General features: G+C 43.2%; 1 protein-coding gene across 1 annotated transcript; it reads right to left on the bottom strand.

The window, feature by feature from the left end:
• Nucleotides 1-4,465: 4,465 nt before the first annotated feature.
• Nucleotides 4,466-72,056, bottom strand: aebp1b (AE binding protein 1b). Its single transcript, XM_041209461.1, has 20 exons — nucleotides 71,276-72,056; nucleotides 69,581-70,003; nucleotides 59,274-59,333; nucleotides 54,291-54,398; nucleotides 52,118-52,192; nucleotides 47,283-47,396; nucleotides 44,031-44,111; nucleotides 38,005-38,079; nucleotides 33,944-34,053; nucleotides 21,582-21,730; nucleotides 19,460-19,544; nucleotides 18,358-18,502; nucleotides 17,465-17,547; nucleotides 16,506-16,629; nucleotides 15,221-15,417; nucleotides 14,447-14,626; nucleotides 11,504-11,861; nucleotides 8,555-8,694; nucleotides 7,856-7,955; nucleotides 4,466-6,778 (listed from the first exon to the last, which is right to left on the bottom strand). Exons 1-20 carry the CDS (start codon nucleotides 71,517-71,519, stop codon nucleotides 6,477-6,479), a joined length of 3,153 nt encoding a protein of 1,050 aa, XP_041065395.1. The 5' UTR covers nucleotides 71,520-72,056; the 3' UTR covers nucleotides 4,466-6,476.
• Nucleotides 72,057-105,212: the final 33,156 nt, after the last annotated feature.

Raw genomic sequence — 105,212 nt, 5'->3', positions numbered from 1 at the left:
AGCCAGCGCTGCCCACATCCCATGATCAAATTTTTTTAAATTCCAGAAGAAGGCATCTGACTGCACAGTCATCAGTGATGGAGCGATTAAAATCAAGAACACACAAAATGCCAGAATTAGAGGAATACAGAGATCTTGAAGAGTTATGAAGATGGAGGAAGTTGTACGTATCGGGAGGGGTGCATCCACGGAAGGATTCCACAAGGATGAAAATTCTAAAATTGAGCGAAAAGTTGGTCAGCATGCAAAGGGATAATGGCCAGCAGATGTTGGACGAGTAGTGAAATGATGGTAAAACAAAAACAATCATCCTCCGCCATTTCCGCCAACTCCAGCATGATGCCACCACCAAACACATCTTCCCTTCACCCCCCCCCTATCGGCATTCCGTAGGGGTCGTTCCCTCCGGGACACCCTGGTCCACTCCTCCATCACCCCCTACTCCTCAACCCCCTCCTATGGCACCACCCCATGCCCACGCAAAAGATGTTAACACCTTCCCCTTCACTTCCTCTCTCCTCACTGTCCAAGGGCCCAAACACTCCTTTCAAGTGAAGCAGCATTTCACTTGCATTTCCCCCAACTTAGTCTACTGTATTCATTGCTCCCAATGTGGTCTCCTCTACATTGGAGAGACCAAACGTAAACTGGGTGACCGCTTTGCAGAACATCTGCAGTCTGTCCGCAAGAAAGACCCAAACCTCCCTGTCGCTTGCCATTTTAACACTCCACCCTGTTCTCTTGCCCACATGTCTGTCCTTGGCTTGCTGCATTGTTCCAGTGAAGACCTACGCAAACTGGAGGAATAAAACCTCATCTTCCGACTAGGCTCTTTACAGCCTTCCGGACTGAATATTGAATTCAACAACTTTAGGTCCTGAACTCCCTCCTCCATTCCCACCCCCTTTCTGTTTCTTCCTCCTTCCTTTTGTTTTTTCCAATAATTTATATAGATTTTTCTTTTCCCCCCCTATTTCCATTATTTTTAAATATTTTTAAATCTTTTCTGCTCCCCCCACCCCCACTAGAGCTATACCTTGAGTGCCCTACCATCCATTCTTAATTAGCACATTCATTTTAGAAGCATATCACCAACTTCAACACCTATGTGTTCTTTTGTCTGTGACATCTTTTGATGATCTGCTTCTATCACTGCTTGATTGTCCCTACAACCACACCACCCCCCTCCACTTCTCCCCCCCACAACATGCGCGCGCACACACACACACACACTTAAAACCAGCTTATATTTCACCCCTTCCTTGGATTCACCTAGTTCTGTTGAAGGGTCATGAGGACTTGAAACGTCAACACCTCTTCTCCGCCGATGCTGCCAGACCTGCTGAGTTTTTCCAAGTAATTCTGTTTTTGTTTTGGATTTCCAGCATCCGCAGTTTCTTGTTTTCATCTCAGTGAAATGATGGTGCCTAACTCATTAAAATTAAAGCAAAGTACTGTGGATGCTGGAAATCTGAAGCAAAAACAAAAACTGGAAAAAGTCAGCAGGTCTGACAGTATCTGTGGAGAGGAAGACAGAGTTAACATTTTGAGTCCGTATGACTCTTCATCAGAACTAAAGAGAAATAGAAATGAGGTGAAATATAAGCTGTTTAAGGGGGGTGGGACAGGTGGAACTGGAACAACTTATCAACACCAACGCCCATCCAAGACCTCCACCCCTGCCTATCCCTCTGACCCCATCCCATCTTCTAATCCCAGCCCCGGCCGTGTATTCACCATACCCCCTGAGCTTCTGGTCTCTGATACTGAACATTCATTGCACAGCAAAGAATTCAGTTTCATACCCTTACGCCCTCACCTCAATGAATTCTGGGCTCGGCATGATGCTGATCTCTTCTTCCGCTGCCTTCGTCTATGTGCTCACTTCTTTGGGCAGGAGTCCTTCCCCACCCCGTTCAATGGATCCTTTTACCTGCCTCAAGTATTCTCCCTCCACCTGGACCCCTCCCTCTGAATTCTTAGCTGCTCTTGATCTTTTCATTGAGAACAGTCGGCATGACATCAGTCGTCTCAATTTCTCTGCCCCTCTCACCCATTCTAACCTGTGTCTTTCTGAACTTGTTGTACTCCGTTCTCTCAGATCTGACCCTCACTTTATCAAACCTGCTGACGGGTGGTGCTGTTGTCTGGCGCACTGACCTCTACGTTGCAGAGGCTGAGCGCCAGCTTGCAGACACTTCCTCCTACCTCCCCCTGGACCATGACCCCACCACTGAACATCAAGCCATTGTTTCCAGGACTGTTACTGACCTCATCTCCTCTGGAGATCCCTCCACAGCTTCCAACCACATAGTCTCCCAAACTCAGATGGCCCGCTTCTACCTCCTACCCAAAATCCACAAACAGGACTGTCCTGGCAGACTGATCGTGTCAGTCTGGTCCTGCCCTACGAAACTCATTTCTTGCTATCTTGACTCCATTCTCTCTCTTGTCCAGTCTCTTCCCACTTACATCTGCGATTCCTCTGATGGCCTACATCATATCAACAATTTCCAGTTCCCTGGCCCCAACTGCTTCCTCTTCACCATGGACGTCCGATCCCTCTATACCTCCATCCCCCACCTGGATGGTCTGATGGCTCTCCGCTTCTTCCTCGAACAGAGGCCCAAACAATCCCCATCCACCACCACTCTCCCCCATCTGGCTGAACTTGTTCTCACACTGAACAATTTCTCCTTAAACTCATCTCACTTCCTCCAAATAAAAGGTGTGGCTATGGGTACCCGAATGGGCCCCAGTTATGCCTTTATGGAACATTCCTTGTTCTAGTCCTACTCTGGCCCTCTCCCACAACTTGTTTTCCGGTACATTAATGACTGCTTCGGTGCCGCTTCGTGCTCTCATCTGGACCTGGAAAAATTATTAATTTTGCTTACAATTTCCGCCCCTCCACCACTTTCACGTGGTCCATCGCTGACACTTCCCTTCCTTGACCTCTCAGTCTCAATTTCTGGTGATAGACTGTTCACCACTGTTCATTACAAACCTACCGACTCCCACAGCTACCTCGACTACAGCTCCTCACACCCCGCTTCCTTTAAGGACTCTATCCCATTCTCTCAGTTCCTTCACCTCTGTCACATATGTTCCAATGATGCCACTTTCCAAAACAGTTCTTCTGACATGTCTTCCTTCTTCCTTAACGGAGGTTTTCCACCCACGGAGGTTGATAGGGCCCTCAACCGTGTCCAGCCCATCTCCCGCTCATTCGCCCTCACACCTTCCTCTCCCTCACAGAACCATGATAGGTTCCTCCTTGTCCTCACTTATCACCCCACCAGCCTCCGCATTGAAAGCATCATTTCCACCAACTCCAGCATGGTGCCACCACCAAACACATCTTCCCTTCCCCTGCCCCCCCGCCCCCATCAGCATTACGTGGAGACTGTTCCCTCCAGGACACCCTGGTCCACGCCTCCATCACCCCCTACACCTCAACCACCTCCCACTGCACTTTCCCATGCCTCCGCAGAAGGTACAACACCCTGCCCCCTTACTTCCCCCTCCTCACCGTCCAAGGGCCCAAACACTCCTTTCAAGTGAAGTAGCATTTCACTTGCACTTCCCTCAATTTAGTCTACTGCATTTGCTGCACCCAATGCGGTCTCCTCTACATTGGAGAGACCAAACGCAGACTGGGTGACCGCTTTGCGGAACACCTTAAGTCTGCCCACAAACATGACCCAGACCTCCCTGTCACTTGCCATTTCAACACACTACCCTGCTCTCATGCCCACATGTCTGTCTTTGTAATGTTTCAGTGAAGCTCAATGCAAACTGGAGGAAAATCACCTCATCTTCCAATTAGGCACTTTACAGCCTTCTGGACATAACATTGAGTTCAACAACTTCAGATCATGAACTCTCTCCTCTATCCCCATCCCCTTTTTTCTATAATTATTATATTTTTTAAATATATTTTTCTTTTCCCAGCTATTTCTATTATTTTTAAATTGATTTCCACCCATTGTTTTATCTCCACCTTTTAGCATATTTCGGTCCCTTCCCCTCACCCTACCCCCACTAGAGCCATCTGTCACTTGCTCATCCTGCTTTTTACCCTTAATGTCACCATCAGCACATCCTTTAGCTAACATCACCACCGCCAACACCCCTTTGTCATTTTGTCTTTGACATCTTTGGCAAACTCTCCTTTGCCTCCACCTGTCACTGGCCCCCTATCCAGCTCCACCTGTCCCCCCCAAACAGCTTTTATTTCACCTCGTTTCTATTTTTCGTTCTGATGGAGTCATACGGATTCAAAGTGTTAACTCTGTCTTCCTCTCCACAGATGCTGTCAGATCTGCTGAGTTTTTCTAGCTATTTTTGTTTTTGTGCCTAACTCATTGTTCTGTCCAGCCCCTTGTTTGAACAGCATTCTGATTTAGAGATGTGTAAAAGCTGCAGCCATCAAAATTAAACTCCAATTAAAAATGGCACTTCATTATTTGCTATTTTTTATTCTGTAAAAATAAGTTGTGCGAATATATCTTAAGATATAAAGGAACTCTAGTCACAGAAAGGGCATAACAACCCTTTAGAAAATTGTACTGCCAATTCTTTCAAAATAAATGTTTTATACTATATAACATTTGCATGAGAAAACAAGTATGGATGCAATATTACATAGCTCTCCCACAAAGTAAATTTGCTTTTTACCAAAAATTCCACAAAGTAAGTTTAACCCCTCTCTTATCTGTCCCTGGCTTTATAGCTCCCACCACTAATCGTTGAGGGGAGCTGCACTTCACTCTCAAATCAATACACACTCTTCCAAACATCTGCTTTTCAATAACCAGTATTGAAAATCTATTGCGAGTGATGCAAAGCTGAAATTGCTAAAGAAGTGAACAGAGCAGAGTCCACGCAGTATACATTCAGACTTGAACTGATATTTGTATTTTCACCCACAGAAGATTAGTCTGGAGTTTTCTCCACTCTGTCCATATTCGTAGCTGGCTCACAAACTTGAATGGTACTTTGTAATGTATGTATGTTTCACCATAACCTTAAAACTCTTGTCAATGTTGGAAAACTGAAAATATTGTTGGATATACAATTCTTCTGTTCATCTGGTGCAAAGATAGATTAGTAATCCATGCCAGGGTTCATGTATAATCTCTATTTGTGAGAGTTTGATATCCAAGACAGGATACTAATACAGGATGATGAGAATGAGCATCTTCTAAATTCTTCACCAGAACAAACTGAAATGCTTCCATGTGCTTTTGCTGCTGTAAGGCTTCTTGTGGCTAGTTTTGTTTTGTAATCTGATTAGTGTTTTAGAAGGAACTCTATTCTTGATTAGATGTCCACGTATCAAGCATCTCATTTACTGCATATCCCCAGTGTGCTGAGTACATCTAGGGGCTAGACTGCTCAACGGTGGCCCACAGGTATCTCTTGAGCTCTGGTATACATTCTGTAGATATGTCAGTGTAGGGATAATACCTGTATATTTAGAGAGACAATAGTTTGTAAACCTGGTTAAGAAATTCCTAGTTTGATTGACAGCAATCAGCTTTGTAGGCCGTAGCAATGCAGCGACTATTGCAATCTTTAAATGTACCATTTGGCTTGAGCTGGAATCTAAAGCAATTAGCCTTGTTGTGATTTGGGTCCATGGGTTTTAAGCTCTGGCTTCCCATGTGAAGCAGGTGCTTTGAAACATTGTGGAGCCCATGATTGATTTCAGATAAATAGTGCAGGATTTAGATAAATAGTGTAAGGATTGGGCATGATTTTTAAAATTTCTGCTCTGAACAGCCTTATTCCTTTCATCAAGCAAATTTATTTTAAAATCTATACCAGGTTAGAGCTTGCTCTCCAGAAAATAGCCTTGCTTGTTCTGGTGGAATAATCTTTCTGGAGCCCCAACTTGAAGTATCTGTTAATATATAAGGGAAGCCAGTGCAGATTGTGGTTCCACTGTACCTGTGCCCAAGTAGTTGGTTGCATATGTATGCTTTGGTTCCAATGTCCGCAATAACTGGATTGCACAGAAAACGGGGTCTAGAGACCCAGGCGACACTCTTTCATCTTGATGGACCACTGTTGATCTGTATCTTAAGATGTATTCTTTTTCTATTCCCCTCTCCAATGAAACCAGAAAACATTGCATCAGCATCATTATGTTTAGGTTCTGTGCGATGACTAAGACTGCTAATGTTTGCAGGTTGGATTAAATGAGTGCTAATTAGTTAGTATCTTCCCAAAATGAAATCTGTTTGTCCTAAGACGCAAAAACCCATTCGCAGACACCATGCAAACCTTAATGAAGCTGAAAGATTGGACAGAAATTCACAATATTGATATGACTGTTACATACACTGATTTTGACAAGCATGGTTTTTACAATTAACAGTCCTTCTGTGACACATCTTAGCTTTTAAATGAAAAGACATTTATCCAAATTCGTCTAATTAAATCCATGAATCTACAAGTAAGTGAGTCCTCTATTCTGAAGTCCGAGTCTGGTTTTGGCGGTGCATCCGCTGTCCTGCACGCACCCGAATCTTGCGGATCTTCTTTACTCTCCTTCCTCGTGTCAGGAGCACATTGATGGGCTTGCGACCATATTCTTCCATGATTTGCTGAATTCTGTGCCAATTGGATTTGCGCAAATTAAAATTGCACTGTGTAGCCTCATTCTCATATCCCACATGACATACTCGTGTACTGGGCGCATAACCCTGTGCTTTCACGGTCACTCGATAGTCACCAGGGTTCAGTATTCGCCAATAGTCCCCATCATTTGCTAGAAGAAGAAATAAGTAAAATATTAATCACAGGAATTGCTGGATTCAGTCAGGCGGTATCTGTGGAGGATGAAGCAGTTCAGTTCAGGTCAATGACCTTTCTTCGGAACTGTTTATTATTTTGCTTTTATTAAAGTATTTATCAACTTCCTCACTATAATCAAACATGAAAAGAGTGAGACACTCATCAAGATCAGCCGCTAAATACTTGAGAACTTTAGTATTTTGACTAGCTCCCTAATCCTGTGAGTCTTCCTTCCCCTATCCCCAAAATTTGACATAATATTTACTAAGTAAATAAAGTGGCAACAAGGACAGAAAAGAGGCTGGGAATTCTGCAGCGAGTAACTCAACTCCTGACTCCCCAAAGCTTGTCTACCATCTACAAAGCCCTAGTCAAGAATGTGATGGAATTCTCCCCACTTGCTTGGATGAATGCAGCTCCAGCTTGATTGGCAACCCCTCCACCACCAGCAGATAGTGGCAGCAGTGTGTACCATTTACACAATGAACCGCAGCAACTCAGCAATGTTCCTTCAACAGACTTACAAAACCTGTGACTTCTACCATCTAAAAGACAAGAACAGCAGGTACATGGGAACACCACCAAGTTCCCCTTCACATTACGCGCCATCCTGACTTGGAACTATATTGCTATTGTTTCACTGCCGCTGGAGCAAAATCCTGGAGCTCCCTACCATACACCACAGTAGGTGCTTCATCACATGGACTGCAGAAGTTCAAGAAGGTGAGTCACCACCACTTTCTCAAGGACAATTAGTGATGGGCAATAAATGCCAAGAATGAGTTTAAAAATCTGCAAATTACAGTTTCAATGGGTGAAATGAGGTTAAGGGATTCAACTGTAAAATTTCAGTCTGTTCAAGGCTTGAATACTGTCTCTTTACAAGATGAGACTCTTCCTGCATCTATGACTCATAGGCAAAAATATTGTAATCTAATGCAGGATCCAACTTTCTCTGCCCTGTACAGTGGGCCTTGCTCTTTCCCTTGACAAAATTAACTTCTGGAGATAAATTGCATCTGTTGGAATTCTGAAAATGGGATTGTATTACCTGTTAGCATGTCATGGTTTATTCCTTCAACTGACACTGTGGCATTTGCAATTGCATTTCCATCCAAATCTCGCACAAATCCTTTGATTCCACGATGTATCTGAAACAAAATATTCTGAGCTAAAGGAACTTATATTCAACATTCTTTGCAATAACATTCCTGGTTTTTAGATTCTGCATCCAAGAACTTGTTAATGAGATAACCAACCCATACAGTGTCCTCAGGCCCAAAACTGACCATTTAAAATTTTGCCTGTAAATTCATTCCCTTCTGAACCAGAACTTGAGCTCCTTTGAATGTTCCAATTGTGTTCTATTGCACATGACAGAATACCGCTCAAGTAGTTAATGATTCTAAACAAGAAATTACTTTGTACATTTTTAGCTTATGGGTTATTTTCCTCATAATTGCACCCTCCAGTTGGTCCCATTGTCTTAATTTGGCCTGAATGATTGATTCTTTCATTATTTAAAAAACTATTAATTAATTTTCCCCTTGACCTTCTTTCCCAATGGAAACAATACCTTACTCCGTTTTTCTCTTTGAATGGGTGACCCAAACCTTTTATCACCCTTTCCTCTCCATAGTTCCACGGGTGCTGCCTCTTGCCCGCTATCTCATCCAAGTGAGTTCACTCTAGACTTGAAGGTTAACTTTTGTCAGAAATTGCACTTGTGCAATGTGTGGTAGTCCAATACCTGTTCCATAAAATAGAGTAGTGCCTCCTGGTTGTTCTGCCATTCCTTGGCCAACTCACTCTCATGAGGGAATTTGTCACACCCGACATAAATGGAGAGCTGGAAGCAGTTGGTGTGCAGGTAGCTGAAATCATTTATAGCTGTGGAGAAGATGACACGTATCAGGAGCCTACAGAGTACTCTCACTGAAGCAACACACCTCCCTCAAAGAGCTTTCAAGATTTTCTCTATCATCAGTAGAGCAAAATCTTTACAGGCATTGTGGCACCTATTATTACAACACTTTAAAATGGAATAGAGTAAAGATGAGAGAAATAATGAATAAGAAATAGGAGCAAGAGTAGGCATTTCAGCTCCTTGAACGCACTCCGCCATTCGATTAGATCATGGCGGATCTCATTGTGGCCTTAACTCCACTTTCCTGCTTGCCCCACTAATCCTTCACTCCCTTGATCAATAATCTAACTCAGCCCTGAACATATTCTATGGCCCAGCCTCCACTCCTCTCTGAGGGAGAGAATGCCAAAGATTAACCAGCCTCTGAGGGAAAAAGAACATTCTCTCAGCATCTACCCTGTCAAGCTCTCTGACAATCTTATATCTTTCAATAAGATGAAATGATTGATACTTTCATCGCTGAATCCTGAAACAGCACCTTACTTCTAGGTTGTTCTCGTCAAGCTTTTTTATAATTCAGTTTAATCCTCCTTAGTAAATTTTCTGAAGAGCAGCGGATACTCTAAATGGCCTTTCATAACTTTTACCCTAAATATTCTCTGAGAAATGTTGTGCTTTATTCAGGGTGTGATAGCTCCTCTGAGTGAGATTGCCAGTTTGTGCTGTGGTTCTGCTGAGAAGTGGTTTCTGTATTTATTTTATTTAGCATTCTAGCCAGCAGAGGGTGAGCACACCATTATTCCAGCAATGTGAACAAACCTACAGCATGGGACCAAATCTCTCATGCTCTGTGGAAGATGATCGCAGCCCCTCGGCTTCTGTAACCTAGCTGAGCACAACTCTGATCACTTATTGTCACCTGCCACTAACTAAGCAGAAAATACGTGATTCTATCGAAAAATAGAAAGACTTTTCATGACCACTGGATGTAATATAGTCACCGATGTAATGGAGGAAATGCAGCAGCCAATTTGCACACAGCAAATGCCCATGAACTGCAACATGATAATTTTTTTTTAGGATGTTGTTTGAGGGATAAATATTGGTTAGAATACAAGGAATAACTTCCCTGCTGTTCTTCAAAATCATGCAACGGGATCCTTTACATTTGTCCAAGCAGGCAGATGAGGCCTTGGTTTAACATATCATCCAAAAAAACAGTTCCTCTGACAGTGTACTTTTCCTACAGTACTACAGGCTTGAGTTTTGGTAGTTAAACCTAGGAGTGGGATTTGAACTCAGAACTTTGTAATTTAGTAGTGAGTGTTTGACCCATTGAACCACATGTGACAAACTGTGAATATGGAATAAAGGCTGATCCCAAATTTGCTGGACACTGATGTTGAAGATAATTACTGTTTATAACATCTATTTCAGTGAATGTGTTAAAGCAGGATTGTGACATGATAAGGTACCAAGAAATATACATTGTGAAATCTTCCTTAGCTTTTCCTAAATATAAAGTTTGGAAACTAGATTAAATATGTTTAGTTTGGGATTATTTGTTTAAACAGATTTGGGAAATTCTATTCCAAAAGCTGAAATTGTTCGCCCTTTTAAGAAATGTCATTTTAAAATTATTTTTTTTGAAAAATTTCACCTATATTTTTTGTCATAGTTTTATGTTTTTTACCCTCTCAGCCATGTGCTGCAATAGAGAGAAGAGCAGCTGGATCAAGGCATCTTCATAGCCTCTGCTAATGCCACTTGCTCTCCAATTGCTGGATGGTGGCCCAGTGTAACCAGAAGCAGAGGTCCTGGTGGATCTTTTTTATTCATTCATGGGATGTGGGCTTTGCTAGCTGGGTCAGCATTTAATGCACATCCCTAGTTGCCCATGAGAAGGTGGTGTTGAGTTGCCTTCTTGAACCGCTGCAGTCCATGTGGTGTAAGTACACCCACCGTCCTGTTAGGGATGGAGTTCGAGGATTTTGACCCAGTGACAGTGAAGAAACTGTGATTTATTTCCAAGTCAGGATGGTGAGTGACTTGGAGGGGAACTCCCAGGTGTTGGTGTTCCTATTTATCTGCTGCCCTTGTCCTTCTAGATAGCAGTGGTCGTGGATTTGGAAGGTGTTGTCTAAGGAGATTTGGTGAATTCCTGGAGTGCACCTTGTAGATAGTACACACTGCTGTTACTCTGTGTCGGCGGTGGAGGGAGTGACTCTTTGTGGATATGGTGCCAATCAAACAGGCTGCTTTGTCCTGGATGGTGTCAAACTTCTGAGTGTTGGGGGAGCTGCATTCATCCAGCCAAGTGGGGAGTATTCCATCATACTCCTGACTTGTGCCTTGTAGATGTTACCTTTTCTCCTATCTTTTATTTAACGCTTTGTATCTGTTTGGTTGTCTGGAACACTGTAATTCTGGCCAAGGTTTTCAACTTATCATGGGGGATAATATGTGAATATGATTAGAAGTTATTTTATGTCATGCTTTGAGAGCATTGGCTGTTGTTATTAAAGCCCAAGCATTTTGGCAAGAAACTAATAGGAATTTTTGAAAAGACTAAGTGCTTGTTTCACTGTCAATCCAACCTAATTTACATGAAATAAATAATATTTGCAATGTCTCCCTCTTTATTCTGGCTGATAGCATCAATTACATGGATTAAATGTATTATAGAATTTCTCTCTTCATTCTCTAGAAAGGAGTATTTGCTGTCAACAGAGGAGTGCTTACACTGCATTAGTGCTTATATTCCTTAACTCTATCCCTGTGACATTGTGGATTATGTTCTTGTGTGTGCATGGTGCTGTAATTCATACTTACTACCAACAGATGGATGCCATGCGCCACCATTGATGATTCCAAAACCATTAGTGAAATCGTCAGTGTGACATTTGCCTCGATATGTTTCTGTCATAGTAAGATGCGCAGAAGCGTAAGAGATAGCCAGCCACTGGAATATTGTGTCATCTGGTGTTTCCATGTAACGTGACTGTTCACCTTCGTCTTCCTCATAATCCTCCCCCCTCTGTGGCCTTCGCATCATCACTTCCTCTTCCTCCTGAGGTCTGGCCATGTTGTATGGAAATGTCACCACTTGTTCACCTCCAAGGAAATTAGCTCCGAGCACAAAGGGGATTTTTTCTAACCATGTTATAATAGCACGCGTTTCTACAGCAACCTGAAAAAATAGAAGTCTGTGAGTGAAAAGGTTGTACACAAACTCCTCCATCCCCACCCCCTTTCCGATCCACCATTTTCCAATAATTTGTAATTTTTTTTACACTATATTTTTTTCTTTTCCCTCCTATTTTTAAATTTATTTCGATCTATTGTTTCATCTCCACCTTTTAGCCCATTTCATTCCCTTCCCCCAACCCCACCTGCACTCTGCCATCTGCCACTAGCTTGCTTCCCTTAATATCCCCATTAGCACATCTTTTAGATAATATCATCACCATCAACACCCCTTTGTCCTTTTGTCTATGACATCTTTGGCAGTCTCTTCTTGGCCTCCACCTATCACTGGCCCTCTATCAAGCTCTCCTGTCCCACCCCCTTCTACCAGCTTATATTTCATCTCATTTCTATATGTCTTAGTTCTGATGAAGGGTCATACGGACTCGAAATGTCAAACTATATCCATCTCCGCAGATGTTGTCAGACCTGCTGAGTTTTTCCAGGTATTTTTGTTTTTGTACACAAACTATGTGTTTTAGCAGTGTGAAATTAAACATCTCTTTCGTCAGTTTACTTATCTTTTGGTGGGTTACCCACAGTAAATCCATGAATCATCCTGTGCGCACATTCTGCATTCTTTGAGGCCAGTCACCCTCTGAATCTACTCAGAGATTTCCTCAAATATAAACAGAAAATGCTGGAAATACTCAACAGGTCATCTGTGTGGAGAGAGAGAGAGATCTGCACAGTTGATGTTTCAGGTTGATGATCTTTCACTAGGGCCAGAATTTTAACATGAGAATGACACACGGTGATGTCGGGCGTGCATCCCAACATCAGCGTGCGTCATTCAGATATTACGTTCAGCGGGCCACACTGGAAGCGGCTGTGCACTTGCCGAACTGTCAACAGCCTATTAAGACCATTAGAAGCCCAAATAAAGTACTTGTCAATGCTGCCCGTCCAACCTTAAGGTTGGCGGCAGGTGAAGGCCCCAAGTGGCCTTCACATTTTTCAGACTCATCCACGGATGGGATGAGGTTTCCTGAAGGTTTTATTAAATAAATAAATAACTTTTGCACAATTTATAAACATGTCCCAGCTCATGTGAAACTGTCACATGAGGAGACATATCTAAATAATTTTTAACTTTATTATTTCTGAACTTTTCTTATGTAATTCATCTCCCTGAGGCACGGAGCTGCCTCAGGGAGATTTCTGTGCTCTCTCGCACGACTGAGCATGGGCCCTGACTCTCCCTTCTCCCCCAGCCCGCACCGGTAGTGCTAAGCGCTACTGGTCGTGCGTCACACTGGACAGGCCTTAATTGGCCTGCCCACATAAAATGGCGGCATGCAGCTGATCCCGGGTGGCGATCGGCTCCGCGCCTGCCTGCGCCCGCTCCTGATTGGAAATATTTTAAGCAAGTAGGGAGGCAAGTAAAGATGGGAGAGGAGAAGGTGAAACAAAGGGAAGGTTTGTGATAGGGTGGAAGGCAAGTGTGATTAATTGACAAAAGGATCATCCTGTTCATCCTTCGAGGCAAAGATGATCATGTGCATCATCTGGAGTATATGATGGGTCCCAGTGGGTGACTGCTAAGGCTAATCTGTGCCTGGAAGATTCTGCTGCAAAGAGGACAGGATATCGCAGATGCTTGCATTTTGGACAAATTGCTGACTTGGAATGCCCTCCTTGTATTTTCAAAAGGGATATTTGTGCAAGACAAAAGGGTGTGGTAATGGGACAATTAAAAAAACAAAATCTGAATCTTGTGAGCTGTGAGTGGCAACACCACCACTACCTTCTCAAGGGCATTTAGTATGGGCAATAAATGCTGGCCTAGCCAGTGATGCCCATGTCCCAAGAATGAATGAAAAAAACAGATCTGCTGTTCAAAGAAGTGGAAGCAGTGGTTATCTGAAATTGCTAAACTTGATGTTCAGTCCGAATGCTGAAAGGGGTGGGAGAAAGTGTTAGTGGTACCGTCATACTCCGGTAGTGGAAAGAGCAGAGGATGTTGGACGTTGAGGCTGGTGGCTAGAAGGTGAGGACAATTCTTGTGGAAGGGGAGTACTATTAAGGTTCTGGGTTGGAGGACAGAGGTGAAGCCAGAAGGATAGGAAATGGGACACAGTCGAGAGCATTTTTGGTTGAGGAGAAAGGAAGACATATCAGAAACACTGGTCAGGACAATTCTGTGTCATCATCAGAACAGATGAGATGGAGACGGAGAAACTTGGAGAATGAAATAGGATGCTAACAGAAAGCCAGGTGGCAGAAAGTGAAACATTAACTCTGTTTCTCTCCCCATGGATGCTGCCTGACTTGCTGAATACTTTGACATTTTCTATTTATTTAAACAGATTTACAGCACCTGCAGTAATTTGTTTTGGTATTGGAGTCTCCCTTCACTCTCGAGCTCAAACAGACCAGATCATAGCTTTCTGAGCCCACCCAGACCATTTTAGATGTCTTGCAATTTTTTTCATCCAAGTTGTCGACTAAATAAATAGGATTCAGACAAAACAGACCCTTTTGCAACAAACATTCTGCACAGTTGGCATGTTACTGCTGCTTGCTCACCGCGCCTTCTTCTGATTGGTATTCCTCTGGTATCGGAAGGTGGTGATTGTTGACTCTTTGAATGCCTCCTCTTTGGCCTTTTGCACCCCAGATCATTGAGGTCAGGTCTGGAAAGTTGTCACTGAGGTCATATCCTTCTTCTGTCCAGTATCCTAGTGCCCAGCTGCTTACTTCTGAACCCTGTGGCAGAGTTAAAATACTTGATTATTTTCTTCCTTGCGATTTCTTCCAATCTTTGAGACCAACAACTTGGTTTTGCACCAAAATGATGTCTTTTTATTCGCAATTTGGATACTGCCAATCTGGTCTCATTAAAACTGCAACAAATTTATGTTAAGTTTAGAACTTACTCAAAAAGGAATGGAAATATCACACCAACCCTTTCTTAAGCTACACTTAAGACTGGGAAGTTCTACAACGTTTTTATTTTAGACCATGCCAGACCAAGAGCTGTGACATCATTATTCAGTTTAAAGAGGCAAAATGTCCATTTCACCAAGCTAATTTTCACTTTAGCAAGTGTACATGACTACATATGTGAAAGGATACTGATAACAATGCTGATGACACTATGCATGAAAGATGAAACTAGCATGTTATCAATTTACATTGAGACTCATTTCCAACAAGGCTAGCGTTCACTGTCATGGAAACATTTCAGAAGATGTTGACCAATACACATTTAATAAACCAATAGTACATTTTCTGACTCCGCATTTTGAGCCTGCTGACTCGTTAAAGACTCTTGGACTGTATTTCCAATCAGGTGCTCACTATTTCATAAGCCAGTTCGTAACCATCTGGATTGAGAGAGGGTACAAGATGTATTCTTGTGCTATCGATTATACGTGTGATCCGGGGGTTTCCATAGGTGTATTCCTTACACAGGAATTGCATTAGTAGCAGTAGTAACTCCCGGCCTAAAACTTCATTCCCATGCATCCCAGCCGTGTAATGAAATTCAGGTTCCCCTGCAAAACATCAGTTTATCACAATTAGGTGTAAGCATGAAGACAGTGTTAAAATTGTAACTAATCTCAGAGGTAATGATTGCAGCCAAAATAATTTTAGTCACAAATTAATTGGATGACTTTATTTTCATTCCTCCTCTGATTGTGGTGATAATTTATGCTTGACTGTAGTTTCAACAGAATCGACAGATCCTCCTAATGGCTACTTTTTATATGTGAATCGAACAGTCAATTGTTGGAGGCACTTTTAATATCATGCTCATCACAGTCAAGTCTAACTTGGTCCTTGCCCACTACTCGCACATTTCAACTTTTTCACAAGGTGCATCACTTGTAACCCGAGGGAGTAAGGAAATGGTCAGTATCGTGAAAAGGACATGACACTTTTTTCCAAGAAATTAAACAATAGTAAAGATATTTAGCTCCCATATAAGAAAATGGCGAGCAGCTGGAAGGCTCTAAAATGCTAATATAATTTTGGAATAAAAAAATGACACAACAAAAATGTGTTATGAGTGAATGTACACAATGTACTTCGAAAAACAGCTAGCCATATTTTAGGAACCTAAGAAATGGGCACAAATTCGCCTAGGATAAACAGGATTAAGATATGGTTTTCCTCTCGTCATCCTTGTAAACTAACCTACTGATGATGACCAAAACCAGAAATAAAGAGGGCTAAGATCTGGAGCTAACAAACCCACCACAAAGACCCAGTCAATGAGTTATCAAATCTGGTGTGGTGGAGAAGAGACATGGAATGACAGATTAACAGAATACTAGCAATTAATGTTGGGAAACTTACAATGAAGATATAAATAGATTTTCAAAGTTTCTTTTAAAATTTGGTTCAATGTTTGTGAAAAAGGGCTTAAAAACCCTCACTGGTCAGCCTGGGAGCTGAGTTCAACCAAGACAGTGAAAATCACTAACTGCGACATTAATCACTGTTATCTGAGGGTAGAAGTAGACACCAACAATGATTAAATTGCCCTTAAACAGTTCCTGCAACATGCAGAAATTAATGGGATTTATTACCTTAATTTGGATTTGGAAGAGTATAACAGAGACACACAGAGGAATATTACCAGGTTCATGCTCTCCTGGGTTATCTGACAACTCCATGGCATAGATCTTCAGTCCTTGAGAACTTTTTCCAATGTTATAAATCCTGGTAATATTTGGGCACTGCTCATTCACAACCTTCATCAGCTGAGAGATAATTAAAGTGTTAAATTTTTTCACTTGTCAAAATGAAATACTTATATACTCATAAGGCATAGGTCAGTGTGAAAGTTAGAGATTGAATGAATGGAACGAAAGTTCGTAATTTTGCCCACTTTTCCATCAAACTGATTTGTACTGTCTCTGATATCTGATTATTTGACTGCATTATCGAGTAAAGAATCGACAGGGTAAACCCTTGAGAAGATAACATGCTGTTAAATGTCCTGTGACTGTGGAAAACTATCAAGGAAAAAGCAGAAGATAACGATGTAATATTACACTGGGATGCTGCATTACATGGATAATATTTCCTTGGCTGTGGTTGCTCATCTTGTACCACAAGGCTACTTGACCAACTCAATCTACTCTATAATTCTAACCCTAGTTCATTATATAGATATTTATCCTGCTCTTTTAGAAAAAATAATTAACATAGCATTCTTCTAATCACTGGCATTGCTTGACCTGTGCATGCAGTGAGCAATCATGTTATTCTATAATGGAGCCTACACACTGTCCAATATCATTACTCCCAAAAATTTAGGCATAGACATTGAGGGGTTATTGTCAACATTTGCTGGCAATACCAAATTAGTGGAGTGCAGGAAACTGAGGAGAAAAGTAAGAAGTAAATAGAGAATATAGACAATTTAAAAAGTGAACAAATATGTATAATGCATATTAATGCGAAATTGCATGTTGTGTTGAAGATATTTCCCGTGAAAACCAAGGTTCACTGTTGCAAATGAGCTTTTGCTCCCAGTGAACTGGAATATGACTTTACGTGCCCAAAACCTGATACACATTGGTCTGGCCATACCTGCCGCATATCCTTGTAGTTGTGATGTCTGAAGTCGAGACCATCCTCTAAAGTCAGTTCATTGGGTTCATATTGATTGGAGGCTGTGAGAGAGGCATAGCAAGTTTTACGGTTTTAAGTTTTGTATGAGAGTCGTGATCAGTTGATCAGTATACCCCGTTTACAAAATTCAGGAAGATACCGAGAGGCAAAATAATGAAACATTGTTTTGTTGGTTGACGAATTGCTAATGTGGATAGGTGAAAATTACCATTGGAATAAACAAGTGGGAGATTACAAGAAGTGTCTTCACATGGAATGCTTTCCCCAAGAGGCTACTGAAACAGAGACATCAACATCCGGTCTAAAGCATAGAAACAAACCAGTTGGCCCATCTTCTTTATGTGGTGTTTATGCTCCACTTGAGCCTCCTCCCCTAATTCATCTAAACCTATCAGTATACTATTCCGATCCTTTCTCCCTCATGTGCTTATCTAGCTTCCTGTGGAAATGAAGATGAGATAATTTTGAGGATCCAAACTGGCATTGCAGCCTCTGGGTTAGAACTGTTTGAAGGATAAGATCTTACTTTAAAAGCAAATGTACAATGGCCAATGTGTTATAATAGAACAACAGTGGACTTACATATTAACAGATGCTGACACTGGACTATGTAGGTGACATGTACAGGGTAGAGAATAAACATTGACACGTTTATCATTATGCGTTTTACAACACAACATATATATTGTGTATAGTACATAGGACACACAGTTAATGCTCACACACAGTATGTATTTCCTATAGTACACAGGCAAAACACATACATGCATCACTTGTATCCAAATGCTGAAGTGCAAACATGACATTGTAGATGGACAGGTTTTGCTCTTTGCGTAATAGCAAGTTATTACCTGACACTGGACAGCCAAGCACCTCCATTCTCATGCACAGACTTCCATTCCAGCTTTGTGGATTAATTCGGATGTAGCGAGCAACAACCGTTTCTGGGAATTCATTCAGAATGGGTGTTTCAGTATCCACATTCCCATAAAATAGCTGCAGAAATGGGAAAGCATCAGTAAGCTCCCTGTTAACTGCCATAACTATTGTATTCTAAATATTCTTTCTTTTTATTGATAATGCTGTGAGGAAATATCACTTATACAGATATCTGCATCCTTCAGGATCTGTCAGCATTCCGGTCTTAGGTCTGCTAGGCACCCATGAACACACATGTGCCCAGGGGCTTCGACTGATATATCCAGGCACAGATTATTCCAGTCAGAAACTCTATTAGACCTGGGGTCAGGTACTTGTGCTATTTTTCTATTTTCATTTGTGAGGCAATATGGTTTGTGACTGTGCAGGACTGATAAATCTGATCCTGTCTGTTCTCAATTTCTTGCCCTGCCTGCCCCGATTGGAGATTGAACCTGGAATTCTCTAGATCTCAATATGGCTTTGTTCCACATTCAGCAAGATCTTTGGTGAGTCCTGTAAACTTGTTTTATATATTATTTAAAGCCACATGAACTGTTGTAGCAGTTTCTTGTCATGTATGTTCCAGCAATAGGAAAAATATCTAGATGTAAAATTCATCCATGAACCAACCACACATGTCAAGGAGTCAGTCTTAAAGTTATCTTGTGTGATAATTAACTTATTATATCTGTCATCTTCTATGGCACACACCCAATCATAGTCCTTATTGATGTGGAACATAATTATTATCTTTCAACTTCTGGATACACAGTCAGTCATGGCTGTCAACTTACTTGATGCATAGCTCGTAAGATCTGTTAACAGGTGATACCCATGCATTGAATATATCCAGTAACTGCTGTTCATTGTTGTGTGATGCCCATTCAGCATGCTCGAAACGTACTTAATCACATTGGTCATTGTATGTGATATGTATCTGTTCATCTCAATGAGTGTGTGATTATGTACCCAGTCACATCTGTCACTGTGTGATGCATTTTCAGTTATGTCTATCAGTTTTGAGACACATACCCAATCATAATATCCATCTGTGTACGTCATCCATGTACGGCTGTCATTGCTGAACTGCACATAGAATGAGTTCACCCAGTCATTGCTGTCAATAAAGAGATTTGGTTGTTAGTTCCAAAGAGATTTGTGTGATCACTGATTTTCAAATTCTTAATAAGGAATGATGGCACGAATTTGGTTTAGCATGATTTCACTGTCAGGTATTTTTGAAGAACACACAATTGACAATGAAAGATGAAGCATATGTTTCACTACTTAGGAAACGAGGATAAATAAAAAAGGTCAAAAACACAAGAAATAATCTAGGTTGAAAGGAAGATGAATTAATCAGGATGTAGTGATTAGTTAATGCTAAACTTGGGTTTTAGAAGTCTGAAGATTGTCAAGAAAGAGAAATGTAAGAGTCATAACTTTGATGACCTGATGAAAGAAGGAGTTTAGGAGACATTCTGATGAGTTTAGCTTTGGGAATACAGAAAGGAGGAAACTGTAGGAAAACTGAACATACATGTTTCGAGCTTAGGAACAGCAGAGAAAATTTTGGAGTCATGGCTATAATTTTATTGATGAAATAGAAACTGACAAGTTGCATTGAGGAAAGAGGGATTGGAAGCTGGAACGAAAAAAAATGTCTATTCGACGACAACGCTTTGCTGTAGCAGCATTGAAAGAGAGATGTTAAGAACCTCTTCAACTACTGGAGCTTTGGACTGACTTGCACCTAAGTTAAGAATTATTGAGTGGAAAAGAAGTATTTGGCACAAAAGAGTAAACCAAACGTTGGCAATTAGCAATCCCATTTGAGATCAGGAGAGGTAGTGAGGCCACAAATGTCAACAATTGGAAAATTACATTCATTTTGTTTTCAGGGTGTGAGCAATATTGTCAAAGCTTCATTTATGCCAAATGTCACTCCCCTGAGAATGTGGTAATGCTCTTTTTTTTAGCAACCACTGCAATCCATGTACTGATAGGTGCACCTACAATAGTGTTTGGGAGAAATTTATAGATATTGACCCAGTGGCAATAATTAGATGGTGTATGACTTGAGAGGAATTCAGAGGTGATGGTTCTACCGTGATATTGCTGCTGTCGTCCTTCTCGGTGGGAGATGTCACAGGGAAGCACAATCAAAATTATAATGTGCTAATTGATGGTTAGACTTGCGAAGGGTATGAAAAAACTGTGTTTAAAGTATTAAAAACATAAAAATGCAATTGTTCTTTAGAAGACAATTTACATCAATTACATATGATTCAGCCATTGCATTGGTTTTGAGCTTTGAGGCCTTAAAATTGAAAGGAAACTAATGAAAAATGAAATCATAAACACAAGGTCATACAGGACTGGATGATGAGTGAGTGATCTGATGTGAATAAGAGGAGGAGTGAAGACAGAGTCCTGAAGGAACTCATAGATGGTGAACTATCAGCCATCATATAGAGTATGTGATTTGACAGAAACTGGATAGCCTTGAATAGAGCTTAGATGAAAGCTCAAATACTAGTAATTTGTTTGAAATTGTAGGATGTTAATGTGACTACTGCCAAACTATTAGAGCAAAGGTACATAGTACAAACAAGGTCACCAATAGAATGGCTGTGCCTAAAACCATACTGACAAGCAAGGATAGATCAAAACTTTAAAAGGTGATGGATTATCAAAGTCCTGTCCTCTTCATGGTATCTATCCTTCCTATTTTCCTCAAGATACATGCCTCCAAACTCAGCTCTGGACTAGATGTTCTCATCACTCTCTATTACACCTTTACTTTTTCTTGGAGATTTGCCAATTCTATTCCTAAGAAAGGTGATCCCAAATATCTTTACAACTACTGCTTAGTTCCTTCATACTAGTACTTTCTGAAGATTTGGAAACTACCTTGAACTGTCAGATTAACAATCTCTTAAAATTAAGTTTTTCAGCGTGACTCTCCACCAGCAATTTTCTTGTCAATACTTACATAATTTAGAAAACATGTTCCTGTAAAATTGTTTGTCTCATACCCAGAATCATTTTGTTTCAGCGATACAAAAATGCAACAATCATTAGAGCTGAAGGATAGACAATGAGACGATAAACTTAGTCATCAGAAAACAGGAGGAGTGGTTCATCAACATACTGCATCAGTGAATCCCGGCCCTGGGTGATCACTCCACTGAATTCAATCAGTTTTCTGGCATCCACTTCAATCCACTGTGACTGGTCCTCTGTATGAGCACACCAGGCCCCATCAAAATAATCCTCTTCGTCCTCATCCTCAGCACCTGCCTGGGAAATGTCAGAAGCAATTTCATTGTGGATTGGAAGGATTTTAGATTTCACTAAAGGATGACCAAGAAATTGATAAGGAAAGGGAAAAGATAATGTGAGAGTAGACTAACAACATTCATAAAAACACATTGTAAGCATTTCTAAAGGTATGTAAATCATGTTACGACCAGGTAAGAAGAGGTGACCTGGCTCTCCTCTATTCAACCTCCTTGGTTGGTAACAATAAAGGTTTAAGTTGCTTTTTCACAAGTATATGCCTTTTCCAAATCAGCATATATTTAACTATTTATGCTGTGAGCAATGAGGAGCCAATTAAACAAGGTTTTCTTGAGTCAAAGAAAGAGCAAATTTATTAACCACCATACCTGAGAAAAATAATTAAAACACATCAAGCATTTGGCCCTCATGCTGTCATTTGGGCCCACACACAAACACACACACACAAACACATATCAGAAATAAGGGGAGTTAGAATCCCATAAAAAGGTGAAAGAATATACGGTTAAGTGTCCTTTGGTTGATCCTTGAGGTATAGATTTTAAACACTGCTGCCGATTTGAGTTAGCTGGTTTCTTGGATGCAGTCAGATGTAGGTGTTACAATTATTACGAGATCTCAGTTTGCTGGTAGGTTTCTAGTAGAGTTGGCTTCTCGAACCGGGCGACATTCTTATTCCAAAAGAGAGAGTGTGAGAGAGAACAGCCTTCAGCCTGTTTCCACTGCTGAAGACTTTCTTAACACCACTTGTGTCATTTGTAGTCACTCTTGAGGTGGCTGCGTGGGCAGCCTTGTCTGAAAATACTTCACCAATTGTCTATTTCCAAGAGGTTTTGGGTGTACCTGTCTGTGGCAGTCATTGTTTCAATATCCAGTACCTTGCACTTTTAATGTCTCTTCCTTAGACAGTTGCGTGTTTCGATGGATACCTGGGTTATAGGAAATGTCTCTTTCTTACCCCTCCCCTGACAGTGATTCGTTTGTTTCTCACCTTCACCTTGGAATTTTTATTTTTAAGTAGCTTGCTCTGTCTCAGTTCAAATTACAAAATTTCAAGTCAGTTGCAAGTTAAAAAAATCATATTTTCAAAAATAAAAAGGCATAGCCTCATGATAATAGGAAGAAATTATAAAAGTAAATATGGGCTCATTAGAGCTAGAGACAGGTAAAATTAAAACGAGGAATAAAGAAATGGCAGCCATTAAACAAATACTTAGGCTGGGATTTTCCGGCCCTCAGAATCACAGTGCAGAAGAGGCCCTTCGGCCTGTTGAGTCTGCACCGACACATGAGAAACACCTGACCTACCTACCTAATCCCATTTACCAACACTTGGCCCATAACCTTGAATGTTATGACGTGCCAAGTGCTCATCCAGGTACTTTTTAAAGGATGTGAGGCAACCCGCCTCCACCACCCTCCTAGGCAGTGCATTCCAGACCACCACGACCCTCTGGGTAAAAAAGTTTTTCCTCACATCCCCCCCTAAACCTCCTAGCCCTCACCTTGAACTTATGCCCCCCTTGTGACTGACCCTTCAACTAAGGGGAACAGCTGCTCTCTATCCACCCTGTCCATGCCCCTCATAATCTTGAACACCCTGTTGTGGCGGGACCCACCACGGGGTTGCAGCGGCCTAGCCAGAAGTCTATTGACTTTCAGTGGGACCGGACAATCCTGATGATTGGTGGGGCCAGAAAATCCCACCCTTTGTATATATCTTCACGGAGGCTAGTTCATATTCTAGGCAGTTTTTCTACCTCTTTATAATTCCATGGTTCTATTCATGTGCAGCATGTGAAAATTTTGAAGCAAAATGTCCAGAACTGGCCCGACACAAACTTCTCACTCATCCTCAACGGATGTGGATTTCAGCATTCAGTGAGTTTGCTGGAATTAATTAATTTTATGCTAGATATCAGCGACAAGCGTTTGCTGAAATTAAAGGCTGTTGGATAAGTTCATGAGATTTGTCCTTATAAGGATAAATTATTTTCTCATAGAGTACTTTCTCATAGTTGTGTAACATAGTTTATTATTACAAAAGGTCAGGTTGCTTTTGACAACTCTGAACACAACCAGCTGATCCACAATGAGTCACACAAAAATCATTGAGATTGTTCTCTGATATTCAAAGAGCACAGCTATGATGAAAGTAATGAAACCAGCATAAGCATAGAAACACAGAAACTAGGAGCAGGAGTAGGCCAATCAGCCCTTAGAGCCTGCTCCGCCATTCATTATGATCATGGCTGATCATCCAACTCAATAGCCTGCTCCCGCTTTCTCCCCATATCTTTTGATCCCTTTTGCCCCAAGAGCTATATCTAACTCCTTCTTGAAAACATACAATGTTTTGGTCTCAGCTACTTTCTGTGGTAACGAATTCCACAGGCTCACCACTGTCTGGGTGAAGAAATTTCTCCTCATCTCAGTCCCAAATGGTCCACCTCATATCCTCAGACAGTGACCCCTGGCTCTGGACTTCCCCACTAACGGGAACATCCTTCCTGTATCTATCCTGTCTAGTCCTGTTAGAACTTTATACGTTTTTATAAGATCTCCCCTCAATCTTCTGAACTCCAGTGAATATAATCCTAATCGACTCAATGTCTCCTCATATGTCAGTCCCAGCATCCCAAGAATCAGTTGGGTAAACCTTCGCTGCACTCCCTCTATAGCAAGTACATTCTTCCTCAGATCAGGAGAACAAAACTGCACACAATATTCCAGGTGGGATCTCACCAAGGCCCTGTACAATTGCAGCAAGACATCCCTGTTCCTGTACTCAATTCCTCTGGCTATGAAGGCCAACATACTATTTGCCTTCTTTACCGCCTGCTGCATCTGCATGCTTACCTTCAGCAACTGGCGTACAAGAACACCCAGGTCTCATTGCATATTCCACTCTCTCAATTTATAGCCATTCAGATAATAATCTGCCTTCCTGTTTTTGCTACCTAAATGGATAACCTCACATTTATCCACATTATACTGCATCTGCCATACATTTGCCCACTCACTCAGCTTGTCCAAATCACACTGAAGCATCTCTGCATCCTCCTCACAGCTCACCCTCCCACCCAGCTTTGTGTCATCTGCAAATTTGGAGGTATTACATTTAATTCCTTCATCTAAATCATTAATATATATTGTGAATAGCTGGGGTCCCAGCACCGATCCCTGCGGTACCCCACTAGTCACTGCCTACCATTTGGAAAAAGACCCGTTTATTCCTCTCTTTGTTTCCTGTCTGCCAACCAGTTTTCTATCCATCTCAATACAGTACCCCCAATCCCATGCACTTTAATTTTACATGCCAATCTCTTATGCAGGACTTTGTCAAAAGCCTTCTGAAAGTCCAAATAAACCACATCCACTGGCTCCCCCTCATCAACTCTACTAGTTACATCCTCGAAAAATTCCAGTAGATTTGTCAAGCTTGATTTCCCTTTCATTAATCCATGCTGACTCTGTCCGATTCTGCCACTGTTTTCCATGTGCTCAGCTATTAAATGTTTTATAATGGACTCTAGAATTTTCCCCACTACCGACGTCAGGCTGACTGGTCTATAATTCCCTGTTTTCTCTCTGCCTCCCTTTTTAAATAGTGGGGTTACATTAGCTACCCTCCAATCTGTAGGAACTGTTCCAGAGACTATAGAACTCTATAGGAAGATGACCACCAATGCATCCACTATTTCTAGGGCCACTTCCTTAAGAATTCTGGGATGTAGATTATCAGGCCCCAGGGGCATGCCGCTCTTTCATTTGATTGAGATTGTTACAGTCAGGGGTGTGTAATAATTCAGACTGTGCTGGATCAAATTACCCTGGTATATTAGGGAATGCTATATGTCTCTTCCTTAGACAGTTATGTGTTTCAATGGATGCCTGGATTATAGGAAATGCCTCTTTCTTAGCATTCCCCTGACGGTGATTAGTTTGTTTCTCACATTCGCCTTGGAATTTTTATTTTTAAGTAGCTAAGATCCACTAAGATGGATGTATCAAGTCAATGGTGTTACAGTTGGGAGAGGAAATTTTTATCCTTCAATTCTGTTTTGTCACTCCTGAGCTGATCAGGAATTGGTAGGAAAAGTTAGAGTTCAGTTTTCTTATGCTGTGGCCACATAATGGGCTAGGACAAAGGAGGTTTCTGGTGATCTTATGCTCAAGATATCTACTTGGAATAAAATACATGTGTTTTTTTGACAGCTCAATACGACAAGTGGTTTGTTGTTGACATGTGCCAAACTGGCTTGAAAATAAAGCCATCAGATTTCCCAGCCCTGTCACTGTATTATAATGCCTTATGTCATGCGTTTGTGGAGGTTCAATGAATTGTGATTGTGACCATGCCCCGAATAATATTTACTCATATATAAGAATGTAAGAGATAGGAGCAGGAGTAGGCCATTCAACCCCTCAAGCCTGCTCCACCATTCAATAAGATCATGGCTGATCTGATTGTGGCCTTAACTCCACTTTCCTGCCCACCCCTCCATAACCCTTGACTCCCTTGTCAGTAAAAACCTGCCTAAGTCAGCCTTGAATATATTCAAGCATATTCAATTAATGCAGGTGTGACTTCCGCCCATAAAGGAAAATCTGTCCTCTACTGTTTTCTGTCATTTTCTCTCATTCGTGTCTATTAAATTGATTTTGTTGTCTGGCAAAGTACCTTGGCAGAAATTTTAATAAGGTTCAGATGTTGTAGATAGTGCTATGATACCTTGGTGACATTGGGTTCAAATTTAAGTACCTGACGTGCGGGGAGTGAGATGTCCAATACTAGGTGGGAAACCTAGAGCTAAGTGCAGAAGTCAGTGTTTTTTTAACCCAGCCACTGTATTACAGTGGTATTTGCAGGATTCTCAATTAATGAGCTCAAGCAGGCATGCTTATGACCCACGAGTTGATTTCAACTCCAGTATTTTAAGGGATGCTGCAAACATTAAATTTGATGGATTTTGAAGTTGGGAGCAGAACACAACAAATTGACAGCATGGAGTACACATATTAAAAGGCTGCAACTTGTTTTGTGATGCTTCATTGAATGTGATGCTGGGGGCTGTAATGGTCTGCAGGGAGATACTGTGCCCTACTGATGGGAGGAAGAAGTCTACCAGTGCCAAGAAGATTCAGCTGGAGCTATCAGAGCAGCAGGACTGTGGTGCCATCCTCATGGATTCAATGATGAAAGCAATTTAAAGACCTAAGCAGAGCAGGAAAGTTGAGTGCAGTGGCACATTCAATTATATCCTCCTAACTACTTTCTCAAACCTACACAAGCACATCACTGCTCACACCAACTTACCCTGCAAGTGCACCCATTTCTCTCTGACTATGCAGTTGCTCACATCCCCACCTGTCCATCCACCAGTGACACTCACATCTTTATGTAATATCATGCCTCTCTCTCATAGGCACCTCAACAAATGCTCTATATTCATCCATTCAACAAATTCACTTAACAGCCGTTATACTTATTTGTAGGTCTTATCTTTCCTGCCTTGCAGAAGAGAGCAAAGAACATGAGAGAGATGCGGAGATCCAGAGGTGAACTCCCAGCCATCTCACAATTGATATCTGCAGATGAAGAGTGCTAGACATCAATGGAGTCTTTTGGCATGCTTGGCCATAGGAAATGAGGCCTCCCAGTTACCTGATGACAGAAGTAAATATCAGACAGGCACATGGCACACAACACTCACTCAAACTGACTTCGTGCATCAGCAAGTGGACATATGTGTACAATGATCATTTAAGACTGACCTTGAATTCTAATTCATATCTTTAATCACCCATAGAGCCTTCAAGCAAGTAGAAGTTGGTGCACAAGGAAAATGATGACTTCTCATAGGAGGTGACTCAACCTGAGGGTGTATCACCACAGGACTCCTGCAGGCAATGCATCAGCTAAGATGCTTACACTTCAGTCAGACGATTAAGTAAGATAGTTGAGTTTTCACCTGGTGACTCACATATCACAAATGAGCAAGGGCAGATGCTGGAGACAGGAACAACAGTCATGTTGAAGAATGCAAGATGTTACAAATTCTACTGAGCTGGATGTGGGTGTTGAACCCTAGAAAGCTGTTGATGAAGGTGATATTTCTGGAGCAGAAGCATAAAATGAGCCATTTCTTGACAGGCATCCCAGTTGCAGTCTTGTAGAATGTTTGGAGGAGTCCATCTCAACCATGAGTGGGGTGATATTACAGGCCTTTGAGATTATTTATTTGTCAATGGAGTATAACTGACCCATTGACAGCAGGGAAGAATGGGTAGGCCATGAGAGGGATGGTGGTGGAAGTGGCTTTTACTCATGATGAACGGTAAACAAGAATTGGCGCTGAACAATGGGGAGCTTGGTTGTGTTGAAGCGAAGGGGACGGACAATGAGTTTTGCTTGTTGCTGTCACATGGATGGACTGGTGGAACCTAAGTGAACCTTATAATAGTGAGTCAAGCAGCAATGTGTGTATCTGATGGTGGTTTGACCATAACACACCTCCTCAGGACTGTGAAGAGTCTTAGTTCTCTGTGCCACCTTCTTCCTGCAGGTCCAAGCTTCATTATTGTGTACTGTTCAGCACACTACGGAGACCCTGGCTGGTCCATGCTAAAGAACACCTTCAGCTTTGTCTCAGGCACCTAAAGCACATGTTCAGCCAATGGCCCGCTCTGTGACACTTCTGGTTATCATGTGGCTTTCATTGTTACTCCTAAACCTCACTGGTCAGATTCCTTATGTGTGTCATCAGCCATGTTTTAAGTGGGTATCCCTTGTCTGCAAGGAGCCAACCAGTAAGTCTGCTTCAAGGTGCAAAGCAATTCAGGAGGATGATCTGTTACAGGAAGAAAGCATCAGAGCTGCTGCCCAAGACTTTTGCACACCTGCATAAACATCTTTATGTATATTGATGGAATGGAAGCCCTTGTCATTGACAAATACTCCTGGGTGATCTGGAGGTACCTCAGATGCCACATGCATGCAATTGATGATGCTCTGCACCTGTGAGAGGCCAGATAGAGCCACAACTTAAGCATCCACCCACTCACCCTGACTGGCTTCAATGGTGGGAAACAAACCGAATGCATTTGTAGAATGCCGACTGCAAGATCCTGCACATGTTTTTGGCATAAACTGAAAAGGAATCAGAGGCAAAGAAATTGAGGGAGGTGGTAACTTTGACAGCCACTGGTAAAGTTTGGCTACAAGATTCAGTGACAACAGGCCTTGCTTCAGCATGCTGCAAATGTCAGCCACTCCCTGACCTGAGACCTGAGCCTCCTGAGACATTGGTGTTCCAGCACTTCAAGGAAGTTTATCCTCTGTCTGTACACCTTGTATTGTGTGTATGGCTTCCTGAAAGCTGCACTTCTGCTCATCTCCTCTCTTGCTGTGGGGGGAGCAAGTCCGCGAGGAGCAGGCTATTGCTGCTCCTACTCCTGTTGGCACTGGTCCCTTTGTAGGTGCTCCATCTGGTGATGTTGCGCTGCTGGTCACCTTGTTCCTGATCTGAGGTTCAGAGTAAACAGCATAAGCAGTACCCATATAGATCTGACACATCAGAGCTCCAAAGTACAGATCAGATGTCCACGCTTTTAAAGTTGTAAAAGTAACCTCTGGAGTTTTGAAAGTTACCACTCAGCACAAATACTGTGAACAAAGCCTTTCGCACAGTCAGGCAATAAGCAGCTGAAATTTCAGTACTATTAGCATATTTCCCTGTCATGTCTTCAGCCCCCTAAATTGCTTCTGTGTTTTTGCTTTGCTTTCACTAGCAAGTTCCAGGAAACCCATGGCCAACAGTTGTTTCAACTATGTTACTACTACTGTAGTTGAGCAATTACATCATGAAATTGATAACCCGTCCCTCCCAAGGTTGCTTGCAGGTAGCCTAATGCATTGCAGTTAAATAGGGAAGGTAATGGGTGTTGGAGCAGCCTTCCTGATGTGCTGTAAATTTCCAGGGTTTATGATGTTATTTCTAATACAGAGACTTGGTTGAAGGATGGACAGGATTGGCAGATTCAGTATTCCATTGTAAATACGTTCCAGTATTTAGATGCTTCAGGCAGGATAGAGAGGGATGTAGAAGAGGTGGGAGAGTTGCACTGCTGGTTAAGGGGAATATCACAGCTGTACGACAGGAGGACACCTCGGTGGGCTCATGCAGCGAGGCAGTATGGATAGAGCTCCGGAATAGGAAGGGTGCAGTCACAATGTTGGGGGTTTACTGTAGGCCTCCCAACTGCCGGCGGGAGATTGAGGAACAGTTTTGTAGGCAGATTTTGGAAAGATGTAAAAGCAATAGGATTGCTGTGGTGGGTGATTTTAACTTTCCCAAAATGACTGGGAATCACTTAGTGCTAGGGGTTTGGATGGTGCAGAATTTGTAAGGTGCATCCAGGAGGGCTTCCTGAGACAATATGTAGATAGTCCAACTAGGGAAGGGGCAATACTGGACCTGGTATTAGGGAATGAACCCGGCCAGGTGGTTGAAGTTTCAGTAGGGGAGCATTTCGGGAAAAGTGACCCTAATTCAGTAAGTTTCAAGGTACTGGTGGATAAGGATAACAGGAGTCCTCGGGTTAAGGTGCTTATTTGGAGGAAGGCAAATTATAACAATATTAGGCAGGAACTGAGGAATCTAGACTGGAGACGGATGTTTGAGGGCAAATCAACAACTGACATGTGGGGGGGCTTTCAAATGTCGGTTGATAAGAATTCAGGACCGGCATGTTCCTGCTAGGATGAAGGATAAGCATGGCAATTTTCAGGAACCTTGCATAACGAAGGATATTGTGAGATTAGTCAAAAAGAAAAGAAGCATTCGTAAGGGCTAGAAGGCTGGGAACAGATGAAGCCCATGGAGAATATAAAGAAAGTAGGAAGAAACTTAAGCAAGGAGTCAGGAGGGCTAAAAGGGGTCATGAAAAGTCACTGGCAACCAGGATTAAGGAAAATCCCAAGGCCTTTTATACATATGTAAAAAGCAAGAGGGTAGCCAGGGAAAGGGTAGGCCCACTCAAGGACAGAGGTGGGAATCTGTGTGTGGAGCCAGAAGAAATGGGAGAGATACTAAATGAATACTTCTCATCAGTATTCACGAAAGAGAAGGATTTAGCGGTCGATTTGTCTAGGGAAGAGTTTGTAGAAAGCCTGGATCATGTTGAGATCAAAAAAGAGGTGTTAGGCGTCTTGAAGAATATTAAGGTGGATAAGTCCCCAGGGCCAGATGGGATCTACCCCAGAGTACTGAAGGAGGCAAGGGAGGAGATTGCTGGGGCCTTGACAGAAATCTTTGTATACTCACTGGCTACGGGTGAGGTCCCAGAGGACTGGAGAATGGCCAATGTTGTTCCATTGTTTAAGAAGGGTAGCAGGGATAATCCAGGAAATTACAGGCCGATGAGCCTTACCTCAGTGGTAGGGAAATTATTGGAGAAGATTCTTCGTGACAGGATTTACTACCATCTGGAAGCAAATGGGCGTATTAGTGAGAGGCAGCATGGTTTTGTGAAGTGGAGGTCGTGTCTCACTAACTTGATCGAGTTTTTCGAGGAAGTGACAAAGATGATCGATGATGGAAGGGCAGTGGATGTTATATACATGGATTTCAGTAAGGCCTTTGACAAGGTCCCTCATGGAAGACTGGTACAGAAGGTAAAGTCGCATGAGATCAGAGGTGAGCTGGCAAGATGGATATAGAATTGGCTTGGTCATAGAGGACAGAGGGTAGCAGTAGAAGGGTGCTTTTCTGAATGGAGAGCTGTGACTAGTGGAGTTCCACAGGGATCAGTGCTGGGACCTTTGCTGTTTGTAGTATACATAAATGATTTGGAGGAAAATGTAACTGGGCTAATTAATAAGTTTGCAGACGACACTAAGGTTGGAGGAGTTGCATATAGTGAAGAGGTTTGTCAAAGGATACAACTGGATATAAGATCAGTTGGAGACTTGGGCGGAGAAATGGCAGATGGAGTTTAATCCGGACAAATGTGAGTTAATGCATTTTGGAAGATCTAATACAGGCAGGAATTATACAGTAAATGGCAGAACCCTTAAGTGCATTGATGGGCAGAGGGATCTGGTTGTACAGATCCACAGGTCACTGAGAGTGGCAACACAGGTGGATAAGGTAGTCAGGAAGGCATATGGCACGCTTGCCTTCATTGGCAGGGGTATTGAGTATAAAAGCTGGGAAGTCATGGTGCAGCTGTATAGAACCTTGGTTAGGCCACACTTGGAATATTGCGTGCAATTCTGGTCGCCACATTACCAGAAGGATACGGAGGCATTGGAGAGGGTGCAGAGGAGGTTTACCAGGATGCTGCCTGGTCTGGAGGTTATTATGAGGAGAGGTTGGAGAAACTCGGATTGTTCTCACTAGACCGACAGAGATTGAGGGGCGACTTGATAGAAGTTTACAAAATTATGAGTGACATGGACAGAATAGATAGTCAGAAGCTTTTTCCCAGGGTGGAAGAGTCAATTACTAGGGGACATAGATTTAAGGTGAGAGGAGAAAACTATAGAGGAGATGTGCAGGGCAAGTTTTTTACGCAGAGGGTAGTAAGTGTCTGGAATTTGCTGCCAGAGGAGATGGTGGAAGCAGGTGCAATAGTGGTGTTTAAGAGGCAGCTTGACAAATACATGAATAGGATGGGAATAGAGGGATACGGACCCCGGAAGAACAAAATGTTTTAGTTGACGGGCAATATGATCGGCGCAGGCTTGGAGGGCCGAAGGGCCTGTTCCTGTGCTGTACTTTTCTTTGTTCTGTGTTCTCTACTGTTGAATCGTTTTGGTACAGTGTTCCTGAAGTTTTAGAGATAATTTACTGTACTCTGTTGACATCAGCTTGATTGCTGGAAAGAATGTTCTGGATTAAAACTATGCCAGAGAGTTAAAAATACTTATATCTAGAATACATATCAGTAGTTGGTTGGAGATGTGATAATGATGACATCATCTGCATTCAGAAGGCAAAAATAACATTCCAGTCCCTTTATGTAAACTATTTTGTACTGGGATTTATCACTTCTAGACTGCACTGCTGTCACTGTCCCCAGCCGAGAATAAATGGAGGCTATATACGAAACACAACAGCAGATTATGGAATATGAAAGAATGATGTTGAAAGACGTAAATTAGGGGCAAATGTGGCTGAGGGGTTAGCATTCTCACCTCTGAGTCAAATCCCAATCCAGAGACTAGGTTGCCACTTCACTGATGCACTGTTGGAAGTGCTGTCTTTTAGATGAGGCTTTAAACCAAGACCCCTTTCCCCACAAATGTAAAAGATGCTGGCACTGTATCAAAGAAGAATGTGGTGGGGAACTTATGCCTGGTGTTCTGGCCAATATTTATTCTTCAATTAATGTCGTTAAAACAGATTATTTCTTCATTATTGCATTGCTGTTTATGGAAGCCTGCTGTGCACACATTGGCTGCTGTACTTCCTACATTGCAACAGTGACTATACTGATGATTACGGATAATGCCACCTGTTTTACATCCCTACGAATATTCAATTTCAGCTCCAATTATTGTGAAACAACAATAATGTCAGCATGTGTGAAACTGGTAGGATACAGGATAATGCTGAATCTCAGGTGCAAGAGCTTTGTTCTTATATTTCTACTTCAAGTCCTCTACGTGGGAGCTGGCACATGGCCCTTGCAGTCCCCATGATTGATAAACTTGCACTGAATGTACAGCTATGATATTTTCCAGCTTGGATGGGAAGTTGTCTAACTTTGTGTTTACGGTCTCTGTGAGCACTCTCTGGCCCAACGCAGTGTGAAAGCCTCAGAGCAACAATGAGGATGTTAATTGAATGTTGTGAGATGAAGGATGGTTGGACAGGTGGCTTTGGTGAATGTTATCCTTGTTCTGTAATTCTGCCCATTGCTCAATTGATGTGCATAATACTGATTTTATTAGGTTTGCTGGGCTTACGGGTGAGTTTGGTTGAAAAGTTGAACTGTTGATGATTAGCAGTGTCTGGATCTGCTCTCAAGCCTCAGGATGCACGATGCTTTGCTGTAACTACTATGTCACCTTGTTTCTTATATGTTATGCTGCAGTGTTAGTTTTTGGAGGAAAATAAAAAACATACAACCTTTAATGGCAATAGAAAGGAATTATGATTGTGTGTTAAAGTGGATGTGTGCCACAAACCAGAGACCCCTCACCTGCATGTTAAGTCGAATACGCTGAGGGCCAAGTCCATGTCGCAGAAAGGAAGATGCTGTTAATTGTTCATCAGCAACTTCATGGGACTCGAGACCCAAAGGAGGGCATTCTGAAAATGAGAGATGGAGTTAGTTGATGGACTAAAGATGGGAGAATTAGATTTTCCTACAAATATATATTATTGGTACAGGACATTTTCTGACAGTAGAATTCTCTGTTTGGTGATGTGTGAACATAGAAATGGCTCTTGTAAGATTGCAAATGCTGAGGTTTCACATAATTAGTCTCCTTTTAATCAGTCTAGCCATTAAAAAGGTTATGAAATATTTCCAAATTCAATCTTTATTTAAGTCATAACAGAAATATCTGGTAGCCCAACCAATCTTCCAAACAAATTTAACCAAATTCAAGAGATGACTTGCAGTGAAAAGCTCTTGCAGCTTGGCAATGGGTATATGATTCAGTGCTTACACATTTATATGTCGCATCGACGGTGTACATCAAAACTATACATGGGCACATTAGCACCTGCATATACATGGTTTGTCAGGAGTCTAGCATCTACATATTCATGCTCACTCAGGATGATCTAGTACCTCCATATACTTGCTAAGTTAGGACAATCTAGTGCCCACTAATGCTGACTACATCATAGCAGACTAGTGCCTGCAAAGATATACCTGTCCAGACATGCATGTGAATAACTTTAGAAGGAAAACTTGAAATCAAAACTTATATGAATAAAGCATATAAGAAACAGTTTAATTGTTAAGTAATTTAACCTAAATCATGAGAGCAACACAAGTCTGTAAGTGGGGCACTTTAACAAATTGTTTATTCATATTAGTTCTAAAATTAGCATCTAACATATTATGTCGCTTAAACAGTACTAAAAAATATCTTTTAAATTCTTTATGTAACTAATGAATGCAGTGTATCCTCCAGAGAGCCAAGTCTATTGATCTTGAAACCATTACCAACACAATCTTTGTTCGTGGCCAAGTAACCAGCAGAAGAATTGTCTAGTACAATCCAGATGTTAAAAACAGGAAACTGGAAACAACTGTGGTGATAGGGTGGGAGTGATATTCAGCAGAAATAACTGTAGCAATCGAGCAATAATACCACATTGCTAATTAGGGGTAATAACTAGCAATAAAGATAAAATGCTATTTGCGATCTCTAGCAATACAGTATTTGATTGATATTCAGGGTATATAACTAGCAACTCAGAACCGGTTTGCTTTTCAGGGGCAGTAACTGTAGCTATAGAATTAAACGGCTATTCAGGGACAACAACTAGTAAGAGGAGACTGGATTGTTATTCTGTTGCAATAACTATCAGTAGAGCTTGGACTGCAACCTAGATATTTTGGTAGCTTTCTGAGTTGATTGCCATCATTGGTTCAGGGGACAGGTCATTCCAGCATTGAATTTACCTTCAAGAGCAGATATTAAGCATCTCAGGGGAAACTGCAACACCTCACTAGTCACTGACAAGTTAAACTGAGGGTCTGATGCTTAGTTCCAGACTTAATTTCAATTACAATCCCTTGGGCACATACTTAGGAGACAGAAACTAGAACACCTGGTTGCAACTGGTGAAATTGAGGGGAGCAGAGCAAGAAGGAGGAAAATGAGGAAATATACCGATAGCTTAAGAAGCAGAACAGGTACAAGATTTGAGAACAACACCAAGATGTTGGCTGTAATCAAAGACCATGAAAGTTGGAGAGCTATGCACCGACATTGCAAAACATGATGCCCGAAGAAGTGCGAATATCCTTGGACTGAGTCTCACCACCTTGAAAAGGGCCTTGTAGTATTTGTATCACAAAACTACAGCTATTTTGATTGCTGGTACTGTTATCATCAGTGTGCATTTATTTTCTCCATATTTGTTAATAATTTGTCATTTTTTGTCACAAATTTTGATTAGATTCTTTAAGTAGCTATGCATAGATCTTGTAAAATAATAGATTTTTGTAGATGTATTTCATGCTAAGCTGCAGCCATGACTACTGTATATCATTTGAGAGTGTGATATGTGGCGATGCCTTAAAGTGGGCAGCATTTTGTTACTTGTATTTGTTATGTGCTTCCTCCTCCTTGAGGTACCATGGACTTTATGATTATGTGGGAAAATATTGCAGTGCTTTGCCATTGCCTTATGCAGTATGGCTGACCAGGAAAGTCTCCTGCTCGCCATCAGGCATATCAGAAAGATTTACAGGCTGATAATCAACCTGTGTTGCCACATTATGAATGCACATTCCGTGGCCATCAAGTTCTGGAGTGGGACTTGAACCCAGTTGAACCCAGAGGTAGGGATGCTACCATTGCGCCATGTTATGTGCCTATTTGTATGAAAGAAAACAAGTATAATTTATATAAATGCAGGAAGGGGATAATGTTCAGCTACACAAAATTTAAAGCCTTCAAATGGTTAACCCTATGCAGACTGCAGTAATCTAAAGTGTGTTGGGTTTTCATTTTCTCAGTTGAAGTTAATTTTTTGACACTAGTTCAAAACGCATATGAACTGTCTGGTTGGAATTTTATTTTTCTATTGCTAGGACCACCAGCAACCACCCCCGCCCCCACCCTGGCCCCTCAACTAAGTCAGCATCCAGGAGCTACCAGGCCCAGTGAAGGGGAGTGTGGGACAATTCTGCCACCGCAGGCCAGTCTTTATCAATGCAAGAGTTAAAATCCCTGTTATTACATCCATGCACTTCTTGTAGGTACATCTGTACTGTATTAGGCCTGGTCTGACTTTGGCTTAGATTTGCTGGTGTGGCAGTTCAATTTAGAGGTAGGCATTTGTGCCAACAATAGCACAACAGTTTCTAAAACCTCAACAAATATTGACTTTGGGTGAGATTAATGCCATAACGGCGTTGATGGACCAAATCTGATCAGAATTAGAAGAGGTCATCATAAACATACAATGCCTGAGGGAATACAAGTCATGTTATGTAAGAACTGTGCAAATTTGGACTGCTGCTTTACACACCACATCAATGGCATTCTTCAAAGAAAGGGTGTGCAGATCCGGGACTTAGACTTGACCTGGAGACAGTATGACTCCATGGTAGGGTTTTCTTCTGGAAATGTTATAAGAGCAATCAATTAAATATAACAGTTTGTGTCTGCACTACTTTATTAACTGAGATTAAATGCTATAGGTGTCGAATCCTGCAGAATTTCTAACAGCTGACTAGAGAGTCAGTCTGCAGACCAGATTTTACAGAGTTAGGACAACTCCGGAGACCTTTGAAGATGGCAGACGGGACCCGGATGCGGAAGTCCCAGGACCATTTCCAGCCAATAGCATTTTTGCTGGTAGAAGGGCACGGGGTGTGAATCATACAGGCAGGGAAACTGAACTCAGCAGGACCATTTGAAAATAGTGCTCAATTTAAACAGGCACCATTTTTGCTGTTCCAAGAGCCTTATCCTACAGTGTAGGAGTCATGAATTTATGAAGGAGACATAAACACTCTTGAAGGGTGGATAAGGTCTGTTTAATCTGAAGTTATTTAAAACCCCAGCCCTTTACAAACAAAAAAACTGGGCTGCATCTATCAATTAGAGTAAAAAAAGCACATGCTGCTGGACTACTTTGATTGATAGGTGATCTGATGTAGTTTAGAAAAAACTATTAACATCCATCCCTGCAGTTTCAATAGCGTTCATTGTTGACATTTCCCAAGGGCTGTTATTACAGCTGAGCCCACTATGAACATTTGGCTGAGTTTCAAAAAGTCTAAGTTTTAAAATTTTTATTGTCCCAGGATCCACAGCCTTTTGGAGAAACGAGTTGCAGGTTATCACAATTATCTTCTATATTAAAAAAAAAAGCTTCCTGATTTCACTCCATTCAACCCTCTTGACACTGTTTAAGAAATTTAAACACATCTTCTGGCTAGACCAACAGTGAGTGTAGCCAGACTGTACCACTGAACTGAATAGAGAACAATTTGAACTGAAAAATGAGCAGGGAGAAACACTAACAATCAAGTCAAAACAATCAATTCCTTAAAAAAATTTCACTCACTTTTTCCCAATGGTGGCAAATATCCATCTGGGTCTATCTCTTCTGGAATCTTCTTAGTAGGTTTCTTTGGTTTCACTGCAAAATATAGAACAATATGTCACTACATTCTTCTTACGCACACCTAATCCTCTGAATACAAGTGTACAGTTCTTTTCATAACCATTTGAATTGTGAGTATCAGTCCACATTGTAACCCTCAGCCGAAACTGTCTAGTCCATATTCTAACCCTAATTCCACGTCCAGACCTTTAATCTCTGAGTACTCAACACACCTTTCTTTTCCAATTTTCTTCCCTGTTGAAGACAATGACAGTTGTTGGCATTTTGCGTGGTTCTGTGGGCACCTATGGCCCAGAAGAATTTCACCGAGGTAGCCATTCTTTGGTTCTGAGCCTTGAAGATGAATGTTGACATCCAATTTGATGGAGGTGAGCACAGGATAGTGTGATTCTGCCCCCATTTGATATTCACACATACATGCTTTCTAGCATGAATAGTGTGAATGAATAGTGATCAGGAATGGAAATCCTAACTAATATCTCTCCTCTCAAGCTGAGCGGTGTTGAGGACAAATGTACTGTGCCAAATTTTGCTGGATCGACGATCATATCTTGGATCCCCTATTCTGTATGGTTTAGTCCCATACCTGTGGGAGCAGCTGTGGACTCCTTTATTATGGGTATTCAAATTATAGCACATTTAACCCTCTAGGTATTCAATGTCCAATACACAGTGTCTGTTCTCTTGATGGAGTCAGTGGGTGAAACTGTAACAAAGATGATGGAATGATTCTGACCTGAGTCACTGAAGGTATTACTCTAGGAAGAAGAGTTCAGAAAAGCCATCATTAGAGCAATAAATTCCCACATCTGAGCTGTGATTTAGAAGGCTGCTTATTGTCATTGGCGTGCACTCTATCTCTGCTAATAAAGTCTGTAAATCCAATCACTGCTAAAGTAAGTCCATTGACAGACATGAGTTCTCCTTTCTATCCTCATTAATTCTTTTGGTTCAGTTGTCAGCCCCCTTGAAAAGGAAGCTGACATTTCTGACTTATTTTTCCTTTCTAACTCTACATTTGATGATCTGGGCAAGAACCGTTCTCTACTGCTCCACATTGCTCTATCAATTTTTTATGTTTGTCATTTTAAAAAATTCATTCAGGGGATGTGGGCTTTGCTGGCTAGGCCAGCATTTATTGACCATCCCTAGTTGCCCTGTATCAGATCCCTAACTTTCTGGTCTGTAATAAGACTTCTAGTCTGGATGACATGTCACCTGTTAGGCTGAAGCTCTGTACCTGCAGCCCTTGCCTTTTTCTACTCATTCAGTCTTACTTATTTATTTCTTGGAAATTTACTTATCATCACCTTGTCCCAAAGTAATCTGATTCCTTTATGCTTACATAAAGTTCTTTCTAAAGTCATAGAAATTGTTGTTAATTTGAAGTTATCCTTGTTCATGTAGGTTCATGATTTCTGGTAAAACTTTCCTCATGGCCATCCATTGGTGGTCTTATAGTCTAGCCCATGAACTATGGAACTCTGCTCTTGAGCTCTTGAGTGATGCTTTGTCATCATCTCTAAAGCCTTTGACAAGATCTGTTACTGTATAATTCTTAAAAAGTTACCATCATGCAGTTACCCAACAATGCTATTTTCAGGCTCGTTGAAGATTCTTTCAGATAGTTCTATGTATGCTGCAAGTAATCATCATCTTATTTTTTTAAACACAACTTAGTGATTCTGCACAGCTTTGTCCTCTCTTCCAGTCTGCTCCTTCTCTATACCTGTGATCTTGACCATTCATTTTTTTCTACTATAATCTGTTGCTTATCTTTGCACTCTGAATTCATCGCCCTCTTTCAGTGCACTGAACCATGACTGTGTCTGCACTGTGATGGACTTGAATCATAATAGCTTTATCTCCTTCATGTCCCTTGATGGGACAGTGGAAATTTGGATTTGTTCAGTTCTTTGAAGACATACTTTCATGCTGGATCTGGCATGTCCAGTTGGTAGCCACCACCTTTGTCTTTTGGTAGTTCCACCACTGTTCTTCTTTATATATAGACATTCTTGGCTCACTCCTCCCTCTGAATTCAAATGAAATTTCTATATCTCCTCTAATACTAATGCTGCATCTCGAGAACTCATTTCATCTTCATGGCCAGAATTTTACGTTGTTTGACAGAGCATGAAATCACACGAGAAAATGTCTGGCACGTATCCCGACGTCTTCGTGCATTCGCGTGATATTTTGCTCGGCAGACGTGCACAGTAGTTGGAAGCATGCCTGCCAACAATTAAATGGGCAATTATGTCCATTAAGAAGTCAATCGAAAGCGACTTTATGTAGCCCATCACTTTTATGGTTGGCGGATGGGCAATTTTGCTACAACCTTGATCCAAGGCGGGCTGAAATGTCCAGGGTGAAATATAATTAAAAACGATGTCTGGTAACTGAGGTTTTTTGAGTCCTGCTGCCAGGTGCTTGAATGTGCTGCATAGACACTGTTTGCTGAATCTTTTTTCTTCTAATTTAATTTGGACAGGTCTGCAGCTCCCTGAGGCAGCTCCGCAGCAACTAACTGCCTTCCGAGAGCACGTTAAAAGCGCCTACCTGCAGCCTCACTTTTCTCAGCACCCACCACCTTCCTGCTGCTCTCCAGAAGCACTGAGCCTTTCTCAGTACGCGTTTCATGCTAGCTGCCCATTAATTGGTAAGCCAGTGTGTTTCAGGCCCATGTCATACTTCTCCTCCCCTTCTGTAAAGTAGAGCTCTCTATAAAAATTTGTGCAAAACTTATATACTGCCCCCATATATGGGATGAATCTTCTTCCACCTGTCTCAGACTCTTGCATAGAAGAAAAAGCTTGTTATCTATCGGGCTATCCTTATGTCACTTCCAGACTTTAATTACCCTCTGTTTCTTAACCTTATTGTCTGTCATTTTATTGATACACTACGATGCTTCCATTCTATTTTTCTGGTTTAACCTCAAATAGATCATAATGAATGTTCCTCCTCCTTCCATTCTCTCTTCATTCGCACCCCATATTCATTGCATCGAAACAAAACTTATTGCATCGTTTCCCAGACTAACTCGTTCTTTCTCAGATCCTTAAACCAGGAGGATTTCTCAGTGCTACAGTAATTTTCTCCTGTTGCAATATTTTGAAACCTAAGGTTGATGTAATCAAGAGTGGGAAAGAGGTCAATCAAGAAGTGTTAGTCCTGAGGCTTTGATGCTTTACTTAGGTTTCTTAATTTAAGAAATTTTTACATTATGAAGGGGTTGTTTCTTTAATGTAATAGGAAGTCATACTATAGTGCTGATTAAAATAAGGCACTAACTTTGGTTTTAACAGTGACAGTGCTTAATGGTGCAAAATTTGCAGTGATATGGGATTGAAATAATGCCATTGCATTCACTGAAGTTGGAAATATTGCAAGGAATTGATGTGAGAAAGCGTTATGAGAAGAGCACCTTACAGAAGATGCATTTGGAATTCAGTGTAAATGTTCCTCTGGACAAAGCATGCAGACCTTCTTCTCTTCACTGCACTATCCCTCTCGCCACCACACTCCCTGTCCATAATTCCATTATTGTTCAAGATTACACTATTGTTCCAAGATATTTGTCTGTTACTATTCATAATGCGAACTCATTTTATGTTGGACTGGGGAGTTATTTTTCTTTTAACTCCCCATTGATTGTTGAAAGCCACACACCTCGTTTGTCCAAATGGGTAGGCGTGTGGCTAGACCTCCATCAGTGCTGCATTGGTGCAGCATCTGGATTGTGCATAAGACTAGCCTGCTCCCTTCTCCTCTGTCCTGTTGGGGACTTTCATAGTTTTGCCTTTGTTCAGTAATTTCTTGATTTCTTTATACTGGCCATAGTAAATAAACAAGACCAGTACCTTGGTTACCGTTAGCTGTTTCTACAATCATCTGGAAACTATATTACAGTCTCAGATGCAAAAGGGACACTTCAGCTATGTTATGCCTTGGCAATATTTCTGGACACCTTTCTGCTCAGATGTCTTTGTCACAATTTTGAATCTTTTGGTCACTTTTTCCATGTAAGGTCTTGACCTTAGCTATGTTAAGATGTGTTTTCTTTAGTAAACCTTGCCTAAAAGAGTGTGGATTCTCAAGGCAGCCAGATACTTTATGGATAAAGGAATTGGGATGTTGCTTCCCTGAGACCCAAACAATGGGGAGGTAATTCATCGGTAGTGTTTGATTATCCAGATAGATACTCTGCAGTAGCTTGGTTCTGAAAAACTTCTGTTGCCATAGAGGATGGTTTTTAAAATTCGAAATAAATGCATTAAATGAGAATCAAGATATAAAATGCTACAAAGGGAGTAAACTGGTGTCTGGAGAAATTATACCTTTAAATTGAGATAGGCACTTCACCAAAACGAGCTAATGTCTTTTGTTTTATTTTTGTAGTAGAACACAAACAGAATTTTTCTACTGACTATTAAATGTCTCTCATTGGGATTGGTGTTGTATCTGTTTTACCTATAGTGGAGGATTAGAGCAATTTATGAACCAAACAATGGTATTGTTCCTTATGCCTCTTGGTCAACCTCCAGGAAAATCAGAGCAACACGTGTAACGAGATACAGGATCCAATCCATATCACAAGAGACCTTCATTGTTGCACTTCCAGATCTTGCTACCATATGGCACAAAATAGGAAGCAATTGACAAGATCACTTATGGGAGCGACTAACCAAGTATATACCTGTGGCGCACCTGAATTCCTGGTTCTTGACTAATTTGACATTTCAGGTACAGACAGACAGACTGAAAGCTGTCTTTGAAATTTATTGCATTGGCATATCTATTTATATGGAGAAATATTCCATGCAGTTGATAGCCTGTGAATACATGTTGATCTAATTTAGTTTTGAGCGATGCAGTTCTCCAATGGCTTTTGTTTCAGCATACCTTCAAGATATTGAATGAAATATCTGAGATTGACTATTTCAGAAGCCAATCAGAGGAGTTTAAAGCCAACAGAGGGACTGAACTAGATATGACTCCATGTCAGCATTTAACCATGTAAGAAATTAATGATTTTGATTTGAGTTTATGGTGAAACGCAGCACAGGCAGAAGCATCTTTGTTGGCTTTAATGGCTGGTGTATGGGAGCAGTAACAGGCAGTAATCATGTTGTCACCACCTTGTATTTGACTTTTACTGAGAATTGAAGAAATCAGAAAGATCATCAATGTTGTCAGAGTGTTTGAAAATGCTGAGGTTAGGAAAATGAAATGAAATGTTGTCATTAACAGCCAGAGGATTCGAGTACAGGAACAGGGATGTCTTGCTGCAATTGTACAGGGCTTTGGTGAGACCACACCTGGAATATTATGTGCAGTTTTAGTCTTCTTATCTGAGGAAGAATGTACTTGCTATAGAGGGAATGCAGCGAAGGTTTACCCGACTGATTCCTGGGATGGCGGGACTGACATATGAGGAGAGATTGAGTCGATTAGGATTATGTTCGCTGGAGTTCAGAAGAATGAGGGGGGATTTCATAGAAACCTATAAAATTCTAACAGAACTAGACAGGGTAGATGCAGGAAGGAAGTTCCTGATGGTGGGGGAGTCCAGAACCAGGGGTCACAGTCTGAGGATATGGGGTAGACCATTTGGGACTGAGATGAGGAGAAATTTCTTCACCCAGAGAGTGGTGAGCTTGTGGAATTCATTACCACAGAAAGTAGTTGAGACCAAAACATTGTATGTTTTCAAGAAGGAGTTAGATATAGCTGTTGGGGGCGAAAGGGATCAAAGAGTATGGGGAGAAAGTGGGAGCAGGCTATTGAGTTGGATGATCAGCCATGATCATAATGAATGGCAGAGCAGGCTCAAAGGGCCAAATGGCCTACTCCTGCTCCTAGATTCTATGTTTCTATGACATTTGGCACAAACAAGGGTTTCATGATTATAACACAGGCAGAAAGCAAAAGTATACGTCATTGTCATAAAAAATACATACAGTTATCTTCATTCCAAGGATATTCCTCCCATATATCTTCATAGTCGTATATTTCATCAGGTTTAGGCTCTTTAGGTTGCACTGAAAAATACAGAATCCATTTTATGCTGAATTAATCTATATTTGTCACAGCCAGGATTACACTGCTGGATCAAAGGTGATATACTCCAGTTCCATTCAATGCTGTTCATAGCTCTACAATTTGTACTGAGAATAGGAGTGTTACATTTTCTTCTTATAGGCAATGGACACCTCTCTATTCAGTTCTGAATGTTTCAGTTTACTAACTGCAAAGTAAAATTGCTGTGCGAATAAACTAGGAGAGGTTCACTTCATAGAAATCAGACAACTGAAGGTTGAAAATCCAAAATAAAAAGAGAAAATGTTGGAAAAGCAAAACAGGTGATTCAGCGTCTGGAAGAAAAATAACACTATTTGGATGGAGACCCTTCAGTGTGATGTACTGATGGAAGATCCCACCAAAATATTAATTTGCTATTTCTCTTTCCGTTGCTGACTGACCAACTGTATGTTCAGAATTTTCAGTTTTTATTTTAGTCATTCTCCTTAGTTAACCAGATTCTTTATTCTCCATGACTTTTAAATCATTTATATTAAATAACCTCTTGTAAGGCTCTGCTCCATTGAAGGTTACTGTTTGCTGGAAGCTTTTGCTGCATTGTCACACTTGCAGTATTTATGTCAAGGTGGGCAACAGCAAATTAGAAGCCTGTTGTCTTCTATGGAAATAAAAATTGGGAAATGTGTAGAATAAGCTGCTGATTGACCATCATCCATTTCATGCTATCAAGCAAAATCAAAACTACTTCCATTGAGTAAGGATGCTGAGTAATTTTGATTTTGTGGTTCTTTTTTGCATTGTTTTGGAATTGTGAATGCCAAAGGCAATTGGAAGACTGCAAACTCATTTTGTATAGGATCTTTACCACAATCCTACTTTCATCTTATCAACATATCCTAGGAATTCAGGTGTCAGATATGAAAGATCAGTGTGTAAACTCATTACTTTTAGTCCTTCTTTGACTGCAGTATCGAAATTGCTATATTCTATTGTGCCAATTTCCCAGCTCAGCAGAGTGAGCTACATCCGTGATTCCTCTGACACCTTACGTCACATCAACAATTTCCAGCTCCCTGGCCCCAACCGCTTCCTCTTCACCATGGACGTCCAATCCCTCTACACCTCCATCCCCACCAGGATGGTCTGAGGGCCCTTAGCTTCTTCCTCGAACAGAGGCCCGAACAATCCCCATCCACCACTACTCTCCTCCATCTGGCTGAACTTGTTCTCACAGTGGACAATTTCTCCTTCAACTCCTCTCACTTCCTCCAAATAAAAGGTGTGGCTATGGGTACCCGGATGGGCCCCAGCTATGCCTGTCTCTTTATGGGGTATGTGGAACATTCCTTGTTCCAGTCCTACTCCGGCCCCCTTCCACAACTCTTTCTCTGGTACATCGATGATTACTTCGGTGCCGCTTCATGCTCTCGTCGGGACTTAGAAAAATTTATTAATTTTGCTTTCAGTCTCCACCCCTCCATCATTTTCACGTGGTCCATCTCTGACACTTCCCTTCCCTTCCTTGACCTCTCTGTCTCAATCTCTGGTGATAGACTGTCCACCAATATCCATTACAAACCCACCGACTCCCACAGCTACCTCAACTACAGCTCCTCACACCCCGCTTCCTGTAAGGACTCCATCCCATTCTCTCAGTTCCTTCGCCTCCGTCGCATCTGTTCCGATGATGCCACCTTCAAAAACAGTTCCTCTGACATGTCCTCCTTCTTCCTTAACCAAGGTTTTCCACCCACGGTCGTTGACAGGGCCCTCAACCGTGTCCGGCCCATCTCCCGCGCATCCGCCCTCACGCCTTCTCCTCCCTCCCAGAAACATGATAGGGTCCCCCTTGTCCTCACTTATCACCCCACCAGCCTCCGCATTCAAAGGATCATCCTCCGCCATTTCCGCCAACTCCAGCATGATGCCACCACCAAACACATCTTCCCTTCACCCCCACTATCGGCATTCCGTAGGGATCGCTCCCTCCGGGACACCCTGGTCCACTCCTCCATCACCCCCTACTCCTCAACCCCCTCCTATGGCACCACCCCTTGCCCACGCAAAAGATGGAACACCTGCCCCTTCACTTCCTCTCTCCTCACCGTCCAAGGGACCAAACACTCCTTTCAAGTGAAGCAGCATTTCACTTGCATTTCCCCCAACTTAGTCTACTGCATTCGTTGCTCCCAATGTGGTCTCCTCTACATTGGAGAGACCAAACGTAAACTGGGCGACCGCTTTGCAGAACACCTGCGGTCTGTCCGCAAGAATGACCCAAACCTCCCTGTCGCTTGCCATTTTAACACTGCACCCTGCTCTCTTGCCCACATGTCTGTCCTTGGCTTGCTGCATTGTTCCAGTGAAGCCCATCGCAAACTGGAGGAACAACACCTCATCTTCCGACTAGGCACTTTACAGCCTTCCGGACTGAATATTGAATTCAACAACTTTAGGTTGTGAGCTCCCTCCCCCATCCCCACCCCCTTTCTGTTTCCCCCTTCCTTTTTTTTCCAATAAATTATATAGATTTTTCTTTTCCCACCTATTTCCATTATTTTTAAATATCTTAAAATCTTTTATGCTCTCCCCATCCCCACTAGAGCTATACCTTGAGTGCCCTACCATCCATTCTTAATTAGCACATTTGTTTAGATAATATCACCAACTTTAACACCTATGTGTTCTTTTGTTCTATTGTTGTTGACATCTTTTGATGATCTGCTTCTATCACTGCTTGTTTGTCCCTACAACCACACCCCCCCTCCACTTCTCTCTCTCTCTCTCTCCGCCCCCCCCCCCCCAACACCTTAAACCAGCTTATATTTCAACTCTTTCTTGGACTCGAACTCAAGTTCTGTCGAAGGGTCATGAGGACTCGAAACGTCAACTCTTTTCTTCTCCGCCGATGCTGCCAGACCTGCTGAGTTTTTCCAGGTAATTCTGTTTTTGTTTTGGAACTTATCTGATTGACATGTAGTAAAGTATATCCAACGAGAAGATCAGGGTGAAGCATTTTCAGTTAGCAGATTAATAAGAGCTGGTCCAGATAGTGGGATTTCTTTGGCAGTCTTCAATCAGCTGTGCAACTGCAATGTTATGAAGTGTATATAGTGCGTATGGTCACTGAAGCAGTGTCAGAACTGATAGACACACAGGAGGTTACTTACACTCTCCGTATTCATCTGGTTCAACTTCTTCAATCTCCAACTCAAACTCTAGCTCCTTCTCAAGTGTTGGATCATGTGGTTTCTTTGGTTTTCTCTCTGGTCTGCTCCACCCATCTGTAACAAAAAGCAGAATTTGGTTCAAAGGGGGCCTTCGCTTTCCATTTGTCACATGCTGATTTTCAAAGTTTGTGGAAAAAAATCATGGCTGTTACTCAGCTAAATAAAAGAAACCACATTACACTTAACCAGGGCAACATTAGTTATATTAAAAGATAGACTGGAAATTAAGTATGGAGTATTTCAAATGTAAGAATCTTTGAATTTCCCCAGTGGGGCTATATTAGACTCCACTATTTCACAGGAGAATGATGACATACTAATATCCTAATATGAGAACTCATTGCTTTGGATAAGCAGTGGACAAACAGGTACTTTATTTGGGATTTCCTCAACCAGCAAATTAGTTGAGAACATCAGCCTTTTCTCAGTTAGCCTCGTAGCTAATTAGGGGATCTTACTCTGTGATTAGGAGCTCTTGTGGTGCACTGGGTCACGTCCCTGTCTCTGAGCCAGAAGCTCCATTTCAAGTCCCACCCCTGGACTTCATGGCCAAGGAAGGTGTGTTCACAGCATGGCCAAATATATTGACTATCAACCTACAAATACTTCCAATACACACCAATGACAGGCAGTAGCAGCAGGAGAGATTCTTGGTCAGCCATGTGGCGGAAAGGACGTTGGAGCCTCTACCATAACTATACATACCTCCAGACTACAAACTGCATGTAAAATGTGCAAGTTTCCACAGCAACCTGGACTACTTGAGTGAACTATAATATACCACCATCTCTGTGGTTAACATCAGGAGCAAAAGGATTGGTTTGTTATGAATCAGAAGGTTATGGGCTCATGTCCCACTCCAGAGGCTGGAGCACAAAATCTATGCTGACACAAAATTGAAAAGCATGGATGTTCTTCTGTTGTCCTGCCCAACATTTATCTCTCAACCAATACCTGAAACAGACAGTTTGGTCATTATTTCATTGTTATTTGTGGGAGCTTGCTGTGTGCAAATTGGTTATTATGTTTCTTAAATGCCATCAGTAACTAAACTTGAAAAGTACTTAAGAGCACTTTGGAAGGACAGGTTGTGAAATGCGCAACACAAATCTTTCTCTTGAAATGTTGCTATATTTGGACATTCCTTCTGAATTTAGTACTCAATCCTTAGTTGTACAGTACTTCAATATATTCCTATTTTCATGGAGTTTTAGAATTTAGAGCATAGAAAGGAGGTCATTTGACTCCTCACAACTGTGCCAGTAGACTGGATCACTCTGAAGCCCATTTCCCTCTTCTATCATTTCTTTTTCAAGTATTTAACCAATTCCTTTCAAATGATGTTAGAATCATAGCTGTTTACAGCACAGAAGGGGGCCATTTGGCCCATCATGTCCATGTTGGTCAACAAAGATCTGACTACACTAATCCCATTTTCCAGTGTTTGGCCCATAGCCCTGGAGGCTATGGTAATGCAAGTGAATATCTAAATACTTGTTAATTATTACAAGAGTTTCTGACTCAACCACCCTTTCATGCAGTGAGTTCCAGACTCCCACCACCCTCTGGGTGAAAAAATTTCTCCTCAACTCCCCTCTTAGTCTTGTACCTCTTAACTTAAATCTATGCCCTCTAGTTATTGACCCTTCTACTAATGGAAAAAGTACCTTCCGATCCACCCTATCTGTTTCCCTCATAATCTTATAGACCACTATCAGGTCTCCTCTCAACCTTCGCTGCTCCAAGGAAAACAACCTCAGCCTATCCAATCTTTCCTCATAGCTCAGACACTCCAGCCCAGGCAGCATCCTGGTAAATCTCTTCTGCAGCCTCTCTAGTGCAATCACATCCTTCCTATAATGTGGTGACCAGAACTGCACATAGTACTCATGTTGTGGCCTAACCAGCATTTTTATACAGTTCCAGCATAACCTTCCTGCCCTTGTATTCTATTCCTCGGCTAATAAAGGCAAGTACCCCTTTTTAACCACCTTATTTACCTGCTCTGCTACCTTCAGGGATCTGTGGATATGCACATCAAGATCCCTCTGATCTTCAGCACCTTCCAGGGTCCTACCATTCAGAGTGTAATCCCTTACCTTGTTAGTCTTCCCCAAGTACATTACCTCACACTTTTTCAGGTTGAATTTCATTTGCCACTGCTCTGCCCACCTGACCAGTCCATTGACATCCTCCTGCAGTTTACGGTTATCCTCCTCACTATTTACCACCCAACCAATTTGCGTCATCCGCGAACTTCTTGATCTTACCCACTACATTTAAGTCCAAATCATTTATGTACACCAGAAACAGCAAGGGCCCCAGCACTGAGCCCTGTGGAACCTTGTTGGAAATGGACTTCCAGTCACGAAGACATCCCTCTACTAACCCTTTGTTTCCTGCTTCTCAGTCAATTTTGAATCCAATGTGCCACTTTGCATTGGACCCCATGGGCTTTGACTTTTTTGACCAGTCTGCCATGAGGGACCTTATCAAAAGCCTTACTAAAGTCCATGTGGACCACATCAAATGCATTACCCTCATCAACAGTCCTGGTTACCTCCTCAAAAATTTGATCAGATTTGTCAAACACGATCTTCCCTTAACAAATCCATGATGACTATCCCTGATTAATTCGTGTCTCTCTAAGTGCAGATAAATTCTGTCCCTCAGAATTCTTTCTAGTAACTTTCCCACCACTGAGATTAGACTGACTGGCCTATAATTTCCTGGTCCATCCCTTCCTCCCTTTTTTAATAATGGGACAACGTTAGCAGTCCTCCAGTCCTCTGGCTCCTCACTTGTGGCCAGAGAGGATTTGAAAATTACTGCCTGGGCCCCTTATATCTCTTGCCTTGCCTCCCTCAGTAGTCTGGGTTATATCTCATCTGGGCCTGCAGATTTATCTACTTTTAAGGCCGCTAAGCCCACTAGTACCTCCTCTGTCTATATGTTAATTTCCTCTATTATTTCACAGTCCTCCACCCTGATGTCTATACCTGCGTCGTCCTTTTCCATTGTGAAGACCGACGTGAAGTGGTCATTGAGCACTGTACCCACTTCTTCCAGCTTTACAAACAGATTATATATATTGTCCCTAATTGGCTTTACACTTTCCCTCGTTATTCTCTTGCTCTTTAAATTCTTTAAAAACCCCATAAGCTTCTCTTTTTTCCTTAATCCTAACCTTTATGTCCCTTGACATCCAGGGGTCTCCAGACTTGGTCCCCCTTTGTCTTTACAGGAACATATTTGCCCTGTACTCTTGCTATTTCCTCCTTGAATGCCTCCCATTGCTGCATCACAGTTTTATCTGCAAGAAGCTGCTCCCAGTCCACTTGGGCCAAATGGTATCTGATCTTAGTAAAATTAGTCTTTCCCCAGTTTAGAACTTTTATTCCTGGCCTAACCTTATCCTTTTCCATAACTATCCTAAATATAACTGAGTTATGGTCACTATCTCCAAAATGCCCCCCTACTGACATGCCTTCCACTTGCCCAGGCTCATTTCCGAATATTAGGTCCAGCAACTGCTCCCTCCCTTGTTGGGCTTTCTATGTACTGGCTAAAAAAATTCTCCTGGGTGCAATTTAAGAATTTTGCTGCCTCTCTATTTTGCACACTAAAACTATCCCAGTTAATATTTGGATATTTAAAATCCCCTACTATTACTGCCCTATTATTCTTACACTTCTCTGAAATTTGATTACGTATTTGATCCTCTATCTCTCCCTGACTGTTTGGGGGCCTATAGTACACACCCAACAGCATGTTTACCCCATTTGCATTTTTACTTCTGCCCATATGGCCTCATTTCAGGATATCATCCCTCCTCACTGCTATAATTGATTCCTTGATCAATATTGTGACACCCCCCCTCTTCTATCCCCCTCTCTATCTCATCTGAATACTCCATAGCCAGAATTGTTGAGCTGCCACTCCTGCCTTTTTAGCCAAGTTTCAGTCATATCTATGATATCATACTCCCACATGTTATGGCCTCAGTCTCAATTCTTGAGAGAGAATGCTCCATTCTTCCAGTGATTATCCTCAGCCTATGCTCTTTTGTTCCTGATTCTCTAACCAATGAAAACAAACTTTCACCGTTTAGCCCCTCTAACGGTTCATAATTTGGAAAGCTTTTTAAAAATCTCTCTTAACCATTTCTATTTCAGTAGAAAATGTCTCAGTTGTTCTGGCTCTTCTTTATAACTACTTCCTATGTTTTAATATTTAAAAATCTAAACATTTAGTTTCAGTTAAAATATTTATACTGTATCCACTAATTTTCTGAGAACCAAGAATAAATATACACATCAAGCAGGACTTTGAAGCTGGAACGAGCTGTAGAGGCTATGTCTCTTAAATTTCTTTGAAATACTGCCTCTGTTGATCAAAAGATGGTTACCCTCAAACTGTTAAAGACCAATAATGTTATTTTTTTAAGTATCTGATTTTGGAACACAAAGGATGATTCATCCTGTAGGAGGTTTTCTGGAACTTGTATAGCAGTGCTGGCTGATGTTCAGACACTATAAATGAGACTGTTTTTGCAAAATCACTTCCTGCTATTTTTTTTCTTAGATTTTGATTAACCCCTCCGATGAAAGCTCTGATCTCAAGGAGACACTATGTCCACTCAACAATGAGTTAATGTTACACTTGACTTGTATCCAGTGTCATTAGACTAACTACTAATGAGTACAGAAGTTTCCATTTCATAGCTCTGCACTTTCTTTGTTTTTCCAGGGGAAAAAAAAATGTTTTAAACACACATTCGTCCAGGTCTTCATCTATTCCATAATCATAATTCTCTCCATACGACTCAGTTGGAACTTCTGTAGGTTCAGCTGTAAAAGGAAGAAAGAAACATCAGATTTGAATACTTGACATCCAAGAATGGAATTAACTGAAGTACATGGAGCACAGCAAGATGAAGAAGGCCTGTAACTCACCAAGAAATTTCAGAAATAGTCTCTCACAGCACAGAAAATGGCTATTCAGCCCATCATGTCTGTGCCAACACTTAGGAAGAACTATTGAATTAGTCCCACTCCTCCCTCTTCTCCCATAGACGTGCAAAATTTTCCATTTCAATAATGTACTTTATAAGCTAGATCCTAGAATGCAGAGGGCTCCAACTGCCAAAATTATGATAAATATATTCCTTTGAGCTCATGCCTGTCGTCAGCTTGACTTTATTGTTGATTGCTTCCTACGAATGCTTTAATTTCAGCTCTGCTTCTGCCTTTGGAGAGTAATATTTGGAGAGTTGCGGAATCACATCACATCTCGTGTGCATTTCATAATGGTTCTCATTCAATCGGGGATGAAATTCATATACGGGTAGTAGTGAGGCGACTGCCCATTTGTACCCCTTCCAATTTTCCTTTCCACTGGAATCAGATTTATAATGGCATCTGATTTACTGCCATCTGTTTTGTTTTCGTGCCAAAGTTGAACTTAATCCTCTTTTCTTTTCATTGCCCTAATTCAGTGGTTCTCATACGTTTTTGCTTCAAGGACCCCTTTTCAAATGAATAAGTAATCACACCCCCATTCTAAATGAATAATACAATAAATTACTCACAATATGGAAGTGCTGCATGTAAACAGAGTTTTGATAATACTTTTAAGTAAACAGACATTTCCTTACAGATATTTTTTACTTGCAGATTGCATACAGATATAGCAATCTTCATGCTGTTCTCAATATTCTTTCATGCAGGCTGCCCTCCTCTGTGAAATAGTCAGGCCACTCTCTGTTGCACATGTGGCAGCCACACTCCACTCCCGTCTGTTGACTCACACCCAAGCCTGTCTCTGGCTGCTCATATAAGCATTTCTACATTATTTTGCAACCTTCAGTTGGAGAATCTTTGCCCTAATTAATTAGATGTACAATGTTTGTAGTATCTCATTTCTCATTAGTTTTCTCCCATTCTCTAGCTATCTTTCTATAACTGCGCCATGTTTCTCAGTGATAACTACTGGACGAAAGGGAAGGACTAAGAAAAAGGTGAAGCTCAAGGCAAACTGGAGGAACAGCACCTCATCTTCCGTTTAGGCACTTTACAGCCTTCCGGACTTAACACTGAGTTCAACAACATCAGATCATGAACTCTCTCCTCTGTCCTCACCTCTTGTTGATCCCCTTTTTCGAAATATTTATTTTAAAATTTTTATATATTTTTTCCCACCTATTTTTATTATTATTATTTTTAAAATTTATTTCCATTTATTGTTTCATCCCCACATTTTAGACCGTTTTGATCTTTTCTCCCACACTGTCCCCTCCACCCACCCCACCCCCACGAGGGCCATCTGTCACTTGCTCATCCTGCTTTCTACTCTTAATGTCACCATCAGCACCTTCTTTAGCCAGTATCACCACCATTCACACCCCTTCAACTTTTTGTTTATGACACCTTTAGCAATCTCTCCTTTGCCTCCATCTATCACTGGCCTACTATCCAGCTTCATCTGTCCCACCCCCCTTCACCGGTATATATTTCACCTAATTTTTTCTCTCTTTAGTTCTGAAGAAGAGTCATACGGACTTGAAACGTTAAATCTGTCTTTCTCTCCACTGATGCTGTCAGGCCTGTTGAGTTTTTCCTGCAATTTTTGTTTTTGTGTAAGATAAAGGTCTTTTGATTCATCAAAGCACACTTGTAATGAGAGGTTGGGATGGCTCAGCTTTCTGATATTGCCACACATAATCATTCGATCAATTCCTTCTCTCCAATGGACAAGTGAGGGAAGAGAAGCTGAGGACCCTGTGCTCTTAGCATTGTGATGGTCACCCTGCTCCTACTCCACCTATGGTACTTAGAACGTTAGAGTACTGTGGTGCCTGACTCCAGCTGAAAGACTCCATCCACAGGTGTCCAGCTGATATTCTCTCAATCATCTTGTTCTGAATAATAGGGACAATGTAATGAATACCTATTTTCTCCTCTTCAGTAATTTCCTTTTCCTCAGTGTCATATTCAACAAAAGGAGATGCACTGAATGGCTTGGTTGGGGCTTCAGTTGGCCACAGGTCATAATCAACTGGGAAAAGAAAAGCAGATTTTAGTTGTTTTCCCCTAAGTTCTGCGTTCACATTACAGAAATCATTCATTTACATGGTAGTACTCAGGAATTCCAATCTCTTAGGTCCCCAGGCAAACAACAAGATTCAGGCAAGACTTGAATTGACCTTTATATTCTCTGATGTCATGTGCCTAATAACTCGTATCTTAAACCGATAAATACTGGCCCATCTGTTTCCTTCCCGCTAGGAGTCTCCAGGGTTTCCTCCTTTCCATTTTAGAATGTCAACTTCAGGTCTTTCTGTGGGTTCTCAGTCTGGTTGCTACATCTGCATTCAATTGACTTTCTTTAATATATGGAACAACCCAAAGGATTACATAAAGAGAGCTGGAACCTGTTCAGATCTGAATTTAAATAGATCTTTCCAATGACGTTTTGTTTCCTTTTCCCCATTGGTAATGGTGAGGGGGTGAGGCATTCATTCCAATTTGAAATGGGACCATGAGATATTGGAACTCTGAGTATGAGCACTGTTAGAGAGGGTGCCTTTCAGAAACCTGAAAAATAGTAACATTGATTCTATTTTACCTGTGCAATCTGATGCAAAGAGCAAAATGCATGAACTGACAAACATCTGAGCTAAATGTTGGAACATTGTCCTTGGGTAATTCTTCAGTGCAGATTCATTACATTTGGTATTTTCTAAAAATTACACTGTTGTATGTCATTCTCTTACACTGAGAGAGTTAACCCTGAGGCTGCCAGCAACTTCAATGAATTCTAGCTGCTCCAGCCTGGCCATTTTTAAAAAAAGGCTTTCACCTTACATGCAGTGATGCTGAAACAAGATACTGTGCGAAGAAACGGAAATGTCAGCAATATCACTATAATGCTAACCCTGCAAAGAACAGTCAAAGAGCTGAGCTCCCCACCGAAAGCTCGGTTGTGCACTCCACTCTGTGGATGGTAATATAAGGACAGGCTCAGACTCAGTGGCAATTTCTCTTACTGTCATATAATCTGTCTGCATTCACTGTTGGAATTTTCCCTAAATTGCACAAAACGCAGAGGGTGGGCATGAAAAAATACATTTTTCCCGCCAGCTGCAAGGCGGGTTTTTGCGTGTGCTTCCTGCCTCATTAATTATGCAGCCAGTGGAAACACGTTGTGTTGCTGGCGGGCGGCCTGTAAATCGCCCACCACACCATTACCTCACAGTTGCTCACTCTGGGTGCCATATCTAAACTGCAGCCGCGGACACAATTCTCAATGCTTGCAGCCCAGGACTGCTCCAGTGAAGACATGAACCTCGAAAGCCAAGAAGAATTCAGTCACCGGAATGCCTTTTAGAGGTACACTGTGATATCCTCTACCTGGCCCTGGCAACAGAAGGCCCAAAAATCTCACCACTCCGGCCTGAGAGGCAATGGCAGTGGTGGTCAGTACCAACACTGCACAGAAGATGTTGGCCATCTAATGCACAAAGAAGATGCATGACCTCATCTGTGCCGTCAGTGTAAGGCAACCATCTCATCATTCACACACACTCCATAAAGTGAAGGGGTCATCAACAGTGCTATCAAGCAGCACTTGCTTAGCATTAACCTGCTCACTGATGCTCAATTTGGATTCCACCAGTGCTACTCAGCTCCTGACCTCATTCCAGCCTTGGTTCAAACATGGACAAAAAAACTGAACTCCAGAGGTGAGTTGAGAGTGACTGCACTTGACATCAAGGCAGCATTTGACGGAGTGTGGCATCAAGGAGCCCTAGCAAAACTGGAGTCAGTAGGATCAGGTGGAAAACTCTCCACTGGTTGGATTCATACCCTAGCACAAGGAAGATGGTTGTGATTGTAGAAGGTCAATCATCTCAGTTCCAGGACATCATTGCAGTTGTTCCTCAGGGTAGCGTCCTCAGCCCAACCATCTTCAGCTGCTTCATCAATAACCTTCCTTCCTTCATAAGGTCAGAAGTGGGGACATTCGCTGACTGCACAATGTTCAGCACTATTTACGAATCCTCAGATACTGGAGCAGTCCATGTCCAAATGCAGCAATACCTGGACAATATCCAGGCTTGGGCTGACAAGTGGCAAGTAACACTAACGCCACACAAGTGCCAGGCAATGACCATCTCCAACAAGACAGAATCTGACCATTACCCCTTGGTATTCAATGGCATTACCATCATTGAATCCCCCACTATCAACATCCTGGGGGTTACCATTGAGCAGAAACTGAACTGGACGAGCCATATAAATACTGTGGCTACCAAGATCAGGTCAGAAGCAAGGAATCCTGTGGCGAGTAATTCACCTTCTAACTCTCCAAATCCCGTCCACCATCTACAAGCCACAAGTGAGGAATGTGATGGAATATTCCCCACTTACCTGGATGAGTGCAACTCCCACAACACTCAAGAAGCTTAACACATCTAGGACAAAGCAGCCCACTTGATTGGCACGCCATCTACAAATAGTCACTCCCTCCACCACCAGTGCACAGTAGCAGCAGTATGTACTATCTACAAAGATGCAATGCAGGAACTCACCAGTTCTTTAGACAGTACAATCCAAATGCACGACCACTACCATCTGGAAGGACAAGGGCAGCAGACATGTGGGAACATCACCAATTGGAAGTTCTCCTCCAAGCCACTCACCATCCTGACTTGGAAATATATTGTCTTTCCTTCACTGTTGCTGGGTCAGAATTCTGTAACACTTTCCCTAACAGCACTGTGAGTGTACCTACACCACATGGATTGCAGCAGTTCAAGAAGGCAGCTCACCACCGCCTCCTCAAGTGCAATTAGGGATGATCAAATATATGCTGGCCTAGCCAGCGACACCCACATTCCGTGAACGAATAAAAAAAAATTTCAAGGCCATCAGACATTACTGGCACCTCACTCTTTGACAACTCGAGGGACATCACCACTCACTCTCTCACACACACCCTCACATCTCCATCTGGTCTCATCTCTTCTGGAGACTGCTTCCTCAGCCCTCACCATCTTGAGGCCACTTGCACAGATCAACATGTGCCCCGACACATGCCCTAGGAAACCCCCACTTCCCCAAGTAAGCCCTAGTCCTGTAGCCGTTGAAAAGCCACCCCTGCCTTACCGCTGGTCTGATAGGTAGAGACCTACCCGTAAGCCTCCCTAAAAGTGATTTGGTGCTGACTGCGAAGCCTGGCACTGATGATTATGAGTGCTGCCCAAAGCAAGGTAGGTAAATGAACCTTGAAGCCCCAAGCAAAGTGCAGGTCGCCAGTTGCACATCACGTATGTATCATTGTGAAACATGTTGGCATACAATCACGCCAACGTGAGCTCACGATCCAACATGGGGGGATGATTCCAGTCAGCAAGGCTAATAATGAGATGCTAATAGTTTTGATCCACCCTTTCCCTTTGTCTCGGTGTGACAAAGTTACCAGGTCAGAGACTGTTCCCTGCTCTCAAAAGTAGCACAAAAGGAGTCAAAAGTATTTTTATCGCATGTTGACGTGTGCAGACATGAGGAGCTGAAGAGCCATCTTCAATGGTGTGCTATTCTATGATCCTATCAATGAGTTGGTTTGCACCAGAGCAAGTTTGACTTCAGCAGCAAGGGAGTGGCAAACACAAAGAGTTTGGAATTTTTGGCTAAAAGCTGGGGGCTCGACTTATGCACAAAATGAAAAATAAATGGTCTTTTAAGGCCAAAAGTCGACTTTTATACAAGATTGATGTTCCTGATGTGCGGTGACAGGACACGGCCTGCCATTGACAGGTGGAGTGGATGATTGCAAACTGGTTTTACAATTACGTGAAACTGATTTTTGTGATCCCCGATATTTTCCGCTCCTTCCCGCTATGATGCCCACCACAAACGGAAGCGGAAAACCCTGGCTACTGTCTTGGCCATGTGGGGCAGGTACTAATAAGTGCCAAAAAGTAGAATTGTACCCCACCAAAAGCCAATATATCATATATACTTGAGTAATGTTGATCTCATGTAAAAATCGACTTTTGGCCATAAAAGACCATTCACTTTTCATATGTTTTGTGTATAAGCCGAATCCCCAGCTTTTAGCCAAAAATTCCAAACTCTTTGTGCTTACCACTCCCTTGCCGCTGAAGTCAAACTCGCTCTGGTGCAAACCAACTCACTGATAGAATCATAGACTAGCACGCCATTGAAGATGGCTCTTCAGCTCCTCATGTCTGCATACGTCAACATGTGATAAAAATACCTTTGACTCCTTTTGTGCTACTTTTGAGGGCAGGGAACAGTGTCTGGCCTGGCAACTTTGTGATATTGAGACGATGGGAGAGGGTGGATTTCAGCCTCTTGAAAATATTGCTTGTGCGGAAGGCAACCCCCTACTTTTTGGCTAAAAATTTAGTCTTAGAAACTTGACTTTTACTCGAGTATATATGGTTACTCTGCAGGGGTGGAAGGGATGTAAAGAGTCAAAAAATTAGGCTGTGGAGACACTAACATCACTTTAAATAAAAAGTGGTCCTATTTCTGCTTTTTCCATTCCCTTCTACTTATGTGTATTTCGTAAGCATTGAAAATATGTTGATTGATAAGGTTGTATCAAAGAAATGATTGATTCAGCCTTTGATCTGATTTATCAGCAGCAAACAGAGGAGCACGATCACTGGCTTGGTAGGTCAAACCAACAATATCAAGGGACTAATATGGCAGATTTCAGAACAGCTGTGTTTTACTGGCCGCAGCCTAGGATTGGCCACTTGCTTTTCTTTTGTCATGTGACAGTAAGCACAGGAATTTTGTTTGGCAACATTAGGGTTAGTGCTGGACCTGTACTGAATCTACAAGTAACTACACCAGTTGTAAACACTGTGCTTCATTTGATCCTGATTATACTTACATATTTCCAGGCCTGTGACAATTTCTTCCAGCATTTCTGTGACAGGCTCAGTTGGAACTTCTGTAAATCAGAAATAACGAAAAATTGAAAAAATAACACATTTATACTCTTTTTCCACCTCAGATTTAAAACTGAAAGGGCAGTCATTCACATAGATTTGTAGAATTATATATCACAGAGGTTATTTGGCTCTTTGTGTCTGTTTCTCACCTGAAGAAACCACTGAGGCACTTTGAGCTCAAGTGTTTGGTGCCAACAGTACCAAGGAAATGTGATAACTACTGAGCCTTACAGATAAAACTCTCACCTTATATCGGGCATAAATTCTTTTCCCCCTTTGTCAGCAGCGGTTTGCTTTGAATAAAAACAAAGCCTGCAAATTCTTTTGCTGGCACAGCAAGAATCAAAGTATCATCACCATTTTTTTTGCTTATTAAAGTTCAGTTCTGTTAAGAATGCAGAAAAACGCATAGGGAGGTAGCTTAATTCACAAGACTTTTTTTTAATCTCCATATTTTTCACTTTGTTTTTTCACAAGAGGAAAAGCTAAAGAGCAGATCTTTCTTGATTGGTTATTGCCAGATCTTCAGAAGTTTACAATACTATAGCACAGAGGGAGGGCATTTGGCCCATCTTGTTTGTGTTTCTGAACAATAACAATAAATTTCATTTATTATGCTCCGTTAACATAATGAAATGTTCCAAGGTACTTCGCATGAGTTATTGAACAAAATTTGGCACTGAACCATAGAAGGAGATAATATAGCAGATAACAGAAGTTTAGTCAAAGAGGTTGATATAAAAGAATGTCTTAAAGGAGGAAAGTGAGCGAAAGAAGCAGAGATTTTAGGGAGGGATTTCCAAAACTCAGGACCTGGCTGCCAATGGTGATGCAATTAAAATCAGGGATGCACTAGAATTAAGAACTAAATTAATTTAAAGGGACTTTCATTGTGCAGTATTTCTCATTTACATCAAATATAGCAAAAGTATTACTCATTACAAAATAGGTCAGGACTTCACTTTTCTGGCCTAATAACAACAGGGAACAATCTTATGGAGGTTGGAGCTGCAAGGATTTTAATCATGGAATTGTAGAGTTCATATTCATAGTTTGTACAGCAAGATGAGATTCTAACCTGAACCATTTTGTCGTGGCGCGGTATTAAGTAAAGGTGAGGTGTTTTAGTATAGGGAGAGAGTCAAGTAAAGGTGAGTCGATACTGCACAAGCAGCTTTATGTAAAGGGAAGCTGTCTCTGTACTCCTTTAAAAATGATGTTCCTTTATAAATCTCTACTTCTTCATCTATTGTGCTCTTTTGTGTTCCTTTATCAATTTCTGTTCCTTTATAAATCTGTGTTCCTTTCTAAATTTATCTATGGGCAGAATTTTCCGTGCCCGCTGGTAGTGGGCATGCTAGATAGCGTGCATGGACAATATGGCCTGATCGGTTTCACGACGGCAGGAAGGCAGGTCAGGATTGTCCGCTCAGCCCACTGATGGCGGGCCGCGTTTCCCACCAACGGTCTTTGGGGAGCTCATCATAATACATCATTAAAAATTATATCATGAAACGGCCATCCCGCCAGGCTCTTGGACCGGGAAAGCCTGTTGACATGTTTTACAACAGCACACAGGCGACGTGCACTTGGAAGCCTTCACTTTGGGGGAACAGGAGGTGAGTGAACAGCATCGTTCTGCAAAGCTCACCATGGTCATCTGTTGCTTTGCAGGCTTCAGGGGTTCGTTGAGGGGGGGAGGCGGTGTGTGTGTGTGTGTGCAGGGTGAAGTGCCGCCCTGCCACTGAGGCAACTGTTGTCAAAGGGGGGGTTGTCCAGGGGCAACTGCTGCCCAACCTTGGAAGTGACTATTGTCACGGGGCAGGGGGGAAGTGATGTCCGGGGGCAACTGTTGCCCAGCCACCAGAGGCCACTGTTGTCGGGAGAGTGGTGGGGGTCGGGGCAAATGCTGCCCTGGCTTTGGACCCCACGCACAAGAAATTGAGGTGGGGGCAGGGTAGGCGAGGGAAGTGGTCACGTAGCAGGGACGCCTGTATAAATTAACCATTCCTCTGCAACTGAGACAGTTCAGGGGCAGCCACAGTCATATGATGGGGATCGGGCTCCTAGGCTGTCTGCCCATGCAAGCAACGGGGTGGCACCAAAGTGCCACCAAATGCTCCAGACCTTACCCTGCCCCCACCCCCTCCCCTGGTACAGACTGTGAATCCACGACCGCTTTATGGACTGTGGAGCTGTTGGGCTGCACGTGTTATGCATTCTCCTTGCCAATTCTGGCCATGTATCAGTCAATGCTGGAGGTATTTACAGCCCCTTGCAATCTCAGCATTCTGGTTACGAGCAGTCTCCCCCTGTCGCAGGCTGACAGGGCAGCCATGCAGCACATCTGTGGCCATCCGGAGGGTGGCCAACACTCTCTGGGAAGCATTAAGGAGCCGTCACACAGGGCCAGGAAAGGTGCTAAGTACACTCTTGCTAACCACTCTCCCTTTGCAGGAAGACTACATCAGGAGCGTGGATCCTGGTGACCTAGCTATATGCCTAATGGCCTAAAGAGAGCAGAGAGGATGGAGGAGAGAGTGACTGAGGCTCCTGGCCGTGCAAAGGCAGGAGCAGCAACCTCAGGAAGAAGGGGCAGTTGGGGCTCCCGTGAACGCTGCCCAGGAGTGACAGCGAGCTGTGGCTGGTCGGTGCTTAGCAACACCCAGGGTCTACAGACACTACCTGTCATTCCTGCAGACGACAGAGAACCAGTGTTGCTGATGACTGCAAATGTTTAGGGACCTGGTTGCTCACATTTGCCACTTACTGCAGGACTTGGCACCAAGGGGACATGGAGGGCATCCACTGCCAGTGGCTGTGAAAGTGACCGTGCTGCTCAATTTTTATGCCAGTGGCTCCTTTCAGGGCTCCACAGGTGACTTCTGTGGGATATCTCAAGCCGCCATCCACAAATGCATCCACGAGGTCACGGATGCCAACTTCTCAAGAGCACACAACTTTGTGCATTTCGCCTGGGACTGTAACAGCCAGGATGCAAGTGCCATTGGATTCTCCTGGATCTCGGGATTCCCACAGATGCAGGGTTCGATTGACTGTACCCATGTGGCACTCCGTTCTCCATCACTCCACATGGTGGACTACATCAACCGCAAGGGATTCCACTCACTGACTGTGCAGCTGGTGTGCAGGGTCCAGGGTCCACAGAAGCTTCAGGGGTGGCTCCTCCGGCACAAGGGTGATGCGCAGAGGTGGTGGCTAATGGCAACTATGCTTTGGCCTCAGACAGCAGCAGAGCGACAGTATAATGAGGTTCAGGCTGCAGCTCGCAACTTGGTGGACCAGACCATCGAGATGCTGAAGATGAGATCTGGTGGAGCCCAGCAATGCCAGTTGAGCAAATAACACATCACACACCTCCTGATTTATTCAAGAGGGTGTTGGATTAGTTGTGTCTAATGGTACAGGCAAACTTTCCACATGCATTACTCCATGCTTGCTCTGGAGCATCACTGAAGCATCAGGATTAGGGCTGGAGTAGATAGTGCATGCTCCTTCCAAGAAACTTGTAAAACACAGAAAAGCTTTTTCAACCTTAAACCCAAAAGAACATTCCCCAATTCCCTAAGTAACATTGATTATGGAGGAGCTGCATGTCTCCTCCAATAAAGAGGACGCCAATGGGGATGAGCTGAGGAGGTACTCGGAGGCGATGATGACGGGGATGAGGCCCTCGCATTGGCTAACCGAGGCAGGTGCACTTGGCATGCCCTCATGGATGCTAGATTCATGGAGGATGATGACAACTTGCAGTGAGGTGACCCCATAGATCCTCACATCGTATTTGTAAACGTTTGACTCCAGTCTGGCTTATGGCAGCGTGAATACCCTCTGTGAGAATGCTCCTGTCATGGAGACGCAGTGGAGGCCCTAATAGTCACTTGATTGCAGGAGGATGATGACATGCAGTGAGGACACTCCATAAGTCTTCACATAGCCTCTGAGAATGTCTGACTCCTGTCTGGTCAAGGGCAGCTCACTTGCACTCTGTGATCAGGGTATAGAGACGCAGCCATGAAACTTTAGAAGCATCTGATGCTTTGTCCACCTTCAGCATCTGAGCCCTTCAGGAGCTGGAGCACAGCATCAGTGGTCACAGATGCTGAGGAGATTGGGGCCAGGCCCTCTTAAAGGTGCTGAGAGCACATAGAGAGAATGAGAGAACTCTGTGGCGCCTGCCCACTACATTTTGGCAGCAATGACAAACACCACCAAGATGCAGGCATCAGTAATGTTCCCAGGAAGTGTGAGGCCGGGCCATCACTTTGGTCCGAAGGCTGCACAGAGCACAGGGAAGAGGCCCTGGACTGAGACAACTGCCTTTATCTTGTGCAGAAAGATTTAACATCTGAGTGACAAGAACACTGCTCATCAGAACAAGGAGCCATAGGCAGGAAGACATTCTTGGGACTTTATTGACAATATTGAACAGAATGTACAAGTGATTAACACCCATGCCCAGGCTTTGAAACTAATTTTCCTTAACTTTCCTAACCCTGCCGCTACGTTTTGTTGCCCCCCTGACATCCACAGTGGAGGTGGAGGCAGCCTGTGGGCTGCAACGCCCTTTCTGTGATGACTTTGGTGGGTGTCCTCTGGAAGGCTGAGAATTGGAGGGTCCCGGCCTGCTTTCGGGGTCATGCTATGTGACAGTGGCACCCTCCTTGGCCTGTGGAGCTGCAGCTGCTGAGGTCACAGGAAGAGAGGAGTTAGATGGGCTAGACACTCTCTGAGTCACCTGGATAGATGGGTCTGGAATGTGCACATGTTGATCCTCCTCCCTATGTGTGCCCGGGGGCCCCAGGTTGACTCCTTGGGAGCAGGGGTAGTTGGAGTGAGATCGAGCTGCCTGGCACCCTTCTCACATACACACTGTTGGAGGCCAACTATGGCATCAGTGATGGAGTTGAGCCCGTGCAGCAGTGCAGGAGCAAAGTACTAGACCAAGGTCTCCATGGCGGCCGACACCCTACCAGTGTTGACCTCGGTGCATTGGCATGCTGGTGCTATCACCTCAGCCTGAAAACAGACGGACTTCTCCATCACGCCTTCCAATCTGAGGAGTGCAGTGGACATTCCTTCCTCATGTTCCCAAGCTTGCCTTTGCAGCTCCAGCAACTGTGACATGACTGAATCCAGAGTCTCATCATCTGACTCATACTCAGCAACGTTCTGGCCTCTAGCAGTCCTCTGAGTGCCAGACACCTGGGAATTCCCTACTGCCACCTGGTGTGGATCAGACAGTGCAATGTGCTTACCAGATTGAGATTCTGGGGCTACTCTAAAGCTAGGTCCCACTGAGGTGTGGCATCTCTGTGCTGGTAGAGGGTGTGGGTAAGTGCTGAAACAGAACTTCAGGGAGGGTGCCTCCAGATTCCTCTCTAGGTTTCTTCGGGGCTTGGTTGGAGGCCCAGAGTCATGGATCTATTGGCTGTTTGGCAGATATGCCTGCGAAAGCAAGGAGAGATGCGTAGTGCATGGCAGTGGCCTGTGAAATGGACACATCACTCATGGCATGGTTGTCTGATGGATGTGGCACTGCTGAATCCTCACTTGGTAGAGCAGCGCTGACCTCACCGTCAGCACAGGATGGGTCCATATCGTGGCCAGCCAGCTGGATGACTCTGTTTTCAAAGTCCATGAGGACCTTGATTTTGGGCATTCTGCCACCAGTCTGCAACCTCTCTCTCTTATTGTGTGCCAGCTTGTCCTGCATGGATAGAGATGGAGAAAGAGTAAACAAAACGCCTGCCAGGCCAAATGAGAAGTATGCCTGGCCTGTGTGGTCTTTCTTCCTTTGCTGGCCATGATTCCATGTAGCAGTGGTGAGCCGGAAGCAATGAGCACTGTGCTTGTGGTGGACTTTACACATGGCACCCGGCATGTTGCGGTGAAGGGGTGATGGCCAGCAGGCAAATGAGACCACGCCCACTGTGGAAATGGTGTGTTTCCCAGGAGTGCATCAATAATGAGGCGGATTTGGGATGATATGGTGTGAAAACCCACCATTGCGGCCAGCGGGTAAAACGTCATTTTACTCGTCCATTACCACAATTAGTGCAAATCTGAAAAATTCCGCCCTATATATGTAGCGCAGTCTATGCTGTAATTAGTCCTGAACTAAAGTTTGTGCTTTTTACTTCAAAGCTTACCAGAAATTGTAACTATCTTGAGGAGTTGTGCTCCCTGCATGAACTATTATGAACAAATTATAAAACATCTGATGCTAATCAAAAAACTCATGATATCCTGAGATATATCCCTCATTTCCAGTGCTGTGTGCAGCACATCTCCCTCATCCATGCACATGTTTCTGTGATTTCTACCACATTTGAAGACTCTTCCACACCTCACATTTCAGTTGTGAGTGCTCTTTCAGAGTCTGAGCAACCCACCATCTGTGACTCCTGAAATGCTGATGATCCCATTTCAACATTTCTAATCTCATACAAACAAACAGTTCAATTTGAATTGTACGTGCATTCAGTGAACCTTGGTATTTAGAACTGTATCCAAATACAGTTGAGAAATATTAAATCTTTGGAAATCTGAAGTAGATTAGTTTTGAGAGTGATTCTCAGCTTGTGTGTGTCTATCGGAATGCTGTACACAAGGGGTGATTTCTAGCTAACATATCAAACCCTGCTACCACAATGTGTACACTGCACTGCCATTATTTTTGTATTCTTACTGTTGCCATGAGCAGCAAAGTTCAATTGTAAGAATGTCACTGTAATGCTGTAATTCATCAGAGTGCAGGATGTAAGTGAAGGCAGAATGATGCAGCTTGACCCTTGGCATGCTGTGAGGCCTTGAGAGGGAAGAATAGAAAAGGGTAAAAAAATGTCAACATACAGAGTTGAAAAGCCTGAAACATTATTCTAGAATGGAACAAGACTCAGAGCATCAGAAGAAACAGTTTGCCAATTAAAGATCTGTAGGAAGGAACAATATATAGACAATCAAAGATGATGCACAGTGAAAAATAGGGATGGCTGATAACCATGTGATCCAACTGAGCTGGTGAACAGAACACTAAGTTATTTCATTTACCTTTCTCTCCTTTTACTACCTGCACATGTCCAGCTGTGGCTAGGACATGCTACCTTTCCCTGACCTCCACCTGTGCCATTACACAGTCTCACTAAAAGAAGTGCAAAAGCAACCTGCTGAAGGCTCTGCCTCTGATTTTTCATCATGAATGCCCCCCTTCAGTGCCTATGCACAACATTATAGCTGAAATGCAGACTTCATAAGTGCAGCTGATCAAATCAGAATCCCATTCTGTCAGGGCACTGTTTGCCACTGTCCACCATTACGTCGCTACACAACTTGAGTGTAAGGGAATTGAATGCTTCCCTGATGGCTCAGTGAGTAGATAAGCTATACAAGCCATATAGCCCATTTGGTGGATCTCATGTCCAGGCAACAGTAGGGGTGCTACAGTTATGCAGAGCCATTGGTTAAAGGAGGGATCCCACTCCTGATCATCATATGATGATTCCTACTAGAAAGTGCATGTGTGTGGAAATCATGTTGCCATACGTAGTTGGATATCCTATGACATATTATCAAGAATGTGATGAATGCCCACAGCGGGGAGGTACCAGAGAGCGCATGATACCTGTGGAACCATTTCTTTTACAAAAGTAAAAGTAATCTCTCCAAAAATTTCAAAAGCTTTATTTGAACAAAACATCTCTAACCTGTTGCATATCTAACTTCTAGCAGTTCTGATGAAAGGTCATTGACCTGAAATGTTGGCCAGAATTTTCCAGCCCGTCCCGCCGGCAGGATTTTCTGGTCCCGCCGAAGGCAATGGATATTTGAATGGCCCGCTACATTTCCTAGCCTCGCTCCCACGGCAAAGGAGCTAGAAAATTCCACCCGTTAACTCTGTTTCTCCCTCCACAGATTCTGCCAGACCTGCTGGGTATTTCCAGCATTTTCTGTTTTTATTCCAGATAACCAACATCTGCAGTATTTTGCTTTTGCCTCTCCAAGTCAGGTATCTCCTTCCTTCTGAGGTACTCTGGGCCACACTGAAGGGCAGGTTTTGGGAGAAGTTCCATTTACTGCAACAGGATTCACACTTTTTGACTAGCCAAAGAACCAACCTAGAGTTACCCAACCGTGGGAGAACCTAACAAGCAGGTGTGGAATGTGCAGAGTACCAGCTTGTAGCATGCTTCCCTGGGACCCTACAACTGCAGGTCCGTTCTCAAATTGAGCCAAAATCAGGAATCCCATTGCAATTAAAGGAGTTGCTCCAGTTTCAGTGATGTAATACAGTGATCAAGCAGCAAGGATAAGTCCCAAAATGGTGGGATTGCTTAAAACATCATATTTTTTAAACAAAGATGGTTTAAAAATATTGTAATTAAATAAAAAGTAATTCCCTTAAACTTTCCATCCTCCTTACAAATTCAAAGTATCCCTGGTGGTGCAAGACATGAAGATGGGGGGATCATTTGCTTCATGAAAGAGAGGAAAACTCCAGAAAGCTGAAGCTGTGCCAGATCAAGTATCAAATTACAGGAACTTTGTAAACCAGCTGCATTAAAGCTTTTATCTTCAAGCAGTCTCAAAAGGCTATCCTGTAAACTTGTTTAATTACACTGAAGCCACTTTGGATTGGCTGCTTCTCATTGGATGCAGGACTGAAATTATTTCATAAATTATGTGTGAAATTACTTCATAATTCAGTATCCTGGCCAATATTTAGTCCTCAATCAACTTCACTCGACAGATTATTTGGTCATTATCACATTATTGTTTATGAGACCGTGCTGTGTGCAAATTGACTGTGATGTTTTTCAGATTACAACAGTGGCTGCACTACAAAAGTGCTTCAGTGGCTATTTAGGATGAGCTGAGATCAAAAAAAAATATTATATAAATGCAAGTTTTTCTTTCTTACATTCTAGCTTCACATGATTAATTTTAATGACTGCACCTGGTTAATGAAATTAAAGAACCAAGAATAGTAGGATGCTTCTGTAATTATCTCCTCAAAGTTTCCAAGTTTTTCTGTTGTCAGGATAGTTTGGGTTATTCTTCATGGGAAATATAAAGAAAAAAGAGTTTCAAAGTACATATTTTGTCTTTTGACATTAATTGGCCACAGAAATGATTTAAAACAAGTGGAACAGGACTCCACAAGTGATCATTTGGCCTGCCTCCAAAGTTCCCAGTTTTCACTGGCAGATTCTTCCTCCATATTATGGCAGCTGGCGATCAAGTGGAAATTTAGAGCTGGACTATAAGACTAATTTTAAAAAAGGAATTGGTTTATTTTCAGTTGAACAAGTTGGAATTTTTTGGAACTGCATATATTTGTGCGAGTGATGATGTCACCAATTTATATTCCACAGATCAGCCCTGTTTGATGAAGCATCGTCCAGTGTCAATAAGTTGGAGCCATAGAAGCTGCATTAAAGCAGTGGAGAAATTGTAGAGTTGGAACACTCTTTGCTGTAATCTTATTGAAGAAAATGCCCAAGGTGGAACCCTTATCTGCTGTGAACAGACTATTTTATACATAACAAAAACAGAGATAACTGGAAAAACTCAGCAGGTCTGGCAGCATCGGCGGAAAAGAACAAAGTTGACCGTTTGAGTCCTCATGACCCTTCAACAGAACTAAGTAAAAATAGGAGAGGGGTGAAATATAAGCTGGTTTAAGGTGGGGGGGGGGGGGTGGGGGGTAGAAGTAGGGGGGATGGTTGTAGGGACAAGCAAGCAGTTATAGGAGCAGATAACCAAAAGATGTCACAGGCAAAAGAACAAAGAGATGTTGAAGGTGGTGATATTATCTAAAAGAATGTGCTAATTAAGAATGGATAGCAGGACACGCAAGGTACAGATAGCTCTAGTGGGGTGGGATGAAATAAGACTAAAAGGGCATAAAAGGTATAGATTTAAAAATAATGGAAATAGGTGGGAAAAGAAAAATCTATATAAATTATTGGAAAAAACAAAAGGGAGGGGGAAGAAATGGAAAGGGGGTGGGGATGGAGGAGGGAGTTCAAGATTCAAGGTTGTTAATATTTCACCTCTCTCCTATTTTTACTTAGTTCTGTTGAAGGGTCAAGAGGACTCGAAACATCAACTTTTCTTCTCCGTTGATGCTGCCAGACCTGCTGAGTTTTCCCAGGTTTTTCTGTTTTTGTTTTGGATTTCCAACATCCACAGTTTTTTGTTTTTATCTCTATTTTATACATACCCTTGTATTCTTCCACTGGCTGGGCCTTCTCTTCCTCTTCCTGGAAAGGTTGCTGAGGCTTCTCTTCCTCTTCCTTGGGTACCTCAAGTTTTTCAACTGGTGTTTTGGGTTTCTTTTCTTTCTTAGATTTTGGCTGCTTTTCTTTCGGTTTTTTCTCTTTTTTTGGTTTTGCCTTTTTATCTTTGGGTTTTTTCTCTTTCTTGGGCTTTGGAGGCTTCTCTTTGGATTTTTTCTCTTTCTTGAGCTTTGGAGCCTTTACTTTGGGCTTTTTCTCTTTCTTGGCCTTTTTGGGTGTTCCTGTTGGTTTTGCCATTTTGTCAGCTGTTACTATAGGCAGCTTATCCAATTCTCCACGTCTCTTTCTTGCTTGTGGAAGGGTTTCCTCTGGGTCTTTTGTCTGTCCTGTGGATTTCCTGAATCTCACTGTTGAAAGAGAAGAATATGAAGTACTGAGGGAAACAAATAAAAAGCTAAGAGCAGATATAAAAAAGATTGGTACATAACCTAAATTGGAATGTCATTTTCCAAACCAAAGAATAGTGAAAGAATAGTTAAATAAAATACAGGGACCAGTTAAGTTGAACAAAGAAATCCTATGGAGGATGAAATTATGATAGAGACACAAAATAAACACTTTGGTTTTCTCAGAGATTGTGGCACAGGTTATGGGACTGAAAAGGGACCGGAGGAGAAAATGGAGATAACTGGATTGGAGAGCAGCACTGAAAAATGGTGGAGCACAAAGTACAAAAGTTTTTGTGTCTGATGCCATGTATCCTGAAATGCTGAGGAACCTCAGAGGAGAAACAAGAGTTTTGCAATCATATAGAGAATTGAGACATAAATTTTAACATAAATTTCCAGAAGTTAAAAACGGATCCATCTCCTTCCCCACTGCTGATCCCCAGCAAACAAGAACAGTTTTATATTTGTTGATACTTTTACCAATATGTAGATACCATATTGTGTCAAATTTTGGGCACATGACATATTTTATGACATGTTGAGTGATGGCATTTCATCTGCCCCCATTTATATCAAATTCTCATACCCTTTGTTCAGAAATCATAGTTCACAAGTTCACAAAGCATTTAGATGAATGTGATGCTTCAGCTCATTTCACCTCATCCTTCCAGGATACCAACTCCACCTCCTTCCAGCACAGATATTTCTTAAATGAACCCAAGGTTCTGTCTTGATCAGATCCTATTTCAGACACAGGTTCTCATCCTAGTTATTTAGGGGCAAGATGACTGAATTCTAATGCTACACACTTTATTCCTAAATCCCAGCCGCATATCTCACTAGGTCAATGGAAAAGACCTGAAGTCCTGGTAAAACGTTTCTTAAAAAAAAGGATTGGGAAAGTCATTTCCAAAAAATATCAGATTACAACCTGAATGTGCATTCTAAGTTCAACAAGTATGACGCTATCTATATTGCAGAAACAGAAAGAAACCACTGCGCTGAGATAAGATGACTGCTCTACTGGCGAAGTATTAAAGGCAATCTGGAAGACAGACAGTTCAAATATCACCCCATGACACATTAGTTTTATTTCTTCGTGCTTGGAATGTGTGTCTTTGTATGGGATACCCCAGGATCCCAAGTATCTGGGCCAGGTCAGGTTTAGTCATTACCTGCAGCAGAATCTATGTTCTTCACATCTTAACTGGACTGAAAATTGACACTTACCAGGAGACGTTTCTTTGGAAGCTGAGGGTCTTGTGGGTTCTGCTCCATCCTCTGATCCTTCAGGAGGGATGGTATCAGGAGCCAGCACAGCGCCTGCTGTCTTCTCTTTCCCCTGGGTGGATATGACTTGGATTTGAGAGTCGTCAGGGCTAAGATGGGTGAGCAGGGACTGAGTGAAACCAGCATTGTTGAGAGCCAGAAGGAGGGTTAGGGCTGTCAGAGAGTAGGCACCGCACCTTATCATCTCGGCTGGGTGCAGAAAAGACTCGGCAAAGCTACAAACAGTTAAAGACAATCCAAAGCGACAAACAGTACAGAGAATCCCACCGGTACAGCAGCGAGACAGCGGGTAACGAGGCAAGCCCAGCCAGAGCAAGCAAAAGTTTAGTGCAGCATGAGCAGAAGCGAAGCCGGCACCAATACCCCCAAACCCGGGAGAGATCAACACGGACACTGAGCCACAATTTAGACACAACCCGATATGTTAGAAAATCAAAAGTTTTATCAAATCCTTGCCACGTTGAATATCCTTTATATACATAAGTTACTGAAGGGTTAATTTTCGGCCCCGGTGAACACGATTAATCGGCGGCAATAAAACTCCCTTGAATGGTGCAGGAAGGTTTTTGCATTGAGATTGGATGGAGTCTGCAGACCAGAGTTCCCGGGTAATCACTGGACTTCCCCTCTTTGATGCTGAGTTGTGGCCGCTTCGAAATGTCCCCTCCACGCTCCTCGCCTGCCTGCCTCTCTCCTCTACTGGCTGAATGGGTTTGGCAGCTGCACTTTTTTGTCATAAACAAGGAAGGAAATTAAAGCCCCCCCCCCCCCCCCCCCCCCCCCCACCGCCACCCGGTCAATACACACACACACACACAGTCTGAATTGCAAAAAGAGAGCGAAAAAAATGCTTGGCACAGATTCTCCCAATTCAACAGCCAACATAAATCAGGAAGCAAATTAAATTAGCAAAACAGCAAGTGAGTCACTTGAAGATATCCCAGGCTCCAGAAAACATTGTTGAGAATTAATCTTTAAAGAGATGATGTAACCTTCCGTGATTTCTGTATCAAGACACAAAGGAGCAATGACCAGTGTTCTAAACACCAAGTGTTGTCAGTTGAAAACTCTCCTTTGGTTGGAAACTGGTGCACTTCATACTTGTTGGAATAACAAAGCTCTCAGCTCTTTTTAAGCCACTTCTCTCTTGACATTTTAAAGACATTTCTCTCCAAACATTGTTCACCTCTTGTTTCTCCAAACTTAATTGCATTTCCGAACGCAGTGTCACTGAAGAACGCAACAGTGGTTTGCCAGTTAAACACACCCTGATTTGAGGAACATTTGACAAAAGTAGGCCATTTAGCCCTTTAAGCCTGTCCTGCCGTTCACTGAGATCGTAGCTGATCTCCAACCTAACCCCATATGCTTGCCTTTCCCCCTGTATCCTTTTGTTAACCAACAAAATATATCAATCTTAGTTTTGAATTTAACAATGGATCTAGCATTAATTGACATTTGTGGACAAAAGGTCCAAACTTCTACCAGCCTTCATTTTTTCCATGATAAAAAAAGAGCCTCGTCTGTCCTCTGGAGCTTCAGCAATGTATGGCTGAGATGTGGAGCTTCACAAAGGGATTGGAGGAATTAATCCATTGCTCCATTTCGAGGGCTTCCCACTGTGAATTATGACTCGTATAAGAAAGCCCTCACTCCTGATAAATCAATGTGACATTATACACACAATATCTGATGATGCTGTGTTTTCCAGGTGGTGAGCAGAAACCCTACTGACTGTAATTAGCTAATTGAATTCTTCTAAGCTTCAGAAAGCGGAAAAATAAATTACTTAGCAGACCATGCAAATTCAGCTATAAACTACAATTTTTAATATTATTGTTCATCCTTGAAATATGGACATCATGGACAGGCCAGCATTTTATTGGTCATCCCCAGTTGTCTTGGAAAGGTGATGGTGAGGCCTAATTCTTAACTGCTGTGGTTCATGTAGTACAGGCACTCCGACAAGACTGTAAGCTTGGGAGTTCCAGGATTTTTATTCAGTAACAATGAAGGAATGGTGATATATGCCCAAGCGAGGATGTTGTGTGACTTAGAGGAAAACTTGGAGGCAGTGTTGTTTCTCATTCACCAATTACTCTTGTCCTTTACTGTAGTGTAGTTTGGGAGGCACTGTTGTAGAAACTTGGGTGACTTTTTGCAGTGCATCTTGGAGACAGTACACACTGCAGCTATGGTATGTTCATGGTAGGGAAAGTGGACATTTAAGCCAATGGATTGAATGCTATACCTGTGAACTGTTTTATTCTGAAAGGTGGCAAGCTGCTGGGTGTTGTGTGTGCTGCCCCCATTTAGGCAACTGTAGAGTATTCCATCATAATCCTGAGTTGTAGGTGGAGGGTAGGCTTTAGGGAATCAGGAGGTGAGCCACTTGTCACAGAATATAAAGCTTCTCAGCTATTCTAATAGCCTTAGCATTTGAACATAAGAAATAGGAACAGGAGTAGGCCATTTGGCCCCTCAAGCCTGCCCCACCATTCAATAAGATCATGGTTGATTTGCCCCAGGCCTCAACTCCTCTATCGTGCCAGCTCCTCATAGCCTTCAACTCCCCAATATTTCAAAAATTTATCTACCTCCTCTATAATTACTTTCAGTGATCTAGCCTCCACAACTCTCTGTGGTAGAGAATTCCAGACAATCACCAACGTGTAAGAGAAGAAATTCCTACGCATCTTAGTTTTACATGAGTGTCTCCTTACTCTGTAACTATGCCTCCTAGTTCAAGATACCCCCACTAGTGGAAACATCTTCTCAACGTCTACTCTGTCATGTCCCTTCAGAGCTTGTATGTTTCAGTAAGATCACCCCTAATTCATCGAAACTCTAATGAATAAAGGTCTAATCTGTTTAGCCATTCTTGATAAGTCAATCCCTTCATCCCAGGAATCAGCCTAATGAATCTCTTTTGAAATGCCTCCAATGTTAGCATATCCTTTCTTAAATACAGGGACCAAAACTATACACAGTATTCCAGATGCGGCCTCACCAACACCCTGTACAGTTGTAACAAGACTTCTCTATTTTTAAACTCCAATCCACTAGCAATACAGGCCAAAATTCCATTTGCCTTCTTAATTACTTGCTGCACCTGCATGCTAACTTTTTGTGTTTCATGCGCACGAACATCCAGATCCTCTGTGTTTCACTTTTCTGAAGTCTCTGTCCTTGTAAATAATAGTCTGCCTTTTGATTCTTCCTACCAAAGTTCATGACCTCACATTTTCTTACATTAAACTCCATCTGCCAAGTTTTTGCCCACTCACTCAACCTATCTATGTCCCTTTACAGATTCCTTATTTCCTCATCACAACATACCCTCCCACCTATTTTTGTTTTGTCAGCAAATCTGGATACATTACACTCTGCCCCCTCCTCCAAGTCATTAATATAGGTAGTAAATAATTGAAGCTCTAGGACTATTCCTTGTGACACTCCACTAGTTACATCTTTCCAACCTGAAAAAGACCCATTAATCCTGAGTCTCTGCCTCCTGTGCATTAACCAATCTTCAATCCATGCTAATACATTTCCCCCAGTACCGTGAGCTCCTATCTTGTGCAATAACCTTTTATGTAGTACCTTATCGAATGCCTTCTGGAAATCCAAAAGTGCTACATCTGCCAGTTCCCCTTTCTCATCTCTGCTTGTCATATCCTCAAAGACTCTAACAAATTTGTCAAACATGATTTCTCTTTCACAAAACCATGTTGACTCTGTTTGATTGCGTTAAGCTTTTCTGAATGTCTATTTCTTCCTTAATAATTGACTCTAGCATTTTCCCAATGACAGATGTTAGGCTGACTGGCCTATAGTTTCCTGCTTTTTATCTCCCACCCTTCTTGAACAGGGGTGTCACATTAACGGTTTTCGAATCCTGGGGCCCTTGCAGAATCCAGTGAGTTCTGGAATATTTCGACCAATCCTCCACTATCTCTGCAGCCACTTCCTCTGGATGGAGGCCATTAGGTCCTGGTGACTTGTCTACCTTTAGTCCCGTTAGTTTGTCAGATACTTTGTCCCCCATGATAGAGATTGTTACAAGAACTTTCCTCCCATTAGTTCCTTGCTTATCTGATATCTTCGGGATGTTTATATTGTCCTCCATTATGAAGACTGATGCAAAATATTGATTTAAATTATGCGCCATTTCCTTGTTCCCTGTTATCAATTCTCCAGTCACATCCTCCAAGGGTCCCATGCTCACTTTAGCCACTTTCTTTATATATACCCATAGGAGCTCTTGCTGTTTATTTTTATATTCCTTGCCAATTTACTTTCGTAATCAATTTTCTCCCTCTTTATCAGCTTTTTAGTCATTGGCTTCTGGTTCCTAAAAAATTCCTAATCCTCTGGCCTACCACTAGTTTTTGCCACTTTCTATGCCTTAGTTTTTGATTGGATACTCCCCTAGACCACCTTTGTTAACCACAGGTGGTTCATCCTTCTCATCAAGTCCTTTTTAACCAGGATACATTTTTGCTGAGAGTTAAGAAATATCTGCTTAAATGTCTGCCACTGCTCATCCCTGTCCTTCCCCTTAGTCTATTTTCCCAGCCCGCTTTAGACAACTCTTTCTTCATACCTCTGTAATTGCCCTTATTTAAGTTGAGGACACTGGCTTGAGACCTGAGTTGCTCGCCCTCAAATTAAATTTGAAATTCTACCACGTTGTGATCGCTACCCCCTAAAGGACCCTTAACTACGATGTCTCTTATTAATCCCACCTTAATACACATTACTAGATCTAAAATAGCCTGTTCCGGGGTAGATTCTGCAATGTATTGCTCTAAGAAACAATCCCTGATGCACTCTATAAATTCATCTTCCATGTTACCCCTGCAAATCTGATTTGTCCAGTTAATATTCAGATTAAAATCACCCATGACAATTGTAGCACTCTTCTTACAGCCTCCATTATTTCCTGATTTATACTTTGCCCTACAGTGAGGCAACTCTTCAGAGGCCTATAGACGATTCCCACCTGTGACTTCTTGCCCTTGCTATTCTTTATTACCACTGAACTTGATTTCTCATCACAATCTATTGCACCTATATCACTACTCACTACCTTTCTTTATTAAGCTACCCCATCTCCTTTTCCTTTTTGCCTATTTTTCTAGAATGTTGAATGCCCTTTAATATTAAGTTCCCAGTCTTGGCCATCCTGCAACCACATCTCTGTAATAGCTATCAAGTCATATTCATTTATTTCTATTTATGCCATCAACCAATTATTATGACACAGCCAATGGTAAATGCTGAGTTGTTCAAATCCCAGGGGGAAATTTGGAACAACTGTCACAATCAATTTTTTGTAGTTTGTATGTTTCAAGATGCAGGCTTTTGAATTCAGTTATAATAAGACCACTGAATCTCAAGAGGTTTTTATAAAATTAAATTAAGCATTTATCAATTACAAGATTGCACTTACATATGTGTACAAATTATTACGATAATAACTTCTAAAACAGTTCCCTAATTAATCTGACTCTCAGTTACACCTCCGTTAAGGCAATAGTAAAGCACAGATTTATACAGAACTCTAGCAAAGCATCTTCTGGACAGTCAAATTCAAAATGAGTTTCTTTCAGCTCTGGGTCCTTGCAGACAGTGGCTTGAGACTGTGTCGCTGGTTCAGTTGAGTTTCTGGTCAATGGTAATCCTAGGAAGTTGTTCTGGGGGTTTAGCAATGAGAATGTTATGGGGAGATATTTGGATTACCTCTTGGTGGAGATGATCATTGCCTTTTGTGGTGTGAATGTTACTTGTTACTTATCAAGCCAAGCATGGTTGTTATCCAGATGTTGCTGCATGCAGGCACAGACCACTTCAAGTATCTGAGGAGCTATAAAAGGTATTGAACATTGTGAAATGATCAGTGAACATCCCCATTAATTATCTTACATTAGAGGGAAGGTCATGATGAAGCACCTGTAGATGGTTGGACCGAGGACACTACCCTCCTGTAGCAATATCATGAGAATGAGATGATTGGCCTCTTCGTGCTAGAAATGTTTCCACCCACTGAAAAATTTACTCTCTGATTCCCACTGGCTTCAGTTTTGTTAGGATTCCTTGGTTCTGTACTTGGTCAAATGCTGCCCTGCTGTGATGGGCAGTCACTTACCCTTCTGGAATTCAACTCTCCTGCTTATTTTTGGATCAAGGCTGTAATGAAACCTGGAGCCATTGTCCTAGTGGAACCCAAACTGAGCATCAATGAGCAGGTTTCTGGGGCCTAAGTGTCGATTTATAGCACTGATGGTGACTCCTTCCATCATAATTCTAGTGATTGAGAGCAGGGGCATAAGCAGATTAGATTTGTCCTGCATTTTTTGATAATTTTCCACATTGTCTGGTAAATGCCAGTGTTGTAGTTGTCCTGGAAAATCTTGGCTGGAAACCCAGCTAGTTCTAAGTCATGGACCTTCAGCATTATGGCTGGGATATTTTGGGGCTGTGGTTCATTAAAAGAAAAAAGCAAACAGTGAAGTGTTATGACAATAGTTGGTGTTAATTGCTGTGCAAACCAAATTCCAGAAGGAAACTCGGCTTACAGGCCACAACCTTTTTTTTTTGGTATTCTAATAACGAGAAGAAAACATAGCAATCTCAGCAGCAAGAGGTCCAGAGACACTTTTGGCTTTTTAAAAAATTAATAGTTAATGCTTTATTTACAAAAAAAGAAAACTTAAGCACACAAGATTACAGTTACTCAATTAAGGTTAGTCTTACAAAAGATTCCCCCAAAACCCTCTACTTGGTCAAACTCACAAGTAAACACTTTCCAGGCAACACTCCTGTATAGGTATATATATATATATTTATTCATTCATGGGATGTGGGCTTCGCTGGCTGGGCCAACATTTATTGCCATCCCTGGTTGCCCTTGTGAAGGTGGTGGTGGGCTGCCTTCTTGAACTGCTGCAGCCAATGTGGTGTAGGTACACCCATAGCACTGTTAGGAAAGGAGTTCCAGGATTTTGACCCAGAGACAGTGAAGGAATGGTGATATATTTCCAAGTCAAGAGGATGTGTCACTTAGTGGGAAACTGGCAGTTGGTGGTGTTCCCATGCATCTGCTACCCTTGTCCTTCTAGATGGTAAGGTCATGGGTTGGGAAAGTGCAATCTAAGGAGCCTTGGTGAATTACTACTGTGCATCTTGTAGATGGTATACACTGCTGCTACTGTGCGTTGGTGGTTGAGGGAGTGAACATTTGTGGATGTGGTGACAATCAAGCAGGCTGCTTTGTCCTGGATGGTGTCAAGCTTCTAGAGTGTTGTTGGAGCTGCACTCATCCAGGTAAGTGGGGAGTATTGCATCACATTCCTGACTTGTGCCTTGTAAATGGTGGACAGGCTTTGGAGAGACAAGAGGTGAGTTACTCCCCACAGGATTCCTAGCATCTGACCTGCTCCTGTAGCCACAGTATTTATATGACTAGTCCAGTTCAGTTTCTGGTCAATGTAGTCCCCAGCATACTGATAATGGGGGATTCAGGGATGATAATGCCATTGAACATCAAGGGGCGATGGTTAGATTCTCTCTTGTTGGAGATGGTCATTGCCTGGCACCTGTGCAGGGTGAATGTTACTTGTCATTTGTCAGCCCAAGTCTGGATATTGTCCAGGTCTTGTGCATTTGGACATGGACTGTTTCAGTGTCTGAGAAGTCGCGAATGGGGTTGAACATCATGCAATCATCGGCAAACATCCCCACTTGTGACCTTATGTTGGAAGGAAGGTCATTGATGAAGCAGCTGAAGATGGTTGGGCTGAGGACACTACCGTAAAGAACTCCTGCAGTGATGTTCTGGAGCTGAGATGACTGACCTCCAACAACCACAGCCATTTAAATATGGAATCCAGTAATATCACACAAGACTGCAGTAGCTTCAATAAAGGTATATCACATGGCTTGTACCTTCTTCCACTTTGCTATGGAATTCACTTCAGAACCAAACTGCTTGCTGCAGCACAAGACCTGTCAACAGTTCAAACACCTCCAGCTATCTCAACCATTTCCAGCTTTATGGCTTGACAGCTATCCAGCTCAGTAGTAATCTCTAGCTCTCTCTACCTCAACAGCTATCCACCGTATATCTAATATACCTTTTTTCCTTTTCATCTCAGTCCCATTGTTCTCACACCCCTTTGAAACTCGAACCCTTCCAAATATAAGGTCTTTCATGTTTCCATCTTGTCTTTGCTTTTGGGTCAATAAAAATTTAATATCCCCACTAGTGTTTACCTATGGACTCCTGCAAGGTATAAACATTTTTCCTTTTACCTCTGACTCTCTTTTGAAATTCAACATCCTCCCAACTTAGCTAAAAATGCAAATGTTAGATCTAACCTATTTACTTATACCTCAAACTTAACACCTTTTACCTTTTCATGTTTCTGAACATCCAGGCAGCTTGACTCATGTCAACCTCTTGCCCAGCTTAATTAAATCACACACACACACAGACATCCAGCCTTCTTTACAGAATAACACAATATTCCCCAAAATATTAAAAATAAACATCCATTCTCACATCTCCCTCCTTAGCAAAAAAATGAACCATCATAATTCCAAAAAGATGGTTTCATTTTTCAACCCATTTCTTATTCCTTATTACATTTAATTATGCAAACAAAACTATTACACTAATGTACATGCATTAACCATGAAAATATATTCACAGGTCCTTTGTAAAAATGGAGCTCATTCCAGTCCATTCTCCAGGTTCTTTTGAATTTTAAACTCTTGGCAACGCATCTGCAATCAAATTTTCTTGTCCAGCCTCACGTATAATTCGTAAATTGAATGGATGCAATAATAAATTCCACTGAAACAGTCTTGTGTTTCTGTTATGAAACTTGTCCAGAAACTTCACACAACTGTCTCTGAAGAATTGTTTGTAACATACACCTCAAAATGCTGCAAAGCTAACAGCAAACTTAAGTCTCTTTCTCCATCATTGAGCATCTTATGGTATACGTTTAATTTCTGTGAGAAATATTCTACCGGCTTCCCAGTTCCTGGTCCATCTTCTTGTAGCTATATGGCACCAATACCAAAATCACTGTTATCAATAACCAACTTAAACTGCTTCATATAACCAGGGGCTGATAGAACAGGTGTAGTTGTGAGTACAGCTTTCAAGCTGTCAAATGCATCCCATCACTTCTGTGTACACTGGAATTTTCTGTTCTTTTTAACAATTCAGTCAGCAGAGCAACTGCACTGCTGAAGTGTGGCACGAATTTCCGATAAAATCCACTCATGTCTAGAAATTTCAAAACTTCCCATTTCGCTGTAGGCACTGGGAATCCCACAACAGCTTTTATTTTTGCATCTCATGGGGCCACTTGACCATGTCCAACAGTGTGGTCTAAATATAAAACTTGCGCTTTTGCAAATTCACTTTTATCCAAATTCACAACCAAACTGGCTTCCTGCAGTCAATCAAACAATTCCTTCAACTGTTGTCAATGTTTCTACCACATTTGACTGAATACTATTACGTCATCAATATAAAAAGCATAATTGCTCAGTCCTTCAATCACTTTGTTTGTTAGTCTCTGAAATGTTGCTGGAGCATTTATCATACCAAAAGGCATTACTTTGCATTGGTATAGACCATCTGGCATCACAGAAGCTTCTATCACTTTCACCCTTTCCGATGAGGGTACTTGCCAATATCCTTGCAGCAAGTCAATTTCTGTGATAAAAGTTGACTCTCCCACTTTCCCGATACAATCCTCCAGTCGTGGAATCGCATATGAATCTGCTTTTGTTACTGCATTCACTTTTTGGTAATCAATACATAGGGCAGAATTTTACGTCTTGCAAAGTGGACGTGTGCCCCACCCGATCAGACGTAAAATCACATGAGAAAACATCGGGCGAGCATCTGGACATCATCCCGCAGGCACGCAATCTTCAGGTTGGTGGGTGCGCGCGGGTGTTGTAGCCACGCCTGCCATCAATTAAAAGGCCAGTTAAGGCCATTAAAAACCCAATTGATCCAGATTTTATGTTGCCCACCCAATTTCACGCTCATTGTTAAATGGACAGGCGGGCAGCCCACACTTTGCAAATCCTCATCTAAGGGCAGGATAAAAAGCGTCAGCAGCATTGCCATTGTCAGCAGTGAGGAGCCCAAGAGATAGTTTGCTGCTGGTTGCTTATTTAAACTTGACAGCTTCATCTCAGTTTTGAGTCAGTCTTAGCATTTCCAGGCTTCATTTCAGGACTCATCGGTCTCTAAGGACCCCGGAGTATTTTGACTGTGTGGACCCTTCCAGGGGCCGCAGAAGACACCACTATCCTGTTGCTAGGGTTTACAGGCAACGATGCAGCTACCTCAATATGTCCAAGGTGCAATGCCAAAGGAGGTTCCGCCTCTTCAGGGAGACTGTGTCCTCCAATTGTGATATGATTGGGCCTGAGATCACCTCCAACTGTGTGGGTGGAAACCCCATGCTAGTGGCCCTGAAGGTCACAACTTCTATGTCTCCAGCTCTTTCCAGGGCTCAGTGGAGGATCTTTGTGGAATGTCCACATTTGCGTCAAGCTGGTGACGGAAGCTCTGTTCAGGTGCGTAATGATATTTATTCATTTCTGTATGGATGAGACCAGCCAGGCTGAGCGAGCCAGAGAGTTGCAGTGATTGCTGGGTTCCCCTGCATCCAGGGTACAATCGATTGCACACATGTGGCCGTCAAGGCACCAATGTGTCAGCCAGATAGGGATTCCACTCTATGAACGTGCAGGTAGTGTGTGACCACAGGATGCAGATTCTGCAAGTCTGTGCAAGGTACCTTGGCAGCTCCCATGACACTTACGTCCTGAGACACTCCCAGGTGCTGAGGCTCTTCTGTGCTCCAGCCCGATTGGATGGATGGGTACTGGGTGACAAGGGATATCTGTTGAAGAGGTGGCTCATGATGCCTCTCCGCCATCCAAGAACAGAAGCAGAGAAACGTCACAATACAAGTCATGTCTTCACAAGGGCAGTGGTAGAGAGGACCATAGGTCTTCTCAAGATGTGCTTCCAATGCCTGGACTGTTCAGGCAGAGCACTACAATACCCTTAAAGTGGGTGTCACCTATCGTGGTTGCATGCTGCAATCTACACAATATGGCACAGGCAAGGGGAGACCCACTGGAGGAAGAGGATGTTGATGCAACTGCACAGGCCACAGATGATGATTCCAGTAGTGAGTCAGAAGAGAAGCACAGTGAGGAGAATGCTGAGGGCATGGAGCCAGCCCTTGGTAACCTCCAGGGAGGCAGGGATGCCTTGATCCAACGCTCCTTCAGCTAGGTTATCAAAGATCAGTTTCAACCACATGCCAGGGCTACCACCTCACCCTGCATGTCTGAAAGGACCCTTTCATTTGAACACAAAGAACACAGCATCTGTGCAATAAGGTTCAGAGCCACCTACTGGCGTTCCCTGCAAACAATAAAATAAAAAGGTGAAGCATACTCAGGCAATAACGACAAAAACACAATCTATGTCATTCTGACAGTTCAAAAATCTTAACAGAAACGGTTCTGGTATTCAACATCAGACCTATATACATAAAATAAACAAAATTGAACATAAAAGCACTCGTGATCTGTCCCTCTTGTGCTCATGGTGCCTTTAACTTAGGTTTGCGAGTGCTACATCTAGGTGCTCCCCCTCATTGGCACCAGCATTGGAGACAGCCCGCTAACCCTGCTGTCTTGTTGGCCTTGATGACCTTGGCAGTCACCCTGTGGCCAGTGGAGCCTGTGCTGGCCCTGCCTGGGATGGAGTGGCCAGTGGCATGGCTGGCATCTCCCCAGTTGCTGCAGCTTCATTGGATGCCACAGTCACTAGCAGAGGGGCAGAGGAGCTGCTACTGTCATCCAGAGCACCCTGAGAGGAGCCGAAAGAGATGACAGGAAGCTCGTGCGCAACGTGAGGTCACTGTAGACCTCCCTGCACTCCATTGATGGGCGGGCACCTAGCTGGGATACTGGGTGCCTCATCCATCTCCCCAACTGACACTGACCACCTGAGGTCAGTGCTTGAGTGAGGGCTTGCACATCCAAGTGCAACCCCAGGAACTCCTGATTCTGTCCCTGGAGCAGCCTCTCCATGAGAGTCACTAATCTCTTGATGGAGGAGGCATTGTGCTTGACCATGGCAGTCGATATAATGCTGATGCTCCGCATGGACTCCTCCGCAACAGAGACCATGGCACCTCATGGTTCTCTGCCAATCCTCCCTCACATCCCAGTGGACATCCAGCACCTGCCGCCTAATGGAAGACTCCAGAGGCTCATCATCAACCTTCGACTGAGCATCACCCTGGTCCCTAGCAGTCCTCTTGCTGCCTGTGCCCTGGGCACTCTCTGCCTCCGCCTGCACATCAAGCGATTGTGAAGTGCCCTCACGAATGTGCACCAAGATACTAACTGCTGCTCTAATGCCCACCGAGGTGCTGGTATCTGTGCTGGCGCCTGCTTCAGAGAGTGTGTGTGACACATGTGCCCAGTGGTCTTCCGCTGTCAAGGGTAGCCCTTCAGGGTCTGGGGAGCGAATGTCCACTGGCGAACCTAAAAGGGAGAACAAGGACATGTCATTAGCTAAAGTCATTGCACTGTCACTATGCATGCCAGGTACCTTGGTGAGACAATGGAGATCTGCATCACCGTGCCATTGTCTTCCAATGATCAATGGGGGCTCCAGGTTCGAGGCTACAATGAAGAGACTGCACGAGAATGGTTGCACAAGCTGAAATTTTCACCTCTGTTCATTGCAGTCTTACCTTTGACTGACACCCCCACCTCTCCACGTCCGGTTGCGTGGGGCATGCTGGCTCTCGACCTCCAGGGCGTCTTGCTCGTATCTTGAGAGGATTGGGAGGCTTATGAGGCCTCTGCAGGCCTGCGACCTTTCTATTTTGTTGTGGGCTGTTCTTCTCCTGAAACAACAGAGGAGCGTTAATTAGTCCACTCTCTTTTAGCTTGTGCAACCATTTTAATGTAGTCTCTTCATTGACGTGAGCCTCAAACCTGGAGTCCCCATTGATCATTGGAAGACAATGGCACTGTGATGCAGATCTCCATTGTCTCACCAGGGTACCTGACAGTGCCATTGGAGCATGGCCAACCCCAGCAGAGGAGCACCTGGCAGAGCACTTCCAAGTCATGGCCCTCGAGCTGCACAGCACTCAGTCCAAGCAGCCAGGGCTCACGCTCTTGGCCAGCTCTGGCATGATTGACAGTTGGCACTCAGACTCTAACATCGCTGAGGTCCACGTGGGGCCGGCCAGACTTTAATACGTCTTCCCACTGACCTAAGCCAACATGGTACTCACCCTTCCTGAGCGCAGCAGGTCATTGAAGTACTTCTGGCACTGCACCCATGTGCACTGCAGCACATCATAGCTGCCACCTCCTCCCATGCCCTCTTAGTGAGGTGCAGTGGCCGCCTCCTCCCATCCCTGGGGACAAGGGTGTCCCTCCTGGCAGCCACCTCCTCCAGGAGTACGGCAAAGCATTCATCAGAAAAGCGGAAGGCTGAGTGCCCACCCAACTGGGTTGCCATTGGGCCCGGCAGCCTATAGGCCCCCGCCCCTGCTCGGCCCTTCCCAGCCAGTATGGAGCCGAATTTCATGCTGGGCGAGCACTAATTGGCCTGCTGGCATGAAATCATGGTCGGAGACCGATCGCAGGCGGAGGTCAGTTTCGTGGCCGTTCCCGGGCCTACCCGCCACTCCTACCCAACGAAGGGAAAATCCTGCCCAATGTAATTTTCACACTCAAAACAAATTAACATTACCATCTCTGGTGTTCATTTCCACACCAACAAACATAAACAAAACATTACAGAGCAGAAGATCACCTGTGAGCAGATCCACTTGTGCTCAAGGTGGCTTAAAGTTATGTTTACGCCCCCCCCCCCCTCCCGTCGCTGGCACTGGCATTGGATGCAGCCTGCTGACTCTGCTATCTTGTTGGCCTTGATGACCTTGGCGGTCGTCTTCCGGCCAGTGGAGCCTGTGTTGGCCCCGCTTGGGATGAAGTGGTCAGTGCCATGGCTGGCATCTCCCTAGCCATCGCAGCCTCATTAGATGCCTTGGTCAGTGGCAGAGGGGTGGAGGAGCTGCTGCCGTTATCCAGAGCACCCTGAGAGGGGCCTGCAGAGACGACAAGCAGCTCGTGGGTCAATGTGATGCCAGAGGACCGCCAGGATTCAGCTGCACACACCCGCTCTCTGAACCAGGCATCAGCGCAGATACCAGCTCCTCAGTGGGTGTTAGATCTTCAGCTAGAATGTCGGTGCACAGCAGTGAGGGCACTTCACATTCACTTGAGGTGCAGACGGAGGCCTCCCTGCTCACCATTGATGGATGGGCACCTGGCTGGCATACTGGATGCCTCATACATCACCCACAATGGGGCTGACTATCTGAGGCCATTGCCTGTGTGAGGGCTAGCAGGTCCAAGCACAACCTCAGGAATCCCTGATTCTGTTCCTGGAGCTGCTTCTCCATGAGAGTCGCCACTCTTTCAAAGGAGGAGGCAGTGTGCTTGACCATGAGAGTCAACGTTATGCTTATGCTCCACATGGACTCCTCCACAACAGAGACCATGGCACGCATACGCTCATGGATCTCCGCCAGATCCTTCTGCACATCCTGCTGGATATCCAGCATCTGCCGTCTAATGGATGACTCCAGAGACTCATCATCTGCCTTCGAATCAGCATCGTCCTGGTCACCAGCAGTCCTCTGACTGTTGGTGCCCTGGGCACTCTCTGCCTCCGTCTGCACCTCAAGTGAGTGTGAAGTGCCCTCACTGCTGTGTAACAACATTCTAGCTGAAGATCTAACGCTCACTGAGGAGCTGGTATCAGCGCAGGTGCCTGGTTCAGAGAGCGGGTGTGTGCAGCTGAATCCTGGCAGTCCTTTGGCATCAGGAGTGGCTCCTCAGGGTTCTGTGAATGTGTGCCTGTTGGGGAATCTAAGGAACAACAACGACATGTCATTGGTTTAAGTCATCACACTGCCACTGTGCATGCCAGGCACCCTGGTGAGACAATGGAGATCTGCATCATGGTGCCATCATCTTTCAATGATCAGTGGGGATTCCAGTTTTGAGGCTCCCATCAATTAATAGACTACACGAGAATGTTTGCACCATCCGAAACTCTCACCTCTGTGCACTGCACCCTTACTTTCGTCTGACACCCCAGCCTCTCCACGGCTAGCTGAACGAGGTGCGTGGCAGCTCTCCTGTCCAAGGCATCCTGCTCAAATCTGGTCAATATTTGGAGGTTTTGTGGGCCTCCGCCTGTCCGTGACCTCTCAATGTGGTTGTGGCTTAACTTCTCGTGAAAGTAGAGAGGAGCATTGATTAGTCCACTCAACCTGCAGCACCATTGCAGCCTGGGGAACCCCACACCTGAGGAACACCTTGTGCAGCAAATCTGAGTCATGACCCTGAGCTGCAAGGCACCCAGTCCAAGCATCCAGGGCTCACCCCCTTGGTCAGCTCCGGCATCATTGACAGTTGACACTTGGTGACTCTAACACCATTGAGCTTCATGGGGAGATGGCCAGCCCTTAACACTTCAACATACATGGTACCCACCCATCCCGAGAGAAGCAGATTGTTGAACCTTTTACAACACAGCGCTCATGTGTGCCGCACAATGTCATGGCTGCTGACCTTGGCTGCCACCTCCTCCCAAGCTTTTTTTGTCTGGTGCAGTGACCTCCTCCTTCCATGTCTGGGAACAAGCATGGTCCTCCTAGCAGCCACCTCCTTCAAGAGCACCATCCAAAATACGAGGGGCCGAGTGCCCGCCTGACTTGCCCTCCTGCCTGTTATGACCCATAGTGAGGCCATAGCTTCAGAATGTAAAATATACAATTCCTCCCTGGTAGCCTTCAAGGAGCTCCCCTGCCATTTTTAAACTGCCCGCCGGATCACCATTTGACCTGGTGCTGGACAGGCTTCCGCCTCCATCCAGCTCTTCTCGACCAATGGGAACACGTATTTCATACTGGGCGGGCCTTAACTGGCCAGTCAGCGTGAAATTGCGGTCGAGGGCCAATCGCGGTTGTTGGCCCAGGCCTACCAATCATCCACACCTACAAATGGTAAATTTCAGGCCATTTATGATCCATCTGGTTTCGGCACCATTACAATAGGTGAACTCCAATTATTGTGACTGGGTTCTTTGATGTCATTTTGAAGCATGAATTCAATTTCTTTTTGCACTTGAGCTAATTTTGCTGGATTAAATTGAAATGGGTGTTGCCTTATTGAACCTGAATTCCTCACATCAACATCATGTATAGCTGAATCTGTTTCCCCCAGTTTATTTATTCACACTGCTTTGTGTGACTGCAAAAGCTCTATTAAGTCACTCTGACACTTTTCTGGAAGGTAATCCAATTTTCCATCTAGATTTTTAAGCATTCCTTCATTGTCCAATTTAATCAGAGGAAGATCAATTTCATAACCCTTAATTCCTAATTCAGTTTCTTTATTTACGACTACCAATACCTCCTCCTATCTATTCTCTCTGTCGAAATATTTATTTTAGTATATCTACATGGCACACTCACTGCCTCTTCCTTCTACCTGGGGAACTTATTACATAGTTTACTTCACTCAATCTCCTATCAAACTGGTAAGGTCCACTAAACCTTGCCTTCAGCAGTTAGCCTGACAGTGGCCACAATACTAACACTTTCTCCCCCGCCACAAAATTATGAGCCTTTGCCCTATTGTCTGCCTTTGCCTTCACTCTTGTTGAGATTTGTTTGTTTAATTGTCTTTAATTGTTCTTTAGCTAATACACACGCCTTACACAATCTCTCTCTGAATTCTGTCACATAATCAGGAGATTTGTTTCAGAACTCTGATTCATTAATTTTTTCTGAATCCATTTGAGTGGTCCCCTCACTTCATCAACATAAATTAACTCGAAAGGACTAAACACAGTTGACTCAGTAGGAGCGTCTCTAATAGCAAATAACAAGAATGGAATTCCTCGATCCCAATGATATGGATGGTCTTGACTATATGCTATAATCATGGTCTTTAAAGTCTGATGCCACTTTTCGAAGGCACCTTGTGATTCAGGGCGATAGGCTGATGACCTAAACTGCTTTATTCCTCGGCTTTTCATTACTTCCTTAAACAGCTGTGACATGAAATTTGATCCCTGATCTGACCGTATTTCTTTTGGTAATCCATTCCTTGTGAAGAATTTAGTTACGTCTTCTACAATCATCTTTGCTGTAATTCTTCTTAAAGGTATTGCTTCTGGAAATCTGGTGGACACACCCATGATTGTCAATAAGTACTGATTTCCACTTTTAGTGTTAGTATTTGCAACTGAAGTCTCACTACCTCCAGTTGTGATACATGAGTCTCAGGTATCCCTTCCTCCAACTTTAAATGCTGGGCAAGTACTTTAACCATATCAGCCTTATGACATTATGCTCATATCTCCACCCAAACTTCCTCTGCTAATTGTTTCAAATGAGTTTTAGTGAGAGACTTCAAATATTCCAGATACACTTTCCACTCCCAGAAAAGTTGTAGCAATTGGTAAAGCCATTTTGCAGTCCAGTCACTCAACACAAAACGCATGAGTTCAGCATTCTCCTTGTACTCTTTTCCCTTGGATTCAAAAACTCCAACCCAATCAAGGAATTTTAGTAATCCCAGAAGAGCACCCAAATTTTTTATGACCACAGCCGATGTTAATTGCTATGTAAGCCAAATCCCAGAGGGAAACTTGGCTTACAGACCACAACCTATTTTTCGTATTCTAATAACGAGAAGAAGGCGTATCAATCTCAGTGGTATGAGTTGCAGTAACACTTCCAGGTTTTTTTTAAATTAAAAGTAAAAGTTTTATTAATAAAAAAAGAGAAAACTTAAGCACACAAGATTACAGTTACACAATTAATGTTAGCCTCACAAAACATTCTCCCCAAAACTATTTGGTAAAGCCCACAGTAAATACTTTCCAGGCAACACTCCCGCAGAGATATTTAAATATGAAATCCAGTAATATCACACAAGGCAGATTGCTATAGCTTCAATAAAGGTGTACCACATGGCCTAACCCCTCTTCCACTTTGCTATGGGATTCACTTTGGAATCAAACTGCCTGCTGCAGCCCAAGACTTTTCAACATCTGAAACATCTCCAGCTGCTTCAAGCTTAATGGCTCAACAGCTATCCAGCTCAATAGCTATCTCTAGCTCTCTCTACCTCAACAGCTATCCAATGTAACTCTGATACACCTTTTTTGCTTTCATCTCAATCCCATCGTTCTCACACTCCTTTGAAACTCAAACCCTTCCCAAGTTTCCATCTTGTCTTTGTTTTTGGGCCAATAAAAATATAGTATTTACCTATGGACTCTTGCAAGGTGCAAACATTTTCTTTGTTACCTCTGACTCTCCTTTGAAATTCAACAACCTCCCAACTTATCTAAAAATGCAAATGTTAGATCTAACCTATTTACTTGTACTCCAAACTTAACACCTTTAACCTTTTCATGATTCCAAACACCCAGAAAGCTTGACTCATATCAACCTCTCAATTAAATCACACACACACTGACACCCAGCATTCTTCACAGAATAACACAATATTGCCCAAAATATTTTTAAAATAACACCCATTCTTACAAATGAAAAATCTTTGCAGCAGATATTGCTTAACCTGTGCCTCTTTGGGTGCACAAATACTAACGATGCAATGGTTTGCTCACTAACCAAACCTAAAGGTTTTAAGTTTGCTTTAAAATGCATGCAAAAGTATCAACGACTCTGTTCACAATTTGCAGAAGTAAAAGGAATATGGATTCTACCCCCACTCAGAGGAACTAATCCTGTAACAAAAAAATTTTAAAGACATCCACATCTCAAATTCTAAAAAAAGAAACGTTTGGAGTTGGATGATCTTGCTCCTTTTTGCACCCATGTCCCACCGGTCTGGAACTGTGCTGTGCATCAAAAGATTGCTATGGAAATGTAATTTTTATGAATTCTTCCTGCTCTTTCCTCACATTGTTTGTCTTGATCTTGATGGTTGCGGCAATGCTGCTTGGGCGATGGCCACTGTCATTTTTTTCACAGTGTCCAGACTAAGTGCTGTCATGAAGATAACACCAACAGCAATTTAATTTTATTCCTTCCCGATAATATAGGTGTCAGAAGAATTTTTAGTCTTGCATCATTCAGACTGCTGATCCAGGTTCCAGCCATCTCAATAGCTAAAACTGCAGCCACCATTCAAAAGAGGACAAAGTGCTACATCCTTAAGAAATCCCAAAGTGCAGCACAATGACTGGGTTATAACTTGTGGTTATGTGGGAAAATACATAGCCAGTTTCTAAAACAGTGCATAAATAAATAACTAAGTAATCTGATTTTTTTTGGTGATATTGGCTAAGGAGGAATGTTGAACTCACTGCTATTCCTTGAACAGTGCCATGTAATCTTTTACATTTATCTCTTCAGATAGCGAGGGCTTTGATGGAATGTCTCATCCAAAAGATGGCACAACAGTGCAGAAATCCATACACTGGGAACATATCCTTAGCCACTTCTCAATTCTGCACCGAAAGACTTGGATGCCAAGCCAAAGAAGGAATAGTTGGGAGAGGCGAACAAGAGGCTTGGCCAAAGAGGTGGATTTTAAGGAGAGTCTTAAAGAAAGAGAGGAACATGGAGAGGCAGACGGGCTTTGGAGGAAAATCTGGAGAGTGGAATCCAGACAGCTGATGTAAAAGCTATAAACGGAAAGGAATATGCACAAGGCACCAGAGGCGAACTTAACCATTTGGAGGCGGCCAAGGCTGTCGGTGTGGAGTTGTTTGCAAGGTTAGGTAGAGATTAGGTTGAGGTTATAATTAAATATGAGGAAAAGAATCAGGGTTTAATCTTGATTTACCAAGTAACTTATCTGATCCCCACAGATAATGGACTGTCATCCAGACTTGGCTGAAGATATGGGCCTGGATTTTTCCAATGGTGGGCGCGGAGCTCATCGCCACCTGCGATTGGCTGCGCACCACCATTTTACGTAGGGGGGCCAATTAAGGCCCACCCAGCATAATGCGCAGCCTGTAGCGCTCAGCAATACCTGTGCGGGTAGGGAGAGGAGGAAGAGTTGGGGCCTGCGCTCTTTCACGCAGCAATCTCCCTGGGGCAGCTCCGTGCCTCAGGGAGATTGAATAGATAATGAAACAGTTTAAAAATGATATAAAAATTTATTTAAACATGTCCCCTCATGTGACATGTTTGTAAAGGTGGGAAAAATTATTTATTTATTTTATAAAAGTTTCAGGAAACCTCATCCCCCACCGTGGATGAGGTTTCCTGAAAAACGTGAAGGCAGCTTGGGCTTTTTGCCTGCCCGCCTACCTTAAGGTTGGACAGGCAGTATTCGTATATACTTACACACTTTAATTAATCCCTTAATGGCCTTAATAGGCCCTTAACATTTTGGTGGGCGCGTAGCCATCTCTGGCGTGTGCCTGCTGAACGAAATGTCACAATAACGCGTGATGATGTTGGGACGCACGCCTAATGTCATCGCACGTCAAATGTCATCGCACGTCATTTTACATGTTGGTATATCAGGCCCGCCCCTGCACGCCAACTGGAAGATTCTGCCCATGGACAAGAGGGCAGCAATTTCTACATTTATTCTGGCAGGGTCCAAAGACTATAGTCTTGGCTGATAGCTTAAATATTTCAAAGGTGGTTAGGTGTGACAGGCTTATGCTTGTTAGTACAGGCTGGTTTTATTCTCCTCTTGGTTGCAACATGTTTAATGAATGTTTCTTGCTTGGGAATCGGTGAACTCTCTTCCATAATTCAATGAGAACACACCATCCTGGAGGATTTTTTAAAAATATTTTTGTTCGTTCATGGGATCTGGGCTTCACTGGCAAAGCCAATATTTGTTGCCCATCCCTAATTGCCCTGGAACTGAGAGGGCAGTTAAGAGTCAACCACATTGCTATGGATCTGGAGTCACATGTGGGCCAGACGAGGTAAGGATGGCAGATTTCCTTCTCTAAGGGACATTAAGTGAATCAAATAGGTTTTGACAACAACTGATGATGATTTCATGGTCACCATTACTGAGGCTGGCTTTTGATTCCAGATTTTATTAATTGAATTTAAATTTGATCAGCTGCTGTGGTGGCATTTGAACCCCTGTCCACAGACCATTAGCCTGGGCCTCTGGATTACTAGTCCAGTGACATTACCAATACACCACCAACTCCCCATAGTAAACTGGAATACCCACTGTATTGATGTATGGATTAACAGGAGTTCTTTACCTTTTGGGAGGGAAAAAGATCTTGAGATATGTGTTAGTGGGTTCTTTGGGGCTTTGTTGATGCATCCTCCTGATGATTAAACATTGGGCTGAAGGTGTTGGAAACAATATTGTGTTCCTTCTCACTATTTTCTGATTGGAAATGGACTGTTTTACATTGTTCTTGTATAATTCCAACCTGTTGACTTTATTCTATTTTAAAGATACTGGTTGGAATTTTCCATGCTCGGTGGCGAAGGGCGTGATAGGTGGTGTGAGGGGCAATATGACGTGATCGGTTTCATGATGGCAAGAAGGCAGGTCATGATTGTCCGCTCAGCCTGCCAATAGTGGGCTGTGTTTCCCAACATTGGTCGTTGGGAACCTCATTGTAATACATCAGCGTATCATTATCAGGCCTTCCCACCAGGCTCTTGCACCCCCGCTGGATCGTCCATCCACGTTGACAGGAAAGCACGCCGAAGTGTTTCACAACAGCACAAATGCCAGCCTACACTTTGGGTAAAGTGAGGTGAGTGCACAGCAATGTTCTGCAGAGCTCACCAGAGTCGCCTGTTGCTTTGCAGTCTTCAGTGGTGCCGGGGGTGGGGGGCGGGGTCAAGGTTAAGTTCCGCCTTACCTCAGAGGCGACTTTTGAGGGTGGGGGGAGCAGGGGCCAAGTGCAGCCTTGCCTTTGAGGCGACCTGTGAAGGTGAGGAGGAGTGGCCGGGGGGTGGGGGCGAGATGCAGCCTGCCTTTGAGGCAACTAGTGGCAGGGTGGGGGGCAAAGGTAGCCCTGCCTTTGAATATAGTGCACAAGCATTCAGGGTTGTGGGGGTAGGGCGGGTGAGGGAAGTGTCCATTCCTCTGCAACTGAGACAGTTCAGGCACAGCCACGTTGACATGATTAGGGTCAGGCTCCTAGCTTATCTGCCCACTCAAGCAACGCGGAGACATCAAATTGCCACCAAGTTCTCCAGAGCTCCCTCCCCAACTGGCACAGACTGCAAATTCATGAGCACTTTAGTAGATGCAGAGCAGTTGGACTGCACACATTGTACAATCTCCTCACTAAAGCTGGCCATGTAGCAGTCACTGCTGGAGGTTCTCACAGCCCCTTGCAATGTCAGCATCCCAGATTGGACCAGTCTCCCCCATGGTTCAAGCTAACAGGACAGCCACACAGCACACTGATCTCTGGCCATTCAAATGGTAGCCAGCACTCTCCTGGGAGCATTAAGGGGCCGTCACACTTAACCAGGACAGGTTTTTAGAACACCCATGCTAACCACGTGTCTCTCTCTCTCTTTCATCCGGCAGGAGGAATACATCAGGATCATGAACTAGCTGCATGCCTGATGGCCTACAGAACATGAAGAAGACAGAGGAGAGAGCAACTGAGGTTCCTGGCTGCACAGATGCAGGAGCAGTAACTTCAGGAAGAATGGCCAGCTGGGGCTCTTGCACACGCTGCCCAAGAACCACAGTGAGCCGGCACAGGCCAGCACCTAGCGACACTCAGGGTCTATAGACACAGCCTTTCATTCCTGCAGATGACCACGAACCAGTGTCACTGAAGACTGCAAATGTCTAGTGAACTGGACGCTCACATCTGCCAGTTATTGCAGGATTTGGTGCTTCGGGAATATGGAGGGCACCCACTGCCAGTGGCTGTGAAGTGACCACAGCGTTCAATTTCTATCCAAGTGGCTCCTTTCAGGGCTCCACATGCGACCTCTGTGGGACCCCTCAAGCCTCCACCCACAAATGCATCCATGAGGTCACGGATGCTATCTTTGTGAGGGCACGCAACTTTGTGCATTTTGCCCGAGACCAGGAGAACCAGGATACAAGAGCAATTGGATTTTCCTAGATCTTGGGTTTTCCATAGGTGCAGGGTGCGATTGACTGCATTCATGTGGCACTCAGATCTCCATTGCAACACACAGTGGACTACATCAACCACAAGGGCTTACATTCGCTGAATGTACAGCTGGTGTGCGACCAGAAACGCATCCTGCAGGTGTGTGGAAGGTTTCCAGGGAGTGTGCACAACGCCTACATCCTCAGTCAGTCACAGATCCCTGGAGTCTTCCAGGGCCCAAAGAAGCTGCAGGGATGGGTCCTCATGGACAAGGGCTACCCGGAGAGGCTGTGGTTCATGACACCCATGCAATGACTTCAGACTGCAGCAGAGCGACGGTACAATGAGGCTCATGCTGCAGCTCATACCTTGGTGGGTTAGACCATTGGGATGCTGAAGATGAGGTTCTGGTGCCTGGACTGGACTGGTGGAGCCCTGCAAGACAGCCCGCAGTAGGTGTCATGCATCGTCGTCGTCTGCTGTGCCCTTTACAACCTGGTGCTCCAATGGGGAGACGAGCTGGCTGAGGAGGAGACGGAGGAGCTGCATGTCTCCTCCTCCGACGAGGACGCCAACAGGGCTGAAGCTTAAGAGGTCCTTGGAGGCATCGATGGTGATGATGAGGCCCTCACACTGGCTAAATGATGCAGGCGCACTCGGGAGGCTCTCATTGTTGCTATATTTGTGGAGGAGGATGATGACAACATGCAGTGAGGTGACCTCATTGTTCTTCACATTGCATTTGTGAATATTTGACTCCAGTCTGGCTTATGGCAGTGCAAATACCTTCTGTGAGAATGCTCCTGCCCTGGAGATGCAGTGAGGGCCCTAATAGTTGCTTGATTGCAGGAGGACGATGACAACATTTAGTGAGGACACTCCATAAATCTTCACATAGCCTCTGAGAATGTCTGGCTCCTGACTGGCTGAGGCGTGAAAATCCGCCATTGTGATTGGTAGGCAAAATGTCATTTTATCCACCCGCTACCACATTTTGTGCAAATTTGAGATAATTCCGCCCACTATCTATATTTCTAGTGTTTTTGTGTGTCTCATAGAATTATAAAAGTCACAGTGCAGATATAGAATACATCTGGAGTACTGTGTATAGTGTTGTCTCCATATTTAAGGAAGGAGATACTTGCATTGGAGGCAGGACAGTGAATAGTCAGTTGTTTGGTCCCTGGATGAGAAGGTTGCCCTATGATGAGACGTGGAGTAAATTGAGTTTATATTCTCTGGAGTTGAGAAGAATGAGAGGTGATCTCATTGAAACTTGCAAGAATCTGAAGGTGTTTGACAGGGTAGATGCTGAGAGGTTTTTCTACACTGGTTGCGGAATCTAGAGCACAGGATTGGGATGGGGGTGCACAGTCTCAGGAGAAGGGGTCAATCATTTAGGATTGAGATAAGGAGAATTTGTTCACTTCAGGGGCTGTGAATGCTCAATCGTTGACTGTATTTAAGGCTGGGATAGGCAGATTTTTGGTGTCTCATGGAATCAAGGGATATGGAGAGTGGAAGAGAAAGTGCAGTTGAAGCCCAAAAGCAGCCATGATTGTATTGAATAGTGGAGCAGGCTCAATGGGCTGTACAGTCTACTCCTGCTCCTATCTCTCGTGTTCTTGTGTTCTTGCCTTTCATCCTACAAACGTGTCACCATCTAATCCCACTCTCCTACTTGCTCCCATAGTTAGTATTTGTCTTTTTCAAGAAACTAGCTAACTCGCCTTTAAAGAGCTTAGTCACTATTCTTCAGAAAATTTTTGAGGCAGAATACTTCATATCCTAACCACATCCTATATATCATTAGGGCATTTCATTTTGTATGATTGAAAAACGTTGTTCAAAAAGAAAAATAAACCTCAGCAAATCTTTTCCCTGAAGTTCTTTTGGTTCCGCTCAACCGAATCCTTTCCATTTTTCTCTTTCTTGGCATTCACTGTTTTGTTCTGGTAACGTTCAGGAGTTTGAAACATCTTCCTGTGTATTAAGAATTTTGGAGGAACGCAAGTGGTTGTTGTAGTTTTTGTGGGCCATATCTCACAAACCTCTGGTATGAGTTGTATTTAGTGGGAAATAATGAGTTCAGATTGTGTTAGTCATGGGCTTTCACAGATTCTGAAGCTGACGTTGTTGTGTAATGTGCATATCTACACACGCTTTCCATTAAATTTGGTGAGACCCACATTTCTATAATATTTTTGTCATCTCTTTTCATTAAAGTCTGCAAAACATAAGGCGGAACTTGTGAGGGTTCTCACGTGTTCTAGTCAGTTTACATTCTCTTTTGCCAGCTTATGTTGTGGTTTACGAACAATGAGGATAATTTTAATCTAGATGGGCGAGCGGGGTGTTGTGGGGAGATATTAAATATTCAAAAATCTGAAATCCCCAAGAGGGAATGTGAAGGCAGATGAAGGTGGGATAGGGAAAGGGGAGAGGCTGATTTGATATGAAAGGAAGAAAAACTTGCAAATATATTGCATTTTTCACATCCTCAGAACGTCCCAGAGTGCTTCATAGAGAAGTGTTATCATTGTTGTAATACAAATCAACAAAACAACAAAACAGCCAGTTTGTGCACAACCAGGTCCCACAAATCGATTTGAGATAAACAAAATCTTTTTTTTGTGGTATTAGTTGGTGGATTAACGTTGGCCTGGACACCATGAGAACGTTCCTATTCTTTCCTAAAATTTGCAATGAGCTATTTTACATCTGTTTGAGATGGAAGGTGAAGTTTTGATTTTATTCTGAAAGACAGAACTTAGAACAAAGCAGCACTCCCTTTATGCCACATTGCAAGCTCAGACTACATTATATGGTCAAGTCTTGGAGAGTGCCTTGAACCTATAACATTTTGACTTAAAGATAAGACTGTGAACACTGAACCAAGACTGATACAAAGCAAACAGATACTTTGTCAGTTCCTCCTTCCCAGGATAAGAAGAAGACAGATTGAATAGGGGAGGGAGGGCAAGACAATTGTGTGGGAGAAAGAAAAACTTGTACTTATATATCTTTTTTCATGACCATGGATATGCCACAGCCAATGAAGTATTTTTGAAATGTAGGGTGGAATATTCCAGTCTTGCCAGTAGCGGGTTTCATGGTGGGCGGGAGCAGACAAATCAGAAAGAGGCCAAAAATCGGATTACCGTTGGCGGGAAATCAGAATTCAGAGTTCAGAATTTTCCCCTCACCACTTATATGGTGCGCTGATGGCTGTTTGGGTTTCCCGCTGACTCATGTTGGGAAAGCTATTTCCATCCATTACCACATCATGAATACTAAAAGGTGACATGCTGGAATCACGTTCCCCTTCCCAATCTTGTGTAATGTCAGCAGGAAATTAGATCAGCCTGAATCATAAGACCATAAGACGTAGGAGCATAAGTAAGCCATTCAGCCTATCGAATCTGCTCCGCCATTCAAAGAGATCATAACTGATCTGATAATCCTCAACTCCACTTACTAAACTTTAATGAGTATAGGTTGTACCTGCTCAACCTTTCTTCCTAAGACAACTGCTTCATCCCAGGAATCAGCCTAGTGAACCTTCTCTGAACTGTTTCCAATGGAGTTATATCCTTCTTAAGTAAGGAGACTAAAACTGTATAGAGTACTCCAAGTGTGGTCTCACCAATGCCCTCTACTTTTATGCTCCATGCCATAAGACCATAAGGCCATTCAGCTCATCAAGTCTGCTCTGCCATTCAATGAGATCATGGCTGATCTGATAATCCTCACCTCCACTTTCCTGCCTTTTCCCCATAACCCTTGATTCCCTTACTGATTAAAAATCTGACTCTCTCAGCCTTGAATATACTCAACGACTCAGCCTCTACAGCCTTCTGCTGCAAAGAATTCTACAGAATTACCATCCTCTGAAAAAAGAAATTCCTCCTCATCTCTGTTTTAAATGGGCACTCCCTTACTCTGAGATTATGCCCTCTAGTCCTAGACTCTCCCACAAGGGGAAACAACCTCTCAGCATCTACCCTGTCAAGCCCCCTAAGAATCTTATATGTTTCAATAAGGTCGCCTCTCATTCTTCTAAACTCCAATGAGTACAGGCCTAACCTACAGGAGGAAGGAAGACGGAGACATGGGGGACAGTGAGCTATGATGGGGTTAGGAGTGGGAGAGAGGACAGAGACATGGGGGACAATGAGCTATGGTGGTGTTGGAGAGGTTGCAGGGGAAAGAGGATGGAGATATGGGGCAACAATGGGATATAGTGGGGTTGGAGAGTGTGGGGGGGAAGATGCTGTGGGGGGTGGAGGGGCGGGTTGCACAGAAACCCATGGAAGTTGGAGGGTTGGAGGGAGAGAGATTGTGTTGTTATCAGTAAAGAGGAATGGGAGAGCACATTGAAAGACAGCCATAGTCCCTGGTCAGGGGCCAAGAGATCGGAGTGAGAGATTAAAGGCATTCCTGGGTCTTTGTGGACCTCATAGTCAGGGTGAGAGATTAAAGGCAGCCCCAGAGATTTGCAGGGCTATACTACAGGGCTATGCCTGGCATGCATGTCGTGGTCCCATTCCAAGGAGGGGCAAGGCCTGTCTGCTCAATTAGGATAAGGCACAGCTTGGTGTGTAGGGTATGGTCATTGTCTTACAGTCAGTGGGCATGGAGTTGCCTGGCTTGATAAAATGAGGAAAACATTATAAAGAGAAGGTATTTGACACTCTCCCAAAGGGTCAGGGGATGGGGCGAGTTCTCCTCTGTATGTGACCGTGCACACAGCCTCGAAGGCTCCCTGAGGTGGGGAGAGGTGAGGCCCACATGGAGCATGGAGACGTTAGCAATGATGGGTTCAGGTCAGAGGGCTGGAATGTGCAGCACAATTGCAATGGGATCCAGGATTACTTGGGGAGGCTGGAGAATAACCAGAGGGAGGTTCCAGGAAGATTAAAGAGACCTGAACACTGACAAGGGGAGGGTGAAGCCAGTCTCAAAATAAAAATGGAGCACCACCATCTTGAATTCCTGAAGTTGTTGTGCAGTTTGAATTTGAAACTGGAAAAGTGTCTGCACAGCAGGGGTCTGAGGCGGTGTGGGATGAGGCCATGGTTGGACTAAGGGACTCTTTCAGGGGGCACCATCAAACTGCTTAGCCTCAATATTGAAATAGAGTCAGAGCTGAGAGAAAAGAGGAAATTTCCTTGAGAAGACGCAATTTTTTAAAATTTCATTCATGGGGGTGTGGATGTCACTGACTAGGCCAACATTTATTGCTCATCCCAATTGCCCTTGAGAAGTTGGTGGTGAGCTACCTTCTTGAACTGCTGCAGTCCCTGTGATGTAGGCACACCTACAATGCTGTTAGGGAGGGAATTCATGGATTTTGACCCAACAATAGTGAAGGAACGGCTTTATATTTCCAAGTCAGGATGGTGAGTAGCTTGGAGGGGAACCTCTAGGTGGTGGTGCTCCCATGTATCTGCTGCCCTTGTCCTTCGGTTTTGGAAGATGCTGCCTAAGGAGCCTTGGTGAGTTTCTGCTTAGCTTCTTCAGTGCATCTTGCAGATGGTACACGCTGCTCCTACTGTTTGTTGGCGGTGGATGGAGTGAATGTTTGTGGAATGGTTACGAACCAAGCAGGCTGCTTTGTCCTGGATGGTGTCAAGCTTCTTGAGCATTGTTGCAGCTGCCCTCTTCCAGGTAAGTGGAGAGTGTTCTATCATAATCCTGACTTGTGCCTTGTGGATGGTGGACAGGCTTTGGTGAGTCAGGAGGTCAGTTACTCGCCTCAGGATTCCTAAGCTCTGACCTGCTCTTGTAGCCACAGTATTTATGTGGCTAGTCCAGTTTAGTTTCTGGTCAATATTAACCCCAGGATGTTGATAGTGGGGGATTCAGTGATGGTAATGCCATCAAATGTCAAGGGGTGATGGTTAGATTTTCTCTTGTTGGATATGGTCATTGCCTGGCACATGTGTGGCGTGAATGTTACTTGCTACTTGTCAGCCCAAGCCTGGATATTGTCCAGGTCACGCTGCATTTGGACATGGACTACTTCAGTATCTGAATGGTGCTGAACATTGTGCAATCATCAGCGAATATCCCCACTTCTGACCTCATGATGGAAGGAATATCATTGATGAAGCAGCTGAAGATGGTTGGGCCTAGGACACTACCCTGAGGAAGTCCTGCAGTGATGTCCTGGAATTGAGATGATTGACCTCCAACAACCACAACCATCTTCCTTTGTGCCAGATCTGACTTCCAGTGAAGAGTTTGACACAACTCCCTGACATAACAATAGGGTAGAGTAGCTACCATGAGTCAGCTGCATATCGGATGAATGTGATTCTCACAAAGGGAGGCAATCACTCAGTGGAAACATGGCACATCCTTGCAATAAGAGGACACATAGATGAACATGCAAGACACTTTCAAATTGTGAGACCATTCTCATGAACAGAAAATGTATTTACAAAGGTGCATGATATAAACAGTGATTTAACATCCATGACCCAAAAATGATGCCAAAGTTTCTTAATTTTTCCAACCCTACCACTACGTCATGGTGCACCCCCGGTATTTGTAGTAGAGGTGGAGGCAGTTTGCTGACACACTGTTGCCCTTGATGATTTTGGCAGGGGACCTCTAGAGGGCCAAGGCCTGTCATTGCATTTCCAGCATGTGTGGCATGGCTGTTTCCAGGCGCTCATTATTTGACTCAGACTCAGCAGGTGCCTGAACTCTAGATGTCTTCTGAGTGCCGGAGACCTGGGCTGTCACTGCCTCCAACTGCTGTGGAGACATTTCAGTGAAGCGTTCTCCAGAAAGTGACCCCGGACCTAATCCAGAATCATGATCCATCAGGCTACGTGCCTCTTTGCTGGTGGAAGGTGCAGGTGAACACAGTGAAGGGTGTTCTTCAAATGGATTCCTCATCATCCTCCTCTAAGGCTGGCTGGGGCTGGGGCTATGTTGGTCTGTCTGGATCTGCTGCTGGCTGTAAGAGAGAGGAGATAGATTTATTTCATGAACAGGCTGAATATAACATTGCATGTCACTCACTGAGAATGTCAGGATGTGTTCAACTCATGGAAGTCTCATCCATACTGGTTTGCTGGGAGAGGCTGGTTTCACCTTCCACACAGGGGTGACCTTTGTCCTCCCCTGCCAACTCAGTGGCATCCTCCTTGAATTTGGAGAGCTCCTGGACGTCAGCTGTCCTTCCTCCAGTCTGGGATCTCTCCCTCTTGCTATGTGCAATAGCGGCCTGAATAAAGACAAATGGATGGAATTTGATGAGAAAGGTTGGAGCAGAGATTGGGAAGCAATAATACCTGCTGTGTGTGCAGAGCCCTCCCCAATAAGCACTGAGGGTGAAGTTTGTGCAGCATGATAGATGAGATGATGGTGATGTTTAAGTATCCGTGAAACAATCAGTGCTGATACACAGCACTGCTGTATTGTGTGAGATCCCTGAGCAGTATAACCCTTTGAGTGCATGATACCATTTCAAGAGTGTGAGATAGGAGTGAGTTGAAGGTTTACTTAGCCTGGAGGAGTGGATGAGATCATTCATCCTCTTCCTACACTGGATTTTGTTTCTCGGGCAGGTGCCTGATGAGCTGACCTCTCTTGCAATTGCCTCCCAGGCCAGCGAGGTATGCTGGCGGGCCTCTTGGAATCATTCCTTGGATACAGCACATTCCATTGCTGGCAGACTCCATGGATGAGAGCTTCAAGGGAGCCATTACTGAACATTGGTGCAGCTTTTTTCTTGGATGCAGCCATGTCGAGACGTTTCCTCCACACAGCTGAGAAAGTGAATGTCTGTATTCAGGTGGTGTTTAACTATGGCGCCTGGACCTTTGACCCCGTTAGGTAACGGCGGGGTGGGTGAATCAGTGCCCACTCCACCATGTAATTTGGACAGCTACTTGCTGATGCATAATTAACCAGTTTCTGGCACGAAATCTAATATGAATTCCCACCACTCCATCCAGTGGAAAACACATCACGAAAGCTGACTGTGAGATCCCTGAGCAGTGTAACCCTTTGAGTGCAGGGAACTGCAATTATTCTCAAAAATGGAACATTCCATCTGTAGCATTATTGTAATGTAGGAAACAGTGGGCCAATTTGTGCACAGCAAGCTCCCACAAATAGCAATGAGTTAATGACCAGGTAATCTGTTCTTGTGATGCTGATTGAGGAATACCATTAATCAGGGCATATAAGTCGACCCGGCGAATAAGACAATTCCATTTTTCCAGCCCCAAATATCATGTTTCTGAAAATACTCAGTGTATAAGCCAGCCCCCCCTTTTCAGCCATAACATGCTGTCCTCACATTAATAATCAGCCTCAATTTTTCACCCCTCAATGCACGTTTTCTTTACCAACCCCTCATAACTAGCCGCAAGGATTCAAGCAAACAATATGGGCTGCTGCAAAGATGTATGGGAGTTTATGACATGCCCACTCTTTGCGTTGGATGCTGATGACATTTCAAAATAGCAACGACCGACCTCCTTGCCGCCATTCATTTTTATACGTGGTAATTTTTGGAGGGATCTTTTTTTGAGGCTTAAAAGGTTGACTTATATGCTGACATCTATGGTAATTATTGGCCTGGACACCAGAGAGAGCTCCTCTTTCAAATAGTGCCATGAGATCTTTTCCATTCACCTGAGAGGGCCGATGGGATCATCTGGTAACGTCTCATCTGAAAGACAGCACCTCCAATAGTTTAGAATCTCTCAGTATTCCACTAGAGTATCAGGCTTGATTTTTGTACTCAAGTCTTGGAGTGCGACTTGAACTGACTCAGAGGCTACTAATCAAGCGGCACAACTGACAATTTGAAGGACATGTACATCAGGCTAGAATCATGTAGGACCTTTTTAAGAAAACTTCCTGTATTTCAAATTTCAAATAAAATTCAGGAATCCTTTTGAAATGGGAGCAATATCTTGGACCCTGACTAATTATCAAAGGAACACCAGCCGTATTCCTTCTCTAGTGTCTAACCTTGAAAAAAGGCTTATGACAGTACCATGAAAAGCTAGAGCATGTAAAGTTGTTTCTTTGAAAATATGGAAGCATTTTTCAGTGTTTGAGTGCAGATTGTACAAAGAGCAATGATTTTCTTTTTTATTCATACATTGTTGTGAATTGAGAAATCTGCTGTGGCTTCCCCATGGGCAGGATTTATGTCCTGCGGGTGGGTGAGCGCCTGACTCATCAGGTATAAATAGCGCACGATGACATCAGGTGAGCGTCCTGACACATTGCGCGCTCGCAATATTTCGGTCGGCAGCTTCATGCAAGAGTCGGCAGCGCACCCACCAACAATTAAGAGGCCTCTTAAGGTCATTAATCAATTAGTTTAAAGCGATTTTTTGCTGCCCACCCAACCTTATGGTTGGTGGGCAAACGAATCAGCCAGGTGGGCCTTCGGATTTTTTAGGAAACTTCATCCATGGGTGGGATGAGGTTTCTGTAATTAAATTTTTAAAAAATAAAAAATTTTGGGCAGAATTTTTCAATTATACATGTTAAGGTGAGTGAGTCCACTGTGTGTACATTTTTTCCGGATTTTTAAAAATTTTATTCAGTGGTTTAAAAATCTTCAGCTTCCTGAAGCAGTTCCCTGCCTTCAGAGAGCTTTCAGTGCGCACTCCCTGCACATGTGCAGACTTTTGCACTCGCACTTCTCCCGCACCCCACCCCAGCAGCGCTGAGCATTTCAGCATGCATTTCACAGCTGGTTGGCTTTTAATTGGCCAGCCAGCGTGAAATTGCAGTTGGGGGCCGATCATCGGGGGGGTGGGGGGGCATTTCCCAGCCTGCCCGACGACCTGAAAATCCAGTTTTTAAGATTTGGACTTTGTGATATTGTGCCAAAGGAAAGGAAATTATCTTTTGGGCAGGCTTAAGATACACAATCCATGTGTACGTCTATTTGCAATCTTCAAAAGATTAGTAAAGAAAAGGCATGAAACTTCCTCACAGATCTGCTTGAATCAGGCATCATCCCAGCAGGCTCAAGGGGAGCCTTATATATGACATCAGATAGGTAACAAAGTCACATAGTGTTCCCAGCCTAACCTGCGGGACTGCTGCATATTATAGGAAAAAACCTAATTTGTTTTTAGAAATCAGTTGAGGTTGATAATGTGCAAAGAAAAGACATAAAAAAGAGAAAGGTGCATGACAGTATCCCAAGAATAGGTTGTGGTGACTTTAAACCAGATGTGTGTGCAAAGGAACCATAACAACATATAGATTTCTTTCTGCAGACCAGGCAGTTACTGATAGGAGTGCTGAGGGACAGGCTAGACAGTTATTCAACTGTTTTAGATGAAGTTACATTATTTCATAGTTTGCCATTGTGAGATTTGAACTCTTGATTTTGGGGTTATAAACCCAGTACCATAACCACTTGGCTATTTAGGCCAGTTATTCATGGTAAGCACTGATGTTAATGGTATGTTCATTGTATTATTAAGGCTATACAGGTGGAGTGTATTGATTGATTAAGTATCTTGAGCACATATAAAGAGAGACTTCTGGGACATTGAGTGTTGGTTAGGGAGGAGGCAGACATGTAATGTTGCATTCTGTAAATAAATCTAATGTTAAGTAAACAAATTGGTGTCTGATTTCCTACTTTAC

This window comes from Carcharodon carcharias, chromosome 17, assembly GCF_017639515.1.
Source record: "Carcharodon carcharias isolate sCarCar2 chromosome 17, sCarCar2.pri, whole genome shotgun sequence".
In the NCBI taxonomy this organism is placed as follows: domain Eukaryota; kingdom Metazoa; phylum Chordata; class Chondrichthyes; order Lamniformes; family Lamnidae; genus Carcharodon; species Carcharodon carcharias.
The sequence above is the reverse complement of the archived record's forward strand: the minus strand, read 5'-3'. Positions and strand labels throughout refer to the sequence as shown.

Coding starts and splice junctions, on each gene's coding strand:
- aebp1b (XM_041209461.1), bottom strand. CDS start 71,519: ATGATAAGGTGCGGTGCCTACTCTCTGACAGCCCTAACCCTCCTTCTG. Junction 54,399..59,273: donor TGTCACAGGCCTGGAAATAT/GTAAGTATAATC, acceptor TTCTTTTCCCAG/TTGATTATGACCTGTGGCCA. Junction 21,731..33,943: donor GTATTCGACTTAACATGCAG/GTGAGGGGTCTC, acceptor GACATTTCCCAG/GCAGGTGCTGAGGATGAGGA.